The following is a 110,170-nucleotide window of genomic DNA, read 5'->3' on the forward strand; positions in this document are numbered from 1 at the left end:
TAGAATCACAGGCCAATTGTACTCGTCGATGCAAAAAAACAGTAGCTCTCGGGAACATCAGAATTCTTATATGGATTGCAATTAACAGCGAGCTGCACACAGCAAAAGTTCTTCCGAGACAAAAGCAGGCGAAAGATAGAATATGAGCTTCGGCAGCAGTTTTTTGTAGTTAAGAAAATATAAAATATATAAATAAATATATCTTATTTTATAAGTTTAAGCTTTTGGGATAAGTAGTAATTTCAACATGGTATCAGAGTTGAGCTCCTAAGTTTGAATCGTGTTGATGCAGCACCGAACATGGGAGAGGCTGCTGCAGTGACTGAACAGGCACTAGTTGATGACAATTTAATCACGGGGGAGGCTACTGTTGTGGCAGAACAAGGAGACAGTGGAAGAGGGAGGAAGAAGAGGAGGAGAGGAGGAGGGGAGGAGAAGAAGGGAGGAGGAAGAGAGAGAAGGAAGGGGAGGAAGAGAGAAGGGAGAAAGAACGTGGGGAGAAACTTTTATTTACTCCATTAAAATCCTAATCCTGAAGAGAGTCCCTTATATATAGGGCCCAAATAAGAACAATTAACATAAAACCCCTTATCAAAAAATAATTCCCAAATAAGCCCAAAATAATACAAATAAAGCCCTACAATAATAAAATGCAAACAAGCCCAGAAATAAAATAAAATAAAAATGCAAATAAGATGGTGGACTAGACGGGCGGATAATCAGCTCCGATATTTCCATCACCTGTCCCGGCACTCTTTAACTCCATTATTAAAAATTTCACATGTTGGGCTCACCCATTAAAAAGAAGTTCGGCTCATAAATCTATCTTATCCTATTAGCTTAAGCTTTTGGGGTAGGCAGTGATTTTAATAGTAGTAATCAAGATAAAAATTGCTTGTTTTTACACTGCCAATGTACCAACAAATATGGGGGAAAAAATCAAAGAAAGAGTTACATTCAAAGGATTCCCACTTACTCTCTTATCACGATGGACATTGCGGGGGAAAAAAATAATCAGAAAACCTTCAAAGTAGCACGGGATAAGTTAGTTCTTGCAATTTGCTGGATACTCTGGAAGAAAAGAAATAACAGATTTTTCTTGAAAAAGAGAGATTTTCATCAGCTTTGTTAATTGCAGCCTCACACCTATTCAAACATTGGTTTTATTTGGGTAACTCATCTTCAGTTGGGGCCATAACTGATGATATCTTGATTTATAGCACTTTCTCACTAGGTTTCCCACATCCCTCTTCAGTTGGGGCCAGAAGTACCTCTCTTCTAGAAGTGCCACGGTCTTATCCCTTCCCAAATGGCCGCTGAGACCACCTCCATGCAAGTCTCGAATAAGTTTCTCCCTCAAGGAGACTCTGGGGATACACAGACGATTTCCCTTAAATAAATATCCCTCATAAACATGAAAATCACCTGTAGGTGGCTTCGCTAAGCATGCCGCCCATACGTCCTTAAAGTCTTCATCTTCTGCATATAGTTCCTTCAGACATTCGAATCCAACAACCTCTTGACTCACGGTCACCAACAACACAGCCCTACGGCTCAATGCATCAGCCACCTGGTTTAAAGCTCCTGATTTATGCCGAATGACGAAAGGGAACTTCTGCAAATATGTAGACCACCGAACATGCATGTTGCTCAGATGCTTCTGGCTATTCAAAAACTTCAATGCTTGGTGATCAGTATACAGGATAAATTCCCTCTGTACCAAGTAATGCTCCCAGTGCTTCAAGGCTCTTACAACTGCATAAAACTCTTGATCATATGTGGACCACTTCCGCCTGGCATCACTAAGTTTTTCACTAAAAAATGCAACAGGCCTCCCATCCTGGGACAGAACAGCCCCAATCCCCACTCCACAAGCATCACATTCTACTTCGAAGAGTTTGTCAAAACTCGGCAAAACCAACACAGGTGCACTGCATAATTTCTCTTTAATCAAAGAAAAACTCTTTTCTGCTTCTTCTCCCCAGTTAAACTTCCCCTTCTTCAGACATTCAGTAATCGGTGCAACAATAGTGCTGAAATTTCTGATAAACCTCCTGTAGAAGGTTGCTAACCCATGAAAGCTACGTACCTCAGTCACTGTCTTTGGAGTAGGCCATTCGCGGATGGCCTTCACCTTTTCTTCATCAACATGAATGCCATCAAAACGCACCACATAGCCCAAAAACAGCAACCTGCTTGTTAGGAAATGGCACTTCTTCAAATTAATGAATAGCTTGTTTTTTCCCAGCACCTCCAATACTTCTCTCAAGTGGGTCAAATGTTCCAATTCATCTTTGCTATAAATCAAGATATCATCGAAATAGACGACAACAAACCGTCCAATGAAAGGCTTCAGTACCTGATTCATCAACCGCATGAAGGTGCTCGGTGCGTTGGACAACCCAAAAGGCATAACTAGCCACTCGTACAACCCTTCCTTAGTTTTAAAAGCGGTCTTCCACTCATCGCCAGGCCGAATTCTGATTTGGTGATACCCGCTCCTCAAGTCGATTTTGGAGAACACTTTAGATCCTGCCAACATATCCAACATATCATCCAAGCGAGGTATGGGAAACCTGTACCTTACTGTGATTTTGTTTATGGATCGGCTGTCTACACACATCCGCCAACTTCCATCCTTCTTTGGTGTTAGTAAGGCCGGAACAGCACAAGGACTCATGCTTTCTCGAATAAATCCTTTCCTCAGTAACTCCTCTATCTTTTCTCTTAAAACTTCACCTTCCTTTGGGCTCATGCGGTAATGAGGGAGGTTTGGCAGACTTGCTCCAGGTATCAAATCTATGTGATGCTGAATATCCCTCATAGGTGGCAATTGATTGGGTAAATCTTCAGCTACCAACTCCTTAAACTCTTCGAGTAACTGTTGAACTTCTCGGGGCACTTCCTTCCCTTCTTCCTTTTCTGAATTTACAACCAAAGCTTTGACCACTACCACGTGAACCTCCTGAGACCCCTTCGCTGCCGCCTCAAAGTCGTTTTCAGATCTGGACAGAGTTAGGAAAGATTTCCTTTCCATCCCAGCGGCTTTGGAAATTTTGTTAGACTCTTTTGTAGGGACTATAGCAATGTTATGGCCCTCCCAGGTAAACAAATATACATTATCTCTAGCTTTATAAGTTGCATCTACATCATATTGCCAGGGCCTTCCCAACAACACATGACTGGCATCCATGTCGATCACGTCACAGACAACTTCATCTCTATAATGCTTTCCAATCGAGATAGGCACCTTACAAACTTCAGTCACTTTAACCTTTGGACCCTTCTTCACCCAGCCAATAAAATAAGGCGAAGAGTGTGCCTCAGTTGCCAGTCTCAAGTGATCCACTAACCTCTTTGCCACAAAGTTATCACAACTGCCGTTATCAATAATAAGGTTACAAATCTTCTTGTTGATGGTGCATAAAGACTGAAAAATGTCGTGTCGCTGTGGAAGTTCCTCTTGTTTGGCTGAACATAGGACCCGCTGTAGGACTAAGTTAATTCGTTCCCCTTGAGTTTCTTCCCCAACCTCATACACACCATTTTCATAGACTAGCTGCTCTTCTTCTTCCTCGGACTCTTCTTCGGGTTCAATCAAGTTCACGGGCTTTCTCGCTGGACACTCGTTAGAACGGTGCCCAGGCTTACCGCACCTGTAACACTTCACCGACGTGGCTCTAGCATATGGATTTGAATTCTTGGGTGGTTCCTTGCTGCTAGATCCTGCTAGTTGTCTCTCCTTGGCGCCTACGCTGCTATTGCCATCCTTGCTCCATGCACCAACATGGTCAGACTGGTTTGGGTTTGAAAGCTGCGACACTCTTCCCTTTCCCGGAAAGTTACCAGCATCAACATTACTTCTAAATGAATATTCAGGTCTTCCCCCTGTTTTTTCTAGCAGTTCCGCTTTCAACGCCATGTTATGAGCTTCTTCTACAGACCACAGCACCTGCAGCCCAATCTTCTCACGAATTTTGGGCCTCAAACCATTCAAATATCTTGCTACTCGTTGTGGCTCAGTTTCATTCAGATTATTCCGTGCAGAAAGTCTAAAAAATTCAGCGGTATAATCAAATACAGACTTACTTCCTTGGGCACAGTTCTGATACATCTGAAATAAGTACTGTTCATAGTCAGGTGGCAAAAACCTTTCCATAAGCAATTGTTTCATCTTCCTCCAAGTGCGAACTAGTGCCTTTCCTTGGCGGTGCCTGTTTCTCTGTAGGGTATCCCACCAAACAGCTGCGCCACCTTTCAGTCTGAAAGCCACGAGCTTCACCATACGCCCCTCAGGTACTTCCATCATCTCAAAAAACCTCTCCACTTCAGACACCCAATCAAGAAATTCTTCAATATGCATATTCCCATTGAAAGTAGGAATATCCGCTTTTAATCTGTACTCGTCATATCTTCTGTACCGTCCACCCTGCTGCCCATGCTCGCAGACTTCTTCTTCATCAGATTCGTCTTCCTCGTATGGACGCCGTTGATGGAAGCGGGTATTGCGCTCCTCATCGCGCCCCTCATGCCTACCACCCTGCTGGCCTCGGGCGAAACCTCCGACTCCTAATCCATGGGTGTTTCGGTTGCGGTTGGCGTTGAGTCCCATGCCGGCGAGCAACTCACGGATTTCCGCCATCTGCCGACGTTGTTCCGCCATGAACTGCCTCTGTTCCTCAATCGCCGCCCATATAGCCTCTTGCCCACGAGCAACGTCGTTGGGATTGCTTCCTTCGCCTCCGTTATTGGCCATCAAGCCAGGCAAATCCTTGCTCTGATACCAATTGACGCAGTGAAAGCGTTGAAGATTGGATTCAACCAACGTTGAACCAGGAAAATTCAGAAAACTCAGAGTTTTTTCAGAAACTCTCTGAAACAGATTTTTTATTGACGGCTGAATGCCTCTCTAAAACGTGACAGCCCTTTTATAGGCCACTCCATACCCTAAACATTATTAACAGGGTTTACAGAAATACCCTGCTGAATTAGAGTCCTAGCTAAAGTAGAACTCTGAAATAGGAAGCTGGAACAAACTAAGAAACAGAAACTAAATAGGAACTCTAAAACAGAAACAGAAAATATTCAGCAAATATTCAGCTAACAGAAATAAAATTATTCAGCTTCATCCTCTTCCAGATTCTCTTGGACTGTCATACGCTTCCGGAGTCTTTTGATCCTTCATCTCATTCGAACGATCAGCGATGATCTCCTGTTCTGCATCAGTCCCCTCCACTTGAGAGCAACTCGCCCTCGAGTTAATGTCTGGATACAGGGGTGCCCCTTGACAGTGATATTCATACAGATCTGAAACATTAAAAGTCTTCGAAATTTCCATATCATCAGGTAGATCAATGACATAGGCGTTGTTGCTGATCTTCTTCAACACTCTGTAGGGACCATATTTCTTCGGTTTGAGCTTGTTGTAGGTGCCAGTTGGAAATCTCTCTTTACGTAAGAACACCATCACCATATCCCCTTCTTGGAACTCTTTATGCCGACGATGCTTGTCTGCAGCTGCCTTATATTTAGCGTTAGTCTCCTCCAATCTTTGCTTAACTTCTGCCTGAACAGATTGGACCTGATCCGCCATATTCTCCGCTGCCATATTTCGTATCAGATTTTTGGGCAGGCGTACTAGATCAACAGCATGTCTGGGCTGTTTCAAGTAAACTAGTGAGAAAGGGGATCTACCGGTAGCACTATGAACAGCGTTGTTGTATGCAAATTCAGCTTGAGGTAAAGCATGATCCCACTGTTTTGGTTTATCCCCACATATGCTGCGAATTAAATTTCCAAGTGTTCTGTTCACCACCTCCGTTTGGTCGTCCGTTTGAGGGTGTGCTGTGCTGCTGAATTTCAAGGAGGTGTCAAACATCTTCCATAGAGTAATCCAAAAATGGCTTAGAAATTTTGAGTCCCTGTCAGAAGTAATAGATAGTGGAACTCCATGTAACCGAACAATCTCTCGGAAGAACAATCTCGCAATATGGGAGGCATCGGATGTCTTCTTGCAAGGGATGAAATGGGCCATCTTCGAGAACCTGTCGACCACCACAAACACAGAGTCGACCCCTCGCTGTGTACGTGGAAGTCCAAGCACAAAATCCATAGATAGATCTTCCCAAATATCATTAGGAATAGGTAAGGGAGTGTAGAGACCTGTATTTTGTGCTTGCCCCTTTGCTGTTTGACAAACATAGCACTTTCTCACTAGGTTTCCCACATCCCTCTTCAGTTGGGGCCAGAAGTACCTCTCTTCTAGAAGTGCCACGGTCTTATCCCTTCCCAAATGGCCGCTGAGACCACCTCCATGCAAGTCTCGAATAAGTTTCTCCCTCAAGGAGACTCTGGGGATACACAGACGATTTCCCTTAAATAAATATCCCTCATAAACATGAAAATCACCTGTAGGTGGCTTCGCTAAGCATGCCGCCCATACGTCCTTAAAGTCTTCATCTTCTGCATATAGTTCCTTCAGACATTCGAATCCAACAACCTCTTGACTCACGGTCACCAACAACACAGCCCTACGGCTCAATGCATCAGCCACCTGGTTTAAAGCTCCTGATTTATGCCGAATGACGAAAGGGAACTTCTGCAAATATGTAGACCACCGAACATGCATGTTGCTCAGATGCTTCTGGCTATTCAAAAACTTCAATGCTTGGTGATCAGTATACAGGATAAATTCCCTCTGTACCAAGTAATGCTCCCAGTGCTTCAAGGCTCTTACAACTGCATAAAACTCTTGATCATATGTGGACCACTTCCGCCTGGCATCACTAAGTTTTTCACTAAAAAATGCAACAGGCCTCCCATCCTGGGACAGAACAGCCCCAATCCCCACTCCACAAGCATCACATTCTACTTCGAAGAGTTTGTCAAAACTCGGCAAAACCAACACAGGTGCACTGCATAATTTCTCTTTAATCAAAGAAAAACTCTTTTCTGCTTCTTCTCCCCAGTTAAACTTCCCCTTCTTCAGACATTCAGTAATCGGTGCAACAATAGTGCTGAAATTTCTGATAAACCTCCTGTAGAAGGTTGCTAACCCATGAAAGCTACGTACCTCAGTCACTGTCTTTGGAGTAGGCCATTCGCGGATGGCCTTCACCTTTTCTTCATCAACATGAATGCCATCAAAACGCACCACATAGCCCAAAAACAGCAACCTGCTTGTTAGGAAATGGCACTTCTTCAAATTAATGAATAGCTTGTTTTTTCCCAGCACCTCCAATACTTCTCTCAAGTGGGTCAAATGTTCCAATTCATCTTTGCTATAAATCAAGATATCATCGAAATAGACGACAACAAACCGTCCAATGAAAGGCTTCAGTACCTGATTCATCAACCGCATGAAGGTGCTCGGTGCGTTGGACAACCCAAAAGGCATAACTAGCCACTCGTACAACCCTTCCTTAGTTTTAAAAGCGGTCTTCCACTCATCGCCAGGCCGAATTCTGATTTGGTGATACCCGCTCCTCAAGTCGATTTTGGAGAACACTTTAGATCCTGCCAACATATCCAACATATCATCCAAGCGAGGTATGGGAAACCTGTACCTTACTGTGATTTTGTTTATGGATCGGCTGTCTACACACATCCGCCAACTTCCATCCTTCTTTGGTGTTAGTAAGGCCGGAACAGCACAAGGACTCATGCTTTCTCGAATAAATCCTTTCCTCAGTAACTCCTCTATCTTTTCTCTTAAAACTTCACCTTCCTTTGGGCTCATGCGGTAATGAGGGAGGTTTGGCAGACTTGCTCCAGGTATCAAATCTATGTGATGCTGAATATCCCTCATAGGTGGCAATTGATTGGGTAAATCTTCAGCTACCAACTCCTTAAACTCTTCGAGTAACTGTTGAACTTCTCGGGGCACTTCCTTCCCTTCTTCCTTTTCTGAATTTACAACCAAAGCTTTGACCACTACCACGTGAACCTCCTGAGACCCCTTCGCTGCCGCCTCAAAGTCGTTTTCAGATCTGGACAGAGTTAGGAAAGATTTCCTTTCCATCCCAGCGGCTTTGGAAATTTTGTTAGACTCTTTTGTAGGGACTATAGCAATGTTATGGCCCTCCCAGGTAAACAAATATACATTATCTCTAGCTTTATAAGTTGCATCTACATCATATTGCCAGGGCCTTCCCAACAACACATGACTGGCATCCATGTCGATCACGTCACAGACAACTTCATCTCTATAATGCTTTCCAATCGAGATAGGCACCTTACAAACTTCAGTCACTTTAACCTTTGGACCCTTCTTCACCCAGCCAATAAAATAAGGCGAAGAGTGTGCCTCAGTTGCCAGTCTCAAGTGATCCACTAACCTCTTTGCCACAAAGTTATCACAACTGCCGTTATCAATAATAAGGTTACAAATCTTCTTGTTGATGGTGCATAAAGACTGAAAAATGTCGTGTCGCTGTGGAAGTTCCTCTTGTTTGGCTGAACATAGGACCCGCTGTAGGACTAAGTTAATTCGTTCCCCTTGAGTTTCTTCCCCAACCTCATACACACCATTTTCATAGACTAGCTGCTCTTCTTCTTCCTCGGACTCTTCTTCGGGTTCAATCAAGTTCACGGGCTTTCTCGCTGGACACTCGTTAGAACGGTGCCCAGGCTTACCGCACCTGTAACACTTCACCGACGTGGCTCTAGCATATGGATTTGAATTCTTGGGTGGTTCCTTGCTGCTAGATCCTGCTAGTTGTCTCTCCTTGGCGCCTACGCTGCTATTGCCATCCTTGCTCCATGCACCAACATGGTCAGACTGGTTTGGGTTTGAAAGCTGCGACACTCTTCCCTTTCCCGGAAAGTTACCAGCATCAACATTACTTCTAAATGAATATTCAGGTCTTCCCCCTGTTTTTTCTAGCAGTTCCGCTTTCAACGCCATGTTATGAGCTTCTTCTACAGACCACAGCACCTGCAGCCCAATCTTCTCACGAATTTTGGGCCTCAAACCATTCAAATATCTTGCTACTCGTTGTGGCTCAGTTTCATTCAGATTATTCCGTGCAGAAAGTCTAAAAAATTCAGCGGTATAATCAAATACAGACTTACTTCCTTGGGCACAGTTCTGATACATCTGAAATAAGTACTGTTCATAGTCAGGTGGCAAAAACCTTTCCATAAGCAATTGTTTCATCTTCCTCCAAGTGCGAACTAGTGCCTTTCCTTGGCGGTGCCTGTTTCTCTGTAGGGTATCCCACCAAACAGCTGCGCCACCTTTCAGTCTGAAAGCCACGAGCTTCACCATACGCCCCTCAGGTACTTCCATCATCTCAAAAAACCTCTCCACTTCAGACACCCAATCAAGAAATTCTTCAATATGCATATTCCCATTGAAAGTAGGAATATCCGCTTTTAATCTGTACTCGTCATATCTTCTGTACCGTCCACCCTGCTGCCCATGCTCGCAGACTTCTTCTTCATCAGATTCGTCTTCCTCGTATGGACGCCGTTGATGGAAGCGGGTATTGCGCTCCTCATCGCGCCCCTCATGCCTACCACCCTGCTGGCCTCGGGCGAAACCTCCGACTCCTAATCCATGGGTGTTTCGGTTGCGGTTGGCGTTGAGTCCCATGCCGGCGAGCAACTCACGGATTTCCGCCATCTGCCGACGTTGTTCCGCCATGAACTGCCTCTGTTCCTCAATCGCCGCCCATATAGCCTCTTGCCCACGAGCAACGTCGTTGGGATTGCTTCCTTCGCCTCCGTTATTGGCCATCAAGCCAGGCAAATCCTTGCTCTGATACCAATTGACGCAGTGAAAGCGTTGAAGATTGGATTCAACCAACGTTGAACCAGGAAAATTCAGAAAACTCAGAGTTTTTTCAGAAACTCTCTGAAACAGATTTTTTATTGACGGCTGAATGCCTCTCTAAAACGTGACAGCCCTTTTATAGGCCACTCCATACCCTAAACATTATTAACAGGGTTTACAGAAATACCCTGCTGAATTAGAGTCCTAGCTAAAGTAGAACTCTGAAATAGGAAGCTGGAACAAACTAAGAAACAGAAACTAAATAGGAACTCTAAAACAGAAACAGAAAATATTCAGCAAATATTCAGCTAACAGAAATAAAATTATTCAGCTTCATCCTCTTCCAGATTCTCTTGGACTGTCATACGCTTCCGGAGTCTTTTGATCCTTCATCTCATTCGAACGATCAGCGATGATCTCCTGTTCTGCATCAGAAATGAGTGGCTATTGATTCAGCATATGACGTCAAGAAAGAAGGTGAATCATTATTTCGCATCAAATACAACCCGAACCCCTCTCTTGTCATCAATTGACAGAGAAAAGTTTCTAGGTGTTCGAGTTGGTGATAGGCAGTATTTATACTGTTGGTAGAGCAGAGAGAGAAGGGCTTATTCCATATTAGTAGTTTTAATTAAGCCTGTGCCTAGACTTACGCCAAAACCAGCCAAATTTACGTACGTTGCTGTGGTTTACTATCCAGTCAAGTTCAACTTTCTCATAAAGGCCAACTTGGAAGCCCAAAACGTATAGATCCACAAATATGAGAGCATCGTTTTTTTTGGCGGGGGTGTACATAAATATGAGAGCAGCATTTAAAGGCAGAAGAATTTCACTTCCAAAATGCCGCTGCTTCATTCTGATCTCCACCCAGGCCAGCCTCTCCCTGTCTCTCTTCATCCCCAGCGAGGAGGTTTCGCAGCGTATCGTATCTGGTCTAGTTATTAAATAGCGTATCTGTTAATATCAGGAGAATTTTTGAACTTTTGAAACACTACGTTAAGGGGCACCCCTGCTTTGAGACATACGGGCTATGTTGAGTGGTGGTATGGTCTTCCAAGTTAAGCACGTCTTCAGAAAGGCGAACGGAGCTGCGGATTGGATAGCGTAGTATGTAGCTAGTCACTTCGGGAGCACCTTATGGGCTGAGGCAGCAGAGCTATCTAGAGCACTCCGAGATTTGTTGTTTTCTGATTTTAATGGATGCATCCAATCTAAAACTGTATGAATCATCCGTTACAGCGAAAAAAAAAAATAAACACTACGATAAACAATGTTTAAACTAAGGCATCAGATTACAAATTTTTGCAGTCGAGAGGATCTATGTGCAAATCACTTAAATTCGAGAGAGTCAAAATCTAATTCATGAGGAATATATAAATAATAAATTACAAGATACTACAGTTTAAAATACAAATATAAAAAAGAGAGGGATTAATATGCAAATATGAAACAAAGGCTAATCTTAAAAAAATATATATAACAGCATAATCATAAATTATGCAAATTGAACTTGATCTCTGTGGCCCCCAGTCAGACACCAAAATAGCCTGCATTCTGATAGTGAAATGAGTAAAGAGACTATCGAGCACTTGCTTGGATGGTGCCATTTCTTACCAATGGTATTACCTCCCATCCCTCGGACGAGAATGGAGATTCAATTCCAAGTTATGTCGGCCTCACGTCGATCAGAGATTAACAAAGTTGATTTAGCTGGACCAATTTCACAAGCTTTGACTCGACCTGCCTGGAGCCCAGCTCTGGCCTAAGTGAGGTGGATGTGGATTGACCTGCAGGAAATTATCTATACTTCCAAAACGAAGAGATTTGTTGACTAATGGGCTCTGGAAGAGGCCAATTCTCCTTCAAAGAAACGGATGGGAGCAATTTCAAGAAAAACCTATGCTCCCTACAAATCTAAAATGATTTGCAAAACTCTCACCTTCTTGTTTAGAAAGAAATTTCGCATTTTAACAAGTGGGAACTGCAAGCACATGATGTTTCTCTTCGAAACAAGAGTTTGATTCGAATAATTGTTTTTGGGGTTTCCCATCAAAGCATTTTAAAAAAGCAATGTGAAAAGAGTGGAGAGGCAAGCTTCTCATATATAGGCAAATAAGAAATCAGAACAGGTTGGGACCCATTAGATATAGCATTATGGAGCAAAGGAACACCCATGGAATAGATTAGAAGACAATGACTCAATACAGCAGGAAGTAATAGCCTATAATCAGAAACTTCTAAAAGAACTCAAAGTCCAGATACTTTCCTCCAGACTTCATGTCTGCCCCTACCATTCTCTTGCTGCTACTCCCTACTCCTTCTACCACACCAAACTTCAGTGGCAGCTCCGTCTCGACCGGCCTTGGCACCTCTGGTGGTGTGCTGCATCGTATGAGTGCCCAGTTCACACCCTCAAAGAAGGGATGCTGTTTTATTTCAGTGGCTCCCCTCTTCACTCCCAGCCGATGCTGGGGCTCTTTAACTAAAAGACCTCTGATCAAATCTCTACTCGCATAACTGGTTGATGGAGATTCAGGGAATCTAAGTTGCTGACCAACTACATTAAACAATGTTGCCCTGTTGCCTGAGCCCTTGAAGGGTGTCTTGCCGTACAAGAGCTCATGCAGGAAGATACCAAAGGTCCACCAGTCAACTGCACTTCCATGGCCTTCACCTTTGATGATTTCAGGGGCTAGGTACTCATGGGTCCCAACGAAGGACATGGATCGAGCAGTTGTGGGCTCTGCCACGAGCTCAGGCAGGGTGGTGACCTGCTGCCCTGGCTCAGCCCTTGGCTTCCTTGCCTTCTTCTTGCTTTTCTGAGGAAAGAGCTTGGGCATAAAGCATGCAGGCTGAATGCAGACTGATGAAGGCTCAATGCAGGCAGGTTGGACACAGAATGCCCCACCAGCCCGTTTGGAAGGATCAGAGTCAAGTGATGAGGTTTTTATGAGGGTTGGTGAGACCGCACACCTAAGAGAGAGATCAAAATCTGAAAGCATTATGTGACCATCATCACGGACGAGAACATTTTCCGGCTTCAAGTCTCTGTAGACTACTCCCAGCATGTGCAGATACTCTAAAGCCAGCAGTACTTCCGCAGCATAAAATCTGATCAGATAAGAAAAGGAATCTTATGTTACACAGTATTTCAGATAGAGAAGTTGATGAATTCATGAAACACAACTAACAATACAGCAGATTTGTAACATTTGAAAACTGAGCTGATTCAGGTTGTGCATACAGGAAATATGGATATGAAATTAGTTCTGCATGCGCGCACAATGAATGTTATTCCAGACACGAGCGTCACTCTGGCTGTGATGCTTTATCTAAGTAGTGTTTCAAAAGAAAGAGAGGCCTAGTTCTAGATAGCGGTGTAGCAGATAACACTCTACTTGTTAAAAGGAGATTCAAGTTTTAATTTTCTTGATCCAAGCAATATGTGAAACATAACATCTTCTCGTAGGTACATGAATGGACACACGGATGAAAAGGGTTGGATATGCATTGGGAATTTTGTCCTGTTGAACTTAACTATAAATTAATGGGGAGAGAAGAAAAAACTTGAGCAAGGATGAAGGTGATGGAAATAGAAAGCCTCAGAACATCCTGCATGGCTTACCATCTCATTCTCTTTTATTTGGGAATAGATATGCACACCTCAACAACAATATACATATAAAATAGTCTCCATTACGGATCTAAATGAATCACTAAAGTATGAAGGATTTCCTTCAAGCATTGTGCTTGGAGGATGCTAAAACATTGTAAACTGTTTAATCTACACCAAGGATTCTTTCAAAATGTATTCAACACCCAACATTTTAGTGCTATCTGCATTATGCTTCTAAGGAATGCAAAAACATATACTTGAAAAGAAAAGGTAAAGTAGTTATTTAATCTTTTCATCTATTGAAGGTTAGTGTTACAATATGTAATTCTCCGTAAATGCTACTGACAAACAACTCAAAAGCAGTAAGAGCTAGTTCACAGGAAAAAGCAACCACAGGTTTAGTTAAATTTGACTGCTCCTTACTTCAGTGAGATCGATAAAGAATCAAGAGGCAATCGTTTGCTGGTAAAGGGCAAAGATGAGGATATCTCAGCTATGTTTGGTCTCCAAAGAATGGATAATAACAAAAGTGGATGTCGATGTTTTGATGATTAGATTAAAAAAAATGGTCTAGCTCATGCAAAGCAGAAGGTGTCAATTAAACTTGAGTTGCAAGGAGTGACAGCAGGAAGAAGAGTGAATTTGGGGATGAATTATGGAAGCCCCAATTCTTAAAAATGGTACAAGCAGGAGCACCTACAAAGCATAAAGGTAACATGCAAGTGAGTTACACAGATGAATTTACAGAAATCCCTGAAAATGATACAAGTGGGAGCACTAACAAAACATATAGATGATATGTTATGACCCTGACAAATCATATAGGAAGATAATTTAGTGACTAATTTCTAGTAAAAATATTAAGCTTAATGGGTCAAAAATAAATGGAGAAAAAATAATCTATTCAAACCATTTGTAGGAGTTATTCTTGCATATGAAAATATTTAGGAGCTAGAGTGAGAGCTCAATTGGTTTTTAAAGCAGGTGCAACATTAAAGGCAGTTTCTGCAACTAAGAGTCAGGCCATGTGTTTGGACAAAAGAGAAAGCCCTCAGAAACTAGAATGGAAATAAATTTCTGTTTGAGTCTCAAATTTCCATTTGGAGCTTTAGTACTCAAAAAATGACTTTATTCAGACGCCAAAGGTCTGCAGTTATTGTTAAAAACTGGTATAGATAGCATCAGTATTAACTTGGAATTATTAAAGATCTCAACTCCATATATTGTGTACATAAAAGCACTCTAGGATTTTTCATAAATCTGGGTGCATGAGACCACAAGGTCCACCATTTTATGTAGTTAATTGGCTAGGGAACCCAATACATGGACCATTCCGAAGTATCCTCATGAAAATTGTCATACAGAATTGTTACCAAAATTGCCAATTGCAATTAGACAAAGGGTATGCGTTTCTAGTTTTGAAGTTTAATTCACAGGAAGATTAAATAACTAGGAATACAAACCTACAATCTAAAATGGCATTATTAAAACAGTAGACCCCATGATTCAATTAGTTGCCGCATGGTCCAACTTTGGTTACTGAAGTGTACTGCAGGCCTCACAGACTGAAAGATATATGGGACTGACCCTATTTTTATTTTTTTGGTGATAAAGGGTGGGGAAACACACAAGTCTAAATTCTTAAAAATAAAACACCATATATATCAGCAAAAGCTAGGGTGTGAATATCTACAGGAAGTGACATAAGGGAGTAGTAATCTTCATTAGATCCCACTCCAGCAAGCTTATCTGCAGGCTGGTTGGCCTCTCTATAAGTATGGCTCACTTTGAAGAAGGAAAGTTATTGCTGAAATTGAATATATCCATAAGAAGGGGATGTTTTGGAGACAATCCAGTGCCACGTTTCTTGCCTTTTATCCAACTAATAACTGTGAAGGAGTCACCTTCAAGCCAAATTCTTGTACCTCCAAGTTTTAAGATTGCTGCCGTCAATCCTTCCCATGCTGCTCTTTATGATAGTGACTGCAAGATTAGTTAAAATTTGGAAAGCTATCCCTACCTTTTGTTTGTTGTACTCAGACCTAGATGGTGAGCACATCTTCAACTTCTTTAAACAGGATTATTTGTTAAAGTACCTATTGGGGACAATTGTACTGGGTAAAAATGTATTCATGGTCAGATCTCCAAATATATTGCCACAGAACAAGACCAAATAAGGCCCTGAAAATCAATACATATCCATCAAATAAAAACCACAAGGCAGTTTACCTGCTCAAAATCTAACATTGTCAAAAAGAGGTGGTAAATTAATTCTGTGAACAACCTACTCTAATATATAAATTAATATGCATCACATATATGTGAAGCAGTTATCTGAACAGTTCTCTCCTTTTGATCAATCGCATTAGAAAAGCTAAATGTGATTTCTGGATGTTCTGCTACACTTCACATTATAAGTTTGGAACTTAGAATGAAAATACATCCACATATTTTCAGAATTGCATGAAATTACTTGTATTTTATTTAATGTATCAGTATACCAATGAGTAAACCAATCAAAGGGGCATATAGACAATAAGCATTCTTAAAAGTTCAGAAAGAAGACAACAGTAACTCACGAAACCATTTTATATGAGAAGGCTTCATTAAAAAGGCATCAAGGATTTTTGCCTCACCAAAAAAATAGCACCAAGGAAAACAGTGTAGTTTCGAATGGTCACTGTTGTCTTATACCAAGAAAAAAAAAGGTGAAAGTGATAGCTCAGAAAGTAAAGATTATAGCAAGGCTAGAGCAAATAAAAAAATTACCAACACAATAAGTAGATGGGTAACTCATAAGCTAGCACAGTGAAAGCAAAATGTTCTGCTAAGCTCTACCTTGCTGCATACTCAGAGAAGTGCTTTCCTGGCTGCCGCTGCCTCAATGTGTGCAGATCACCACCTGGACAGAACTCCATGACCAAGCATGAGAACCTATCAGTCTCAAAATGCGTATACAAAGTTGGCAGGAACGGGTGATCTAGAAGCTGGAGGATTTCCCTTTCAGTCTGAGCCCTTGTCAACTTCTTCCTGCTCGCCAAGGACGCCTTGTCCATTACTTTCATTGCAAAGTAGCATCTGGTCCCGCTCAACTCAGACAGATAAACACTGCCAATGTCACCACATCCAAGCCGTTTAAGCAATCTAAAATGGCTCATCCCCAATAAACCATCCCGAGCCCGAACAGCAAGAATAGCCTTCCATCTTGGGTCATTACCCTTGTGAGGCTTATTAGCACTCGCTGTAACATTACTCCAGTTGCTATCATCACTGAGACCACTGCTATCACTCGCTCTGCTCATACTAGTCTTCGCACTCTCGAGCGAGTCTCCTCTAACGCTTCCTTTGGCACTCTCACAGTTCCTTTCCACGCTAAGCATTCCATCGCTGGTAATCCCTTCACTTCTATAAGTGCTTGTGCAGCTGTTCACAGCACTCATAGCAGTCGCCACACCTGTGCTGTCAATGCTACTGTGTGGACTGACGTTGCCGCTGGGAGGGAGGGAAGCATCCCACACACACTCCTTCTCGTCAGAGTCTGGAGGCAAGATCGCATTTTCCGTGGACTGCGATGCACGCGGAATAGAAAATGGAGAAGATGCTGCACCTGATTCGGTGGCCTCTTCAACCAAACTTTCAACCGGTGAGGCAGCGGCAGCATTTGGTTTCACCCCCGGAACCCGAATCGAAAGATCTTCTATAAAAGGACCTTTGACAGATAAGCCTTTCACCAAGCACCCTGTTTCAGACTTATCTTGCTCCATTGCCACATATACCGTCCTCATGAGGTCTGTATCAATTGGCTCCGGGGGATGACTTGCCCCTGAGAAAGAACCCCGCCCTCCTTCACAAGAGTCGGCACTCCTGAAGCTCTCAGCCTCAGGTGCCAATTCCTTCTCTTCTGGGAAAGGAACCTTTCCTTTCCATGCTCTAATGGGTATGGGTGGATCTAAAGTTTCGGATTTTCGAGCAGTAGTTGGACCTTCTTCAACTCTCAAACTGCGACCATGCGTACCCAATGCCTGATCAACACCAGGGAGCTGCCCGGGCAACATCTTGGACTCGGAAACCCTTTCCATCTCTGACAAATCTTTAGCATCACCAGGCTTTCAATTCAATAATCCAATCCTCAGTTTGCTAAATCAACCAAAATTGTGGCATATCTACACCGTAGACCGGACGGCAGGCGTGTCGAGATGAACCATCAGACTCATGAATTAAAATAGCTGATAAATTCCGCCAGTTTTAGCGTTTCATTCATCTCCTTTTGTACTTCAACGGCCCTTTTCTCTTCTTTCCAGCGACCTAAAGAAACCACGAGAAAAGCACTCCTTAGACCAAATTGTCGGACCTCCAAGTATCCAAACCCCATTTCTAATAGTACAGGCAGCATGATTGAAAAGAAAACAAATCCACGGATCTTCACCATAATCCTTACCAAACACCGCAAACACACATTCTCTAACGGTTAAAACAGGAAAATCTGAAATAAGAGAAACGGAAAATTTCTTTTTCCTCTAAACTTCGAAAAAAAAAATCAAAACCTCAAACCAACTCCTCAGGATTCCTATCAAAGAACCAGTGGGAAAATAAAAAACAGAAAATTAAGAAAGCAAAATTAGTAAATCAAGAAATCTGATATTCCCGAAATCCTCATCCCGAGTTTGAACACAATTCCGATCCTTCGAATCCACGCCATAAAGAGCAAGAAAACCCCCTCCGAAGAGGAAATCTTCCACAAAAAAAAAAAAACAAAAAACTAGAGAACTCCAAGATCTGTTGCCAAAGAAACAAAAAAAATGGCGATTTTTGAGAAAACAACGGCCGAAATTGACGCTCTCACCTCCAAATGCAAGATGGGAGAGATCAAACGGGAGCTCAAGACTAGGGTTTTCGGAGCTCGAGCTAGGGCTTTCCACTCCTCCAAACTCCCACTTCCTCCTCTCGCTCTCTCTCTCCTCTTTCTTCCCTCCAGAAAGAAGTAAAAGGGAAAGAAGAGAGAGCGGCAGAAGGAGCGTGAGATTGGGAGAGCAGCAGCGCAAATTCTCTTCCCCACTTTTTCTTATTTTATTTTTTATTTTATTCTTATCTTTTTCCGCTTTTACTTTTGGGATCGCCCATTTTTTATTTTTAATTGCGGCCGATTTGACGTGTCTAACTGTAATTAACCTTTAATTAATCAAGTGGTTAGGACTAAGAGCTCTGAAGGCGAGAAGCTTTGGGCAGCGTGTGGGCCCGGGGGTGCTCCCCTTTTACGCTACACCCGGCGATCCTTGGCCACCTCCCATGAGCATCGCGCTGTGCTCTTTCATTGCAACCGGTACGGACCTTGACACGTGCTCATCTGCCGTTGGATCTCCATCAGGCGTCAAGGCCTCGCTTTGACTCGATGTCTGGCGCCACCTGAAGCCCGAACAAGCGATCATGGCCGTTGGATCGGTTGATATCGTGCCGGAGATGGACACGTTGGATGGTGATTAGGGGATTCGATATACGATTTTTTTTGAGAATGGGAATCGTTGGTGGCGTCTGCGGAAGAGGACAGCTTGTCCTTCTTCGACGCTCTCCTCGGCTCTCCCATATTTCCAGTGAAACGGTAACGTATTATCCTTGCGCTCTCTTTGTTCTGAGGGAGTCCGCATAGAGATTTCTATGAACATCGTTAAGATATATGGTGGAATTATGACAGAGTTAAAGCATTTTCTAGTGGGCGGTGGTGGCATGAGAGGGCTCGTGGAAGGTGATGTGTGCATCACTGCAACCGTCATTTGAATTACATTCACAAGCGTCATGCATGCTTTTCTCTTATTTAAGTTTACTAGGCTAGCATGTGAATAAAAACCAAAATGAACGTATATTTGATTCATAATTAGAATTGAAATCAAAATCGAAAAAAAAATTTAAATGTTTAGAAAGAGTCAGAATTGCATTTTGAGAGATTAGGATATTTCTATGTTTCCTTTGGTAATCAAAATTGGAATAAGGCTCCTTCCGACTAAATAGTTGGAATGAGAGTTACTCATTTCTGTTTTCATTCAAGAGCTCAACTTTTTCTAACCAAATATATTTCATATTTTTTTTATAAACAATGGTAATATATTTTGGGAGTCAATGCTATACGGTAAATTATATATTTGTTTCCTTAAATGTTTTGCAAAAGTTGAATCCTTATTATAATTTTTAACCATATAGCAAGATTGATAAATTAATCATTTACCCCGTTGGTCTAGATTGCGGTTTTGGCATTGAACCCTGTAATGGACTATTGGAACAGCTTCCCCATAATCAAAGAAGTCAAATCGAGTCATATCCATCTCTCATTTACCACCAAGCGCATGATATGTTAGGTAAATTGGGATTTGCGACTTGCACATGAACCTCATTTAAATAAAGTACAACAGGGTGTGGCTACAGGGGAGATGTAGATCATAGGTGGCCCCATTCATAAGATGATGATGACGGCCACAACGGCGACGATGATGATAGTAACGGTAATAAAAATAAGTCTGACGAGATGGGAAAGTGAGCTCGACTACCAAGGTTGGATCGAGCTATGTTGCGATTGAATTATTAGGTTAGATCTTGATTCTTATGTCTTACCTAATTTTGTTAGCCTAGGGATCCTCCCATTCAAACCTCAGTCCTCTGTTTTTCAGAAGGGCTCGGCATACCTTTTGAAGCACTTTGATGTCCGGGCCGCCTCCATGATTCCTTCCCACTTTCTTCGATAAAGCCTGTGGGGTGGTCTTGGTGGTGGGGCTCGTTTCCAACCCTCCACCATTTGAACGCTGCTAGGGTCCAATTTCTTTTTCTTTTGTCATGTGAATGGCCGTATCTGTCACTCTCTTGAAGCATACCGTGGTCATCGTAGTCTGGGTTCTTTGACCGTGACTTCACCCACTGGTAAATTTGAGAGGGCTCCAACCTCCAAGCTGCAGATGGGAGAGATCATGGAGACATACCACATAAGCACCCAATTTATGGTCCACTGATAGTTGAAATAGACTTCGGCTAATGTTTTGGCTTACCCAAAATGAGCTTTTGCAGTTCTAGGCCAAATTATGCCTTAACCAATATGGCCATCAACTATGCCAATCAGCTCGTCTTCTTCATGCGAGCCAATCACTGAAATAGGCACACGATGAACAGGCCTATAGAAAAAAGATGGTGTGATTGTTGTGGTGTATGACTGCATGGTGCATGTGGTATAGGATATAATTTTTTATATTTTAGACTCCTATAATGCATTAAAACATGATAAAAAAAAATAAACAAACCACTTAGCCATCTTATTATTCAACATGCGCTGGATCAATGCAACTGGTGATGAGAGCTGAAATGATGCAAGAATTAAAATGGATCTGGCACAGTTATCCAATTGTAGCTAACAGACATGACTGAATCCAACAAAAAACTCATGATTCAAAGGTTCATGTAAAGTGAGCACTGTAGGGGACGGATTTAGGTTTTGGTGATTGTTATTGACTTTGGTTTTACTACCAGCTAATTTCAAATTTAAGTTCATCTTTTAACATCGATGATCAACAGAGCTGGCTGTGTAAATTGCTTTTGGTGGCCAAGTTGTTGCAGTAGGTGTTTGATGTCGTGAGATCAACCTCTGATAATGAAATGAAAGCTTTGCATGCGTTTGTTACTTGTTAGCTTTGTGGGATTAAGCAAAGGAGCAAGATATTCTCTAATGTCCCGCAAGGCTGCAAAGTGGATTGCTCGAGATTCCAAATGGAGGCTTTTTGGTGACGTTGTAACATGCTTGCAGCTTGGCAGCTATCTTTATATATTCTTTTATGTCCAAGTTGGATGGAGGTTAGATGCATTATCCTGTCGAATCTCATCCACAGTGCCACCTTTGCATGGCGTCGGATTGGGACCATGTCACCCCTACGTTACTGTTAACAGCAACACATACCCAAACCACATATCCAAATGTTCTTAATGGAGAATCTAAAACATAATTTCCTAAATTTTGATTTCTTGACAGAAAAAATGTTAATCTTGGATTAACATCCTGCTATAAATGGATGCACTTCCCTTCAAATTTGGCACAAAAAAGATAATATTGATCACAGAGATGCTGGGCCCAATTTATAATACCCAGCTTTCATTGGTAGGACCAATATTTAAAATAAAGATTAACGTTATAACTATTTTGGAGGCCAGCCGTTTTGCATATATAAACATGCATAATAAAAACAGAAATTTAAATGATGAATATTATATTGCTATAGCGACAGTTATTTATCCTTTTCCCTGTCATTAAAATGAGATAGTTCTTTTTAGATTCAAATCTCCATGCTAGATGGAAAAAAAATTACTGTTGAAAAGAATATTTTTTGAAAATGGGGGTAAATAATGGTTCAAGAAAATATGATTGTTGCTACCTGTTTTTGCTCACCCCAATGGTACATAATGATTGTTGTAGCATTCATTAGTTTTCTCACAAATATTTCTAGTTTAGTATCTCTAGATAAATAAAGATAGTTGTTTTTACGACGACAATAAACGATGGCAATGAATTATCACAAATATTTCTAGTTTACGACATTTTTATAAGCGTGACCAATTACTTCAAAGACACCTTCTGAGTTAAAAAGAGTGAGCTGCTTAGTGCACTTCGAGATATATTGTATTTTGACTTTTTTAGATATCTTCGTACTAGAATTATATAAATTATCTTAATTATCGATTTTGGTAAAACAAACGAAAAAAAAAACAGAGTCTCTCTTTCCTCCAGGGATATGGAAGTTATTCGAACCTTAATTAAACCTACCAGAGCACAGATTCGAGCTATAGCATGGACACATCACTTTTTTGAATTAGCCTCGTCATAGTCTTAAATGAAATGGTCCAGGGCAACTCTTCAACTATGCGAGAACCAATGATGGCTTGGGGCCAGGACTTGGTCCCCTGGAAGCCATGAAAACTTTCGAGGACTGAGAGTTGGGAACTTGCTCATCTTTTTTCCCACTGATGCTTTCTGGCCACTTCAATCATCACTCTATCGCTCCACGTTTTCCTTCCCCTATCAAAAGCAAAACCCGTGATTTTATCTAAGTTTTTATAGTACAAAAGTGAGCTGCAATCAGGCTTGCAAAGGCAAGTAATGGTTGTGGAACAGAATTAGATCATTGTTTAGAAGAAATTATTTCAAGTTGGACAAGAGAATTGAGTAGTGTCGGTGTACTACTGCAACCCAAAGAGTGCAGGAATAGAGACGAGCAATTGCAGCCCCAATTACTTGAGAGATTATATCTAATTGCTAATGTACCAGCTCAATGGTACATCACGCCGATTTCTTTACGCCATGTGTACTAGCTCGCCATCTCAACTAAAGGAAAAAAATGGGAGAAAATATTTGGCCAAGCACCCCTCTCCTGATAAGAAGAAAATTCTAACCAAGCACTCTCTGCCCCTCTCTCACCTAAGAAGAAAATATTAGCCACAAAGAAATTACCAATATTCTTAAATATATATTAGAGGATATAATTTCTCCAATTCCTTCCCATGCTGTTTATATATTTGATTTTATTGCTAACCTTGTAGTTGAAACTCTAGCTAAGTTTGGCCGCTGTTCAAGTTATAAGATTTATTGTAGCAGGCTGCGATTGATTTACGATATCCGCTGACTTTTGAGTGAGTGTTCCTCCCACTGCGCCACTCATGCCTGCAGGAAGACTAATAGTGCGGCTGACTGGGTGGCATCCTTCGCAGCTCGGCACTCTCGAGGTTACATTTGGGACAACCTATACTTCGTTCCATCATCTTTGTACTTTCTTATTCTTTTTAATCTTATGGACTGCATCCACACCCGTTGTGTGTGAGCCGCCGCTGTACCAAAAAAAAAAAATTCCTTCACCACTCACCAACCATTAAACTTTAAAATTATATAATTTCAGCATATTAAATATTTCAATAAATATATTATAAATATAAAAATATTATTACAATGACATATATAATTATTATTATATCAAATAAAATTTTATATATGATGTTACTATAATAAGTATTGTTATAATTTATGATAAGTATTTAATAATAGATTTTTTTTTGCATGAATACTCTTCTAAAAATTTAAATTTGTAAAATTTATATTTATTTTTGTACCTTCATAAAATACTATTTTTGCACAAATGCCGCTAATATAACTATTTTTCTAACACCATTAATAAAAACCATATTTATTTTAATTAAAAATAAGACAAAATTTTAAAATTATTTTTTTGTCCCCCCATCGCAATCTTCTTATAAATATCTTTTTTTTTTGCACATCTATCCATTAAGAATATTCTAATTATTTCAATTTGAATTTGTTAATTTTTTAACGGCATTAGATGGTATGGATACATATTGCACAAATAAGGATTAAAAAAAGATAGAATAGTAAAACAAGTATTTTAAAGGATATACACATAAATATCAATTTTGAGAGAATTTTTATACAAAATTCGATATTTAGGAGGGTATTTATGTAAAAAAAAAAACTCTTAATAATATGACTACCGTTTTGGGTTGAGATTTCTGGATCCTAACCTGATCAAAAGCGTATGACATACCAAACAGGTGAGAGAGCTAAAAAGCTTTAGATATGGTCAGTTTTGGGCTTGGTGCTGAGCAACATGGGCTGCTCGCTTAGATGCGAATCTTGGGCCAACTTGTAACTAAGATGGGCATCTATCTGTAAAAGTTTCCTCAAGCGGCCTAGAATTGGTTTACCACGTGGACTTGTATATAATGGCTGAGGCCCAAAATATAGGGATGCGCAAAAAAAATTAATCAAACCTCGAATCCAATCCCAATCAATCTTTTTGGTTTGGTTTATATCAGTTATTTGTTTGAAAATTATCAGTTGTTTAGACTTAATCCAGTCCATTTATTCTAGCCCATTGAACATCAATTCTATATAAAATAAAATTTTTGTGATTATACTTAGCCCATTCCATATAGCCCACCTCATTGAACATTAATCCGATAAATTAAGCCAAACCAAAACGATTTTTTTTGATCGGCTGGAACTTCTTTTTTTTTTTTTTTAAAGCAGATTGGTTCGATTTTAGTTATCATTTTAGAAAACTGGTTTAAGCCGGTTCAATTCCAAAAATAACTTTAAACAGATCCAATCTGCATCATGCACACCTTACCAAAATCTATTCTCCAGCCTCATAGATGACCTAAAATTCCAGCCCATGGATGTGTTGGATTTTTGTTATTTTAAAATAAGATTTGCTTGAAATGAATATAATACCAGTTGGATGCCGCAATAGGTGAAAGGCAGTTATAACTATAACTGCATAAATGCAGTTTCACTCCAAGAGGTGCCAGGTAGTTTTCACAATCTTTCACACTCCATAAAAGACACCCTTCTCATTCCAAACAGAAAGATATTATCATTATTTTCTATCTATTTGCCGTTACTTTGATCTCTGGTTCAGTTCGAATTCCAGTTTTTTGCAATCTGTAATTTGAAACAGAGCAGTCTTGTATCCTGAAAACAATATTGCTGTGGTTATCCCTATTGCAAACCAGAGGAGGCAATAATTGTTTGAAAGATAGATTTACAGTCGCTTACTGCTCTATAGTGAAGCCATTTCCTACTCTTTTTCTAACAGGATGTGCCTCCCGAGCACCCGGCCCTTAATCCGTACGTCCGCAAATATATTTCATACGGATTATTTATTTATTTATTTTTGCTACACGCGAACTCTACATTGTTCTTTTTTTACCGCCGGTCCGTACGTAGGCTTGCTCGTCCTACGACTGTCCTACTTTCTCATCCTAGCGCCAACCCCGGTGCACCTGTCCGCGTAAATATTTCTATACGGTTTTATTCTCGACACGGAGAGCGTATACCCTTCTTCCAAAGTAAGCACTCGCTTTCTAGGAGCATATGCATACGATCTTAGATGCGGACGTCCTGCACATTCTTTTCTGTGCGGACTTTCAACTCCATGCATTTTCCGACAGAAATATACCTTTATACCCGTATTGGGAGAGCGAAACGTGGCTCAGCTAGCAACATCGCGGGAGGTCTAATCCCGGTCACTCGATTGATATTTTTTTTTATGATTACACTGGTTGCCTATACTACTCTGGCTAGAGTACACCCAACAGAATCAAAAGATAAAAGATGACAAAGCAAAGAAGGGGAGACCCCCTGATGTTTCCAACCTCGCCAAACTCAAATATTTAATATAAAAATTGCTATGATAGGATGCTGATGTTGCACGAAAGGCATTACTCTCATTCCCTCAGGATTGGTATCTTATATTTATGATTCTAATCCATAATGCTCATTATATTATGCTGAACTCGGCAATTTACTTTAACCATTTACCTTCCAATAAACTGGGAAACTTGAACAACATTCTATAGGTGAATTTCTTTTTTAGTCATTAGTATTTGGAAATGCAAATAAGAGTGAATGAATATTAGATGGCAATGGTTATAATATCAATATATATGTATATCATTTCTACAGGAAATAATTGATGAACAGACACTTTGATAAGAACTTATAAAATCCAGCCACATATGGCCATTTGGATTCTAAAAAGTTTTCCTCCATTATATAATAGCATAATAGATTTCTTTTCACACAATTGAGGGCTTACAAGTAAAGAACATCTCGTAAAGACAGATCTTGATAGGCGCCTTTTGGTTGCCCACAATCTAAAGAAACAATTCGTTTTATTGATAAGGACACAAACAGCCAATGCAAGAACCATGATTTGGGTGATTCAATTTCTTTCAAACATCATCAACATTCAATCACGCAATACCAGAAAACAAACCAAGGCAATGCCTTTTGTCACACTCCTCTCAACCCTTAAGCAACTTATGAATCCACATTAGAGAACCTCAACCAATTCTTGGACCAAGCATGATGGCGAAATATATACAATAAACATCACCATGTTATTTGGTGCAGTAAGAAGCAAAGTCCACCTCAAATGGAGGGACTGGTGGTTACGACCAAACTACCATCCCAAAGCGATACTAATTCATTTCACATTGCAGCCATTGACATCAGGGCTTAAATTAGCGAGCACCGAGAGGGACCTAACGATATGGGGCCTCCGGTCGCCATCCTATGGAATAATCGTCGAGACGAACGATATAGCTGTGTGCTACTTTCTCTTCCTGGATATCGCCAGCGATTCTTAAAACGTGACAATGAAATGGGACCTCTTTTGCGTAAGAGGATGAATAAGAGTTTTACGAATCAAGAATGTAACTCTATTTTGTGTAAGATTTGAGTGCTGATGTAGTATCTCTAATAATTTGGGATTGAGTTCTTGCCTTCTCCATAACTGAATCTTTCATTGTCTTTTTTTTTTAATTGAAAAAGTAGGTTATTCGCTGCCACTCATATTTAAATCTAACATCTTCTGTTCGCCTGAGCTTATAGCCATTGCTCGCTTCTTCTTCTTCTTTTTTATTTTTCTTATATATATATATATATCGGCGGCTCATACTAGTTTTATGTGAGCGCTGCCATTTGAATCAAAGGACAAAATACTTCACAAAGGTGGATAAACAAATACAAAGTGGGTCTATAGAATATCTTCAGAATGATGAGCAACAAAGAAGGTGGCCGAATGAGTAGATCTGTTCACTTTCCGGAACACATGCACAACTTGGAAAATATCACTCCCTCAATAGCCGCCAAATGTCTTCTCTCGAGCACCTCCGGCTCCTCCTGTAGAATCCACTCAATCACCTCCGTTGAGTTTCCCTCCAGAATGATGCTCCGGATCTCTAAAACTCATCTCGTATAGAAGACTCACTTCTAGTCGGCCCTGAGTTTCGCTTCGGGAACTGATCACTTAAAGATGTGGTGCCCTCTCGCTGTAATCATTCTGGACTTGCGATTTTTGATCATAAAGGCAATACCTGTACATCTACAGACTACCCTCAAAATTTATTTTAAGATAGTAAGAGGATGGAGGCTCCCAATACGGTTGCTCTCAGTTTTCATAGTGTTATCCCGTCAAAATTTCGATTCATACAATACAAAGGTACCGTGCATTCTTTTAAAATCATATTTTAACTGCCAAAAATGTTTAAATATTTCCAATTTTTCCCGTACCAACCGAGATGACCAACATCTCATCTTAATTCTCGGAAGTCTTCTCTTTTATTTTGCGAGGCACTCGCACCGTCTGCTCGCCTCCGTCGTCACGCTCACCCGCGCGCGAACGCCCCGACGTCCGTCGCAGTCGTCGGCCGCGGAAGTCAAGACGGTGCGCGGCCTTTTCTTCACACCGTTCCAACCCCGTTCTTGTTAGTCTCTGGGCCCCACACCCCTCAAAACCCGTCCAAAAATCTCCCGATCCTTTCTTGCACTTCTCGCTCGTCCCCCTCCGCCGATTCCCTGACACTCAACAACCACTGTTATTTAAAGGAAACGCTCCACCCACCGGGAACGGATTTCCCTCTCCTCCCAGCCCTTCACTCTCCTTCTCGTTTTCCCTTCCCGTTCTTGGAACCCTAGCGAGCTCGATTCCCACCCATGGCGGTCGCCTCGCCGATCATGGAGAAGATGGAGCACCCGGGAACAATGGAGCAACCCTGCCGCTCCTCGCCGTCCAGGGCGGCGAGGCAGGACGTGGACGCCGCCTCCGAGACATCCTCCGGGCACTCCGGCGATCCATCCGAGCGAAGGGATGTCGACGGCTTGGTACCCTCTTTCGTTCCCGACTTCCCGCCTTTTTCTGATGTCTTCTTGCTTGGATTGGATTTTGCGTGATTGTTTCTTGATTGTTCTCGGTTTCAGACTCAAGCACTCTCGATGAGAAGCGAAGAGTATCGGCTGCTGTTCCGGCTCCCCCCTGATGAGGTGAGTGGACTTCTTGTCTTTGCTTGAGATGTAATGGAGGTGGCTCGTATGCTTCTCAACTGTGATCTTTGGGATATGGAGTTTGATTGGCTATTCCTATAGTTTGTTAATTTTTAACCTAATCATTAGCATTCTTGCAGTTGGTTTTAGGTTTAAAGATCATGTCCATATGGAAATCAAAGGGTAATCTGTCAATTTTGGATGATATTGGTTTCTGTCAAGTTGCTGTTGCTGAATTTGTTCAACGTATCATGTTGGTTACTCCCAGAAAATGTTAATGTATTGTGCAGAGTCAAAATAGCGGCCAAATAATTTAGTTTATCATCTCTAAAACGTTTAACTCGTAGAGATTGACTTGCAACGTGTATAGGGGTCACTGGTGAATTTGTGATTCCTTAGTTAGGGTAGCCTCCTTGCATTAGACTGCTTGCATTAAACAAGAATATTGCTGCTACAAATTTTTTTCTAGTTGGAACTTGCTATTAAGTTTGACTTGTTAGTTAGGATTAGAGAAAGACACAAACCGGGGGTCGTTGCTTACCTGTTTTAAGATTAAAATCCTTCTTCCATTAGCAGTGAGTTGTGTCTTTTCATTTTAAATAAACATATCAACTCTAGAACCTAACCTTTGTTAACTTTTTGTCATTTTAATTTATTTCTCTGCCAAATTAATGATCAGATTAGTCTTGATGTAGGACTTGTGACCATTGTTCTTATTTTGTGTTATTAACATGCTCGAGAGAAGGGGGAGTATTTAGGTTGGCAGGTAGCTTAGGTCGAGAGAAGGGGGTGGGGGGCAAGAGAAAGAAGGAGAGAGGGGAGAGGGAGGGCTCGCCATGGCAAGTGGCTTTGGTCCTTAGAGAGAGAGGCAGGAGGGAAGGAGGGATAGGCATTCCCCTACATGAGAGGAGTAGGGGAGTTGGTGGTGTTCATCAACAAATCATGGAGGAAGGGCATCTATTGCAAGGGAAGGGGTGATGCAGGACAACCTTAGGGAATCTAGTAAGTGATGCCACACAAATATGGCAAACCTTAACTTGAACTTATGCAAATCTTAAATGCTATGGATAGAAACAATTGAAATCATGATGTTGTGCGATACTAAACAACAATCTGAAAATTAGAATTAAGAAGCTACTACACTTAGGACTCAAACTACTAGATGTGGATGTCTAAATGCAAACTACTGAAATCATATTTGAGTAATAGCTTTGCACAAATAAAGAACAAGATCTAGCAACAAAAGTTTTGAAGGTCCAAAAATCTTTGAAGGATGCAAAGCGATGGATCTTTGTTCATCTAGATGAATGTGTTGCAATTATTAGGCATCAGCCGTATACGTTCCTACGTGCTGAACCATTAAGGATACCAGTAATCAGATCTATTTGCAAGCAAGTGGTAGACTTGACACTTACGGACCTTTGTGCATAAGGATTAGGGTTTTGAGGGGGGAAACCAAAGGCTTATCACAGATTTGTCTATTTCAGATCTGAAACATAAGTAAGCAAAGGAAAAAAAAAACCAACACAGATTTGGAGTTCTATTTAGGTGTTCTTCTGAATGGCTGTATAACGGAAAGCAGCCAGCCAAGGTGACCTGTTAGCAATCCAGATCAGTCCTAGAAAATAGCTGTTATTTGGCTGCTAACAGATGTTATGTTGATCACTTTTGAGGCTGATAGATGAAAGGCTTTGATAATAGAAATACAACCAGCAAAGAATAGAAAATTTAAAAGCTGGAAACTAGATGCAAAAGAGAACCACAAAGTTAAGGAAGAAGGGTATCAGTCTTACACCGGTTTAATAGGAGAATTCCGAGGGCCTCACACCCATATTCCACGCCTCACATGCAATAAAGAAGGAATTCTTCCATTCATTAAAAAAGCAAGCATACATCACCATCACCATTAAAAAAACGTGAAAAGTAACCCTTAAATAGTAACGTATTATAGCTGTAGTGCTACTGTTCACAGTACCATGAACAGTAACCTGCCCTACTTTTATTCATAAAATGAACCTCCAGCTAATCATGTGATTCAACTTAGTCACTTGAATTCAGTCCTTCTCACAAATAAACTGAACCAAAAATGGACTAAAACCACTAAGACAGAAAAAAATAAAATAAAAACAAATAGACACTAAGACCAAAAATTTGGCAAGCTCCAGTGATGCTTGATGGTGCTCATGAAGCTCTCATCATGTCTTTGGGTCATGCAAGTCAATCAAAGGGCTCAGATGTTTCTTTCCTTGCCTTGTGTAGACTCAAAATCTGTAGCAATCCCTATATAGGGGAGGGAGAATGTGTACTAGGATTTGAATATTTCAGTTTTAGGGTTCCTATGTTCCTTCTTTTATTTACTTTTTTATAATATATGCATTAAATATAAAATGTAACATAGTATAAGTCATATGTGAATATATTAATATTTATTATATATTTGTCTGGGTTGGGTTACGATGTGGTGAGCTTGGGGCTACCTTGATTTTTATTTAGGCCTAAAGATTTTGGTTTCTCCTGGCTCATTTGCCCAGGCCTGCCAAAAATTGGGCTGGGCAGAGCAAGGCTAATTTTGCACGTCCTGTCCCAAACTCTACAGCTACACCACTCTGTCTCCCTTGGCATTTCCTCTCCCATCTCCCTCACTTCTCTTTATTAAGATAGATGCTGAAGACATCCACTTTCTAGTAGTCGAACATGCAACCTCTTACCTACCAGAATTAGGGATCTCCACTTGTGTGAGCCTAACATTAGTGAGAAGGTATTTTCATCCAATATTGTTATAAGTGGGTGCATCTATTATTGCTTCCTTCTTGAAATGCTGGAGACAGATAATCAAACTATAAATACATTTCCATGGTCATTCCCCCTTAAAAATATGTTGACAATGATATTTATACATGAGAGTATCTCTTCCAAATATGTGAGTGCTTATTAAGCACTAAAAGCTGAACAAATAACTTTTAAAAAGCACGGTTTTATTTATTATTATTTTTTAAAATAATGTCCGTGTGTCAAAATTGTTATTAAGGTCTAGCTGGAGCTTGATCTGACATGTTAATGAGTCAGTGTTGTTTGACATGAAGCCTCTAACAACCCCATGGCTTGACTCTAAGTGGTTTGACTTGAATGATATGTCATGCCCTACATGTATCTGTCCCACTAACAATCTTGTATAAATGTACTATGCGTGGCCAAAAATTTTATCCTGATATGCTAGCAGGTTATTCTCTTTCATGACTTGACTTGACCCAGCCCACCTAATTGATCAAATATGACTTAGCTTGACCCACTTAGCTTGACCCATTTGAAGCATTTTACTGGGTATGAGCTTGACCTAGATTGGATATAGCCTATCAGTAGGTAAATAGTACCATATAAAGGGCCGGGCCAATTTTCAGAATGTAACTCATCTAGTCCACTAAATATTACATTATGACCTTTCTCAACAACATCCAGAGACCATTGTTTCAAAAATTATCAAATTAATTAATTGTTAGTTAAAAATTATTGTGCATGCAATGTATTGAATGTCTATTATAAATTATGAACTGTTATCAATTGCTATGCTAGTTCAGTAGATTGTAAAGTATGAACAATGTAAACTAGCTTCCTACAAGATTCAGATATTTTAAATAATAAATAGATTATCGAGAAAGAGGAGACCATGCGTTCCTAGAAATGCCAAGTTTTGTGCTTCTGGTATTGGTTAACACAAGTGTGTTCTCTCACCCCCTGTACTCCTTTGTCTTGTATAACTTTGTCATGATTTTTAAGCTTGATGCTGCTTTTGCTTTTATAAATAGTTCATATTATTAAAATCCTAATTATTAATAATTCCTATAGGTCCTTGTTCAGGATTTTAACTGCGCTCTCCAAGAAAATATTCTTCTTCAGGTACTTATTTTTCTTGACAAGTATACTTTTGGAATTGTTTTTGACTTGGTGGATGGCATGTCCTAAGTTGGTTGTCATCTATTTTTCGTTATCACCTTTATATTTAGCTTCTTAATGCAAAGCATGGGATAAGGCTTGTGACTATCCCTGAGCATACTGCACATGGTCAATATTCCTTTCATGTTATCCTTGCTGGCTAGGTTATTTTACATTTTTATGCCTTTTATTTCATTTTGTTTTTTTTGGCAGGGACACATGTATTTGTTTATTCGTCATATCTGCTTCTATTCCAACATTTTTGGATTTGAGACAAAGGTATGTACTGATTTTTTAAGTTTGGAAAAGATATCTGTGTATTCCTATGGCTATGGCTATATGTCATATCTTTTGCATATCTGCCAGTTGCTTGATTGTTTTATTACTAATGCTAATGGATTGTCTCATGTTGAATTTTATTCTAAATACGTATGATAAAGCTTAAAGTTAAAGGTGTTACCCATTTTAATTGCAACAAATTTGTCTTTAAGCTTCCTTTTTTTTAACTTCGGAGTTAAACAAAAACTTTGTATATTTTTTGTTTTATTCATTAGGTTGAAATTGTTAGAGAACTTTAATGCAATTATAAGTAGGTACTATGCGATAAACAAACAGCCATTCATATTGCCGGTAATTCTGTATTTCATGAGACGACCTAGCATATAGAGGTTGATCTACGCTTTGTTCAAGAAAAAGTGGTCACCAAGGAACTTTGTACACCCTATGTCAGATAAGATTCTCAGTTGGCTGATGTTTTAACCAAATCTATCAGATGAGATCAGTCGAAGAATATAATTGACGGGCTTGGCATGATGGACATTCATGCTCCAGCTTGAGGGGTGTGTGTTGATGAATATTGATGAAAACAGGGATAATACGGATCAGATCAGTGCTGATATGGTTCAGCATAGTTTTCTATCTAGTGGTTATTAGTTAAGCCCGAATCGAGCCTAGGTTGACCTGTTAGGGTTTCTTTGTAAACCAACATCTAATTAGGGCTATTTTGGCTCACCCTTCCTAATTAAGTGGCTGGTCCCCTTTTATGAATAAGTAGTGTTGCACGGATCTCTGTTTGATGCTGTGCGACACATCCTTCTCTCTGTCCACCTCTTTGATTCTGCCTCTTCTTTTCTTTTCTTTTTCTATTCTTCTTTATCTTTTTTCATATTTATCTGCTGCTGCTCTTTTCTCTCTTCCATATCTTTTCTGTGATGATCAACAGCTGATCCTGTTACACTAACATCGCCATTTTGTAGGTTCATTGGTAATTTGCCTTGTCTGAAGCCTCGTCAAGAGGCTAGATGAATTGTAGCTTCTATTTTGTTGCTTTTTATTTCTCTCATTGCTTTTCTAAATACTGATGCTGGTCACCCAGTTTCTCTTGGGAACATCTCATTTCACCTGAAAACTAGCGTGTCACAGAGCTTGCAGCTATGCAGCTTGTGCTTATAAGTTGTTTCAGTGCTTTTCTGTGCTTGTAGCCTCTTGATGGGTCATTTCAGTTTTCATACCATTGCTGCTATATTACCTCTCTTTTGCTATAGTTCATCTCAAGTTTGGAAAACCTTGCTTTAGATCCACTTGTTCATCTCTAATTTAGTGTAAATTCACTTCTTCATCTCTAATTTAATTCAGATCCACTTTATCTATTCACTCCACTCGTTCTCAAGTTGCTATAGTAAAGTTTCTATCGTTACAATTTGAAAATGGTTTTTATAAAGGTAATTGTTCATGACTTCCTTATTTGTAATAGAGAATTCTAAGACTGTTTCCACCCAGTTGGTGTTATAACTTACAAGGCAATTGTTTGTATTATTCTGGTGCCAATTTATTTACAAAGTAAATCGTATTGACCAGAGGATGCAGGGAACCTTGCACTCATCGCATCCTAAAATTATGAAATGCCTGTGATTATCTACATGCCTCTGGTTGCATGCACTAGAGAAGTTAGCATAGAAATTTTCTTTCTTGATCACTGAATTGCATCTGTTCTCTGCCCTTACTCTTTAGTATTTTTGCAGCTGGAACCAAGAGAAGATTTTCTCTTAATATTAGGGTTATAATAAAAGATCAAGGAAATACGACATGTCTTGAGGACTTGGGACAAAGATCAACCTAAGTTAATTATTTTTGGATTTGGAACTTTTATCAGGACTGAAATTGAACTCCACAAAGGCCTGAAAGTTTCACTACTAAGTTATTGGTTATACTGCCCACCTGCCCTCAGTAATTTTATGTTGCTTCTTGGTTCCAAAGCATCTGTCTGCACATCTCTGCAAAGACATGAGCAAATTTTAACTTTAAAATCATATTTTGGTTTTTGATAGTTATGATATTTGGAGCACTTATCCTGCATCAATGATCTTTGGTGACACATGGTGAAGTTTTTAAAACTGCTTTAGTAATTGCAGATTAACTTGGTTTTTAACTTTGAAATCATATTTTGGTTTTTGATAGTTATGATCTTTGGAACACTTATCCTGCATCAATGAACTTGGTTTTAAAACTGCATCAATTGGTTCCTATAGAATGAATGATGGAGAATGATGGATCATATGTGGATATAGGGCCCTCACAAACTCATCTTATGATATGAATGCATTATATCCCTCCATCACCCTTAATTTCCAGCCCACTTTCTGTTTGAGTAGCCTTGTAGTGTTTGTCTTTCTAGCTCTTGTTGGTCAATCTTCTGTATCTTTTATTTTATATGTTTTATGTCCTGTAAAACTTGTTGGAATTTTAGGAAAACAATGTGGTTCCATGTTTTGGTATCATGAAATAGTGTTGGCTTCTAATCTTTCTTGTTGTTAGGTAGTCTGCCCTTAGTCTGTAATAATGGGTTGAACTGATTGCAATTTGATTATGCAGAAAACAATTCCTTTTCATGAAGTCACGTGTGTTCGTAAAGCAAAGACTGCTGCAATCTTTCCTAATGCTATAGAAATTGTTGCAGGAGGGAAAAAGGTAAGAAAAATTGGGCTGTATTAGCTGATGCATAAATGGCTTTATTTATTTGAGACTATTTGTAATATGCTATAGCCCGAAATTTTTTTTCAAGGTTAATAACAATTCACTAGCTATAAAATCTGTAGGTTTTAGGAGCTGCTTTGTTATTAATTTATATATGCATTCTTTAGTTTGACTTACAGATTTGCTTTAGGAACCTTTTTTATTGATTTTTGAACTGGCAGCACTTCTTTGGATCTTTTTTGTCACGTGATGAAGCTTATCGGCTTATTATTGATGGTTGGGCACAGCATAGCAGTGACGCCAATGCCTCTCAGGATCGTCAGGTCAGCAGTTTCTTCATTTTAATCTGTGACCAATTTGGTGCTTATTGAGCAGAGTTTCTAGGCTTGAAACAAGAAATTTTGAAGCTTGTAAAATTTGATACATTTTAAGTCTCTAATTTGTAATATTTCAATCTTATTTTCACCTTTTTTTTCTGCATCATGTACTGCACTTATTAGTGTTGAAGGCATGTGATTATTGAGATGTGTGTATTATGCGTCCAAATTTGTCTACATATATTACATTATATGTTTGCATCGTTTACAGTATATTCATATCCTCTGTCTTCAAATCATTTAAAGTGTGCATATGTGAAGTCGTTTCTTATTGTATATCACTTCTTGTGGGACCTTATTGAGTGGCTCGTGTAGATGTATGAATCAAATGAAGCACTCTTTATTTAATCTAGTGGGGACATGCAATGCATGTCAGAGGATGATGAGTAGCAGTGAAAGAAAACAAAAATCCTACTCCTTGTTGTTGCTTTGATTTTTGTTTTACGATCTAATTACTTGGGCTCGAGAAACTGTGGAAATGGCTTCAGAATCCAGTGAACATGTTGGAGATGAAGCCTTTTGTGTTATATGTAAAGAGAGAAGCCTAAAGCTATCGTACACATTCTTAGGACATGTTCTCGAGGGTGTTGCCTGTAGATTATTGATAGGTTGGTTATAAATATGTACCTGTGTGCAGCCTTTAATATCATTTAACTGTGCATCGCTGAATCCTTTTTTAGCTTTCATTAGACTCAGCTGAATGGCCTATGCAGATGTGTGAATCTAATGTATATTCTTCTTCTTCTTCCTCTTGTATTTTTGACCTACGATGCAAATTCTTAGGGCTGGAGATCATTTAGCCTGACATCATGGTTCAATCATTTCACTCGTTTTCGTTATCTGACATTTTGATGCCTAGCTAAACTAGCCTTTTCAAGTATCTATTGAGATGCTGCTTTTCTTGATCATGGATGCCCACTAATCCTGTCATAGGCATAATATTCAGGGACATGAACTCTTTGTAAAACCAATAGTATGAACTGCTTGAGGTTGACCTAAATCTAGTTCAAGAAAAAATGCTCTTCCATGGTAACTACACCTCAAATTATTTCCATTCTGCTATAGACCATTCTTTAGTCTTGTAGTACAAGTTCTGTTTTTTCTTTTCATTTTGTTTTTTTTTTTGAAAAATCATTTTTGATGTATCTTTCATTTTGCTCATTGTAGAAGTGCGGATATGGTTTTCATGATCTATGTGTATATGCTTTTGAACAAGATTTGTTGTACCGGTCGGCATCATACCGTACCGGACGTATCGTACCATACCAATACCGAATTGGTATGCAGTCTCATACCATACTGACACCCAGTATGTTTCACTATCTCGTACCAATCGCATACCGACATTGTAATAAAGTGGTACTGGTACAAGGTCAGGTACGAGATGGCGAACCTTGCTTTTGAATGTGCATATTATTATTATTATTATTATTTTAACAAGAACTATAACTATTGACAACAAAAGTCTTGTATCCACCATGTATTTTGTATGTTTAATCATATAATATGATGTGAAATATGATTGTCCAATTTGATTACTCTGTAACCCAAACTGCTTCTTAATCACTTCTCCTAGGCCCATAGCTGCTCAGTTGATAATCTTCTGCTTCGGATAAGCAGCTTGATTCCTAGCTGAACTGAGAGCAGATCTAGGAGTAGGGGAGTGGAGTTCTAGAAAATTTCAGGTTATAAAATCTAAGAAGTGCCTTCACATAAATAATTTAGATGTTGTAAAAATAAATTGTGACCTTTCTATTTGATCTTTACATTTCAAAGAAACATATGATATAGGGTTTCAAATAATGATGGAACAACATATTACATTTTTGAAACACTAAAGTTAAGTGCGCTTGTGGTTGTGTTGAAGATTTTTATCTTAGGATGGTGGATGTATTATGAAGTGGGTGCAAAACTGTAGTTTTACACTATTTGTGTGGAATTGATTATGCTCTGATGCTTTTCGTAGATGATATTATCGATATCATGCTGAGGATATCTCTTCTTTAGGTATTGTGCTTCATTAAAATTATCAAGTAGTCAGTCCTTTTAGGCTTTTCTGCTATGCAAGGATTAGCTTGCATTCTCCCATTCTGGAAATCTTTTCAATCAGTCGTTCACTTTCTGCAATTGATTATTAGTGATTGGTAATCTCCTTTCTACTTCAGGACACGCAATCTGATTCCAGCAGCCAAGACAATGCCATTGTTAACTTGGAAGGACTAAGCGGATCTAAACAATTAGCTGATGCTTCATTATCCTCAGACAGGTTATCCATGTTAAACATAACTGACAGCAATTATAATATCTCACTATATTGATCTAATTCATGTCATTGAATCAGGAATAAAGATGCTGATATATCAGAAGAACGCAATCCTTTGTCTAATGGTAAAAATGACATCAGTATGTCCATAAAGCTCTTAGAAGTTCAGGAGAGTATAGGTGAAGAAAATGCTGACCATTCATCTCCACGAAATCCTATTACTTGGAAGCTTGACGATGTTGATTCTCCTAAGAGTAAGTACTGCTGGTTTTTGTCTGATGTCACATGGAATCTGCATATGTTATTAGTAGTTTAATTGCATTTTTTTCATTTAACAACTGCTCTTTGGTGATACTGTGTTTAAATGGCTTTTTGTTACTTGTGTATATCTGATAAGTTTCTATATGTAATTCATCTCTCCTATCTTGCTTTTGGCTCTAATATCTTCTACTCTGCAGTACCTGAATACTTTACGATGGTTGCAGAGGCAAATTTCCCGGTAATGCAAAATTCATTTTTAATAGTTCACTTAGCTACATCATGCCTCATCATTTTTTTTTACAAATGCTAATTTTATGGCTCATAGGTCTGTGTGGAGGATTTTTTCAGTCTATTTATCTCTGATTCTGCTGCTGACTTTCTAGAAAGCTTCCATAAAAGATGTGGTGACAAGGGTAAGTTGCATAGCTAATTAGCATTTTCTCTTGCTGGTACTTCTGTTTTGTTGGTGACTATTGTTTGAATTTTGAGATATTGTAGTGCTGATGCAATTCTCATGCATTTTCAGATTTGAAGTGCACTCCATGGTGTCAGCACGAACAATTTGGACATGTGCGTGATATCTCGTTTCTGCATCCTGTCAAGATATATCTTGGTATGTCGAAGTCCCCCTGATTTCCCATTGCATATGTACAAAACTGTTTTATGCATCTTGAATAGATTTTTATTCATGTAATACCTATATTGATTTCTCCTAGTTGTATTTAAGGTGCAAAATTTGGTAACTGCCAGGAGGTCCAGAAATTTCGTGCATATAGAAACAGGTAGATTATATTCTTTTTCCCTTGTCATATATGTTCTTGATTAAAATATTAAAATGCACTGACATGTAAGAGAAATATCTTTGTACGTTTATCATATGACTAGGTAGTTATGATACCGACCATTGCAAATTACATGCACACAATGTTTTCTTCACACTTTTACCACTTTGTAGTGCCTGAGTTGTCTAAAACTATTTTAACACAAAGAACATGAGTTTCATGCTTGGATGACTGACATTGTCCCTTATTTTAATTTAATGGGAAAATATGCTGTTGTGGACATTTTCTCTAGGAAAGTAACCTACCAGAAAGGAATCATGTGGAAGCCAGTTGTCTCGACTATCTACCTTTTATATCTATTCACATTTTAGTATATTCAACTTCAGCAGTCCAGTTCCTACACTAAGGAAGAAACAAGGGCATCTCATAAAGTAGGAGTATAAACAAACGATAAAAATCTTAAATCAGATATAGATGTGCACTACATGTTTTTTCTCTAGTGCATTGCACAGACCAGTGCTAGTTGTGCCCATAGTTCTGATTTCGCCATAGCTTTAGGTCCACAGGAAGTTTGGGATACAAAACCAGTCATCGTTGCTTAGTGTTCGAACATTGTCCTGCCAGTTTAATGTTAATTACATGAATGTCTCTATGCCTTTCATATCTGTGCTACACTAATTTTCTGAGATGGGGAAGCTTAGAATCACTGCTAATACCTCCATCCAATTCTTCAGTTCCTCTTTTTTGACCTTTCAACCTATACTAGATTCTCCCTTCTCAATAAGACCACCTTTGATACACATTAAAATCATCTGTTCAATTCAGAGTCTAGATTCTGTACTAGTTTAACTTTAATGCAAGTAACTTTAACATGTTAAAGAAATATTTAAATGCCCCTCTGTGTCTTGAAATTCATTTCTGGGGCATCATCTATTTGCTGTCAAAACTCAAATTTTACAATGAAGATGGAAGACCCTATCAAAGATTGGGCTTTGGTTTTGTATGGAAGATTGAGTAATGTTTAGCCTATTAATGTTTCTTCGAGTTCTCGGAACCCAAGGTGGTCTACCAACATTACACTTGCTAATATCATTATCAGCATATTTGAGTATGTGTAGTATCCACAAACACAGATGCTGCTTTTATTGCTATTATTTTGATTGCAAATAGTGTTTGGCAAGGATTTAAGTCTCAGTGGGATGGTAGGACGTCCCACTATCCCAAGTGTAAGGATGGGATGCAGACCGGGATGGGATGGGACATGCACCATCCCAAGTGTCAGGATGCAGTACATCCTGTTCTATGGAAAAACTGTGATGGCCCTGTCCCACAGGATTTGAATCATTGGTGCTTGGAAAATTCCTGTCATATGACATTTTCAACTTATGCTATGTGTGTATTGTTTTTGCGCACACGTTCTTTCTGTCGATATTATGAGTAACTCAGGATCTGCTTATGCATCCAAACCACTGGTTTTGCTTTTCTTTTCCCCTGTAATAAATGAAAAATATAGGGCAGTTTGCATGATAGCTGGAGAAAGGACATTGTAATGATAGTGAGTTGTTGGGAAGATAAAAGTAATACTTGGTTGCTAGATCCTTCTTCTGGCATGGCTGCTGATTTGGTTTCACTTAAAGCAAAAAGACATATGCAATTCTCAAGTGTACCAATTATTCACCTGTTCTGATTAAACCATATTGAATGAAGAAGCAATGGACAAAACTGACATGTTTTGCCAGCTTGTTATCTCTATATCTGAATAAAGGTCACTTCCTAATGTATTTGTTCAAGTGAGTAGTAGAATTGGATTGTCTTTTCCTTCTCTTGATAAGTTTTTCTAATTCACTTTACAAATGATCATGGTTCTCTTCTATTTTGGTGAATTTTGTATTCTTGCAATTTCATGGTTTCTAACTAAGAATATGAACATGCCATTTGCCATTCCAGTGCATGTTATCAGTGTGTTAAATGTCTTTCTGCCCATTGTGTTCTTCAAGTAACTCTTGCTTGACAAGCCAGTATTGTTAATCTCGTGGCTTTTCATTCTTTCATGATGCACCAGGCATTTAGTGATTGAGACATCACAACAAGTTAGTGACGTGCCTTACGGGGATTACTTTCAGGTCGAGGTGGGTCGTTCAATCTCAATGATCGATGAAGTTTGATATTTGCACTTCTTTAATATCATCATCTAATGCTACTATCACTTAGGTATTATCAAAATTGTGTACTTTTTTCCCTTAACTTTTTGGAACGAAACAATTATGATGATTATCTATTTTTAAGAAGTTATTTTCCATTAATAGGGTACACCAAGCTCCTTTTCTGATTGTTGCTTTAAAAAAACCTTTATTGTGATGTGTTTTGTGTTCTTAACTTGTAGATGTGTGAAACCGGATTGGCAACTTACAGTCAACTGAAAAATAAACGTCCAACAAGGATCATTTAAGTACACTTTTAAGTTGTGCATCTAGATTTCTAATGATAAAACTCTACTGGTTCTTGATTTATAGGTTGCAGTATGCTTTAATGTAGTTTAGGAAGAATTGATGCTTACCATACCTGGAATCTAAAATATCTTCAACTATGATATGAATTCTGGAACTTATTTTTGTTTCAGCAGTCTTAGTGAAAATGATGTCTAAGAAAACTTCTTAGCTTAGGTGCAGAAACGATTCAGAGAGATGATAAGCTTATCCTTTTTAGTAATGATTGTTTGATATCACTTTTCTTTATCAATGGAATGTAAGAATAGCTATGCTGCATTATTTAATCTTAAAGGCTCTTTTACACCCTTTAACCTCCTCCAATGAGTATTTGGCATCAGTATCATATTTTTTTCTGCTGCTTTATTGAGTTTTCCATAACATAATACCTGGAGAGTCTGAAACACACTTTTGGAATTTCTGGCACCTTTATAGACCGGTAAATAGACCATACCAGTTCAAAAGTTTGAATGTATGCTTTCCTTTAATAAGGTAAATGCTGCTGTTTATAGAATGACCATCTTTGAATTTATTGATAAATCAGTTGCAAAGTCATAATTGTTCATGTTTTGCAATACATGAGCCGGTCATACACAAAGGCCATGAGCCCATGATCTTATGCATCTCTGTTAGTGCAATGGTAGTACAAGATCGTAATACGCAGGTGGTGTTTCAAGTGTTTGGACATAACAATAAAATGACCAAGCTTGTGGTATACATGTTTTGGTTCATCATCAGTCATCACTATACCTGGAGAGTCGAATAATGAATCATTTAAGTTGAATTTAAAATATGAGGCGGGTGACTGGAAAAACCCCTTCACATAACCAACCTCATCTCTTCCAATTAGCAATTTGATTATTTCTGCTTTGAGAATAAAGCATAATGAGATGAGTATCTTCATTTTTGATCTAACAATTGATTCATGGAACCAATTGTTAGACAAGCCATTTCCAATGCATCCATTTTCTAGTTCTTTTTATAACTTGTTTATGACAGTTCAGTGACAAACCATTAGGCTACATATCGATAGCCATAATGATAACCATCAAGCCTTATCACAATCATGTGAGCTTGTGGGCTTGATGAACAATTATAAGTGATATTCCAAATGATTTATGATAGTTTTAGTTGATCTCTCTTCATGTTTTGCTGACTCTGTGTAAACTTTTCAGAGTTACATTTACCAAGCATCACAAAAACAGATGTGACAATCTTTTGTGTTGCAAGTTTCTGGTAGGCCTACTTGACTAGTGGTGATGACATCCTCTCTGCACTTTCTTTCTCAGTTCTTTTAAGGAACGAAACTTATCACAATAAGCCCAACCCTAAGCCCTTACTTCGATAAATTTAAAGATATTATCACAATATTCTGTTTTAGCGCCTGATTTCTGTTTTAATGGATCAACATTTTGGTTCCATATTCGAGTTACATTGGGATGGAAGTTAATCTTGTAGTTAATATATTTTCAATGTTTGCTTTTTATTAAGGTCTGAAAGATTCTATCCTCTTGTAATACTGCCTTCAATGCCAGCATTTTAACATTATTGCTTGTGCATATTTGATGCTACATGTACAGGGTATATGGGATGTGGAACAAAGTAAAAATGAAGAAAATAGTTGCACTCTGCGAGTGTATTCAAATGTGTCATTTTCAAAGAAGACTATTTTTAAAGGTATGGATTTACATTTTCAAATAAGTGTCATTTTATTTCTACTTCATGGTTTCATAATGACCAGTCTTAGTTTCTTGGTGTTTATTTACTGCAAACATGAATCAGATGATGGTTTATTGCATATGTAGCCATTCCTATTATTGTTGCAACAGAGGCACTTATTAGTATTCCTAGAGAGCCTGCCTATTTTGACATTGATTTTCATTTTTGATGTAATCTGGCTGTGAGATACCATTATATTGTGAATTAAAAACTCATAATATGGTTCATGATTATCAATCTAGGATGGCATAGTAGAGGGAAGCTGGGAGATAGGTGTCCAAATATATTTTGGTGTTCTCTTTTATTACTCAAACATAGCCTCCACAGGGTCATGGGCATCAATGAAGCTGTTGCATGAGAAGTCTAAATCATTATGTTATAATTGCAAGGCAAAATTTTCAATCAAACTGCTTGTTTAAAACTTGATTTGTAGATTATTATTTTAGATGTTAATTTCAAATTTTATGCAACGTGTCATCAACCATAATCAAGGTCTTATTGTTTCCAAGCTTTAAAGTTCATTCGTTCATTGTGACATCATGGGCATAATTAAGTAAACAATATGAGACTAGAGTAATAACTTCTAGAAATTTTCTTCTACTTAAAATTTGTAGTGCAACTAGTTTTTTGTGTTTAGTAAGGTTAAACCATATTCCTTACCAATGTGGTCTAGCATATTTTAGATGTTCCTTTATTCTTTCATCTTGAGGGTTTTAATGACATGCTTAAGCATACTTGTGGCAGAGAAGTGTTTGGGAGGCTTGAGAATTTGAGGTTGGTGGGAAGTGGTTTGCACACTTCCATCATTTTGTTTACAGTTGCATGCTTAGGGGTGATATGGGAAGAATATCACAACATTATAGTCATGATACTATGTAGGTTACAGGCAAGACCAAGCCTCACTTCGGATGCAGGCAATACCTGGTCAGATCTAGGGTGAAAATGGACTAACTAATATCTGTTTGAATCTGTTTCCAAATCCAAATCTATCCTGCCGTGAATGCAAATTTTAGTGTGGGATCATCACCTACATTTTTTGCTTTTTCTCCCTTACCTACATTTTCTTTTTGGTCATGATACTATGTAGTGTGGTATCCCTACTTCAATGGATAGTCCGCTGGTAGAACAAATCTCTCTAGCTCTCTTCTTGCACATCATTTGTTGTTTTTGAGAAAGGAAAGATCTCAGCTTGTACACTAGAAACCGATTCTAATATCTGTGCCCATCCATATATATTAAAGAAAAACGGATATGAATATGGATGGTAGACCTGCTCATGGGCTAGGGTCAGGCTGGGCTTTTCCCAAAGGCCAACACAATTTTCTTTCACCTAGGCCCGACCCAGCCCGGCTTTTAGGCCCACCTTCTAGGCCTGAGCTTGGCTCTTATTAGAATTTCGGCTTTTGGGTTGGGCCTTTAGCTTCATGACCATTTTATTTTTTAAAAAATACTAAAAATGTTTTAAAAATTATTTAGAATATTTAAAATACTCTAAATATGAATAATTAAATATTGCCAACTACCTACATCATGTCTATTACTTCATTAAGTTTACATATCAACAACAATTATCAATTAAGTCTACAAACACATCAAACATAAAGAAATAGCATAAGAAAAATAAAAAATCGTGTCTAGCCGGGCTCAAGCTAGGATTTAATCTCCAAGCCCAAGCCTGGCTCGTTTATTAAACAGGCCTATTTTCCAAGCTCATCTCGGCTTGGCGGGCCTAAGACTTTAGCCGGAGCCCTCTCAAGAGGCTTCGGGCTCCAGCGGGCTAGACGAGCCGTCCGACTTGTGGATAGCTATCTGATCCATTTTCGATTTTGTTTGCAATCCTACTTAGTATTGTATAACTTTCATGAACTTTGAAGGAAAATAACTATAACTTAATTTACCTTTCAAACAGTGATATCTTTGATTTGGTGGTTCAGAAAATTTAACTATCCAATTTATATAGATACTCTCCATATCTGATCTGTATTCATGTTTGTTTTAAAACAAATATGGGCATGATTTCAGCATCCACTTAATATCCGTATTGATATCTATGTTCATTAGCTAAAAAGGGATAGGGCCACTGAGGTAGTAGCCCAGTGGAACGGAGCCTTACTTCCAACCAAATGGTTCCGAGTTCGAAACGCGCAGGCGTCGATTAAATTGTGGAGACCGGATGCTCCCTGCTCGGACACGGGATCTGGGAGGGCTATTGGTCCGCTGGTAGCCTCGGTGGTGTTAGGTGTGACATACTTACACGGAGGGTTCGTATCGGAGCCTAGAGGGGCAACTGAGCTAGGCCCACGGGTGGGGAGGGTATGAGTAAAACCGGCCAGGGTGCCCAACACACGGTCATTTCTGCCCGCATCGAACATTCTCCTGGCAAGGTGGGGGCCCAGTGGGGGCTGCTACGCGGAGGTGGGCTTGTCCCTTCCTCCCCCCTTCCCCTTTTTCAAAGCAAAAAAAAAGAGGATAGGAATATGGATATATTGATATTTGATTTATATCCGATTTGTTTCTGACACTTATCAAATATCACTATGTTTCTGTCTAATTGTTTCTTTAGGCAGTTCACACATTATTCCTATGTTCATGATGATGACAATTGCATCTCTTGCACCCTAAACCTTGCTTACACAGCATGCATGATCAACTCATTGTTCGTTTGGACTTGAGCCTGCAGTCTCCTGTATAACAATTCAGATATTTTGCTACTTGTCATTATTAATTATTGTTATCCAATATTTCTATAGCTTATTTGTTGAAATAGTTATACAAAAAGTAAAAAATATTACTGTAATTTTTTTTTTAAATAAATAAGCATTGAAGTCATAATTAGACTGCATATTATTTAGCCTTTTGTTTTTTTGTGCCTTAGAGATGAAAATGGTTCCCTACAACAAAGGTAATTATATATCCCAATGTCTATCCTCTCACTAAGTCTAGTGGAATTTGGTATGTTGCTCCTTGGTCTAATGAGCTTAGAAAGTGACTAATAAGGTTGATTGCCCTGCCTGTCAATTAGCCTAGGAGGATTTGTGGCAGGCTTGTTTCTTGACTAAATTTGCCTTATACATGATTTCAACACAAATTTCTAGAGGTTTGTTGTTGATTTCCTATTTTTAGGAAGTTATGCAAAAAACCCTTCCATGGAGCCTTCTCAACTTAAGAGTTTGGCTTTGTAGTTTACCTGACTCTATAAGTGATCAGGAAAAGCTTTGTGATGATGATGAACATTGAGGTCATAAATCTAGTGAATTAAATGTATGCTTTCAACTATGTGTCCACTTTGCTATCTTGTGGTTTGACATGTTAAAATTGCTGGGAATTCATATATGACATTATTGCTTAAAATTGTTCAGTTAAATCCATATTTTGAAATTTAAGTTTGTACTAATGCCTAGTGGACGTACATTTACAGGGAAAATAGAGCAGTCAACAAGAGAGGAATGCCGAGAAGTTTGCGGGATTTGGGTCAACATTGTATGTTTCTTTTTTCTTTTGTTGTTCTTGTTAATATGCCTAGGGGAAAAGCTAACATTGCTAATCCAGAATGTCATGTGTTCTAGGCTCAGGAATTGTTGAGTCAGAAGAAAGTCGGCAAATTAAAAGGTTTGTCATTTAGAAGTCCTCCTATGTGGCTAGAACAATGATATGTAGTAAATATCTTTTCAGTACTGGGATAATTTCTTTGCAACAATAGATTCATGTTTTTTCGTAATATGACAGCTCCTTGTTTACTGCAGGAATTGCTGACATGAATACAGGCATAGTTCAAGATAATGAAGCTGAATTAGAAAATTTGTCAGAAGTTGAAGGTTCTTTGGAAAAGTCATATCCAACAATAAGTCCAATAAAGACCCCACAGGACATGCCTGATACTAGGAGTTTCAGTGCAAAGATTGACAAGGTTATGCAAGAAAATCTTGGATATGTTTCATCCATGGCGTCCATTTTTGGAGAATCATGGGCTTCCTTTGTTTCATATCTCAAAACTCAAAGCCATTTTCCTCTGATTTTAGTTCTGGCAGTTGTTTCAATTCTCATCCTAATGCAGGCAAGTTTTCTTCCTGGCCTTGTATACTTCACACATAGGTTATCATGACTATGTCAGTTTCTATCCTGAGGTCTATGAAATGATAATTGAGCGAACATTTCTGTTTGAATGCAGTAGTGATGGCATATATTATCTTCTTTTTTTTTTGGCCTGGGGGGTGGGGGGTGGGGTGGGGTGGGGTGACGGGGGTTAAATGCTTTCCATGCGGTTAAAGAATAACAGGGACAGCCTTAACACTCTGGAATGCTTCAGGTCTTGTAAATATCAGTTCATTTTCTAGTTTGAAATTCCTTATAGAGTTGTAAGTTTTGCTTGATTTTCGATGCAATATTATGCTAGTGAATTGTAATGTAGATTTACTAGAACCATGTGCGCAAGCTACAGTGTTAGGCAATCATGTGGGCAATCTTCTCGGATTAATTTATTTCATGTAACCTCTACGTACATCTTGGTTGTGTGAATGGGCATTGAGACGGTGTCGCATGAATCTTATTGAATTTATATATGCCAGATTGATTTTAACAGAGTCGTCTCCATCTATTATTCGTTGTTCCATGGACTATGGAGAATGTATATGTGGATAAGCAGACAATGGTGACCTGATTTTAAGTATAGTATTAATATCCCAACAGTAAGACTTACTAGGAAGGGGGTGCACTCCATGTATCATACTTGTTCTTTATTTTTCCGTTAAGATTCATCTAGCATATCAGTAAGGATTTATAGAACAGTAAACTATATAACCAGCTAATGTGTAATAAATACCAAATAGTAGAACATTGAAAAGTAGAGCTTATTGTAACTTCAGTATGCAGTTATCTTTGGCACACCGGATTTGTGCACAATAGTAATATGGTGATCTTGGTTTCTAGTTATGAAAAATATTTGGTCTGAAGAATCATTTTTTTAATTCTTTGTATCTAATATGTTCTGATTTTGGGGGACTGATGCTGCTTTTCAATTATCTCATAACTGAGCTCCTAGAATTACCATTGAATCCCTCGCAAAGCAGTAGACTTTTTTCAACTGATTGTTGTGCCTGTCTTTAGCAAATATATTGAGCTGACAAGTTTGGCTTTCTCTCCTTGCTTGCAGATAAGCATCATTGTACTACTAAATAGAGTCCCTGAAGTCCATATAGTCACTCATGGGAACTACATAAATGATCTTGGTAGCTACAGTTCAGAGAACATAGAGTGGTTGGAGAAGCGATTTTACTACCTTAAGGAAGAAATGATGATGATAGAAACTCGGATGGAGAGGATGCGGTATGAATATTCATTATTGAAGGTGCAACTTCAGAGCCTTGAGCAGCTCAAGGCCAAGTCATGACCATGAATCAAAGATCATATTTTTGTTGAAGATATGCTTTTGCTACCTGAAGTAAGAAATGCCAAGGGTATAGTGATATCTAAGATGCTGTCATGATTATGTGATAATGAAGGCCAATCTGTAAATGGTTGAGTGGCTAAAAACCAAGTCATAGCCAGCATTTAACTGTTCATAGTTTGCATGCATGTTGTCAAGGTTCCCCCCCTTTTTCCTCCTTACCACAAAGAACTAACGTATACATATCTAATGACAGAGTAGTATTTGTTAGTTTACATTAAATTAATGTTCCTTTTCAGTTGTGTCTAAATATCTAGAATATTTTGAACTTCTAAGCAGGTTTGGAGCTGGGAAAAATGTGTGTAGTATCGTTGGATTTGACTAATCTCAGAAATAAGGTTCGAACATTCAACAATTGGACATGCATGTGCTCGAACAGAAAATGAATACTGCATAAAAAGGTTAATATGTCTACCTGTCAAAAAGAGAGATTTTTTTTGCACTGAAGATTTTTCTCTTTGGGCAATTGTTATTAATAAAGCTCACAGAACATAAAAGACGACCACAAGAAAGATTTTTAGCTTTGCAGGAGTTATGAGAAAAAAAAAAAATCGGCAATATGGATTTATGTACGCCCAGGAATCTGGTGGTTGAGATTTTATGCCTTAATGGAGAAGAATCCAGCATCAGTTGCTTATCCATTTTATGATCAAATTCTTCGGGAGAGGGATCACAAAGTGGTTCACGTGAATTAATCTTTGTCCATCTTAACTCCATGTTCTGTCCATCTTGTTAGCAGTTTGTTCCACAACCTTGTTTACTCGGTATTATACTTCTAGCAAAGTGTCTGCATGAGGAGTCCCCTTGTTTTCTTTTTAGTTTGCAAAGTTTTCCTGGCTTCTGATGACTTTTCTCATGTTACCTTCGTCTCATATCAAAGCTGTGAATATAGTCAAAATTGTTGGTCTCTGCAGAATGATGTCATTGCTGCTACCGTCTACAATATCTCTGTGGTTTCATAGTTCGTTCACATTTGGAGGCATAAGGACGCTTCTGTTCTTACATATTGCTGCAACCGTTAGTACCATCGGGAATGCAGGGGTCAGTTACCTGTATTCTTATTTTTTATGATGATAAGCAGAAATTGAGCTCAAGACTAAACAATTATGGTGGTTCACTGGTATTGTTTCAATTAATATTGCAGCTGAACCATGATAAAGCTCTAGCATCACTCATGCGAAAGCTATCCATATCGTCTTAAAGGGGACTTTTGGCGAGTCTGTTCCTAGTTCCTGCCATCCGGTGAGCCTGCTGCCATTGGGTGGGTGAGGCTCAAGAGTGGCGGGAGACCGAATGGTAGGACTAGGTTAAGGTGGGGCTTTTGAAACAGCTCTGGCACTCAATTGAGACCGTTTGAACTCGCGGCAGGGAAGGGAAGGGGTGAAGCACGATCTTCAAAGATCCCACGAAACGATAAAATTAACGATATTAATGAAGCAAGGCGACTTCTTTCTTGCGAAAGAAGATCAACCATTCTTTCGCGCGAAGGATAACAACCCGAACCCTCCTTGCCAAAGATGCAATGTACACTTCATTTTTAAACATCGTCGTGGCGGATTCTGCAGCCGTACACCGGATCTGAATCTTTTGGCAGGCCGCCCCCTGGATTCTCGATAATTGCCCAAGGACCGCTTTCGTATCCTTGTGCGCACAATCCCGCCTACTTCGGGTGTCATTGAAAGCCGTTTACCTTCGATGGAAAAAGGTTTTTGTCGTGGCCAGGTTTGAAGTATCAAGCAGATGTATGCATACCGACCAACGTGGCACCTTAATAATTATTGGCACAAAACTGAAATAGCAATTCTTATTACCATGGTTTTAAATGTATCACCTTAAACAAAGGTCTCTGATACGTCTGCTAGTAGCTTTACAACATCCAACAATGTTTACATTCAAATTCCTTTGCAAGTATAATACTTTGTCCAATTGAGGAAGCCGATGAATAATTTTTTGGAACAGTTTCAACAACGGAAGGCTTCGTTATTGTGCAATTGCCTTTGCAGGTTATTGCAAGTCTATTTGCCAAGATATCTTGGCTTTCGTTTTTCTGCGAAGGCAGCTAACCCTTCAAGACGGTCCTGTGTATTCAGGAGTTGCTCATAACATTTCTCTTCTACATCCAATGCCGACGGCATGTCCACTTCCATCCCTTGGTTAATAGCTTGTTTAGCCATCCTTATAGCCAAGGGACCCTGACAAGGACAAAGGAAAACCATAACCAGTAATATAGCATGAAGTACATGTAATCCATCAGTATTCAACTAAGACCTTGAACGCAAGAAAAGTTCGCCTCCTTTCCTCAATTATCTGTCATAGCAATTGCAAATTGCTTTGGCAGAGTTCCTTAACGATTATCATGAGAATCTTTTCCATGAACACTTATCTTTAGCAAAAGTAGAAAAAAGCAAGCATATCCGCTACCTTTTGATTTATATCTCTAGCAATTTGAAGAGCTTTTATGTATGCCTTTCCAGCAGGAACACAGTAATTGACAACTCCTGCCATGAAACACGCTATATGTTGATGAACCTCAAGTAACACACACAGACGCAAGCTATTTTAGTATTATAGAAGAAGAAATAATAAGTTACCCAAAGAGAGAGCTTCTCTCCCATCAATCTTCCGACCAGTGAATATAAGCTCCTTTGCCACAGATCTTCCAACTACTCTAGGAAGACGTTGGGTCCCTCCAGCTCTGTAAATAATGACATTTGTGAGAAGTGAGATTGATCTACATGGTGATGGCATATAACATGATGTGCCACTATACCTATGTTTTAAGGTTTCTACAATTAGGTGTAGAGTGAGGCAAGAACCACATGAAGCAGCAGTTGTTCAATTGAATAAGCAAAACTTGTCCAGTTTCATTTTCTCCAAAAAAATCCATTAATCAAGATGTTACCTATAATAGTTCCTCTAGAAAGTTAAACATTCCTCAAAAAGATGTTACGTAACTTTCCTCAAAGATAAAAAGTCAGGTGCAGCATATACTCAAGAATAGAGAGAATAGAGTCTGTTCAAGCTTCACCCCTTCTATGACATCAGCAAAACCTCATTATCCAACCACGCCTGCTCAAATAGTATTTTTACCTAAAACCACTTTATGTATATTATTCAGTAATGCAGGATATTAACAAGGGAATCAAGATAAGCCTCCAAAAAGTTTTATCTAAAGCAAGTAATGATGTATCTAATAATTTATTAAAAGAAGAATTTATCACTCAGTGTAGTCCTCATTATTTAATAAGATTTGTTATTGCTTATGCTAATAATCAACTTAAAAAATAACGGTATTGCATTATCTCAGGACTCAAATGTATCTATTTATCAATATCTTGCCAGAAATGCATGGTAAAATAACTATCAAATAAGAATTTCTTCTCAGTAGGAACCAATTTCACAATTCTAGCTTTTTCAATCAATTATCTAGCATTCATCTTGGACTTAAGTTGATGAATTTTTTTAGTTAAAAAGAATGGAAATGTCACCAGCGCTGTAGCACTATTAACTTTGTTGCTTGGAATTGTAATCTGACAAATATCACTCTCACCTACAAGACGCATTGACAATTGTAGGACAAACGTTTGACATACTAACATAAGATCTGGCATGAGCACATACCCAGGAATTATTGCAAGTCCAGTCTCCGGCATGCCAAACATTGCATCCTCACCTACATGTCATAGGTTGGGACAACTTCCAAAGTCAGCAACCATCTCTATGTTACCTAATATATATGACATCTCTGGAATGTATGACAGTTTAATTGGATTGTTTTGCTAAAGCAATACCACAGATACGTAGATCACACGAAAGAACCAATTCCAGCCCACCACCCAATGCTACTCCTTCAATAACAGCAATTGCAGGAATAGAGAGTGCCTGCTTACAAAATCAAATACAGTTCATCAAATTTCAAGTTGGACCTGTGAAGCACACAGATGATAGTGGATGGAGTAAAAAAATCATCAGTAACAGTTGAACATAAAAAAAAAAAAGAAAAGCAACAGAGAGGTAATAATCAATGTGCATACAGTTATTCATGATTCTGTAAGATAGAAGTTGATCTTCCAAAAAAAGGAAAGGAAGCTAAAATGTTATAAATAGCAAATAAAACATTAGATAATGAATGGCTGAAATCATGTAGTTAAAGAAAATTATATGCAACAAATTTTGTGTTTTATGAGACAATCTCATCATTCTCATTCTGGCCTGGATTACATCCTCATCAAGGTCGGTATTGCAATAAAAAGGATGACATTTTGAGGGCACAGATTTTGATGGAGAACCCAAGTCCGGTTTATTTGTGCACCACTTTCATCAGTCAACCAAGAACCATTGAACGATTACTAGTTTTATGAGAGTTCTACCATTAGGAGTCTATCTGTTTTAAAAGAATATGCTGGATCATCAACAGTATGACTTATTAACAGTAGTATACCATTTTAAACCAATTGAAAAGTTACAAAATTAACTAGCATAAATTGCCAGCAGTCAGATTGTTTAAAGAAAGATTGCGAGAGGTTTAAAGATGCATATAAAGTATGTGCGTAGGCATAAACCTCCAAGGATGAGAATGTTGACCGTAAAGAGTTCACAAATAACTGGACTTCAGAAGAACTCATATGCCTTCGTTCCTGCCAGACGAGCATTATCATGCCTGAATTAAGCAGATTGTAATAGCACATTCATATATGACATTTGCGAATAAGAACAAAATGGCATGAATCAAGGCAACAAGAGAAAAGTAAACAGGAAAAAGAAGTGTATATTGAACTTGAATATTAATAAGCTTGCTCTCTGCAGAAAAGCTTGAAATGTTAAAAGAATACGAATTCAACTGAAGTTGTGAACAGTCTGTCTTGGTAAGAAAAAATGGCTCTAAACCAATGCATAAGAATAAGTAGAATGGAGCATGCACACAAGATAGATTCAAGGGTACTTTTAACATAACACGACATATGAAAGATTCTCTATCCACAGAAGGGGGGAAGTACAATAAATTTTATAATGGCAGAGGGATTAGAGAATAATTATGACAAGCTCCCAATGTAACCATAGAGAACATACATAATTCCAACTATCTGGCGTTGCCTTGTTTTCAACTCTTACAATAATTATAGTATACTAGGCATTTACACCAATGGACACAATTGAGCTTATCTAAAACAGTAAACAAAAGTGAACATAAAACTTACATTCTGGAATATTGTTAACAAGATTTTTTTCTAGCATGTTACAAATATCAATCATCATTAGCTTGATTTTTAAGTTAAAACGTTCTGTCTCAGTATAACGAGCACTTACCTTATTCAAGCTCATTGCTAGTTATTTCTCAGTATTTCACTTGACCTCTATCTACCTTGTCCTTCCATGAAAATGCAAAGACACTTCAGAAGACAGTGGCAATTAGTAAACACTTGATATACACTTGCAAGTTTCAAACTACAAGGTTTACATGATGTGAACATTGTCAATAAAGCTCAGATATGGAAACAGTTTACAGTGCCCAATATCTGCAATTAAGAAGACCCACCAAGGCAGAAGAAATAAGCCACGAAACAAAGAGATTTCACAACTTGTTTAGATATATTTACTTTAGAAGAAAAAATTAATGTGTAGAAAAATCAATTGCTGGTTTTTTCTCATTTTTTGAAAATTATAGGAGTTGTTGATGGTAAATAAAACTTATAGAGCAAAAGTGGTGATATGACAAACTTACATCCAATTCCTTAATAACAAGAGAAAATCTACTGTCTTAAAAATAACATATAAGCATGAATAAAAGAACAAGCTAGAAAACACAAGGCATAGATGATAAGTTTTTAAAAAAACAAAGAAAAAAGAAAGAGAGAGAAAGATAAATGTCTAAAGCCAAAACAACATGGAGCCATGAGAAAATAGGGTAAAAGGCCAAGCCTGCTAGAAAACCAATCCCATTAAAATGTTCATCCAAACTTTAATGTCTCAACATCTTTTCCTACTTTATCATAAGCCAAGTCTTTACAAAAGTTTCCAATTTCTTCCACACCTTTAGGATTGTATGTTATTGCCCTGCTACAGAGTTCTCTCCAAACCCTTGACCCGGTAACTCAAGAAGCCTCTTTGGACACCCAATTAGTTTCCAAAGATCCATTTTTATGAGAATCCCCCTTGGAGCTATGTCACTACTTCCCCAACCCAATCCTCCACTGCCACTCTTCAGTGAGTAAAATTGTCTACGTTCTACAATACCTCCCATAAGAATCATGTATAAGCCATCCAACATAGTGAACTACTAACATCAGATCTTGGATATGGAGAGATATCATATAGAACTTACGCATAGGTAACTTGGATTGACTAGAAACGTTAACAAAGAGGAATGTATCTTTTCTTACATGACAAACCTCCCTCTAATATTTCAATCATTAAAGCAACTGCAGTATGAAGATAGTTGGGATACTACATAGCGCATATGTGCTTGGTAAAAGGACTCATAACAATAGATACAAATAAGTGAAAAAAGATAAATATATAACATTCGCTAAGTATATACTTTCACACTTATTTTAGTATAGCATGGCATGTTGACCTGCTAAGATAATAATACTCACCTATGTACTAAGCTCAAATTTCGAGTATGCTAATGCAATGAACATATCTACCAATTACCAAATTAATACGAAAGAGAAAGGGAAGAATAAGTGGTCATCAGAATGCCTAGAGTGCATATGTTGGCTGTGTATGCCAACACTGGCACCTAACAGCCTGCTCTGTGATCTGGCCATATACAAGAACCATCTTGGCCCAATATGTTGAGATTACTAGACAGCATCAGCTTATGCAGGTGCATATGTGGTCATATGGACAGAATTCTAAATCAGTAATTAAATTTCAAACATGATTCCTGTGTCTAGTCTAGTCCCATAAAGGAACAACTTGACCTTTTCTCCAACTCCTCCACATTTCAACCTGTGACATGCAATTTAGTCAATTAATTCTGCTGTTCTTATGCCCACCGAAGAAGTCCTAAATACAAGCTTAACATAGAATACATCCTAAAGATTTGGTCTAGAAAGGGTTTCTTAACATTCTTGTAGTGTAGTGAATGGTCGGATTTTAAGCTCTAGACACTCAAATTTCTAATAGCATCTCATTCATTGAGAGAGAGAGAGATATTTCGAGAGTTTTCTTGTTTGCAACACCTAAAAATATTGAAGAAACCAAAAACAAGTCCTTTGGAAGTGGTACTTGTCTATTCCTGCTTGACCACTGATTCTCCTCCATGGCCTAGTTATCTAAATCAGAATACATGTTCATCTCAATTATAGTATATACCATCAAATTCCTTTCTTTATGACTGTCCACACTTTCAACGTCTTAACCTGAATTAGGGGCACCTATGCATTTCATCGTTTCTGGCCTAAAGCAGCAAACACCCAAAAGTCTCGTACTATAGTTACTTTCCCCTTATCTTCTATTAGTCCCCCTGTAGAGAGATTGCACATATGTAATTTTTCCTAGCTTTACTCTGCCCGCACATATCGTCTCGATTATGCACATCTTGAGCCCATTTACACCTTACTGTAGCTATCCTTATATCAAGAATGCAACATAAGTTCCATAACTATCTCACAGATTTATCTTTCTTTTTGCCTAATAACATTCCATGTCCCACAATGCTGCACAGATTCAATATTATGAGAGACAACCTCATCAATCAGAATTTCACATGGTATAAACATCAGTACTGAAATAGAATTTGTTCCGAGAGTTTCTTGTGCATTTGAAGAATCTACATGCAAGCTTGACTCCAAGCATACTTCAAAACATAGTTGACACAATGTACTGTTAGCAAAGCAAGCACACATGTTTGAACCAACCTTTTCTTAAAACAGCCAATTTATTCAGACTCTTGACACAAGCCTTTTCAAGAATAATTCTTTCTTTATACAACTGAGCCTAAATCTTCTAATAACCAATAGGTCATGAGTTTCAGCAACCAATTTAGATTTAGGAATTCTTGCCGGCTCCAAAGAACAAATTTCACAACCATTGCTTTCATAAACCAAGATTTCTCTAACTAATGCCTTCTTTTCACGCGACAATCAATCCAAATTCGATCTTTATCATCTACGAAGCCAAAACCAACATCTAAACACGCGTAGTAGCTACCTTGAGATCGGCACCGGCACAGAAAACCCTAGGAACCGAACTGCAGACCATGACCACATTTGCCGACGAGTCCCCATTGATCACCTCGAGCGCGTTCTGCAACCCCTTCAGCATCTCCTTCCCTATCGCGTTCTTGGCCTCACCCCTATCCAACGTTAGCTCAATAATCCCTGATCCATATTGCACCAAATCTTGCTAAAAAAGGCAAACAATTGGACAAGAAACAAGAATCCGAGAACAAGCGATGTGAGAAGGGTACCGGAATCGGAGTCGGAGAGCCTCTCTACCTTCACCGGCTCCGGGACGGTCTGGAGGATTAGGCTCCTCTTGAACAGCGTGCAATGGGGGTGCGGCAGCGCCGCCACCGCGGCGCCGGCAGCGGGGCCCGCCGCATGGAGGGATCTTCCGGCGAGCGCGAGACGGAGAAGGCGAGGAGAGGAGCAGGTAGCGCTTCCGAGGGAGGGGCCGCGGAGGCAGCGCCGGATGAGTGTCTGGAAGTGACGCATCGCCGCTCTGGCCGTAGGTTGCTGGGGACGCCAAAATTCCGAATATGTTGAGGGGAACCCATGGGCACGGAAGTTTTGGACAAGTTTTTTACTCGGCCTTTTCTCCTAATTTCTGTCCACACGAACATATTATAGAAAAAAAAAAAAGGTTCCCCTGGAAGGAGAAAGTAAGGGCACCGGACAGCTCTTTTATACCTGGATAACCGTTGATGCACATTTAGATGATTGTTATGGTATGGAAATGGAATAGGTACTTGAAAAAAAACATTCCACGCAACCATTTTCCCAAGTCCTAACCTCCTCAGTTCGCCCGCACAAACGGTGGCGTCAATTCTATATACCCCTGAATGTTCCATTGTCAGATCATTGCCGGATATCTGCACCCATTCTGCTTTCCAAGAATTAGTGAAATTGTTTTAGAAACCCATTATTTAAATATAACGAAAACTTTACGCAAACAATCTGATCAGCTTCTCAAAAATTTTGAGCCAACAACAATAAACTTATTTATAGCGCGCAAACACCCCAAGATTCACAAACCAATGGGGTACTTACATGGATTAAAATTAAAGGCTAGAATCACCTAATAACACAAATAAGACCAAATTCCTTTTTGGGATTCAAATGTGAGCTCTCAGGGACGAAGATTCTCGGGAGTGCAAAGTGTGCCACCAAGTGTCATTGTTGCAGCATTCTACTAGTAGTAGATACACTGCCATGCAGAGCAGAGGAGAAGAAGACACGTATTCTCTATCCATGTAATAAAATTATACTTTTTTTTTGGTACACCAGCAGCTCACATTAATCTCGCATGAGTGTTGTCTAAAAGATAAAATACTCCACAGAGGTAGAGAGATAAATACAAAACGGATCCAAAAAATTTTTCCAAAATAATGAGCAACGAAGGTGACCCAGTCAACAACTTTGTTCGCCTTTCGAAATATATGTCCAGCTTGCAGGTGTCACACTTCTACAGTAGCCACCGGATGTCCTCGTCGAAGATGCTTGGCTCTTATGTAGAATTGTACTTCCAAGTCGCTCGATGGACCCAACGTTCCAACCGTAGTTGCTTCAGTGGAGGCCCAGCATGGGGCTTGCTCCTGCGAGGACACCGCCATTTCCCAGGGATCTCCGGTGCCGCTGCCACAACTCCAGCTTGAAAATTACTTCTATCTGATAAAGGCTTTCTCGTTCCTTCTTCTTTCCCCTCCAAATTCCCATTGTTCTCTAGAAATATGCAGTCCCCATTAATCAGGTGTTCGTTCGTTTCTCTCCTAATCATCTCATTCTTAAACGCCATGTCCTTGTAGCTCATGGCTGAAAGGATTCCCATCGTCGCGGCATCTTCTTTTAGCTCCTCGTTGGTACACCTCAAGAACGAGCATTTCTCCTGAGAGATCCGGTCTTCATTTATTTTACCAGCAGAGTATTGTCTATCACCCCGTCTCCAATCCTCTGCACCCAAACTTTCTTCGCGCTTGCTCGTTTCAGAAAGCACCTTCGGACTGCACGCCTGCTCTTTGACTGAGCTTCGATACGTCTTCGATGGCATAAGATCACTGTTTCCTTCTTCAGAATATTTTGTGAGGAAACCAGCTCCAAATAGCTGCTGGAAATTCTGCTCTCTCTTCAGTGGAAGGAAACTATTTTCTTGAAACGACTCATGGTATGGACTCATTCTGTGGTTTTCCCTGTTCGAGCAGTGCTTGTTTCCATGTGATGACATTCCCAAAATATCCGTCCCCTCGACGGCAACCTGGTCTTCATTCAAGCTACTTGGAAATGTTTCGCCGCCTCCTCTTGTGTTATACTTGTTCTTGACAGAAACAAAACCATCCTTCCCAATGTTACATCTTGGGGGCGACTCTCCTTCACGCGGTGCTTCATGTGCCGCTCCCAAATCTGTGTCAATTTTTGGTGAATTTTGTTGATGCGAGACATGCTCTCCGCGCTTGGTCTTTGCAGGTATCCACTTTGGAGATTGCTCATGGCCTCTAGCCAACTTCTCATCAGCTCTCGAATGGTTGCGATTGCTGTCAGCATTTTCACCGCCGTCATGTTTCCCAGAGGATTTCCCTTTAACTTCCGGCAATGGCTTTGGGTTTTCCTTCAATGGAACGAATTCAGTTACCGGGCAAGACTTATGTTGTAACTCTACACCGTAACACAAATCTCTTCCCCTTGGAATGATTAGAGGGGATTCAGCCAGATGTTTGTCCTGGAATTCAGAAAAAAGGCGTACCGGCCGACCATAGGAACAAAATAAGAGGCCAAAACAAGAGGAGAAAAAAGAGATGATGATAGCAAATCGATATATAACAAAAACTGATTTTCACACTCAAATTAGCAGATTTGGTAATCTTCGAATTAAATTCTAAAAGATCGATCGAGATATTAAAAGTGTGAGAGAAGATGACGTTGCCTCAACTGTGGGCGAGACTTCGGCCTTCTTTGGAGAGTTTCCCAATGGATCCTGGGTTTCTCTTTCATCTTCTGCAGGCAGTAGGAAGCTATGAAGATCCTGGGCCAGGCCAGAACACTCCGGGGATTCATATTCGTAGCCGGAGAACCAGTTCCTGATATCAGGTGGCTCTGAGCAAAATTAAAAAAAAATAGATGAAAATGAACCGGAAAAGGAAGGGAGACAAAAGAAAAGAAAAGAAAAAGGCTAAGGAAATTCGAGAATATCAATCCTCGAGTACTCACGAGAAGGGATGGAGAGCGGATAAGAAGAACCTCCACAAACCTAGAAAGAGGGTAAGTTTTAGTATTTGGGGGCATGGAAATTTGAGCTTCTACCAGGTGTTACTATGAAACAGAGAAGGAGATGATCACTACCTCAGAATCGAGAGGGTTGAGAGGGGAGAGGCCGCGCTCTGCTGGATGTTCGGATCTTTCCGCCATGGCTGAGGAAATGCGACATCGGGGGAATCCTTTATAAGATTGTTGGCGGGTTCCATTTTTCGAACTTTCCCGCCCGGAGTCTCGCGGGAGCCTTCTCATTTTGGAGCCGTGCGGGAAAAATGGTCCTCTGAAACCCCAGGAGCTGGGAAAGAGGCTGGTCATTTGATTAAACCAGCTTGGGGATGGCTCATGTTAGGTTCGGTTCTAGGCTTGGTTGAGCTTGAATTGACGCCGACGAGCCCAACTCGATCTAAAAAGTTGACGTGGTGAGTTGTTTGAATACGGGTTTAAGGGCGTAAAAATCGATGAATTCCAACTTCAACCATGCTCTAATCGAAATATGAAGCTGTTCAAAGTTGACTCGTGTTTGTTGCAGTTTGAAATTGGACTCGACCAATCCGGATTGTAATCTATGGTAAAACCACTTAGCATACGCAAAACTGGTTTTGTGTATGCTAAGTGCTTCATAGCCTATGGTAAAACCAGAGTTCTTGGCTCAGTGAGACTATCTTGACATTATATCTTCACAAAGGATAACTAGGAATGTTGGAAAAGGCCTGCCTTTCTTAAATAATGGAGAATTTAAACTATTTGACTGGAGTTTCATTGATTACAAAACAGAGAAGGGTTCATAATGTTGCTTTTTAACCGACATATGAACCTATTATGGAAAACTAAAATGCTTGGAAGCATGTCTTGGCCTTGTTTGATGCAGTAATATACCCTTATTGCGTTTAATTTAATCACCATTTCCAATGGTCCTTGTGAACCTTTTTACAGGGAATACGTGATCTCTTGAGCAAGAAGAACATTATCCTAAGTACTTTTCATGTAGACAAAAGGCTCCTTGCTCCTTGGCAACCTAGGAAGAATATGTTTCCATCTGCTCACCAGAACTTTTATAGTTGTCTTGGAAAGCTTGTTGCAAAGCCTGATAGACCTGCAGTTCTCGACTTACAGGAGTGGGTTTCTCATGAATAAGAGTTCCATTATTTGGAATGACACCCAGGGCAAGTGGCCCATTGGCCTTCCATCTATCGCCTCCATTCCAGGGATGGATCAAAATGATTTCAAAGGATGAAAGCTAAAAGCAATCGAGTTGGTGGCTACATCAGCAATCCTAAAATACCACGTACCAGGTTGGTCTTCTTTAAGGTTTCATAACCACGCCTTAAATCCTAAATTACCTATTTGTTGTATAACGGAGTAGTAAATTCTATCCCCATCCTTTAGGATGATACAATTAATGTTAGTTTTTATTACTAAATTTCACTAAAAATTCAGTTTTCATCTCTGTATTATGGTAGAAAAAAATATGGACGTAAATAATATTCAACTTACATCCATATTCATCTAAAATAAATATGGATATGCTTTATATCTGATTCATATTTGCATCCATAAATACTAATTTTGCTATCTATTTAATATTTGTATTCTAAACAAATATGGGATACCAACATTCAATCTGTTCTCAACCCTGCTTGTCAGACATACCCGAAGTTTTATGGATCCAACTCGCAACCCATATCCAAAATAAATATGGATATGCTTCATATCTAATTCATATTTGCATCCATTTAGAGCAAATATAAATATTAATTTCAGTATCTATTTAATATTTGTATTCTAAATAAATATGGAATATACCGGCATCCAATCTGTTCTCAACCCTACTTGCCAGACAACCAAAAGTTTTATTTCGGTCCAAACACAACCGCTAGCATCTCTTCAAACAATCCAGCAAAATTGGAACAGAGAAGAAAAGATAGGCATACGTCCAATTATGTCTAACCGAAAAGAACCCATAATTGCTAATAAATGCAGGCAACATTGACTATCACATCAAATGAAGAGTCCATGATGAAGAGATAAGATATCAACAAAGATGGTTCCAAGTATTATATAGGACAAAAGAAAACATTAGCAACAGCACATCCGAAAGCTTCCAGGTGCAACAATATATTTGTTGGGGCAAGCAGCCAATCAACTCTAAATACATCAAAACCCCGGTGCACCATACATTACTTCTCAGGAATTATATGCATAATAGCACTGCTGCCATTAAACCAAAAAAAAAAAAAGAGTTATCAAGGCATCTCCAACAGGGAGCCAACCACTTGATGAACCTGGATAAGGATATGGCAACGGCCCAGGAGAAAAGCACATTAAATTGGGAAGCATATTGTCCCCAATTCAAAATTCCACTTGGGACTCCTCTGCCTTGTTCTTTGATTTTAGTTTTTCCCAAGATATGCCCTCATGATTTGTTGCCAAATCATGCATCCTCGTCTGGAGATCTTTCTTCGGACATTCTTTTGTACCTTCCTCCACTGGAAGCACATTTGCCTGCCTTTACACTCGACTTTCTTCTTCAGCATGGCATGGATTGTGCTTTGATTTTAATGTTTTTTTACAAGATACACCCTCATGGTTTTCTGAAGAGGGTCTCTTCTTACAAATTCGTGCACCCTCATCTGGAGTTGCATCTTTCTTCCGACATTCTTCTGCATCTTCCTCTACCAGAGGCGCAGTTGCCAGCCTTTGCATTTGACTTTCTTCTTCAGCACAATGCTGCCTGTGCTTTGGAGATGTGTGACCGTGCTCCATGGCTATGTCCTCGTAAATCTTTGTCCAGGTAGGGTGGCTCCACAGATACAGCACTGGTGGTTTGAGATTCCCCTGCTCCGCTTGATGGTCATTGACATCAACAGACCCAGACAAGGAAAAGGACTGGAAGACGGTAGCAAATTACTTATTAGCTGACAATGAAGGCCCTTCCAAATAGCTCATCAGAATTGCGAGTAAACATTAAGATTTTACCTTGTCTGAAAGCATTTCACTGTCCTCCCAGATTAAGTCATATGGTTCACTTTTTCTATCTAGTCTGGTCACATAGGGAAAACATATAAAAGAAAAAAACAGCCGTGAAGTCAGCTATCTGCTCTCTTGATGTCCTATAGTAAACAGGGTGCATGAAGGAGCAGAAAGTCATACCTCTCGGTCTCTTCCGGAACAGTAAGAATAAGGAGCTTTGGCTTGAAAGTCAGAGCTTTGTCAATGAACTTGTTGGCATCAGTTGCTTTAACCCCAGAAGGAGGATTGAGAACCATGATCTGTTCTCAGCAATTATTAGATTGGAGAATTAAAAAAAAATAAAACCCCTCCAGCATGCATACATGTAGATGTACAAAAAAAAAAAAGAAAGAATGAAACAAAGAGAGATGCTTTTAAAATCATACCAATTTTGATCCTATGGACAATTCTCCTGGCTTTGCATGCAACCAGTCTCTCTTTTCAAAATTGCAAAAATTCTGCAAAAAACCAAATTTCAGATTCATGCCATAAAAAATTAAATTGGCATTGACATATAGCAAGTTCAAAGTTTTGGAGGTTTTTTACAGTTGAATCATAGAAATTTTATCATGTAGGAATTCAAGAATCTAAGAACATAAGATGCAACCCTTAACTTATCGCACTCAACAAGCTAATTCTGCTATTGCATCAGTGCAATACTCGAAAAGATGATGTAAGCCAACAACACATTGTCAACTCATAAGCTTATACAGCAGCAGGTTGAAATTGGTTCTAATATATACAGAAACTGACCAGATACAAGATCATTTCATGGCCAGAGCATAAGATGAACTAGTTCACTATGTGGAACTAACCGCATGGTATGCCTAACAGGTAATCCTAGACTTATCCAGTCCTGTCCAAGTACTATGTGGAGGATGCATTGTCACCATTGCAGGTATAAATCCAAGCAAGAATTCTCTTCAATTCTTTTGAAAAAGAACAACACAGACACCGCAAAAGATTGCCATTAGAGAACCCCATTCACAAAGAATTTTGGTAAATCCAGCCGATGGGAAATGCAATACACACCAGTTATGGAAGGCTCTCACACTCAACTAGGTGTCTAATTCATCTTAATATATACAATTCTAAACAGATCAAAATATTACTATAGTAATTTCACTATATTACCATAAATGATGATAATAAAAATGTAAAAATATATAAAAACTTCAGAATACCGGACTACTTCACTTAGCATACACAAATATAGTAGGGTCTAATATAAAAATTTGAATCAACAAGTTTTCAAATAAAAACAGAGAAATCAAACTCTTTGAAACCACTTGGAGATTTTCATTTGCAACAGAAACCCAATCAACATTTTTTTCATTTCTCATTGCCATTAAAGCAATTATGTAGAATCTGTACTCTGGGTACCATTAAGGAACAAGTTTGGCATGTTAGAACACTTGACAAATCAGATGCAGCAGATATTTGGGTGGAGCACATGATATTTTCCTTTATGCTAAAATTTCAACCCAACATAAAACCAAATAATTGTTCCAAACCTTTCCCTATCTGAGATCCTCATTTGAACTGAGCTGTCCTCGTTAACGTAACCTGACATCAGCCTGACCAAACCCAAATAGCTTGATATGGATTTGGGACGGATAAATCCCAAACCAATGCTGGGTTTGACTGGGTTACAGCTGGCAGGTTGGATTACAGTTTGTCTTCAACCGGCCCGACCCACCCGAGTTGCAGTCCTATCTATGGTACCATCTAAAGCTCAACAAAACTTATCTTTGTGAGACAACTTCACATTGATCCCAAACAAAAAGAAACTCCACTTTTTAACAACAACAATCAAATAAGAGCAATATAGAAGGAATATCTTTGGATGTTGACTTGAAAGTGGTAAAGCAATAGATATTGAGGAATGGATCTCCTAAAACTGCAGGCTGTCTTTGGTTGAAAATAAATAAAACAAGCCACCTTTGGCAGGATCTGTTCATGAAACTATAAGAGGAATACAGCTAATTCAGCTCTGCAATTACCAATTTATCTTCTCCTAAAAATATTAGGAGAACTGTGATCGACCATGGAAGATAATCTAATCTAAATTTAAGAGCACTCTAGGTAGGTCCATCAAGCCCATCCAGACTAAGTGCATGCAGTGAATTAAACGTTCCAAATTGCAAATTTAAAAAACAACAAGACTCCACAGCAATGTAGAAGAAAACTGAGATTTGTAAGAAGCATCAATCCCATCTTGCACATCTTTCATCTGTACCTGTGCTGGTGCCATCCTCTGTAACCAAGGACATCATAAGAGATATTGGGATTTTTATTTAGACTCCAAAGAAGGAACTTATGCTAGCCTGGCAGCAACTAATCCAAAAGCTGTTGGATGGTTGGCTTCAAATGAAGACTCATTAGTTGGTGAATAAACGTTTCCAGAGCCATGATGGGCAGGATAGAAACGAGGTTAAAAGGGATCTCTAATGGCTAAAAACCAGATTTTGTGCTTAATCTCTGAGGTCAAAATAGACAACTTGCCACCACAAGACACCCCGACCCTTGTGAAACAGACAAAAAACATGAATAACACCCTTCTTGGGTACATTTTGGGGTACACGTAGCAGTTGTTTAAGACATAAACCAAAAGCATTCCAAATTAACAAACACAGTGCCCAACTAGCAAGGGTGTCTTGGACAGAAATTTCTAAACTGAGCCTGTTGGTTAACCAAGATGGTAGCAAGACAACTGGCAAGCTTAGGTATGCCTCTGAAGAACTGATCAATGAAATCTTGTCAATTACTTCATCATGAGGATCACAACTGCCCAACAAAGCCAGGGAAAATTTCAGTTAAATCAGCATACACTCTCTAGTTGATATAAATAAAAAAATAAAACCAAATTCTTGCAATCCAGTGGACAATAGAGTGATAGACGCATTCGAACAATAGAATTAAGTGCCCAATTAAACCATATAGTTTCGAAGAAAAATGGAAAAACTTGGACAAGACCCCTAAGATCTTACAAAAGCCATAAAAAGATCCTTAGGAGGGATTCAGCACACTTATATTTCAAGAAAGAAAAGTGGATGAAAATTAAAGATATAAAATATTGGAATTAGCTGAACTTAATCTGACAATAGAAATGACCACTAGAGCAACATCCAAAGCATAGGAAGCATCCTTTTTTACAACTATAAAGATTCTATGATGACAACAAAGGCCTGCCCGATTTGCATTTCCAATTGGCATCAACAGAAATCAAGGCCACAGCAACGGATTGGTCATTAGCAATTTTTAATTGATCGAACAGCTAGTTTAACAAGGAATACTCAACTCGACTAAACCATAATTCCAAACTAGTTGGGGTCGACTCATGAAATTTTTTCCTTTAGTCCGCTTTGTTTAGGAGCACACATTCTGAAGATGTAGTGATATCAAATCCCTTCTTACTACATCCTATATGATTTTCGGTCTACTTCTATCCCTCATTCTTTCCATGTATCAAATTACTCCTTCCTACTGGTGCATCCCTCGGTCTACGTTGTAAATGTCCAAACTCCAAACTATCTAAATCATCCTTCTCTCAATTTGTCCTCAATTGGTGCCACCTCTATTTTTTTATGACTGACGTTATTTCTTATTCTATCTTTTCTTGTATTACCACACATCTACCTCAATATTTTTATTGTCGCCACACTCATCTTGTGCACATGGTCTTCTCTAACTGCCCAATATTCGGTACCATAAAACATAGCTCATTGTATGGCATCCTTTAAAATGTTTACTTCAACTTGGTAGCAATCCTATGATTACATAATATCGTAGTTGCGCTTCTCTCCATTTTATCGAACCTGCTTTAATCTATGGATTATATCAAAGTTCCCCATGTTAGTGCGTGTAATCCAATACTAAGCATATCGTATCGTATTAGTACCGAACTAAGACTCGATACAAGAGGTGTATCAAGTCTCAGTATACCGAACCAATCTCCATAGTAGGCATACCGATACTATACCTGCATGGTACTACGAGATCCGACATTGAAACAACAAACTTTGGATAATATCCTCCTCAATCTCTCCTTCTTTATAGATAATTTATCCTAAAACTAAAAATAATCACTCCTAGAAACTTTGCGATCCACAATTTTCACTCCACTTTCATATTTATTTCTAGTTTTACTAAAATTGCATTCCATTTATTCCATCTTGGTCCTGCTTAATCTAAAATCCTTAGATTTTAATGCACTCCATAATTTCAATTTACGAGCAACTCCAACTAAGATTCACAAACTTGCTGCCGAACCCTATACAGGTACTATCTTGGTACAGTGTTAGTACACACGATACGAGATTGATTCGGCATACCGATACTCGGTATGCTCCTTGTACCATACACTGGTTTGATACTAATACAATACGATATGCCTAGTATGCATTGGTACGGACCTATAAGGAGTACCATAACTCCAAAATTAATTTCACCCATTAAGACTATTAACTGCAAATAGCATGCACTAAGGAATATCTTCTTGAATATGCCTAGTAAGCTCATTCATACTAGTGCAAAAAAGTAAGGACTCGGAGCAAATCATTGGTGTAAACCTATTACGATTGGAAACTCCCTAGCATTATCACCAATAATTCTTACATTAGTAACTTGCTCCATTGTATATAACTCTAATTATATTAATATATCTAAAGGAAACTCTTTTTATTTCTAACACCTATCATAAGATTTCTCTAAGACTATCATATGCTTTTTTCTAAAAAAAAATAAATATATGAAGTTCTTGTATATTTTTCTATATTTCTCCATTAACCTTCAAGGAAAAAAAAAAATTGCTTCCATGGTCGACCTTCTTGGTATAAAACCAAATTGGTTCACTAATATTTTTTTGTCAAACCTTAATCAGTGCTTAATAGTATGGTTCATGATTTTGATACCAAGATAGAACAATTTTGAATCACCTTTATTCTTATAAATCAATACTATAGTGTTCTTCCTCCATTCATTAGGCATCTTCTTGGTCTTTAAAATATTATTAACATAATAGTTTAACAAGAAAAAAAGACAGAAATAGACTCTTAAGTGTAAAATGGTTATTTGGCGCCACAGGTTGCATAAAACACCACCTACATTTATATTCAAAATCAAGGTATGCCGAACCGGTACCGGAACCTGTACCGGTCGGTGCCCGGTACGGTTCGGTACCGGTTCGTTGCCATATCGAACTGGTAAGGTCTGTTGGTTCACGGACCGGCATACTCAATTTTTTTTTTGGAGTTCTCAAAAAATTTAATTGGTAATCACTCTTTTTGAACTTTTTCAATAAATTTAAGTCTAATTTGATGTTTGTTTGATCCCGGTTTAACCTAAATGATGCATCTTATCGAAAATTTTGGCACGTTCTCCCTCATTTTGCAATTTTTGAGCCTTTTTTAAGCCCCCCCTAAAAAAAAGAGAAAAGAAGATAGGAGAGAGAAAGCAAACCTTATTTAACCTTGAATCTTTCTTTTAATAGCCTGAATCGGTGTTGTTTATGAATTTTTTGGAAAGAAAAAGCAGCGGAGCTGCCTTCAAATTGCATTGGGAAGGCCTTCTTGGGCCTTCCCAACGCTTTAGGCATCAGGTGGCAGTGGCGATAATGCCATACCCAACTCAAATCGAAATCGAATTGACTCAACGCAAACCAGCCAGTTTACACCGAGTCGGCACCGAATCGACCGATTCCGGCCAGTAAAGGACCGGTTCCGGATGGTCCAATAGTGGTTCTAGCTAAAACGGAATAGCATTGTCGAACTAATCCGTTTTCGCACCGGATCAGCTCGGTACTACCTGAACCGGGCGGTTCGGCCTGGTTCGGCAGACCCTATCCAAAAATACACAAAATGCAGTTGTTAAAATTTTAAGACACAAGATTATTAGCATAATGCATTAGGAATCAAGGATCGGACCGTAAGGATGAGGGTAAGGTGTTATCTTTAATTATAAGAAGAAATCCTAAAAAGATATCATGAAATTAGTACCGAGGTTGAGAATTGAATATTGAGAAAATATTATTGACATACGATGGAGTTACCTTTGGCTGAATAATATCACAACTTTGAAAATGGCATATCTTCCCAGATGCATCAAGTTTTTCTTTCATCAATTGACTGAAAGCATTAGCATCACAGCAGAGGTCAACTATCTGGATAAAGACAAAAAAAGCATTAGAATAAATTGATTGAAAACAGTAAGTAGCAAACTTAATAGTTCGATGCATCATTTGAGTACTAATTGAAAACTAATTGGAACTTGTTCAATAAAACACTTCATAAATCAATCTATTACAAATTCAATGGAAAGAATAGGTCACTCTCGAACTCGCAACTACTATGGGACTGAACACGAGCACGCTGGTCTTGAGATTAATATTTCTTTAAGTTAAAAAATTGATAAATAATTTAGCATGCAAGTTCTAAATCTTTTGGAAGATTGTGTATCTTTTTATGTTAATGAATGACAACTTTCAGCATATCATGTAGTCAAACTTAAGTCACTACGATACATATCAATGCTTAGACTATCCTATACATAAAATCTATTAAATGTAGTAAAGAAGGAAGCAACCAAAAATTGTTGTGCCAGAAGCGGAGCCCGGACCGATTGCCTGGCGGCACGGGTTGTACACCCCATGTCGGGCCCATACTGACACAGTAGAGGAGGTAGGGGGGAAGGAGAACCAGAGAGAAAAAAAGAGAAAGAGCAAGAGAAGGGGGAGAGAAGGAGGGTGGCGGACATTCGGCAGAGGGGCTCTGCTTCCAGTTCTCCTGTTTCATTCGAAACAAGGGGTCCTGAAGCTGACTTCACTTAAAATTTTTGAAAATAAAAAAGGGTCTCATCCGAGACCTTTATTTCGAATGAAACAGAAAAACCGAAGACGGAGCCCCTCATCCGCCCCTTCACATTGCTCCCCGGCCCTCCACCGGCTAGCCGCCACCCTTCCTCTCTCTTCCTTCCTCTCCCTCCCCTGCTCTCTATTTTCCTTTCTTTCCTTCTCCTCCCCCTCCATCCTGGTTTCCCGTTTTGGCTGTCAGGACCATCCTAGTCCGCGCCACTGGTACAGCTCGGTACATTCCGAACCGGGCGGTTTGGAACGATTCCACCAACCATGGAAGCAACTTAGAAAAGATGAGCACCCAAGCAAGATCTTTTTCATATGTAGTAGGAAAATAATGAATATGAATAAGAAGGAAAAAGGATTACCATGTCACCATGTTGCACATAGCATTGAAGCTTATTTACAATCTACACAATAAGAAAGATTATGTCAATGATAAAATGATAAATATTTGAGAAGAAATGCATATATACAAGCTCTTCTGAGTCAATTAATATGTGGCATGGTCTTAGAAAAAGTCATACCAATTTGGTATATATTTGTTCTAGTTTGAGAAGAAATAGCATGCAAAATCGGCAGATTGTGAGAATTTTTTCAATGAAGTCTTTGAACAGCCTATTGATGATTTTTAATAACAAATGGAGAAGGCAAGCTATGCCAAGAAAGGTGTCTTGAGATGACATAAAATCCAAAAAAGAAATAGCTTTGTTTTGTTAATTTTTATGATGGACAATCACTCAAGGGGCAAAACATTGAGCAAGGGTGTTATGCCAACCGTAAAAACTCATTTTAATTAAATATGTAAATTCAATAATATCAATATTAACAAGATCTTAGTAAAATCTGCAACATCAACCAAATTCAGAAGACATTATTCAACCATTGATTTTAATCAAACAATTTATATTGACCTAAGTTATCACTTTTTTGCATCAAAAAGTTTTCCTTTCACGTTTTCCGCATTTACAGAAGTCTGGTCTCTAGGCAAATCATCAGAAACCTGGCTTGTCTTCTTCGCCAAAATCTCTAGTTCCTTTTTCTGCATGACCATGATCTTTTTGTTTCCAGCAACATCAGGAAATATAACATGGTCTCTCGCTGGAGTTGTTAACTCTTCCATCACCGTATGGTTCCTGCCCAAAAATTAAAAAACAAAATGAATGTTATTGCAAGCAAATCAGTTGTGTAGTATCACATGTAATAAAAATGAAGCTAACAACAAAAAGTTACGAGATAAAACATACAGGCAGTATATCAAGGTGCAATTAGGAAGAAGACCATCCCAAGCCCTTTGTACAGTACCTTCTCTTGTATCTTCAAAGGCAATCTCTCTGATTTATTTAGCGCAGAGGTTAACAGGAAATACATCGAGGTCAGATTTATTTGCCTAATCATTACATATAAAAGTGAGCTTGTAAAAAAATAAAAAGTACCGTGGCAAGCACTTTCTGTGATATGACTTTGGGCATCTTCTGCACATTGCAAACTGCAACTCTCTAAACTCTTTGTTTTCTCGTTGTCTACAAACAACACATTTATGAACAGGACAAGTAAATGATTTCCCAGCTGCAATCCTTTTTTGATACTTGGATGCTTTAGATTTATTATCTGGGCATAGTAATTCTGCAACACACTTCGGATGGTAGAAATGACCACAAGTTGCCGAAACACAACAAAATACCTAAAATACAAAACAACAAGTGAAAAAAAAAAAATCAGCATTTTCATTGACAGAAGTAGAATTTTAAAACACAAACTCAACACATCTTCAAACTAAATTAGCAAAATCAGTAGCAGAAAAAAACAGCAGAATAAGGTGGAAGATAGATGAACACTCTAGATTAAGGTTCGCCATACCAGGTCCGAAGGAGACCTATGGCCGCCATCGGAGAGCCGCGGAAGCCTGGGGCGGGGGGGAGCGGAGCCCGCGAGGGGGCTGGGGAACCCGCGGGAGCGCAGCGGAGGCCAAGGCCGTGGCCGCCTTTCGAAACAGGGGACGCGGCCACGGCCTCCGCCACGCCCCCGCGGGTTCCCCACCCCCCCCCCCCCCCCCCCGCGGGCTCCGCCGCCCCTCTGCGGCTCTCCGATGGCGGCCACAGGTCTCCCTCCCTCTCTTCCCTGCGTTCTCTCTCCTTCTCTTCATCTTTTTCGTCTCCGGCACAAAATCGGCCCGTACCGGTTTTCACTGCTCCGGCGTACCGGTTACAGGCCGGACCGGTCCGAACCGGCCGGTTCATCAGACCTTGCTCTAGATTGTTATCTTTTCAATAAATTGATATGCAAGAAAGTCGCCAAGGGCAATAGAGGGTCCCCTAAGTGGTGGAGAGCCCAGAAAAAGGAAGCCAACAGCATAACACCATTTTTCAAAAAATTTCATACAATTGACAAGACAGGCACACATAAAACAGGATGACAAGTTTGCCAAATTCAGTATTATTGTTAATAATTTGCCTTCCTAATTAGCAAGAAAAATTACTAGATTAAGAATATGTTGAAAGGTAAGGTATGTACAACAGATAGACACAATCTCCACCAACTGATACCTTACCTCAGCACCCGCTGATTTATCAGAGGAGCCTAATTTCCCGCAGGCAAAACACTGGTGTTGATTATATTGGCAATTCTTACACAAAAATATCTGAATTGCCTGCTCAAAACTCAGCGACGGTAAGAAAAATAAATACTCAGGAGAACACATTTAGAAATACCACAAAAAAACAACCATGCTAGGCTCCATTGTTCATACCTCAACTTGAGCCTTAGAGTAGCCAAGAGAATTACAACCTGAATCTTCTCCGGCACTTTCAGTTGCATGAAAGGACCTCATGCACCTCCCTTCACAACTGCATTAAATATGCATGTATCATCATCTCCCAAAAAGAAAAGGAGAAACATGGAGAATTTAAAGTCAACCACGTCATCACAGCTTTACATTCATACAAGAAGATTGTACTTACCTTTTTTAACTAAAACCAACCAGAAAATGGAAAATTTACCAAGTCAAATCTAAGCAATCTAAATTAGACTTGGGTCCAAAAAATCAGACTACATTCAAATACGGATTGTTTCTGGAGCAGTATTAGACAGAATCTGAATCTGAACCAGCCTGAAATAAATACCATACGTTCTCCCCCACCCACCCCAACTCTCCTTGAATTCAGAACCTAAGGTAGTGCTAGTAATAATTTCTATGAAGTTAATCATTTGTTTGGGCTGTTGATGATAATATTCATGGGGTTTTTAATTAATCTTATGCCAAATTAAATCTTGTGCTTACATGATGTAATAATTGCTATTTTTTTGCATCATATGTTTATGATATAATCAACTTCTTATATCTATACATGGTTCTAATGGTTTGTGATCATAATATAGTGGAAGAAAGCAATGAAAGCAAAGCCTAAGTTATAATTAAAGTTATGAGGCCAAACTATAAACCATGATATTGTGAGGCGCCTACTAATCCACCTCGATGATAACGTAATTATTCTTGCATTTTAGAAGATGAGAGAATCTTGAAAGCAAGAAGTTATCAGCAAAACATAGATTGGCAGGATCTGTGCTAGAGGGATCCAGATGTTGGTTGTCGGGTCCGAGTATTGTATTTAAAAGTCGAATCAATCTAGTCCTCAATTTTGAGGATATAGGGGCCCAGATAAAAAGGATTGGGTGCAGCTGTGCAGGTATATGGACAGTTTGATTATAATGTATTTTGATGATTAAAACTTGACCATGATTTTATAACTTTTTATTTTGTAATATCGCTAGTACCCACTTGTCCCTTCCTGTATACATAGTTATTTTTGATATAGCCACACTTGTTTTTGTTCTATGCATATATATCACCTCTGTTGTTTTGTGCAAAGGTGACTGAAAATTAAATGGTCAACAAAACAAGGAACCTGAAATGAATTTATTTTCCAATAGGCCCTTAATAGTAAGCAGCAAGAAATCCAAGGACTGCAAATTCTCATCAAGATTTAAATGATATTTAATGGAATCCCATCTATCCATCAAATGATCTAAAGTGTGGCAGCCAAATAAAAAGACTGCCTAACCGTAAAATCTCCCCTTACTCTCAATGCCATATCTACCCTGGTCTGCATCTCCAACATATTTCTTCACCAAAACAGACTCCACGGACCACTCATGCATAGTTGTCCAATGTTGTCCACCACCTGTGCAATGTCTCCCACCATCGACCTCATTGGCCTTGTGCAGCCCCCCATGGTCCAACTCATCCTAGGTATGCAGACTAAAACCACGTTTCTCTGTTCCTTTCTCCCTTTCTAGTTTCTTTGCAAGCTCCACCACCGCTTCTTTCCAGTTCTCCATATCTTCTTGTTTCTTCAAGAACTGTGTTCAAGGATGTTTGTCGCCTCTCGTATTCCAATCTCATATCTGTACCCTTGCCATGTTGATATGGGTATATCAGGTTATATTGTCAAGTCTGGGTATCAAAGGGTAGGATTACCAATCTAAGTCAGTACTGATTTGGATGATTTCAGCAATGAGGGGTAGATGGCCACTCCAAGGCATCAAATAAGGTGTAAGAGAGATGCATCTGAACCAGAGAGAAGTACTAATAATCCATCTCACCAAACATGCAAATGTTAGCTTGGGAGATTTTTTAAGTTCATAAAACACTCACCAATAATAAATACAAAAGGGCAATCCTGGAAGGGTCCAAAACCAACTGGGCAAAGTAATTATTTCAAGTATGCTGTACCGGTCGGTATCGGGCGTACCGTACCAGTACCGATGGGTACCGGTATCGGTATGCAAGTGTTGGTACGCCTAGCGTACTGTGTACCATACCGATACTCGGTACGCCTATGCTAGTGCGGCACCGGTACGGGGTTCGGTACCAGTACGGTGAACCTTTAGGGATGCATTTATTAGATAAAAATGCTTGAAAGACCAAGCTAGAAGAGTGATAACAACTACCTTTTAGAAAGAGATGCAAATAGACGGGGTCAACCATCAATTCATTGGATTGCACAAAGCTGTTTGGATGGGCCTTACAGTTCAAAGAACCACAACATACATTGAAAAATGAAAGATTCACATGTAAAAAAGATATTTCTCTAATATTGCAAATTTCCCCCTCTTGAATAACCATCTTCACAAAAATTCTCTAACTTTCTGGCAAGGAAACAGTCCTAAAACACTCAACCTACGAAAGTTCAAAACATATGGAAGAAAGTGAAAACAAGCATTAGTGTCAAATAAAATATGTATACACACATTACCTCATTAAAGATAGTTATACAGACATTGATATGACAACCAAAAGTAATCCTCTTCTGCCCTAAATTAAAATATAGACAAAGGTTTATGCTCTCTGCCAAGTTGAAAACAATAACAAAAAGAACCCTTTATATTATCTTTGCTCGCTATGTATGGAACTTGAGTACTTTCAAACTACTACTAATCATGTAGCCTTCTTAGCACATTATTTCTTAAATAAAGTGAATTTTTGATGCAAGCATGCCCTAGATATGTTTAACAACACAACTTGGATAGAGAATGCATCAGATCAAGCACTTGGAGACACTACAAAAAATATGGATAAAAAAAGGCTTTTCAAAAAAAGAAAAGACAATAACAAGAATGCTGAATAGAAGGCAATTTATAAACAAAATGTAGAAAGGAGTTCTATCATAGGCTGAAGTTGCTCATCGGGGCATGAGCTATATTAAATCTTTGCAGATCGTAGTGAGTACGTTTAATTTCCCATAGGATTATTTAATTTGCTGATCAGTGCAAAAAAGGTGAATATTCTATCTTCTCTTATTAATAAGATGAAACTTAATAAAAAAAGTTGAATTTATACCTGCCGACAAAACTAAGCATATAATATATAGCAGGAAGATATAGAAGAGTTATATGTCTTTTAAACATCATATGTTGGCTGCTGGCACATATTTTTATATGTACATGTAACTGTACACATAGATCTTGTCAATATAATCAAATCATAAAAATCCTTTCTTATGAAAATATAATCAAAAAATAAAACAACATACCATAAGAGTTCCCCACCATCATCACAAATAGCACAAACTGAATCACACAAATCTGCTCCAACCTCATTAAGAAACTCCAGCAACAACTGTTCAAGTAAAACTGTCGTGAGAATTATGTCTAAAGAAAAAAAACGTAGTTACAATATACTGGACAAAGTATGTGATTTCCAGCTGTCAAATGGCATAAGTTAAGAACAATGACTTCCAATGTAAGCAATGGCTGCAGAGATGCAAGAGCACATGCCAAAACCAAAAAAAATGGAAGAAAAAAAAAAGACATTAGAGCCCTTTATGTTCAGTACAAAGTAGTACCCAGCCATGTCTATCTGTGCAGGTGACACTGCTAAATATCAAACAGCTCACCTCAGTACTCGCTCGGCATAATAGATTCCAGTAAGCACCGTCTATGTGACAGTAGCTAAAAATAAATATACACATCAATATGTGTGTGTAACCTTGAAAGTGAACCAATCTGTGGAATGAGCTAAGTTCATTCAAGCACCCTTTCTAGGGGACATGCTTTAAAGACCAATTTATAAGACATCTCTAACATGACTCTTGAGTATTAGAAATGTTTAGGTATAAAAGAATTTATGAAACTTTAAGGTTTGAGAAATATCATCTTATTGAAAACATGCAATTTTGACTTGGAGCCAAAAGTTGGGGTCAACTTTTATTCTTGAAAAATTGAATTGTTCATTTTTTTTATTGAATTCAAATAGGGAGTCCCTCCTTATTTACATGATGTTTTAATTAAATTTACTTGAATGATATTACATGTAAATAAGTCTGCTGCCTATCTGTCCAATCAGCCTGCAGAGTGTCCCCCACCCAACCAACCTCCTGGACCCCACATGCTTGAACCATCCTAAACCTAGAACCCCCCAGTGGGCCCAACCTTCTAAATTGCCCTTCCAACTTATAAATAGGTGATGAGGAGGGGAAGGGAAAAAGAATGGATGTGCTTTCACAAGAGGAAAAGAATGAGAAGGAAAGAACCTCGAGAAGAATCTTGTTGATTTCTAAGGCAAGTAACTTTCTCCATGGCTTTGGATTTCAGTTTTTACTTGACTAGAGTTTACATTGAATCTCATGACCAATTTTGAGCTCATGCACAGTTATGAAATTCCAAAGGGCATGGTTCTTTCCAAAATTAAAAATTTTCTTAAGACTTCGACATATTATTTATATTTCGAAATTTTCTTAGTTCAAGGTGTACCAAACCAAACCAAGGCGAAACCGAGATGGTTCGCCTCTTAATTTCGGAAAATCGCTCATGCCGGTTTGGTCCTCCCCACCCTTCTATAATTGAAAGAGACTAAGAAAGCTTCTCAAGCCTTCCCAGACCTTTTCTCATTTTTTTTCAAAACTAGCAGATTTCAATGATTAAAGGCTAGCCATCTGGATTCTTTTTTAGACGATCTACTCGAGTAGTTGTGAGCGCAACTAATCTACCTTCACTTTCGTCCACATCAAGCAGAGAAACCATCTGACATAGAGGCATCTCAACAACCTCGTATATATCCACTATAATATGAGGTTGAGACTAAAGTGTATTCAGAAGGAAGTGGAGTTGAAGTACACAGATCCGATCCACAATGATTTTGTTCAGGATGAGGATGATCCCATGATCGGATGGCCAGCATAGGAGCCAGAGCTCGATAAACTAGGATCGCTTCCATAACCGACCAATTTCATAGCCAATGAGGCTAGGATGGATGGGCAGAATGTAACATTCCACGCATGCGTCCAACCGATCAACCACAACCACATGAATCAATGGGGAGTCGATCATCACATGACTCCATCTTCGAGATATTCTTCTAAAGATATGACCAAGAGATGCTTAGACGAAGCCACCATACTATTTGGTCGACTCTATCAGAAGGGCGATATCCATCTTTCCAACATAACCAAGCAAAGAGAGGCATGAAAAAAAAGTAGACAGCTGCTCAACCAAGGTACGCCGAACCGGTACGCCAATGGCGATCCGGACCGGTTCGGTACTGGTACGGGCCATACCGAATCGGTACCGAACCGGTTCGGCCAGGTTTCGACTACGACACTGTTTTTTTCGGCTGCAGCAAGCACAAGCATGCGCAAAAATGCCATAGCACAGCTATAGTGGCATTGAATGCCACTATAATGATACTATATCTACACTGTAGCTGCATTTAGCTACACTGTAGCTGTTACAGTGGCATTAAATGCCACTGTAATGATATGTAGTTGCACTGTAGTTACACTATAATGATATTGTAGCTGCACTGTAGCAGCTACAGTGGCATTTAATAGCTGATCGGCACCGAGTCCTGGCCGAACCAAATGGAACCAGCCCGATTTGGCCTTGTACCGGTGCGAACCGGTCTAATTCGCACCGGTACGCCCTCTGTACCGCTCGATTCCGGCCCCATAGGAATCGAAACTCTTTTCCACCGCTGTAACCGATACGGGCCGGTTCAGCATACCATGTGCTCAGCATAATTTGAAAAAAGAGAAAAAGACAAGTGCGGCCCTGATGGAAAATGAAAGAGTCGGTTCACTCAAACTTAGAAACTAAGAAAAGCAGCAATAACAGTTCTGTAATCATGGATCATGGTGCACGAGCTAGTAAGGCTCATGAGAATACGATTGCAAACAGAAAACGAAATTCGCAAGATCGTTCGGGAGGATACAATGCAGCTACAACTCGCACGTGTTGTAGGATCCATAGGCGCATTCGGTTTCGAGTTTATATTGGATTTTATTAGTTGCATCCACAGCCAGTCTATGACCCATATGGATATGGATATAGTGCATTTGAGGCGTCATCTTCCAATAGCTACTATCCTACGCAACCTGAAGCATCTTAGCAACTGGCATATTCGGATGAGTCCCTTCCCATCCATATTATCAAATAGAGGATGCTTTCCAAAGTCAGAGCTTTAGTAAGAAATCCGAGACCAATTATGACCCAGAACACATATCTTATGGGCTGAACGTACAGGACTATAAGAGATATCGATACTCCACCAGATTTTAGATGTTGGTATGTATGTTGCACTTTAAATACATTTAATTAATTGTATCCTTCTATGTTTTGTATTTTTTCCGGTGCATATATGTTTTGTATTTCACTAATTGATTTTAGATGTTGTACATTGATTCTCCTGGCATGAGAAGCCAGGATCACTGAGTTTTTTCTTTTTCATTTTTGTTTCGGCCTAATGCTTTAAAGACCGTCATTGTTTGCTTTTATACTACCGTGAATTTGCTTACCGCTAGTTAACTACCGACTCGAAGACCTATGGTTGGTCACTTTTGGGTCAGAATCATGACTCCACTCATGTAAAAGTTAGAAGCAATAATCCTGCATTTTATTATATAATTATGGTCTATTTAGGATCAAGAAGCATCATTTAAGGTCTACTGGGTGATAAAAACAACAAATTAGGATTTTCATCCTAATAAAAACATCAAGAGACATCAAGAATCATCAAATTAGAGTTAAAATCATTCAAAAAACCAAAAAAACGATTACATTTCATTAGATGTTCAAAAAATGAAAAAAAAATGGCACGTTAGTTCGGAACCAGCATGCCGGCCCATACCATGTGTTGATACAGCAGTGAACCGATGCCATACTAAACTAGTACCATACCGAACTAGTGGCTGATCGGTATGCATATCGGTATTGGTTTAGCCTAGAGATAGAATTGAAATTATTCAAGCTTTATTTGCAAACTCTAGAATTATGAATTTTTGAAATGTTATTTTCAACAAGTATATCCCCTCTGATAAATCATGTATCTATTAAAATCTTTTAAGTGCCAATTTTGAAATGGTATACGTCAAAGTCCGTCGTACCGGTACCAGTCGGCGTACCGGTGGCGGGTCCGGTACCGGCTCCGTACCGGTTTCATACCGGTCGGCAGTCCTACCGGCCAGTTTTTCAATGAAAAGCTTCCAGTACTGGATTCCACACTGATCCGGTACCGGTCCCAGCCCGAACCGGTTCGTACGGGCCGGTACGGCATACCTTATACGTTCTCTTTGGAGCTTTTACTAATTGTTTAACTACAATTGTGTTTTTAACTTTTTATTGAAGCTTTTGGTTTCACTTTATTTCAGTTAACCTACAATTGATTTATAGTGATAATTTGATTTGTTTTATGTTTAAGTCATATGTTTTTCTGAGGAAAAGGTGAGTGAGTCTAATGGGCCTTTTGAAGGAGGGGCCTTTGTTGCTTGAAGTTGCCTTTTGGATCTAGTGACTAGCAAAGCGACACAATGAACACAGTTTTCACATTAAATTATACGATTAAAGGTATAAATTAGAAAATATGTTTAAGTTGTAAAGTAGATATTGTTCTTAAATGTGTTGCTTTGTAACATATAGTTAGTTACATATTATTGAATCATATGGTTTCGAAGAACTTAAATTTTAGTAATATTGTGATAGATTATGTAGCACATACTTCAAGATTCAATCAAGTTCAAATTTTGGATTATGGTAATCAACTCATGGGCGACACTTGAAATCATAAATTAAAGTCATATGAAGACGAGGAGATTGCAAGTCCAAACCAACATGGATTATAAGAAATCACTAGTGCAACTATGGAAGTAAACTAAATAATAATGGGATATGCAATCCCTAAATGAAGATAAGTATAAGACTAAGGGCTTGTTTGGATGCCTAAACAAGCTATCCCATATAAGACCCCATCCAACCAAACTTTTCGGATAAAGAGGCTGCAGTGGTAGTGCGGAAAGCAATCTGGAGTTTGTAGATGAGATAAACACAAAACATAAAGACAATCGATTTCATCTAAAAAGTGATTTTAGGAACCAAAGCCCCCTGTTGGGGCAAAATCTCGCTCTCCCGCGCCAACTCCCTACAAACGTCTTCCTAATATCGACCATATATGGTATATATGGTTGACAGCTTATTGGGGCATCCAAGCAGGCCCTAATTGAATATTAGATTCAACCATGACTGAGCAATAGATCTTAAAAAGTCAGTCCAGGTAGATACACCACAAACCTTCCTGAGAGATAAACAAATAGGACATTGCAACGCAAAACTCAAATAGTTTCATTCAAGTCATGCATCGAAACAAGTCTGCTTTCATCTATAATAGGTCAAAGCAATGTTAGCTTTGCTCAGTCAAACAATCAACCAAAAAATCAGCATAAATGCTTCATTTCAAACAAAACTATAAATTACGTTTAGAGCATAGAAAACCACCTCATCAAGATATGACATCCTAACACTAACAAAAAAGGAAAAAACAGAAATGCCATCCTACAACCATAAAAAAGTTACAATCACACAATCCAACAGAAACATCCCATCAATAAGAACAGTCAAAATTGCGCCTATTAGAAGAAAATAGGATCTAACGTCAAATTTTGTTTTATGCTAAACTTCAACATAGATATGAGTTCACAGGCACATCTTTATCTTATTATAATAACTGATTCAGTTGTATTGCCATTTAATTGAAACAAGAAAGTCTTCTTAAAGCGGAAAAAAAAGAGATAGCTTATAGTTTAAGTCATGCAGGTAATAGATCTATATGAAACATATTCTACACGATATAAGTTGATTTAGATGTAAGGATCAGGGCTATTCATAAATCTTTTTTGCTGTTGGAGTATAAAGGAAAGCTCTTTCCAAACTAATGCAGGATCCATGTATATCTAATGCTTTTCATCTGATTGGTGGAGAATCCTTAGAAGTCAAATTTATTCCTGGAGTATTCCTTATAGAAAATAAATTAATAGATAAGATTCTTCTTCAGATGTTTGATCAAATCATGGTTAGACTAGTATCTTATTTTCTATTTATCAATACTTAGATCTACAACATAGAGAGGCATTTAGAGATTTGGATCAAACGTATTCACAGCTGCACCAACAAGTGCAGGTTCACCAGAGCTGAAGTTTAAGAATAACAATAAAAAGTCTAACTGAACAGTTCTAAATCTATCATCCACAAACAATCCTAGGGATCCAAAAAAGATGCCCCTAGTGTATGGTTACCATTTTAGTTATTACTTTTTGGAACTTTCGTAGATATAAGATTACCGCATAAGCATATTTTTAACAAATCTAGAAAGAACATAATTGCAACATAAATAATCTTATGGAAATATTCACAATCAATAATGATTTTCATACCGGAGCTTTTGCTAGTGTGTCATCTCTCACAATGAACAGCTTAATAAGGGAAATATATTCCCTAAAGTCTTTCTTAAAATGTTTGAACGCAAATGTCCTGCATGGTAAGAGCAACTTTCAAGATCTCGGAGATCTGAACAGCAATTGCAAAACTCAGAAAAAAAAACTAAAAGTGAAAACAGAGTAACAGCGCACCCAAAAACTTCACATAGATGAGCTCGAAGGCTCTTCACAGATTTTCGTGGCTTTTTCTTCAGAAAATGAAGAAACTGGAAGATGATCAATATTGTTCTGATCATTTCCCCATAGCTCTTCCTAGGTTTGAGAAGATTTATCCATTTCTCTTCTTTAGAAAGCGCCATGAGTTTGGGCTGATCATCTCCTATATCTAATCTCCAGGCAATAACCTGGATATAAACTTTCAGTGGGCCTCCTTCAGTGACTCCGCTCAGAAAAGCTTTCCTATTAGTGGCATTCATTTCTTCTGCACTATCAAACTGGATAGGCAAGTCTGTGAACGAGATTGCAGACTCATCATCATCCAAAAAATAGTAATCTGTGACAAACTCCGGTACAGTTTCCTCGTCGTCTGAAAATGTCATGATTTACCTAACATCCAACATAAAGAAAGTGTAAAAAATAACATACAATCCTTTTTACCCCGAACTAGAAGAACAGGTCAATCTCCTCACAGACCTATAAGGCAATAAGAGTAGTTACACTTATAAAACAAAGTAAATTATCTAGTGGTTAGACCTGTAATTAGGAAATAAAAGTGAATCAAGAACAACAATCAACCCCTGTAATTAATCTCTTTAGATTCTTTACAACCTACACTAACCGAAGATCACAAATAACAAAGGCAAAAATTGGCAATGATTTTCAATGTCAGAACAGGATGTCTGAAAATTTTGCATGGAGATTAAAAGATGACAACCAAATGGCTTGCGATAAACGATTAAGGTTGGCATTTTACACAATATCTGAGTGGCAAGAATTAAAGTTGAAGACAAGTAGTTAGTGACGAACATAAATAGAATTCAAACATAAAAGGAAAAAAGGGTGGTGCATATTTTCTCAAAAACAGTAATGGAGAAATGAAAAGAAGATTGAAAGAACTGGTTGAAAAACCAGTAACAATGAAAAAAGAATCGTACCAAGCACCGACAGAATGAAAGGCTGCAAGTTCTGCAAAGGCAGAAAAAAGAGGAAATTGAATGAAGATATTAGCAGAAAGTGGGATCCCAAGATGAGATCACAGATAAACAAAAACCCTAACCCTGAATTATCATTTGAAATAGAAATGAGGGTTTAAGAGAAAGGCGAACAGCATACCTTTTTGCGGAAGCTTCTAGAGAAGGATTTTATATTATCACCAAATACCCTTGATGCACCCATCTCCAATATACCAAATTCCACACCCTCAGCAACCTGCAGGCCTAACCGACATGGACTCCACTTGTCTCGAGAGGGTGTAAATGCAGGGTCTCCCATAATAGCAGGAAAATTCCCCTTAGGATGCCACATTCACTTTGTAATCTTCCTGGAAATTCATCCTCACACTTTCTTCCTTATTTAAAAAATAAAAAAATAAAAAGAAAAAACTAGAGACCCACTTGCTTGCACCCACACACATACCCGCTTTTGCTAATTAAGGTTTCACCAAGGTAGGAGCATTAAGTAGGAGTTAAAATCTGTCTAGTTCATAAAAGAGTAGTACAAGTGCAACACAATTATCCCCCACACACAAAAAAGAAAACAGCCGTGTCTAAATTTTTTATTGCTCCACCAAATGACAGCATGTATGTATGTTGAGGATTTTAGTAAGCAGAAAAATTGAAAAAAGTTAAATATCCGCTCTCTAAGCTATTAGCTCTCTAATTTTTTCATGAGTAGTTTTATCACCAAAGCATCTCTTTGACTAGATTCCAATCATTCAACCACAATTGTCCGCATAGGTGATTCTCACTCATCAACAAGGGACAATTTAACATGGTTGAATAGTATTGCCATGAACCATCGAACCGTCCCAAACCGGGTAGTTCCAAGCATCCCAAACCAAGCTGGTTTCTGACTGAGACGGTTCGATGCTTAGAAATGGGTTAAAATGGAGCATGTTCGGTTCTTCGACTCTTTGATCGTCTCCCTCATGCATTTGCTCTCGCCGCTTCCCCGCCATCTCTCCCTCTCTCCTAGGTAAGCCACCCATCCCTCTCCCCTCCCTCGCCCCCTCCCTCTCTCACCCCCTACCCATAGGCCCGGGTTAGGGTTTCTCTCTCCCCTTCTCTCTCTCCATCTCGCTCTACTCCACATCCATGGGGCCCTTCTCCCCAAATTCCAACCACCCCTCTCTCTCCCTCCCCCTCTTTTCTTCTCTCTCCCCACTCTCCCCCTCCCTCTTTGGCTCTCCCTATTTCTGTTCGTCCTAGAACAACACGTTATGGACTCATACCAGGCCAAACAGATCGTCGGATAGCATGGGATGCCGTCTCGATACCAGGGCCCGTGTCGATGCCACCTGTCACTGTGTCGATACGCCAGTACGGAGGCCGGTTCGATGAACTGAGTGTTGATACGCCTCTTGTACTAGGTACTGGTACCGAATTGGTATGATACGGTGCACCTCGTACCATTCGGTTCGATACAGTATGGCATACCATGCCGGTCATATGCCTTCCAATATCGATTTGGTGAACCTTGAGTTCTACAACCATTTTGATTCGTGGAACCTACCTAAATGGAATGCAATGAGTGAAAAACTAGAGCTTTTAGTTATTTCAAAAGCTAGAGAGATTCAAACTCATTAGGTAATGCCTATGCCTACTTGTGCAACTCTTTGCTCTACAGGCAAACTAATTGGGTAATGCATTTCTACTTGTCAAAGCTCATGAGGTACAACCCTACAAACCTTGCTGATAAGACAACACCACATCCTCTATAGAATCTATAGAGGTTCGAGCCACATAAGAGAGGACAAACTTGGCAATCAACTCAAAAGGATAATTTCACATGCAACCACTCTAGGAATAACATTTTATATATTGTTTAATTTAGAAAATTTAACAAGGTGATGGATTCTTTGCCACTTACTTTACTAATTTTATTAGTTTTTTACTGTCATTTTAGGAGATAAGTTATTAATTGTTTTGACCTCTATCTAATGTCAAGATCACACGATTAACTACACCTCATTTTTAAAAATAACACTATCGATAATAATACTTGCATACCTTCCATTTTGAGTAGCACAACCAAAGCAATTTTTTAAAATTTTGCTGGAATCTTTTTTCCATCATTTGAAAGATAACATACATCACATTAAACCCATTCTGTAAACCACATTAATATGGATTTTTATTATTATACAAATCAAAGTGAATCGGTCTTTATGGTAGGCTAACTTAAGGTGTGTTGACAATGATAAACTACCACCAGTATTCTCACTTTTTATGTTCTTCATTGTTATTTTGTCCTCCTATACTAGGCAATATTGAGAAGACTCACCTAAAAGAGAGACATGTGGTTGCTCCCAAGGTTCGCTGTCTTGGTACCAGAACCCATAATAGTACCAGGCTAGTACTCTATCGGTACACTTGGTATGGGGGTTGATTCAGCGTACCAAGACTTGGTTCGGTATCAGCACAAATCACCTAACACATAATGGGATACATCAGTACAATGAACCTTGGTCTATCCCCTTCTAATCTATACCACCTACTTCTATGTTTTTTCTTCTTAATCTATCCCTTCAGATGTTATAATTTGGTGGGTAAGTTGGGATTGGATACCGAGCAATGGCCATAGTGCAACTACTACTTCAAGAAGTCAATCTGAAAGAATAAAAAGTTTTGAATGAGAGAATAGTATCTACAAGTTTTTGTGCAATGTATTTCATGCTTACTAAAGGATTCTTTTGGATCTTGTGCATGTGGAACTACTTTGCCCCCTAAATTGGTTGGGATGTCAACGAAAAAGAGAAATCTGAGCGTCGAATATTTAACTTATTTTATCACCTTCCTTTTATAGAGAAAAATGTTTAGTTTACTTGTTCAATTCCAAAGGAATTTTCTTCATGAGAAGAAGCCTACAGTTGCTCCCAAAAATGAGGCTTAAGAAATCAATCCTATGGTCACTTCTTATTTAATTCTATAACAGAAATCAAACTCCTGGCAGTTGCTGATGCTTTACCTCAATAATACATCAGACACAAAAAATGTCAAGGTAATTATAATATCCTAATTATTTATACATATGTGTATAAACTGCTTCTTATGGAACCTTGTGGCAGATTCTTCCCAGAAATTGGATCACTTATTTGATGTTGAATTTTTCCTCTTTTATTTGATCAAGTATGTAGACGATATGGCATTGGCATTGGCAGCAAAAATAGCAACGAATACAGCAAAAAGCATCTGAGGCATTGACTTGACGACCACAACGCATGCTCTTTAAATTTAATATTTGCTAATATCTCTGATGTGTGAGAACACAAGATCATGATGAATCTTGTTTGCTTCACTTGGGACTTCATACAAATTATAAACAAATACCTTGAGTTGGTTTTCAATATCAACTTTTAAAGGAGGCAAATTAAGAAATATAGCTAGTTTGACATAAATAATTACTTTCTTTTTTTTCCTTGGTGAATGGATTCAGAGACAAACCACACTTGAACTGTTCCAGCTTACATTGGTGATGTTGGTGTTCAGATTTGAATAGCATGATCTCATCAATTCTGCTACTCTCAGCCTAATGCATTTAACATTAGAATCCTAGCTTAGGTAGGCTTAACTCAAATTCTACTAAATCAATGACTTTTGGTCAAGATTCACTTGCATCTGCAAAAATTAGATTGAATAATCCAAATCTCACCTTCCAAATAGAATATTGCACTCATGAACACAAAAAGTAAACAAAGATGTGCAAAGTACATGGAGCTCTAACATTTATCTAATAGAAGAAATGGTCCAAAAGACAGCACGCACCTCCAAAAATTATTCACATCAACACTCATGAGGAGCAAAAAAGTTGTTTATGATTTTATATATCTGCACAATAGTCTGAATCATCAGAATACAAATGAAGTCCAATAACTTGTTAAAGTCCCTATTGATCAATGTGGCAGGTGGAACAGGTAATTAAGTTCAACTTAGCAATACTTGGTGTTCTCTTCTTACCTGCACAACAAACACCTTTTTTTATGATGGAACGGTTTCAATTGAATCATCAGATGCTGTTCTAATACGAATTTTTGGTAAATGTAGATCCATCTAGCTAAGCCTGGATAGGGTCAAAGCCTGATTTTCATAGTTATGGTTATATCATCAAAGCCTGTCATAAACATTATGTTACTGCAGAAAACTATTGTTGGGCATTATTGGAATGATGAGTTTATCAGGTCAAGCATAAATCCTGCATTCTGAATTTGATTTCCTATTCACTTTAGGCTCAAATTTGGTAGGATCAAGACCTAATGATTTGAAATACTGATTAATGGAGAATACAAAGTCCTAACAGTGGAAAGTTAAGCATTCCTAGAAAGTTTCCAAGATCAAAAACAAGTAACAACCAAAAAAATAAAAAAAAAGTAGTATTCCTTCTTCCCCCTCCGTTATTTATTGAATTCAATCATTACTGAATTGTGACCAATATGTGTTCGCCTGTAAAAACCATGATCTACCCTGAAATCTTGTTTTAAATTAAAATTTGGTTCCTTTAGCTATCTTTTTAAAGCCTCTAGTCTCATGACCCCATGCTTATGACTTTACTCAGCAATGATTAAAATAACACTACTTAGAGCTTCTTGCAGTCAAGTCTCAGATGGTTAGAATACTTTCAGAAGCAGAACAAATACCCAAGATGCTAACTTCTTTGGAGCAAATGGCTTTCAAGGATAACAATTGTTATGTTGTATAGGAAAATTTTTTTTATTAACGCTAAAGATCGTGGAATTAAACCTCCCTTCAAATACCAAAATTCATAGATAAAGTCACAAGTTGGTCAGAGGTACAGTTCTGACCCATATGCAACCCTGTTGAGACCATTGCATACACAAATTCAGATACAGGGGGTCAGTTGGGATTTCAAACCAAGATTCAGACATTATTGAGTATCAATACAGTAGAAGTTGAAGCAGACTCAATAAGATCCAATTAGTATAAGACTTAATTGAATCTTACAGAAAAAACCTCCATCTTCATAAGCTACTAAAAAGTTTAAGGCTGCGCCAATTATTAAGAGGGCATGACTAGAGTTAATAGTTAATTACTGTTCAAAAGCAAATTACTGATTATAAAAAGTTGACAAATTTCAATCCAAAATTTGGAGCCGATCAGCTTATTGAATCAATTTGGAAATTACATGATTTAGTATTCAAGTCTGGATAAGGTTGCATATAATTCTAATAACTTGACTTGATTAACACCATATGTAGACACTGTTCTACATGTTATGGTCAACAATCTTGTGTCATCACAACTATCTACATATCATTCCTCTTATCAGAAGGCATCAAAGGCCAAGACATCGTGCAACCACTTACAAATCATTCATCTTATTAGAAGGCATCAAAGGCCAAGACCTCATGCCACCACATCACATACGCAAACTAATACAGAATGTACTGGCACATAAGCCCAACTATGCAACAGAATGTACTGGCACATCAGCCCAACTATGCAATTTGTGCTAATTTTTGTACTTGCACAATACATGCAAAAAGCTAAAAGCTGCACCATGCACATCAGCAATTGCACCTTCAAACCTAAAGCCATTGTGTGTGCACCAACACCGACGATGTATAACTTGTTTCTGGTCCATAATATTTGGTTCCCCCAAAGTGAAACCACTGCAATTAATATTCAAGGTTGCTTAACAAGGAGATGGATGCCAGACAACAATGTGTTAGGTTTTTCAGCTAATATCAATTGTTAGATTTCTAAAGCATAATATGATTTTTCCTTTTTGGCATAAAAAAACAAAGTCACATTCTTATAGGATAGAACAAACTCAGAGAGCTTGTGAGCCATTTAATTATTAATTTGACAGTTTCTACATTACAAGGTTGTTTTCCCTTAAAGGGAAAAAACAGAACGCTACAAGGTTGCTTTGAGTTGAAAGTGGTCCAATAGTTCACGTCAACAAACATCTGGATGTTAGGAAAGTAGAATATATGTGCACTATATTGAAACTCCATCTAGATTAAATGGGCTTTTGGCATTGATCCCTACAAATTTATTAAACAAAAGTCTATGTTGCATAGTGAAAGGTGACTTCTGCCAAATCTTATGACCCAATCTATGCAAAAGGCCTCTTGAAAGCACCGACATAGTATAATGTCGGAAAATTTTCAAAATCTCACTCGAATATATTTTTTTTAAAAAAAAGTAAAGAAACCCCATCCAAACAAAATGTATTGGTCCAATTATGAAAGTAACACCAAAAGAGCGAGAGAGACCACACAATTTATCAAACACTACAACCATCTTCCAAAACATCAACTTAAATTAGCTATCTTTTCAACTGTCCTTTCCCCACCATCTCCATTCCTTCTTTGATGTTCAAGTGCTTCCCTAATAGCTGCACTAAAAGCATTATCATAGTCATAATCATCTAGCATTTTCCAACCATATGGGGAATTGGGGATCTTCATTTTCCAAGTATTTTTATCCAAGGCATGTTTGATGTTATTCCAAGTTTCTCCATATTCTTTCTCACAACCTCCATCTATGTTAATTTAAGTCTAGCTCTACATTTCTTACAACTTTCAACACAAACTAAAGTACCCCTCCTTATAGGAGCTACCTTAGATCCTTGTTATGTATGTATGTATTATACATATGTATATGTGTGTGTGTGTGTATACATACCGTCTCAATCAACTTTCCATCACTTGTCCTCAATTTGGGTAACTCCTACCACTCCGCTAATATATTCATTTCTTAATTTATCTTTCCTAGTTTTACCACACATCCATCTTGATATTCTCATTTACCAACTCAATTTATTTTCATGTGCTTTCTTTATTGCCCAGTACTCTTAGCCATACAACATTGCATGCCTTATTGTTGTTCTATAAATTTTTTCCGTAAATCTCCAAGGCGTACGCGCCTATCACATAATATTCCAAATGCAGCTCTCCACTTCATCCAACCAATTGTAAGTTTATTACATATAACCTTTATCCATCTCCACATTATTTTGTAAAATAGATCCTAAATAATGAAATCAGTCGCTCTATAGTATCTCTTGCTCATCAATCTTAATTGATATTATATTTTCCTGAATCTTAAATATGAGTTCATTCATGACTAATATAAAAAGATATGAGCTTAGTGCAAATCCTTGGTGTAAGCCTACTATGACTTGAAAAACACTTGTTACACCATAGCAACTCCGAACCTTATTGATGCAATAACATACATGTACTAAGTTATCTAAATATACCATTTCTATACACTCTTCCTTCTTAAATCCACCAATATCAGTTTTGATTGCATCTTATCATAGGCTTTCCCAAAATCAATAAAGAACTAACGCAGACTTTTTCTCTATATTTTTTTATCTACCCTCCATCGTTGATATTTCAAGTATAAATCCAAATTAGTTATTTGAAACAGCTGCTATTTTTCTTAACCTTTGTTCAATTACCCTTTTCCATAATTTCATAGAGTGACTCATAAACTTAATTCCCTGATAATTAGGATAGTTTTAAAATAACCTTTATTCTTATAGACAGATACTATAATACTTCTCCTCCAATCATCTGATAATTTCCTTAATGTTCATGATTTCATAAATAGGTTAGCAGGCCAGTTTGAGCCAATATCTTCCATGATTTTTCAAACCTTAATTTTATTTGGCCCTAGTGCCTTACCTTTTCACATTTCTAAAGACATCTCCATTTCGCTTTTATGAATTGTACAAATAGAACCTTTTCTCCCTGACTGTACTTTTTCGACAAAGTTTTCTTTGGTAGAATCCTAATTTAATAATTTTTCAAAATAACGGTTCCATCTTTCTTTAATTTCCTCATCATTGACTAAAATTGCACCTAAAAAATTATGGTAGAAAAAAAAAACATGCTGACAATCAAAAAAATTATCTTTGTAGAAAACAAAAGCCTATTTCTTTTTTGCATCACATCATTTAAGCCATTTTTTGCAACAAATTGAACGATGATAGGATAATCAATAGTCAATTCAATTCTTCTTCCAAAAGAAAAACATGTTTCTTCCTCCCTGGTACATTGTCTCTCCATGCAAATTCCCAAAATATGTCCCATCATTCTACAATATCCATCATTTTTCTGTTATGATTTCAAATTAGCAAGCTTTCCCTTGATTTTCTTCTCACAATCTTCCCAAAGATAATTGAAAAGAGCAAATAATGCTAATGGGTCTATGGTCACTTTCCTGTTGCTCCCGCTCTTATTTGGTAGACCTGCAGCCAACCACCATACTTCGAGTTTCCAAAAATTAAAATTGATTGTCGATCAATATTTAACTTGTGATGGTACTAATGGAATGCTTGGAAAAAGTTGAATGCCATTAGCAAATCTATTAAAGGATACAGTAACCTCCATCTCCCATCTTTAATTTTATCTCAAAAATATATCCTAATTAATATTCTATCAATGTTGTTTACCCTCCACAATTAGTTGTCCTAGAGTTTCTATGTCATAGCTTTCACTTGTGAAGCAAGCTTGGAATGACCCACGACCTCACCCAAAAAAGCTAGCAGGAAGGTGTTGTTTGGGTTTCTTGATCCTGTATAAGTACCTAAAATTTTTTCGACACACTACGATGTGGGACCGGACATGCCTACATGGGTCCTCATGTGCTCCTTTATTTAAGCCTTAGCGTTCTTGCTAAGCTAACCATCAAATCTAATCACAAACATCACGATCAGCTAGCAATCCTAGAAAGTCCATGTTGTAGTGTACCCTAGTTCATATGGACCATGGACCAGATTCGCTTTGACACCACTTATAACAATCCAAGAGCTTTCCTAAAAGGCTAACGAGAAGGTGTTATTTAAATTCTCCGACCCAAGATCTACAGTACTGGAACCAGCACTCGTGCTGGTAGACCTACAGTACGGTACGGTACGGTGCACTCCTGTGTCGTGCCGGCATGAACCAACAAGGGAAATCAGCAAGGAAGGGGGGAGAGGAAGAAGAGGGAGAGGAAAAGAAAGAGATGGGAGAGGGAGAGGGAGAGGGAGAGGGAGAGGGAGGGAGGGAGAGAGTTGGAGAGCGTGATCGAGAGAAAGAGGCAAAGGAAGGGGGAAAGGTAGAAGGAAAGAAAGGTAAAGAGAGAGAGAGGGAGGGAGGGAGAGCACAATGGTGAGCAACGGCCGCCGGAATAGGGCCGAGTGAGAGAGAAGAGAAGGCTTTCGAAGCCCTCTCTCCTCCATGCATTGGAACAAGCCCCTGTTCCCTTTCGAAACAGGGCCTCTATTCTCTTTCGAAATAGGTGTTGCCGACTTTACTTAAAAAAATTCAAAAAAAATAATAAGTGCAACCATCAACTACTATAGGCATTGGAACAAGTGCCGAAACTCCTGTTTTCTTTCAAACAGGCGTTGTCGATTTTACTTCAAAAATTTTGAAAAAAAAAAGTGAAATCGGCAATAACTACCGACGTCACTTAAATAAAAAAGAAAAAAAGAAAAAGAGGCTCCACCCCTATTCCAAAACATGGAGAGAGGGCTTCAAAAGCCCTCTCTCTCCTCTCCCTCGGTCCTGCTCCTCTCCCTCGGTCCTGTTCCGATGGCCACTGCTCACTGTCGCCCTCTCCCCCTCTCTCTCTTCCTATCTTTCTTTCTCCCTCTCTCACCGCTCGTCGGTTTTTTGATTTTATTGTCAAGACCGTCCCGATTTGCTGCCATGATGGCTCAGTATGCCCTAAGCCGAATGGTTTGGGACAAGTCCACCTTCCTTACTTAGCCTTAAGTAAGTACCCAAGATCTTCCTAGCGCACAACTGGTGTGGAACTAAAAACACGCCCACACGGGTCCACACAAAGCTTTTTTTTATCCCCATCAAAAAATTGAATTATCCAAAAAATTTAACAATCCTCGCATTTTGAAATTCAAGTATTTGTGCAGAATTAGTAATTTTGTAATTTTCTCTTCTATAGGAAACATGATTGGAAGCTTCTTATTCTAAAGATTTTCCTCCCTTTTAAACAAAAAGATCCTTATAGTGAATTACACCAAGATTGCACATCCAATTACCTCCTATAAAAACCTTACCTTAAAATATTAACTATGGAAAAGCTATTGCTCTCCAAGATCTCCACATCCATTTTTGAAGCAAAGCCATATCCATATTTCCAATAAAATTATTCATATTTTTTCAAGCTTGTTCATTTTTTTCAGCATTAGATTCTAATCCTGCATAGGTATAGCCCAGACCCAACTCATTTCCATCCCTAACCATATGCCAAATTGTTTGGTCTTCCATTACTCTTGGAACACCCAATACAAATCTCTCTGCCTCACTACCTCCATTGCCACAAGTGTTTTCATCCATCAAGAATGATTTGGAGAGAGCAAAAGTTGAAAGCTACAAGATATATTGTCTCTAGCTATGCCATCTACAAGGCTAGACTAGCGTGTAGTCAAATTACCATTTCATTTAGTCTAGGTGCTAGGAGACTACTATCATTTTGGCTCTCAATCTACTAAACCAACTTTTGATCCAAAGCCTCAAACCTAACCCGCAACATACATCAAAAGATGCTCCTTGTCCAATATTACACGGGACACACATACTTTTGTTGCTCCACATCTCTACATACATCTCTTCTCTCCTAGGGGACAAGTATCAAGGTTGATGGATGGTGATGAGACATATAAGAAACAAAAATAAATAAATAGATAAATGAATAAACCATTTTTGATAATTTAAAAATGTTCTAATACAAAAACGTTACAATATGCTCCAAGGTCTCCATAATCCGGATTACAGAAATTTGTTAAAATATGGGTGCATGGCAACTACTGCCTGACAGTAATTTGACCTTTATTTGAAAAACAGGACAACATAAATGAGGTGAGTTGAATGACTCAAACATCATCTAACGCCAACACCTCCAGCAGTTTACAACATCTTAAATACTAATCCTAGTGTTTAACCAAGTTCTTCTTGATGCTTGGAAGATTGTAGCCAATATAAGGATTTTCAGATTTTCCAAAAGACTTGCTATCAAATTTTAGTATCAGATTTCATTTTTTCCTACAATTATGATGAAAAGAATCACCATATAACCGCCAAAAAAAATAGATGAATCCCAGCTATGAAACCAGTTCAGCACCAATCTAATTTCGGTTAAGGGTGAAGCACCACCATATAAACAGAAATTTCGGGTGAGTATATTTTCTGACAAAGATAAACTTTGAAAGGGCGAGTATATATCTTGACAAAGATACAAGAGATTTATGGCATTACTCAAATTAAAATCTGTTCTTAGGCAAGATTCATAATATAACCTTCTATTGGAACATGGCATATATATCCTAGGAACAACCAAACCCATAGAGCATCTGATTCTCTATGAAAATTAAGGCATTGCAAATATTCAAGATTCATCAAAGCAGGAACAAAAGAACCAATCAAGGAGAAAATAATAGAGTACATAAAAAATAAATGACCTTCTTCCGAGAGAAAAGGTCAAAGGAAAAAAAAAAAGAACGTCAATAACACAAGAATTTACCTTAGCCATAACCAGTCTTCGCCCTTCTCTTTTTTCCACGAGTCACCGATGAAACCCTAGGTTTCGATCCAATGTTTTTCCGGCGGTGCAATAAAGCGAACATGATCGTGGGGAGGATCAGAAGACTCTTAGGATACATTTTAGCATCAAGAAAACCACTTATTGGCATCAAGAAATAGGAAGGAGAACGGTTGAGAGTAAAGAAACAGGAGAAGAGAACGCAGGAGTCTCCTGGAAGGGAAAGGAAGAAGAGAAGAAGCAGCTCGGAGGATTTTATATTTTTTCCTTCGGGGGAGGAGAGGAGAGGAGAGAACGAGATTTCTTGGGGGCGCGAATCGTTTTATAGCGAATCAGGAAGTCGGACAACTAGGTTGGGTGGATCCGTAGCCGATCATATCGGCGTGGACAGCTAGGTTGGGTGGATCCGTATCCGGTCAGATCCGACCCGAAGCTGGGGAAATTCCGAAGGAGCAGCGTGGGTTGCGATCGACAGCTGAGTCAAGCTTGGAAAAGGTTAGAAATAATCCAAACCCTAGGAAAGATTTGTAGAGGAATCGAGAACAAGGGAAAAGGGGGATGAGAGATTACATGGAAATTTGAGCTCGAGGGGCTCGATTCCGAGCAGCTCACGAGTGCTCATGATCTCGAGATTAGTTGTGGGTTTTAGTTTTTCGGCACGTGGAGGTAAAGTGCGATAGGGTGTCGGGCTCCTTATCTGCTTTGTTATTTTCTGATTTTATTGGCCGCATCTACACTCGCAGGATGTGAACTGTGAGAGGGGGAAGAGGAGGGCCAAGGAATTAGGGAAAAAGAAAACGAGAGATGTGGGAAACCGGTTTATAGCACGAGGAAGTTGGAGGGTTTTTCACAATCTACTTCCATGGTAGATTTAATGGATCAATGCTATGATTTTGAGCAACTTTATTCCCAGCCAATTATATTGCTGTGTATGGGAAATGATCCAATCGAAGATACAAGGTTTTTCTCTTTCATTGCATTATACGAATTTCTAAGAAGGAACTAGAAATAACAAAATAGAACCAGCGTGTCCTGGGCTGCTTCCCATTTTGAGTTCCTTCCGGAAAAAGGAACGGACAGTTTCATTCAACGAGTTTGAAGCTGGTAGATGGTCTGAGAATGGTGCCTACGTTGATACGAGATTACAGGACATTCCAATATAAATTTTCAAGCCTGCATGTCGATAAAATTTTAAATTTGCCAATCAAAATCCAAATCATTCATCAGAAACAATGGTTGAGTGCCATTTGACAGCTCCATAGGACACACATATTTTGATAGTTGAGTTACAGTAATTAGGGCCAGAGATGGGCTCAGACCGGCCCAAAGTCCATCAGGCCGGGCGGCCTTTAGGTCGGGCTTCGGGCTAGTCCTGAAAAATTCAGATCAGATTTGGGCTTAAATATAGAGCCCATTTATTTTTTGGGCCATGCTCAAGTATGTTATTAGCCCAGCTCGAGCTCAGCCCGAGCATGAACAAGACCTGAAACAGAGCCCGAATTCAGGCCCGAAATAATTTATTTTTGTATATAGAAAAAATAATGAAAAAGTAAATGACAAATTAAAATGAATTTAACTGAGAATAATGTAACTTGTGTTATAGAAGGGGGCCAAATTTTTAACTAGCTCATTAACTTGTGAAGCAATATTATGCAATATTAAACTTCAATCGGGCCGGACCTATTTTTGGCCAAAATGGATAATTTGGGCCAGCCCAATCAGATTCAGGTCAGGCTTTGGCCGGGATTATCCAATAATTGTTGGATCAAAGCTTGGCCCAAAGCCCAAAAAATCGGACTGGGTTTAGGCATGGCCCAGCCCACTTGCAGCCCCAAGGCTTTTGCATAAAAAGGTCCACCAAAACATACCACAGAGAAGCTCACATGTCAATATTGAAATATCTGTTCCATTGATATACATACATACATATATGAAAACATAATTCAATAATCAAATTGATTATGGACTAGTGGTGCATAAAGATGAAAACATTCAGTTTCTTTTCATATGCAATGGAAGAGAGCATTTTCAACAGAAATATGAAAATGTATTAAAAGACCCATATTTCTGACTGACAAACAATAACAACGTTTATGCTTATAATGAAAGCCCTGACGTCCACCCTTCTACACTGCTATATATTTTCTAGTTTTTTTGAACAGATCAGTAATTAAAGTACTCCTCAGTCCAAGTTAATGATTTCAGCTCTTGTAGATGCCCTTCGGAACCGCATAATCTGTTTGTAGATTTTTACTTCATCACAGACATCATTGTCTAGCCTAATAAATAATGTCTCAAGCACTGGAGAATTAGCAAGCACAAACTCGATGAGCTCCATTTCAGGTCCTACACCCAAAATTTCAGTCACCGTAAGATACCGGAGATGATTGAACCTGAAATCAGCACATTCTTTGCCCTCCCAAAAGCTTGCAGCAGGATTACTCGAGTCAACAGAATCAGCCTAACACATGCATCAAAGAGAGATTAGACAGCATGATTATAACAAGCAGAACAACTAGTTTAGTCTGTGACATTTTTAAGAACAATTACATTAGAACTGTCTACCTCTATGGTGAGCTCTTCTAGGACAGGGGCACTTCGAAACAAGCACCGGAGGATTGCAATATGCTTTGTGTCTTCAAAATTAACACAGGTTAAGTATAATTTCTTTAAATAACTGTAAGTGGGAAGCCTATCTAACAAACTATCTCCAGCCAAGAGCTACAAATACAGCAGAAAAGCATTAGCAATTCTTGTAAAGAAAAAAATAAAATAAAACAAAATAAACAGCAGAAACAGTGGAAGTCAATTACCTCTAACATGTTATGACGCAAAGACAAATTCTCAATTTTTAGCACAGCATTAAGAGAGGTCATGAAATTGTAATGTTCCTTATTTTCTAGATCTTCATTATCAGAATCTCCTTCATCATCAAGATCATCAGCATCATCCAAACCAACTGATAAGATAGCCAGATCTGGGGTGTTCTCAAGATAGATATCTTCAAATAAACCATCAATTATCAATTCTCGGAGATTGGGAGCATTAAATCTAAGACAGCTGCAACCATAGAAATCCATAAAGGCAACCTTCTCTAGAAGTGAACATTTGGAGATGAGCGTTGCAAAATCGTTGTCTGAAATGACAACATTTTCAAGGCTGAGGGTACACAGGCTGCCAAAACCTTCAAAAACTCGAGGAAGCCTAAATTCACAATCATGCAACTCTAAAATAACTATTCCTTTACAAAAAAAGAGAGTAGAAGGTAATTTGTAAATCCTGTCAGGACAAAATCTAAGAACCAACTCCTTGAGGCTATTTCTAGATAGAACAGTTATCCATCGATTTACAACTGAACAATCTTCTAAGCAGGCAGAGCCATCAAAAACAAACTTGTGAATCGGCCCGCTATGAAGTAAAAGAACTTGATCCACAATTTTGTCAAGTTTGTAATGTAAAGATAATGGGACACTGTGCTTGTCAAATATGAGATGTGGAATTGTACTCCACTCGTATCTCCATCTACTTGATAAGACACTTGACCTAACAGCATCTGCTATAGGCAGACGCAAGAGAATGGCTTCGATTATATTACTTGGAAGAGTACTGATTCTATCTTCCATCTCAAACTTGCCACGCTGTCAAAAACAACAAAAAGACAAGTCAGCTATAGCAAAATTTCAACACGTACATAATAAGCACCAAAAAGCTCAACACCCCATGTAATTATCATCAAAAAGAAAGCATGGTTTAACCATATTAATGCCTGGTAGAAAGAAGTACAAAGCAAGAACAGTTTTCCATGATACCGAGATAATCAAATATGCAGTGCCCATAAAAGATTCACGCAACCGAAGTTTGTTAGAACACCAATGCAGTTGTAGAAAATGAAGCTGATCAGGTTTACGGTGTTTCAGTTATTTACTGTTGGCCAATAAGACAATAATTAGAGAAAAAGATAGAGGGGGGAAAACATGACTTACTAAGTGAGTACAGGTATTTTGATCACTTTCTCATACTTAGTCAACCATATCAGTATATAGCAAATAAAGCAAAGGCAGAACATGTGTGTATCTCTTTTACTTCCTCTCACTTCCCTCAATAAACCCTCCATTCTTCCTACATATAAAGATTATTATGGAACTTTTGCATGGTATAGAACAACTAAAGATTGGCCTTTTAATACTCTTTTCTTCTTTGCTTCATGCATAACTGTGGCACTTAAAAGTGAAAAGGTGAAAAGGATAAGAGATACTTCAAGATTGTTCATTTATGTGTATGTGATCATCGAAAGAAGATTGTCCAAGTTGCATAGTGTTTATTTGTATTGCTGCTTGCAAATTTTATGCCAAAGTAGCACAAATACAGAAAGTTTGGTATATTTTGTATTGTTCGGGATAGCACTGTGACCTAGCTACATTCACCTGAACCTAATCAGAACCAATCCATAATTTGGGTTAGGATGGGTTCATATATTCCTATCTTTGGTTGTTTTTGTGTTTGATAAACATCAAAAGGTCAGATTGGGTTCATGTAGAAGGATCATGCAATGCAAGGCAACTTGAACTAAAACCCAATTCTAATTCCCTTTTCTCTCGACCCAAATCAAACTGAATAGACAAATTTCTTGCAAACTCAACCCAACATTTAAGCAATGCAAGCTAACATGGCCCAACATAACGCAGCTCATCAAATTGAACAAACCTAACCCAACACTGCCTGACCTAGCTTTACTAAACCCTAATTATGTTCGGGTTAGAAATTATGGAATCTGGTCGGCTTTGGATCTCACTGATGGATCTCTAAGTTGGGTTGGTTAAGTGAGGGTTTGGCACCTTAGAAATTAAGGTATTGTCAGCCTTTAATCCAACCAAACCCACTCAAGTCGCACTCCTAATTGATAATATCATTTCCCATCCTTAACTGGTCATTATATGTGTGGGTGTTGAGACTTATGAAGAAGGATAGAAATTGCAAGGTTTGGTTCTTCTAGTCCTGATATTACGAGTTCCAGCCACCATGATGAAAACATGGTGGTTTACAGGTCCTACGATAACAAAAATTTTAGGTCCCACAATCCCAACATTTTCAGAATACTAGAATCACAAATTTAGATGGAATCCAATAACTTAAGAATCTTTGTATAGGGCAGGCAACAGCATCTGTTCATTTCTCCAGACTCTTCTTCAATTCCTTTCTCTACCTCGCAATCACTGCATGCGTGGGGGATATCTAATGGATGACACTCCCAGACTCTTAATTATCACATCATCCTACATATCTAGTTACATCAATTCCAGGCCAGAAATAGCCTTTGTCAGATAAGGCCAACATTTGCTGCCCACATAGTGACTCATTCCATACAAAGATTTCTAGAAAGCATAATTACAACCATAATAACATCCCTGTGACGAATGAAACATGCCCAACTTTGATGTATAGGTTTCTCATAACAGAACGTAACAGATCTAGCAAAGACAGGAACACTTTATCCAAGCCAGTTGATGAAATTATGATCATAACAGAAAAGGATATTTACTTAAAAATTTAGAGTTCGTTGAATATCAGGAAGCTTTATCTAGATAGCTATAACCAAAACTACTTATACAATGAAGTATATTCAGCAAGCTTGAGCAATCTCCTAGTGCATGTCATGGACATGTGGGTATTTTGCACCTTAGGGTACATTATAATTTGTTCTTGCAAAGCTAATGCTCAAGCCGACACATCAATTGAGCACAAGCATCTCAACAATGAATTTGATAATTCCTCTTCCAATAAGAAATTGATAAAGGGGCAAAACGCACAATCTGAGAATTATTTGACAACACAGTAAAATTAAAAGCAAATGTGGTTGTCAAATGAAGTATTGAAGATGACTCATGCAGTGTGTGAGCTACAAATTGTAAGTTCATGTTTTTGAATACATTAATGCAAGAAACAAAATGTTCTTCCAGCATCTAAACAAAGATGATGTATAATAGTCAAGATTTTAATCTGTACAGCAAGAACCTCTCTGCTTCATGAAAGAAGAAAACACATAAAGGTTAGCTCCAACTTCATTAAATGAACATCCATTGCTTGTACAAAAGCAGAAAATGAAACAGCCACCAAAAAGTCTTGGCCAGTCTCGGCATCTGTCAATTAAAAGCTGGGCATGGGCAATGTTCATGCAGCAAGTTAGAGGGGGCTGCTGCAAGGTGAACAGCTGTTGGGGTTTCCGTTCTACCAATAGTCAACGGAATCCTGAACTGAGGAACTTTCGTCATTTCCCTCTTCTCAGTCAGCAGTATGGAACAGAAATTGTATATCACACTGACCGACCACATTATATTTCCTCCATCTCCCCTCCTTTATGTCCTATGCAATGGGAGTACTGCTAAAGATCACCCCTCCAACTCACTACTCAGATCAGCTGTCCTACATGGCAGTTGGCCATTGGTGCAATACAAGGGAGTAGATGTTGCAAGGTGGGGCCTCCGGTATTGTTCCATCAATCACAACTGTCACGTATTGCTGATGACCCGATTAATAATTGGAGGGATGGCCTTTAGCATTTTTCACACAATAATTTTGATGCAAGCTTCAAAAGAGACAACAAATGAACAAACAAATCAAATTATAATCACCAAAAAGAGAAGTCATGTTTTGCCCAGTAAAAATTCTACATCAAGGAAGTACCAGAGCTATTAAAACTTCCAATATCAAGTCCAACATCAAGAAAGCTAATCTCTGAAATGTACAAAATACAACATACCACTTGAATAAGGCATAAAATGCACTATTATTGTCTCATTATGTTATCTGCTCCTTTTTCTTTCTTTTTCTCCTAAATTTCCTTTTTTTCCATTTTCATAGAAAATCGGAATCATAGAGACCTGCTATCAACAAATTGTAACACTGCCCACTATTCTAGGAAGTTACCTTTAATTGCCTAGATGAAGGAGACTCGTGCATATTCAATGTCTTCAATCTTATGCCATTGCTGTGATCCTCCCCTTATTTTTCTCTTAAGAGATTCCATTTCTTCAACCAACTAAAACTGTTGTGTGCTGAAATAATATAATATTCCATCCACAGATCTAATGTAAAACTGAGGTGTAAATTTTAACTCAAGTTGATAATTGCTAAAATGAAACTAGCTCTTTGAGCACTTTTCTGAAAACCCTCCAAATCTGATTTTGAGGTTGACTGCAAGCGTTTCTACAGCAGTAATATCACCAAATAATGGACTTCTGAAATCAATCGTCATTTGACCAATTCTGTCTTGGATTGGTTTTTTTAAAATCCAAAATAGTGGCTTTTAGTAGCTGTTATGACAAGAAATCATCGAAAAATAAAATATGTTTATTAGACCACGTTTTATCCCATAAAAGGTCATCTTTTCAATGTTGCAAGGAGATTTTGAGTCTAAAAGAAATTATATCATGCAGATGAGTTGTGAAAATGGCAAACAATTGCAATTATTTAAAGACCCTTATGTACATAAAAAGCAAAACGGCAAACCTCTGAAACCATTATACTACAGATGTTATTTTTAAACCTTAGTACATTTTTTCATGTTGCATATAGACATTGTAAGCTTCAAACCATGTGAGCATAGGAGCAGCAGAGCTCTATGTTGGCACATCAACACACTGTTTGGTGACAAAAAATAAACTTCCATATCTTTTTCTGAGCAATCAAAATTACCCAAATCCAGTTCTTTTCTATCTATGAAGAAAAACAGTTATAGACGCAAACATCCATTTTCCAGAAAAAATAAATAAACATTTTTCCAGCATATATAAATATCATAAGTAATGATTATTCACCATCTTGCAACCGTATCTTCTCTCTTCTTCCAAATTAAATTCCAATCCTTCACCCTTTCATATCAAAATTCGCTCTCTACTTTCAATTTTAAAACCACGATCTGCCAAATCGACTTCCAACAACTGACAATCCTATAAGCACCTGTCCAAACCAAGTAGAATACCAGGAACTTGATCTGCATCGAAGCATTGATCTTACCCAAAGATTTCAACGGAAAAAGAAGAACTGTAATATATTCAGCTATAAACATTGATGCAACAGACGATAAAAGGAACAAGAATTCGAATCACCCGATGCCACACGCGGTAGCAATTGCATTACGGAACGAATAAATAAGAAAAAAATTGAAAAAAGGAAAAAGTAGATACTCTAATCGGAAGCACCATGGAAGAACAGCCGAACGAGATTACAAGCACGAAAACCCTAGACAATCAGGAAACCACCCAAACATAAGCGATAAAACCCTCGCTTTCGATCGATCTGAGCTTGGTTCTGAAACCATTACCTGGTGGCGAGACCCGCTGAGCTCTGCCGTCGAATAGCCCGCTCCTCTCCCTCGAAGAGACCAGGGATCCACTGAATGGGCGACTCCTCGATGCCGTAGCTGCGATGGACTCCGAGCCTACGGACGGACACAATTACGTGAAAACTTGGATCATGGGATTCCCTCAACCGACAGAGGGATATTGGCTGGGCTTCTCTTCGCTGCGGTAGATTCGAAATCGGCAAACGAGATTTTGGGTCTGTTTGGGTCCTTTCATGGTTCGATTTTTTGGTGCCAATGTGTTGGTTCCATGGTCTAGTTGTCGGGACATTGGACTCTGCATCTACTAGCCCGAGTTCGACTCGTGGTGGTGGTGTGGGACCTCCATTGTAAAACTTTTTGAAGAAGCTGAGCTGAAAATAGGCTGGATTAAAGTGGCATGATTCAATTGGCATCTTAGATGGATGCGTCTTTTTCTTCTTTTTTTTTTTTTTTTTTTGATGGTACATCGGTTGCTCACACTAATTTTGTGTGAGTATGACCAGTACTATCAAAAGAAAGAATACTACTTAATGCTAAAGGAACCTCGACCTCCCGTGTCCAGAAAACCTCTTCAATGTACTGGGTAGCATAGGAGGCGATCTAGTCGACCGCTCTGTTCGTCTTCCGATACATATGAACGATCTGAAAGATATCACATCCCCTCACTAGCCACCATATATCGCCGAGGAGCAGGTGCTTCTTAATAGCTAGTTATTTGAGATAGGTGCAACTAGTTGCATACGTGCAAGTGAACCATGGATATCTGTCCCTTGATCGAGTTCAAATGGAGGGCTTCACACAATAAGACTATTTTTATGCTGCATATATATTTTTTTAACACTAATAGTTATTGCTGATTCACTCGGAAGAATACTGTGATTCTAGTGTGTTATTCAGGCTCTTTTGTATGCATGTGTGTATGTAGGCACATACACACAAATTTATTAACCCCCAAAAAAGGGTTGGTTGGTGAGGACATGTTTGGTCAAGCACGGCAGTTTATATATTATATAGTTAGATTAATGTCTAAGCAAAACACATCTTTTGCGCAAAGGAATTTTTGATGTATTAAATATGATTGTCACATTATGCACCATCTGTTTAAAAAAATAATAAATCCTAGAGCACAAAGTTCTTATGAATGATCCGAGCCAATCCATCATCCTAAATTTTATAAGTTAAAAATGTCTCCAGCTTTATCGATCTTGTCTTCCTCATCCTGTAATAGACAAATAACAAAAAGAAGAAGAAGAATTAGACATGACCGATGAGAGGATGGATCAATTATAGTGGGAGGCAAGCTTGTGCTGATAGTCTGCTAAAGTTTAAATAAAACTTCTATCTAAGTTGACATTATTAATTCAAAGAAAAAGAACAGAAACATTATGGGTGGATTAAATTGGTTTATGAGGTTAATTTAGAAAATGAAATTTTCGTTATTAACCTAGATGAGGAAATAACTTGACTCCGTAGGATTCTCAATTTGTGCCTTGTCATGGGAAGGTAAAAGAGAGCACTCACCCTAACAAAGTAGCAAAAACTCTGAAATGCTGTGGTAGGGGTGTCAATAAAGATGAAAAACCTGAAATCAACCTGAAATGTGAAGTTCGGATATACTTAATTTGGATTAGGTTGCGATTGAATATTGCCAACTCGATTTGAGGTCAATTCATGTTCGGGTTGATAGATTGTGTGACTCGATCCAACCTGAAACCGACTCTAACTTTTAGGTCGCCTAACCAGACCCAATTGCATAGAGAGATCCATATTCCTATGTAACTTGTAAGAGTGAAACTTAATCTATATTCTCATAATTAACCTTCCAACCAAAACCTTGATTTGATCAGCCCGACTTGGCCAACAAAATTGTACGTGGACTGATTCAGGAGTTTTCATGAGCCAAGAGATGGCTCTCTCATAGCCCGTCCATTGCGGCTAATACGGCAAAGCGATGGCCGGGGGTAGTCCAAGACATTCGCATAGGTAGAGCTGAGGAGGTAGCTATTGACGCAAACACAGGTGGCAGGAAAGACGGCCCTCTCAACAGATACCTCATGTGGGAGTTTTAATTAAAAGAAAAATAATTTTTTTTATCATCTGAATTTTAGTTGTTGTAAATACTTTAAAATATTTTTTTGTGAGATGCCCTGCCACTTTCAGAAAAGTTCTGACTTTTCGAAAAAGAATATTGGTTTTCTAAAAGATACGATATATTCGAAATGTGGAATATCTTCGAAATGCACATAGAGGTGAATTACGTTTTTAGAGCACCAAACAAGCTCTTTTTAATCATCTAGATTATTTTTTTATAATATTTTTATAAACTAAAAATAGAATAATTTTTAAGTAAAATATTTCCAACATCTCATCTCATGCGCAACAACTGATTCAGCTGTCATGTGGTAAAGACTGCTGCCTTGTTGCAGTCTTCTTCTTCTTTTTTTTTTTTTCATGTGCCGACAATTTGATTCTCTAATAAAAAACCTTTTCGCTAGTCAGACCACATAATAGAAGAATATTTTAGAATTTTCAAAAAAAAAAAAGGCTTATGGCTGCTAGTCAATCACCAATTTCATATTCACGCAATGCAATTTGATAAGGGAAGTTACGTAAACATCAGCTGAGGGAAAAAATTTTGGCGCGTTGATGCCTTGCTGGGCTCCCGCGTTTTATATACACTGATCAACAAACGTTAACGTGGGCCCGTCGTCCCTCTGGGTCGACCTGGCCTTGTTTATAATATTCAGTAATTTATCACCAAGTTGAGAAAAGTCGCTGGTTGCCACGCATCGTCATCCAGCTCGACGTCACGTTGTCGGGCTCGCCAGGCAACCATGCGGGTTGGACCGGACGACGGCAGCGGTCGGATCGACCACGAGTTCCCGGGCCCGGTTCACGTAGACCTCCTTCACATTGCGCCTTTGCTGGTCCAGCAAACGAACCAAGCTCCGCTTGGCGCTGGACCGGAAGGGGCTCCCGGTCCCCGTGAACCCGTCCACGAGGTGGAGGTACGCCTCCAGGTCGTGGGTGCAGGCCGGCCCGGCGTCCGGCCGGAGGTACGGCGAGTCCCTGCTGTTTATCCTCAGTTCGCTCCCCACGTGCTCGTACTTCTCCCTCAGGTGCGGCAGCGGCAGTCCGGGAACCTTCGTGATGACGTCGTGGGCGTTGACTATTCTGAGCGCCTTGACCCCGTGGTGCTTCTCGATCCGGTCCGCGAAGGCCTGGTTGCCGACGCGCGGCCCGCCGAAGGAGACCACGGCGATGGGCGGGACGCTCGGGGCGCACGTGCTGAGCTCGTCGGCGACGAGGAAGGCCAGCGCCGCCCCGAGGCTGTGCCCGGTCACCGTAATGCTGAGCTCCTCTCCCTTGTAGACCTCCATGAGGCGGCGAACCTCCTCCACCACCGACGCCGAGAGGCTCGACACCTGCTCGCCGGCGGTCTTGTAGAGGCTCCAGAACCCCCGTGCTACCTTCGGCACGTGCTGTCCGACTTCGCTGGAGGAGGCGTCGGGGGAATCCATGGGGACGAGGGAGGCGCGGAGGTTCTCGGCCCACTCGAGACACGTGGCGGTGCCGCGGAGGACGATGACGATGTCGCGGCGGCCCATGCGGCGGATCTCGCGGTCGGAGTCGCAGACAGCGACGTAGCCGATCCAGCTGGAGCTCTGGGTCATCCGGGCTGGGGCGGAGGAGTTGACCCAGGGGTGGATGCTGAGAGAGGAGGTGGCGAAGAGGGACTTGGTGGGGCGGTAGGAGCGGTCGGGGAGGATGAGGTGGCGGTGGCGGGCGGGGGAGGAGGCCTCGGGGCGGGAGTGAAAGGCATGGTAGGCCGCCTGGACGAAGTCGCCGTAGCGGAGGAGCTCGCGGCGGAGGTTCTCGTCGAGGGGATCGAGGAGGCCGGACCAGTCTTCGGCGCCGTGGTAGAGGCGCCATCGGGAGGCGATGGAGCTCTTTGGGGAGGGGCGGGGTGAGTTGGAGAGGAGGCGCTGGAGGTGGGTCAGACTCCGGGGGGACATCTCGTCAGCCGCCGGCTTTCTTAAAAAGGGAAAGAGGGAGGGGAGGTTGAGGGCGTGGAGAAGCCCAATTCCCCCTCCACCGCCGGCTGCAGTGGCGCCGCCGAGGTGATCAGGCTTGTTAGGGTCGTGGTCCCGGCCTACGTCATGGGTGAGTTGAGGCGGCTGTGATGATGGTTGCTTCACGAGGACGCGGTCGAGGTTGGAGAGGTGGGTCTTGGTGGCGATGGTGGTGGAGTTGGCGGCGGAGATGGGGGTGGGTTTGAGGGCGCGGGGGTGATTGTGGGGCTTTAGCGGGGAGCCACCGCGAGGGGGGAAGGAGGACCGAGAGGGAGAGCCAGACCGGGCTGGGGCCGAGGTGGCGGTGCCGACTGGGGGCATGAGAGAGAGAGACAGAGGAAGTAGCGCCAGCGCTGTTAATTTCAAGCTCAAGCTCGGATGCTGGAGGTGGAGATGGGCTTCGGCTCTTCGGGGATATATGTAGGCTGGTTGGGGGGAGTGGGTGGGGCATTTAACAGCCGAGGGAAACCTGCTGTCAGGTCCGCGTCCCGAGCGCGACGACGTTTACCCAATGCCCCGCACCGCGTCCTTGGAATTTGCACGCGTCGTTCTTTTTTTTTTTTTTTTTTTTTGACCTTCAGGCTTCAGTCCGTCTCCTTAGGCCTCGTCTTCTCTAGAGTTATCGGCAGCAGGTGACATACTGGCTAGAATTTAAAAGAAGTTATGGACTAATATGCAAAAGATTGAATGACCTAATATTTTCAATTGTTAACAACTTGACATATGCTAAGGAAAATTAACACACAAAGAATAAAAAATAAATATTTTAAGCTTAACCAAGAAAGGAAAATTTCACCATCATTACTACCAGCAACCTCTCTCTCTTAATACTTCGATATTGCCCATAATGGTTGAATTAGTTTGCAAGAATAGTTACAGTTCCTAAATTTGTTATTATTTATTATGTGATTCAATGCTTAGGCCAACAAAGATTGTGGAGCATAGGATGGTTCCATGCATGGCAATGGATTAATTGGTTATGATGATGAGCAAAGAAAGAAAATAATAAGATTATAAAATTATTATGCATAATGTCTGACGGAGAGAAGTATTTTATTCCATTTCCTTCTTGCGCAGGTATTGCAGTATATTTTGAAGATTTTGATTTGTGATTGATGGTGAAATTGATTGTAAGAGGATAGCAGATTGTGATTCAACAAGTAGTAATTTTCATAAGTGTATGTTGGAAAGTGAATTTGTAAGCACCATTTTAATTTTATTGTTTTGGGGAATACATTATGTAGATTTTTTTTTTCCATGAAAATGTTTTGTAGGGGTAACGTAAAGCTCTACCTTGTTTTTTTTTAAAGATAATCTATTACTCAAACCCAAATTACTAGTATTCCATCTTTGATAACCTTGCAAACTCAAACCAGAGATGTACACTGGATCAATCATGCTTGGCTTTATACACTCAAGACATCCAAATCTTTTGTTGGTTGATGAAAGAGATGTGCAGAAGAGAAGCAATACACGCACACATAAAGTGGACCCATTAAGAAAGGCTATGGTACACCGGACCTTTATGCAAGTGGTGAGAGGGAAAGTCCTCAAATACTTAGTTCATATACATTTCAAGTGGATAAGGCACCTGCATGCCTTTAGTGCGTGTATTTTCTACCATAGACGGTTATACATCGTTGGATAATTGTTGCATCATTTATCTTGGAGATGGATGGTTAGCTTTTATTTACAAAATCTAAATAGATTGTGTTTAGTGCGATAGACAACATGTTATGAGACCAAGGAGAGCAATTCATCTTCGAAATGAATGACACGAGGGCTACCCAAAGGCTATACAATTTTATACGGTGGAAAACATGTACAAAAAGGATGCAGACTTGCATGCACCCGACCTCCACCACCTCATTGAATGCACAACCAACAAATCCATCCAAGTGGAAGCATTTGGATCCTGGATTCACACTGGAAGATTTACGTGGTCTCGTCTCGTCCACTTTAATAAAGTGCGAATCTTCTGTGGCCTGTCATTTTACCACCACAGGACGCCCGTGCAAATGAGTCGCCTCCAAAGGGGAGACCATCAGGCTCAGTGGGATGTTAGGAAGTGGCCGGCAAATGCATGAAAGAAAATGAAAATTCCTGCAATGCAAAGGTATAGTGGCATTTGTTGCTTGAAATGAAAGCACACATAGATTGAATCCAGAATGCGGACAGGTATGGATATGGTTATCCTTTTATTCGTGAGACTCACAGGCTGGCTATGGAGATGATGAGTTTCAGGCAGTACATATTTTCCGAAAGACGAACAGGGCAGCAGATTGGATCGTCTTTTATGTTGCACGGCATTCCGAAAAGCTCCGTTGGGCATCCACAGTAGAGCTTCCGCCCCATTTGTATTTTTTGCTTTTTTCTGATTTAGCAAGATGTATTTATGAATTGTCATTTAAAAAAAAAAAAAAAAAAAAAAAAAAAAAAGCACACATAGCACGAATTTGGAGAACCTGAGGCTTAACATTAGCTACTCGATCGGGATCTTGGACTAACCAGATCAATCAGGTCGATCAGAACTTTCGTGGGTTCTTACAAAGTCTAAATGCTCGTCGGGACCTGGTCCGGCTCCGGGCTTTCTGTTGCGTGAAGTACACCTTGACCCGGAAACTTTACGTACAACCGTTAGTTTGATAGATATTATACCCTTCCTAATAGTCCTCTTTTGATGTCTTCGCTGACCGTACAAAAGTCAAGATATGGTTATAATAATCTTAGGCTACCTTTCAACCCCCCTATGCGACTCTTCCATTTTTCTTCTGGATGAAATCAAGGAGCAGAATTCATATCTGCCCATAGCCCTAAATAGCTTAAGGACGCATGGAACTGAATTGGCATTTGGCATGCGACCGAGATGCACGTAATTTTTATTTTTTAAAAAATGATATTTTTTTGATGAATCGAATGATTTAAATTAATTGAGTATAAAAAAAATATTTGATATATCAATTAAAATTATTTGATGGAGATTTAATAAACCTATTTTTTTTCTTTCTTCGAATGAGAATAGAGGGGTGTGTTTTCTATAAAAAAGATATGCATATAAAGAAAAAAC

At 39.0% G+C, this 110,170-nt stretch overlaps 8 protein-coding genes across 19 annotated transcripts; 1 reads left to right on the forward strand and 7 right to left on the reverse strand.

Annotated features, from left to right (window-relative positions):
- Positions 1 to 1,150: 1,150 nt before the first annotated feature.
- On the reverse strand, positions 1,151 to 4,756 carry LOC149768126 (uncharacterized). Its single transcript, XM_089929952.1, has one exon. The coding sequence runs from the start codon at positions 4,754 to 4,756 to the stop codon at positions 1,151 to 1,153; it is 3,606 nt and encodes a 1,201-aa protein (XP_089786078.1).
- Positions 4,757 to 11,848: 7,092 nt separating this feature from the next.
- Positions 11,849 to 18,488, reverse strand: LOC103713591 (serine/threonine-protein kinase D6PK-like). Its single transcript, XM_008800573.6, has 3 exons — positions 18,235 to 18,488; positions 16,230 to 17,696; positions 11,849 to 12,886 (listed from the first exon to the last, which is right to left on the reverse strand). Exons 2-3 carry the CDS (start codon positions 17,468 to 17,470, stop codon positions 12,013 to 12,015), a joined length of 2,115 nt encoding a protein of 704 aa, XP_008798795.4. The 5' UTR covers positions 17,471 to 17,696; positions 18,235 to 18,488; the 3' UTR covers positions 11,849 to 12,012.
- A 9,089-nt stretch (positions 18,489 to 27,577) lies between these two features.
- VAD1 (GRAM domain family protein) lies at positions 27,578 to 48,704 on the forward strand. The gene is made up of 18 exons (XM_008800575.6): positions 27,578 to 28,089; positions 28,186 to 28,248; positions 32,092 to 32,142; positions 32,392 to 32,457; positions 35,050 to 35,145; positions 35,373 to 35,474; positions 37,694 to 37,794; positions 37,870 to 38,045; positions 38,250 to 38,290; positions 38,378 to 38,465; positions 38,579 to 38,665; positions 38,780 to 38,834; positions 40,897 to 40,963; positions 42,901 to 42,997; positions 46,458 to 46,519; positions 46,606 to 46,648; positions 46,783 to 47,093; positions 48,189 to 48,704. The coding sequence occupies exons 1-18, from the start codon at positions 27,922 to 27,924 to the stop codon at positions 48,423 to 48,425; spliced, it is 1,911 nt and encodes a 636-aa protein (XP_008798797.3). The 5' UTR covers positions 27,578 to 27,921; the 3' UTR covers positions 48,426 to 48,704.
- Positions 48,705 to 50,260: 1,556 nt separating this feature from the next.
- Positions 50,261 to 57,301, reverse strand: LOC103713593 (ATP-dependent caseinolytic (Clp) protease/crotonase family protein). 4 transcript variants are annotated; one of them, XM_008800577.6, is made up of 8 exons: positions 56,899 to 57,301; positions 56,640 to 56,809; positions 53,045 to 53,119; positions 52,274 to 52,364; positions 52,104 to 52,155; positions 51,074 to 51,177; positions 50,904 to 50,980; positions 50,261 to 50,674 (listed from the first exon to the last, which is right to left on the reverse strand). In XM_008800577.6, the coding sequence occupies exons 1-8, from the start codon at positions 57,143 to 57,145 to the stop codon at positions 50,498 to 50,500; spliced, it is 993 nt and encodes a 330-aa protein (XP_008798799.3). In that variant the 5' UTR covers positions 57,146 to 57,301; the 3' UTR covers positions 50,261 to 50,497. The 4 variants fall into 4 exon arrangements, with proteins under 4 accessions (XP_008798799.3, XP_026662954.3, XP_088574867.2 ...); XM_026807153.4 differs by having other exon boundaries at positions 50,904 to 50,995; XM_088718741.2 differs by lacking the exon at positions 53,045 to 53,119.
- Positions 57,302 to 57,891: 590 nt separating this feature from the next.
- Positions 57,892 to 60,325, reverse strand: LOC120106842 (ATP-dependent caseinolytic protease/crotonase family protein). The gene is made up of 4 exons (XM_088718742.2): positions 59,984 to 60,325; positions 59,852 to 59,891; positions 59,568 to 59,737; positions 57,892 to 59,363 (listed from the first exon to the last, which is right to left on the reverse strand). Exons 1-4 carry the CDS (start codon positions 60,209 to 60,211, stop codon positions 58,158 to 58,160), a joined length of 1,644 nt encoding a protein of 547 aa, XP_088574868.2. The 5' UTR covers positions 60,212 to 60,325; the 3' UTR covers positions 57,892 to 58,157.
- Positions 60,326 to 61,899: 1,574 nt separating this feature from the next.
- Positions 61,900 to 94,985, reverse strand: LOC103713594 (protein ENHANCED DOWNY MILDEW 2-like). Of its 6 annotated transcripts, none has more exons than XM_088718736.1 (16): positions 94,672 to 94,787; positions 83,110 to 83,140; positions 82,148 to 82,561; positions 81,953 to 82,049; positions 75,788 to 75,873; positions 72,505 to 72,601; positions 72,307 to 72,405; positions 71,192 to 71,439; positions 71,003 to 71,089; positions 70,759 to 70,891; positions 70,124 to 70,165; positions 68,955 to 69,065; positions 63,292 to 63,363; positions 63,047 to 63,165; positions 62,873 to 62,936; positions 61,900 to 62,782 (listed from the first exon to the last, which is right to left on the reverse strand). In XM_088718736.1, exons 3-16 carry the CDS (start codon positions 82,552 to 82,554, stop codon positions 62,405 to 62,407), a joined length of 2,040 nt encoding a protein of 679 aa, XP_088574862.1. In that variant the 5' UTR covers positions 82,555 to 82,561; positions 83,110 to 83,140; positions 94,672 to 94,787; the 3' UTR covers positions 61,900 to 62,404. The 6 variants fall into 6 exon arrangements, with proteins under 6 accessions (XP_088574862.1, XP_088574861.1, XP_008798801.1 ...); XM_088718735.1 differs by lacking the exon at positions 94,672 to 94,787 and adding an exon at positions 83,288 to 83,412; XM_008800579.4 differs by lacking the exon at positions 83,110 to 83,140 and having other exon boundaries at positions 94,672 to 94,985.
- Positions 94,986 to 96,573: 1,588 nt separating this feature from the next.
- Positions 96,574 to 103,213, reverse strand: LOC103713595 (F-box/FBD/LRR-repeat protein At1g13570-like). 4 transcript variants are annotated; one of them, XM_008800581.5, is made up of 5 exons: positions 103,010 to 103,213; positions 102,873 to 102,927; positions 97,503 to 98,327; positions 97,255 to 97,410; positions 96,574 to 97,150 (listed from the first exon to the last, which is right to left on the reverse strand). In XM_008800581.5, exons 2-5 carry the CDS (start codon positions 102,888 to 102,890, stop codon positions 96,872 to 96,874), a joined length of 1,278 nt encoding a protein of 425 aa, XP_008798803.3. In that variant the 5' UTR covers positions 102,891 to 102,927; positions 103,010 to 103,213; the 3' UTR covers positions 96,574 to 96,871. The 4 variants fall into 4 exon arrangements, with proteins under 4 accessions (XP_008798803.3, XP_008798805.3, XP_088574866.2 ...); XM_008800583.5 differs by lacking the exon at positions 102,873 to 102,927 and having other exon boundaries at positions 103,010 to 103,163; XM_088718740.2 differs by lacking the exon at positions 102,873 to 102,927 and having other exon boundaries at positions 97,503 to 101,272; positions 103,010 to 103,114.
- A 2,370-nt stretch (positions 103,214 to 105,583) lies between these two features.
- Positions 105,584 to 107,617, reverse strand: PLA-I{BETA]2 (alpha/beta-Hydrolases superfamily protein). The gene has a single exon (XM_008800585.6). The coding sequence runs from the start codon at positions 107,422 to 107,424 to the stop codon at positions 105,838 to 105,840; it is 1,587 nt and encodes a 528-aa protein (XP_008798807.4). The 5' UTR covers positions 107,425 to 107,617; the 3' UTR covers positions 105,584 to 105,837.
- Positions 107,618 to 110,170: the final 2,553 nt, after the last annotated feature.

This window comes from Phoenix dactylifera, chromosome 3 (assembly GCF_051530095.1).
Source record: "Phoenix dactylifera cultivar Ajwa chromosome 3, Ajwa_hap1_PhDact_Kaust_v1.1, whole genome shotgun sequence".
Taxonomy (NCBI): Eukaryota; Viridiplantae; Streptophyta; class Magnoliopsida; order Arecales; family Arecaceae; genus Phoenix; species Phoenix dactylifera.

Coding starts and splice junctions, on each gene's coding strand:
- LOC149768126 (XM_089929952.1), bottom strand. CDS start 4,756: ATGGCCAATAACGGAGGCGAAGGAAGCAATCCCAACGACGTTGCTCGT.
- LOC103713591 (XM_008800573.6), bottom strand. CDS start 17,470: ATGGAAAGGGTTTCCGAGTCCAAGATGTTGCCCGGGCAGCTCCCTGGT. Junction 12,887..16,229: donor TTCTCTGAGTATGCAGCAAG/GTAGAGCTTAGC, acceptor TTATCTGATCAG/ATTTTATGCTGCGGAAGTAC.
- VAD1 (XM_008800575.6), top strand. CDS start 27,922: ATGGCGGTCGCCTCGCCGATCATGGAGAAGATGGAGCACCCGGGAACA. Junction 28,249..32,091: donor TCCGGCTCCCCCCTGATGAG/GTGAGTGGACTT, acceptor TAATTCCTATAG/GTCCTTGTTCAGGATTTTAA. Junction 38,291..38,377: donor TTGCAGAGGCAAATTTCCCG/GTAATGCAAAAT, acceptor TATGGCTCATAG/GTCTGTGTGGAGGATTTTTT.
- LOC103713593 (XM_026807153.4), bottom strand. CDS start 57,145: ATGCGTCACTTCCAGACACTCATCCGGCGCTGCCTCCGCGGCCCCTCC. Junction 52,365..53,044: donor CAACATTCTCATCCTTGGAG/GTTTATGCCTAC, acceptor TTTTGTAAGCAG/GCACTCTCTATTCCTGCAAT. Junction 51,178..52,103: donor GGACTTGCAATAATTCCTGG/GTATGTGCTCAT, acceptor CATTATTTACAG/AGCTGGAGGGACCCAACGTC.
- LOC120106842 (XM_088718742.2), bottom strand. CDS start 60,211: ATGACCAGCCTCTTTCCCAGCTCCTGGGGTTTCAGAGGACCATTTTTC. Junction 59,738..59,851: donor TCCGCTCTCCATCCCTTCTC/GTGAGTACTCGA, acceptor AATTTTGCTCAG/AGCCACCTGATATCAGGAAC. Junction 59,364..59,567: donor AAGTCTCGCCCACAGTTGAG/GCAACGTCATCT, acceptor TCTGAATTCCAG/GACAAACATCTGGCTGAATC.
- LOC103713594 (XM_008800579.4), bottom strand. CDS start 82,554: ATGACATTTTCAGACGACGAGGAAACTGTACCGGAGTTTGTCACAGAT. Junction 72,602..75,787: donor GATGGTGGGGAACTCTTATG/GTATGTTGTTTT, acceptor TATTTAATGCAG/TTGTGAAGGGAGGTGCATGA. Junction 69,066..70,123: donor ATGTGCAACATGGTGACATG/GTAATCCTTTTT, acceptor GTCTTTATCCAG/ATAGTTGACCTCTGCTGTGA.
- LOC103713595 (XM_008800581.5), bottom strand. Junction 97,411..97,502: donor TGCGTCATAACATGTTAGAG/GTAATTGACTTC, acceptor CTGTATTTGTAG/CTCTTGGCTGGAGATAGTTT. Junction 97,151..97,254: donor TAGAAGAGCTCACCATAGAG/GTAGACAGTTCT, acceptor TGCATGTGTTAG/GCTGATTCTGTTGACTCGAG.